This window comes from Chionomys nivalis, chromosome 24 (assembly GCF_950005125.1).
Source record: "Chionomys nivalis chromosome 24, mChiNiv1.1, whole genome shotgun sequence".
Taxonomy (NCBI): Eukaryota; Metazoa; Chordata; class Mammalia; order Rodentia; family Cricetidae; genus Chionomys; species Chionomys nivalis.
Window position 1 is genome coordinate 46,289,844 of NC_080109.1, and position 144,179 is coordinate 46,434,022.

Sequence of the window (144,179 nt, forward strand, 5' to 3'; positions counted from 1 at the left end):
TATGTACCTAATCTTAATACAACTTGTTGTACCATTTTTGGTTGATATCTCTGCAAAACCTGCTCTTTTCTGAAGGGACATGGAGGAAGAGTGGATCTGGGAGGGTAGAGGAGGTGGGAGGAAAGGACTGGGAGAGTGGATGGAGGAGAAATTGTGGTAGGGATATATTGTATGAAAGAATTTTTTTTAAAGGAAAGAAAAAAGAAGAAAGCTCTTATGTGTCTTTGACTTGGATACCAGTGGGAAGTACACATCTTGTAAACAGGCATTCAGCAAAAAAAAGGAAGTATTTTCAATTCTGCTTTTTACTCTTATTAAAGTCAGATGAACCTGCCTATGTCTGCTCTGTCTAGAAGTCCCTGTATGAATAGAATGTGTATTTAATTTAAATTCTTCTGGTATGTGGATGGTTATATGTTTCTTCATCCTGCCTATAATTTGGGGGAAGTTTATTCCACCTCTTTGAGTGGCCAGTCATAACATAAAGCCCTTTCTCACATAGCTGATTAATGAAGTCCCACAGGGCTATTGTTTGGCTTCCTATATTTGAGCCTGCTACTTCTTCTTTTCAGATTTTCTAGTACATTTGTTATTACTGCTGCAAAATGAATTACCTAAAACTCAGAGCATTAAAAATAATATTTATTATTTCATTTTGTGATGATCAAAAATGTGGTCACCAATTATCTGGGTGCTTTTCGCTCAAAGTTTCCAAGGGCGCATTGAAACTGTGGGCAGGAATTCTGTATCATCTGAGGAATTGAATGGAGAAGTTAGCTTCCAAGCTCTTTTTAATGGTTCTTAGCAGACTTTCATCCCAGATACAGAAATGTTCCTTCCACCACCACACTGACTTATGACACATTAACTGGTCTTTCCCAGAGTGATTAAGGCAAAAGAGAATGAAAGAGAGCCCGTGAGATAGATGACATTATTTTTTTTTCTGCTCAGTATTGAAGATGACATCTCAATATGTCATACTGGTGGCATACATTAGAAGTGACATTTAGGTCAGCTAATACTCCACAGGAGAGTATTTCACAGAATGTGAATATCGGAGACAAGGCGTCATTGGGGCAAGCTAATAGACTTTCTTCTATACCCAGCTATGGGGATAGTTGTAATTTTCTTTAAGTTAGTAAAATAATCCTCAGTTTCATATAATAAACATCTATATATTCACCAATCTGGTATTCAAATTCCTGTCTATAAATGATAATTAGCATCTATTTTTCCATCTTGATCATGAAAGACAGATCGAAATGGTATCTAAATTCTACTTCAAGAATTTTTCCAAACATTAAACTATAAATAAAGAGATGACTACAATTATTTTTCCATATGTCCTCAGTCAGAACATAGTGGCAGAACTGAGGTAACTGGGGAGAAGGTGGAGGAATACATAAAACACCCACACATTAGCAAATCTTACAACTTCTAAAATGTGATTTCACTTTCAACAAGTCATAAAACATGTTCTCAGCACCTCATGGAAACCACTGTATTAGCTAAATTACTTCTTTACACAAAGAATTTTCTGCAAAAGTCCCAAATTCTCTGCAACTACTGGGATTCTAATCTATGTTTATTCTATCCATTGGATCCATAGGGGAACCCAAAACTGTGAGACTATTCCACCTTATCTGAAGGTCAGACAGTCTGAGATTATCTTTGCTCTTTCAAAAGTTGTTAACAACAGGTTCAGCCACAAAACAAGCTATCCTGACATAGGGTGTGGTTACTTGGTGTTTTGGACATTAAGATGGCACATGGAGGTAGATCTCTATCACCCTGACCCAAGGTCAGAGAATTCAATCATAGTTCTGCCCTTTCTTTTGGAATTGGAGGTTTGACTTAGGGAGTGACTGCCTTCAAGTATTGGAGCAAGTAACTGTTCTGGTTGTCTTTTGTATCCATGTTAAAGAAGTCTTTTGCCTTCTTCTCCCCTTTTGTATTAGGGCATAAAAGTGTATGGAAAAATAAACACAGGTGAACTCAGTATGCAGGAGGCACTGAATTGCCCCCCTGATATTATTCTTTGTCTCTATATTTCTTTCTTATCTCTGGTCTCCTACCCAACATTTCTTATCCCCACGCTCCTACCCTGAAACATACAGACCTGCATGACAAAAGTCACCCAAAATAAAAATGTTACAAGTTTAGCATGTTAAACATAATTTCCATTGCAGGTACAAAAAAAAAAAAAAAAAAAAAAAAAAAAAAACAACCTATAAAATGTACATAAAAGGAAATGGAAAATAATTTAACTATTTCACTATAAACAACCAGCCAAGCACAAAAGAAGTTAATTATCATAGCACATGAAACTAAACAAAACAAAAATGTGTAGCTCATTTAGAAACAAAATAGCAAATTTCTTTGTTATTATTAATTAAATATAAATGGGTTAAACTCCATGTTCAAAGGCATATATTTGCAAGATGGGGTTGCAAAGATAGCTTAGCAACCCTAGGTTTTGTGACTCAAATCTACCCTTTTAGCAGGCCATGCTCTGAGCTGTTCTAGTTTCACAGGTCTGAACCCATGCAAGTAGTATAGACACAGGCGGGCAAAACATCTAATCTGTAATATAAAAAGAGTAAATAGTTTTTAAAGGACATAGATTAGAATGGTTAAAATTAAATCACAAATTTTCTTCAAATACTCATTTCAGATCCAAAGATACAAATACAGTCATTCATTTGTAATGACAACATGTACAATAGTGCTTGAAATTACTGAGCGTGAGAGAGAACAGATCATGAAACACACAACGAAACCCACATTAAGAGTTTATTAAGAGAAAGACACGTACACAGGCCTGAGGAAGTTGGTGCAGGGAGAGAGCTTGGACCTGGCATGTCTAATTTTTAAAGGCTGCCTAGCACATGCGCACAGGGTCTTACATAGCTGTGTCATCCGTAGGTGGCATGATCATGCCGCGTGTAGGTCATGTGGGGCTTGAGGACCCTGGGTGGCTATGTAATTTGCCCGCACACTTGTTGGCACATGTGTGGCCCTGGAACCCAGAAGTGCCAGACCCAGTGCTGGGTGACGGAAACCATAATAGTATTCCCCTAGGTTTACATCACCAAATGATGTCCTAGCCAATTTCTTTGTATATAAATCAACCATTGATATTTACCCTGTAATGTTTCTATAAAATAAATATTTACATAAAATCATAAAACCACATATTTTTCAAAATGTATTTCCATCATCAATGACTCTTTGCCTACTGAAGATGAAAGGTTAGAAAGATAGTCTATAAAAATTGAAAGAAAGGATGGGTGATTATAATGTCATACAAACTGACTTTAGATAAAAATACATTGAAATAAAAATTGCAATACATATTAGCATCTAATGTTAAAAATACAAGATATAACAATTAAAAGCATTTCCATACCTAAGTACAAGAAGAAACACGTAGAGAAAAACAATGACAAGGTCAATGGAAGAAGACAGAGGGAACTAAAAACCAGAAGTCTCAGTATTAAGATCATAGTATAAAGTAAATATCTTGAGACCAATAGATTAACAAAAAAAATTTAGAATGAATCCATCATGTCTAGCACAGTATATCAGTTATCCCCTACATACAACTAACCATAATATCCAAACACTTAGAAAAACCACAAATAACTGGAATTAGCAAACTCCTCTCAATAATAACCTCTCTCAGTAATGAAGTGTTAATGGCCTTAACTCATCAATAAAATGCTGCAGACTAGAAGGCTAGATAAGAAAAGATCCAATTTTCTATTATGTCCTAGAAACATATCTCTCTAGCAAGTCCCACGGATTGAAATTTAAAAGAATGAAAATTAACTTATCAAGTAAATAGAAAGCCCAAACAATATGATACATTGCTTTCATGTTTGATGAAGTGGATTTGAAACAGTAAGAAGCATGAAAGAGGCAAGTATATACTGATAAAGAGAAAAATTCATCAAGAATTAACAATGTTAAGTATTTTTGCACCAAAATCTGGGCCTCACAATTTGATAAACACTAGTGAGCATAGAGGGTGACAGAAGTCTCAGACAATGAAAGTCGATGACTTTAACCTCCATTCTCAGTTTTAGATAGGTCATCCAAACTAAAATCAGTAACAAAACTCACCAGGTAGTGACAGAATATGCATCTAAGAAGGAAAGAATACATATTAAAGTCATTTTATTAGTATGAGTGTTGTATGCATGTTTCTGTACCATGTATGCACCTGGTGCCCATGAAAGTCAGAAGAAGGCATCAGGTCCCCCAAAACTAGATTTACAGAACTGCCATATGGGTGCTGGAAATTGAACCCAGGACCTATAGGAGAACAGCTAATGCTCTTAGTCACTGAATCACTTCTCCAATGGCAGAAAATCTATTATTCTTTGCAGCCTATGGGACCTTCTCTAAAAGAGATCATATTCCATGTCACAACACAAATATTAACAAACACAAGATAATGAAAATAATTGCTTGTATCTCATCAGAATATCAAGGATTAATACTAGAAATCAATACAAAGAGAAACCAGAGAAGCTTTAGAAATAATTTTTAAAGATTCTTCAATGACCCATAAATCATTGAGTGATTCAGATAGGAAATTTAAAAATTGCACAAGTCAGATAAACATAAAACTACAAGTGTGGTGGTCTAAATCATAAATTCTCTTGTAGCGCCATAACAGAACCCTTGGTCTGCAGCTGATGGCACTGTTTGAGGTTGCTTATGTAGGTGGAGCTTCGAGGAAGGAAGTGGGTCACTCGGGGCTGGCTTTGAGAGTCCATAGGCCCTTTCCATGTCCACCTCACTGTCTCTGCCTCCTGTGTCTGGATGAGAACTTGATCAGCGAGCTTCCTTTGATGACCACCTGCAGTTATTCCTCTCCTTCCGTTCTGAACCCTCTGTCTGGAAGCATAAGGCTAAATAAGCTCTTCCATCTATCAGCTGCAAATGTTCAGGGTATTTTATCACAGTAAAAGAAAAATAAATACAAATTACCAGAAATTATGAGTAATATTTGTGTCCATTATTCATGCATAAAATATATAACAGATAAATAAGATAATGTTAAAACTCAAGTCTGTAGCAACAACCAAAAATAATAAGCCAAACACAAAACAGTAGATGATGAAAAATAATATAGATGCTAACATTAATGAAATGGAGACTAAAATAACAGTAAATAGCCAAATAAACAATTGATCCATTGAAAAATATGACATAGAGAAACCCATAGACAATTCAACTAAGTGGGAATACCTAAATTCTAAAAATATTAATGTAAAATGAACATAATCACAGATTCTTATTAAAACCAGTGGATCATTATGGATATTTTGAGAATCTGTATATTAATATCTGGAAAATCTAGTTGGGTAAATTTCTGGGCAAATACTATCTACCAGCATTTAAGAGGGCAGAAAAATACAAGCAGGTCCATAACAACAAAGAGACGGAATTACAGATGAAGAGCTCCTGACAGACACAAGCTCGGGACAGACTTGTTGGTCTCTACTAAACCTTTAAAATTTGCCAACTCAGTACTGATCAAAGACTTTTGTAAAATTGAAGGGAAACAACAAAATAATTCTACAAAGTCACCCAGATGGCATCAGATAAGAACATAACATAAAAGTACACAGTGAATTATTTAATGAATACCAAAACAAAAACTCTCAATAAATTTTCTACAAACTGAATTCAAGGATAAATACTCTGTTTTCAAGATAACACACCATGAAAAAATTGCTTTTATTCCAAAGATATAAAGATGATTCATCATGTACAAACAAATAACTGTTATATAGTTCATAAATAAGCTTAAGACAAAAATACTCCTGATAGATGTAGAAGATGCTTTTCATAAAGCTCAACATCCCTTTGAAATGAAGGCTTCAAAGAAACGAAGAATAAAATCAATGTACCTCAGTGTAATGTGGGTCTAGAAAGCAAAACTCAAGCCACCACGACATTATTGCTAAATGAGGAAAAAATAAAAACATTTCCTCAAATGTCAGTAACTGACAAATCACTCCCAATATTTGGTCTTATTCAATGCAATCCTAAAAGTTTAAACTGGAGTAATAAGACAAGTGAAAGACAAAAGGGATATAAATAGGAAAGAAACAAATGACAGCAAATGCACTAAATCACACTGGCACCACCAGAAAACACTCATAAACACAGCATTGTAACAGGACACAAAATCTACACGTAAAAATAAGTAACATCTTTATATACCAATAGTGAACAACTAACAACAAAATTAGAAAATAAAAGTCCCATTTTCAAAAAGAAAATGAAAAAAAAAAGAAAAAGAAAAGAAAAAAGTAGGAATAAACCTAAGAAAGGAAGCTAAGGGGAAAGGGGATGAAGAAAAATTAAAAAATTTAAAACAAGACACAAGAAAATGAGCTTGAACATGCAGAATTAATATTGCGAAAATGACTATATTGCTGGGAGTTGCGCAGAGTCAAACCAAACAATCATAAATCTATGTTGAAGCTCTAGGCTCCTGATTAATCAAATCCATTTTAAGTAGGAAATACAGTATGGAGACATTAGAATACCTGATCTGAAATTATCACTATGTTTAGCTACTAGGAAAATTATTTTGTGATTCCACATCACCACAATCAGATTGCTATCACCAAGAAGTCAACAAACAGTAAACAACAGTGAGCATGTGGGGAAAGAAGAAGCTTTGTTCACTGTTGATGGGAAAGTCACTGGTCTACCACTGTGGAAGTCAGCATGGCTGTTCCTAAAATATCTAAAAATAGGCCTTCTGTATGGTGCAGCTATACACTCATGGATTTCACTAAGTGTTCAGGACCAGTAGGCTGTCCCAGAAGTTAACCCATTTCTGTAACTCTTTACAGAACTGTCAGGTTGCATGAGTTTGCTGCTCAAGCCTGTGTGATTTCCTCTGGTTTCAAAGGCCATGAGGACCCTTTCCACTCGAGTATGAACCGAGGGATCTCACCATACCTTCTTTCATTAGTGCAATTCAGTTTGAAGAATGGCTTAAGGGTCTTCATGAGATATGTGTATACTGACATTCATAAGAGCATCGTGCACAAAAGTTTAAATGCACAAGTGTCCATCAAAGGATAAATAGATAAGCAAAATGTGATGATGCACCTTAAATAGGAAATTATTCTGCTTTGAAACGAAGGGAATTCTGACACAATTATAACACAGAAAAACTCTGAGCCCGTTATACTAAGTATGACAAAATAATTAGCAAAAGTAACTAATCTGTGAAACAGAGTAAATTTTGTAGAAACAGAAGACAGAATGTTGATTATTCCTGGGTGTGGGAAAGGAAAAGAGACTTGTTTAGGAGGTGTCAACTTTCAGAATTATTTGATGTATGAAGTAGACGAGATAAAGAAGCATGATTTGAATCTCTGAGACTGTGCTCCTGGGGCTGGAGAGAGAGTTAGTTAAGCGCTCTAGTTCTGATTCCAGAGGATCCAGGCTCAATTCTCAGAGCTCACAGGGCAGTCATTGGTAATACCAGCTCTAGGGGATCTGATGCTGTCTTTTGATTCCCTCAGGCACCATACACACACATAGTACATAGAGTTACATACAGGGACAACACCTATATGTAAACAAGAAAAATGACTGCTGTCCCATGCCAGGCCAAAAATTTTGGACCACAACATTTCCACTTAGGTCAACATTAGGGTTGGCAACCACATATGAATGCCCATGCAGGACTGTCTTTCCTGAAATTAGTTTCCAAAGCCTTGCATTTGCTCATCCTGCTGCACTGTTTAGCTGATACTACTGCAGTGATTAAGCAAATGGGAACTTTGTAACAAAATGTTTCACCTACGAAAGGAATCTTCACCAAACATTCTATTTAGAGAAAAAATCAAGACCTTTGAAGTTGAAAGAACCTTTTCTAGTGCAATCTAAGATGTGATGAAAAGAAGCTCTCATCGGCATCACAAGGTTAAATTCAGGTGTATAGTAAACTTCAGAATCACATTAACTATAGTTTGATAGAGACACTCCATCTCTATCAAAGTTGATCACTTCATTTTTCATGTTTTAACTTTGTGTGTGTGTGGAGAGGGCACGTGTTTAAGAGTGGATGCTCTTTTAAGACAGCATGAGATGATGCTAGAGGAAAACCTAGGTGATGGTCCTTGTTTGAGACAGGGGTTCCTGTCTCCAGGGAAGTTCCCTCTCATCTCCCCTAAGTCACACTGAGATTACTGTTGTATGTTACAGTGTCCAATTTGATGTGAATCTGGGCTTCTGAACTCTGGTCCTCTCACTTCTGCGGTCCCCACTTTGCCCATTGAAACCTGATACCGCTTTACATCTTTAATACTGATTTAAAAGTTGGTTTCAGAGCTATAAAACAAGCAACTATCTCTTTACAGTAAGCTTATAATATGCTCTCATCCCTATGAATCAAGTTTCAGTACACAGACTCTGGTGTCTAACCAGAAAGTGCCTTGGGGATTCAGGCATTTAATAAGTATACAAAATCAGATGGTGAATTTTTTCTTTGCTTAATAAGAGTGGGAATTTCTTCTCTGACCAAAGTTTTTCAGGCCAGGCAAATATTCTGATAAAACTTTTTCTCCTTAGCTGTACTTTGTGTTGCTTCTATGTTGAAAGTAAACGCAGATACTCAGTATACAGTCAGATTTCCCAGGTTCCTTCCTAGAGCTCCTCCATCTGGAAGTGTGAAGAGGTTCCTACTCTTAACATTTTATCTCCTCGGTTCACAGGAATAAAAGTTTAATAAGTTTGAAGGATTTGAAAAAAAAAAAAGGAAAAAGCATGGGGCTCTTTAAACAGAAATTGCCTCTATGGCTTTTCCCTGCAGGAGACCATGAGAGAGAATCATTTTAGATAGAAGGTCTTTGTCCTTCCTTACACTTCTTTCATGGTGAAGGGCTGTTTCCTTCTCATAGAGAACACTTCTAGTGCTTGCTTCTTCAAGTAATTAGGTTGATTTCCACTCTGTCCAATTTCATTCCGCCATCCAGCCTTATCGTTCTTTGTTTGAAAACAAAGCCTTTTCTGATTTTGTGTTTGGCGACTGACTCTTGCTCTCATTAAAACTTCAGAAAAATCTCCTCGTTCAGGAAGTTCCACCCTGCTTAGAGAGGCCCAGTTAAAATTCCTTCCATTCCTTCATATTAATTAAAACCACCTTTCCTCTAAGCGGTTCCACTGCAAAAAAAGAACGGGAAAAAAGAAAGAAAGAAAAGAAGGAAAGAGAGTAGATAAAGCCAAATGCAGTGAGGAAGAAAGCTGGAGCTGGTTTGTTTGGGAGTCCCCACTGTTCTTCACAGTGGGCTGACAATCTACTACTCAGTAACTAGCTTAGCTTTGATTTCCACATTCACTTCGTAAATTTGTATGCAGAATCCTTTCTTCCAAAATTGACAGAATCACAGAGAGGAACATCACAGGGCTATTAAAACCAACCAGAAGGCTCCATCTGCCGTGCCTTTCAGGAATCCAGTCCACTAATTTTGCTGTGGTTGATGACTCAACCCCTCAAGGAAGGATAGCCTCAGTTTGCAGAATTGCCAGATCTCATTCATTGGAGCAAAGAGTCTTCACATGGGGCTCGTTTACAGGCACTTGTTTATCTGTTTACATATTTAAATAACCTCCCTCGGAGGACGAAGCTTGTCATGAATTTCTAAATAGCAAGCAAAGACTTCGCTTGGCTGTGTGCACCCTCCCACCTGTGTTTCTCACAGGCTACTTGTAGTCCTTCCTTTCCTCTTTCAGTTCTTCCCTCCGTCCCTAATTTAAATCAGTTTCCTAAGTGACCAGTGGATGACCTCGAACTTCAGATCCTTTCTGCCTTTATCTCCCCCCCAGTGAAAGCCGGCTGTGTGTGTGTGTGTGTGTGTGTGTGTGTTTGAGAGAGAGAGAGAGAGAGAGAGAGAGAGAGAGAGAGAGAGAGAGAGAGAGAAAGAGAGAGAGTGTGAGGGGGATCTCGGCTTCTGCCATGCCATGCTTGAACCCACGCTCCTCGTCTAGACCATCCGCACACGGTCCAGCCCCCCTTCCTCTACTTAAAGAACACAGCAATATTTGAGAAACCGAGGCACAGATTTGAACCCGTATATCTGGGTTAGAAAACCATGCTCCTTTTAATCATGTGAAGGTTTCATGGGCCCTAAACAATAATCTGAGGATGAAATCAGAGAAAGCGCCTATCTGTGGGCTTGTGGGGGGGGGCGGTGGCCACGGGGCCAAGTGTCCAGTTCCGCGGCGTCCCTGAAAGCCCTCCTCCCGCGTGGGGGCCGCTCGCCGTCCACCCTCCCGCGGCCCTCGGTCCGCCTTGGCAGCGCGGCTCCCGTGACTCAGCCGCCGGCCCAGCGCTGGCCCCCGTTCCCCGCCGCGCGGAAGAGAGGCACCGCTCGGCCCGAGACGCCGGCCAGGGTGGGGGTCGCCGCCCGCTCGCCCGCCCTCCCTCGCGCCCTCGCTTTCCGGCTGCCGGAAACCGGCCCCGCCGGCCGTGGCCCCGCGGAGCCGCGGCGCCGCTCAGGTAATGCGAGTCCCCGTCCTCGTTCCGCGGGAGCCCGCGGGGCTGCGTGGCGAGGCCGGGTGCGCGCCGCTCGCCGCCGGCCTCCACGGTCCCAAGCCCCGGGAGTCGCGTGCGGGGCCGGGCCGTCCCCTCGGGCGCCCCGCGGGGGAGCCGACCCACGACGCCCTCGCGCTGGGACGCCGGCAGCGGTCGCCTCGGCAGGAGCCCCGTCCCCGCCCGCCCCCGTGCTCCCCGGGGTCGCTTGCTCCACTTCACTGAGCGGTCGGGTCTCAAGCATCCCCAACACTGGGCTCGGTTCACTCCAGGAGCACTCAGCCCTCAACTAAGTTACTACGTAGACTTTAGTCCCGCAAACTGGGACGAAACTTAGGGAACATTGCTTCCCCGGAGCCAGGCACTCGCAGTGTTTACTCCATTCAGTCACCGGCGACATTCTGAGCTAACCAGTGGCCTGCCGCAAAAGATGCAAAAGTCAGTCCCTGCCCTCCAGGAGCTCTTGGTCCAGGATCCCAGACCCGGGTGCTATGGTAGTGGGGGACAGGAGATTACAGGAAAGGTTGGATTTTAAGTTAGTAGTTAAGAAAGGGTTTCTTCACCTCCTTCTGGCCCCAGAAATTTTTCATGAAAACGGGATTTCTAAGGGATTTTTCTCTTTTACAATCAGCAGTTATCTCTCTGATCTCAGAATTTCTCTGAAATACAATTGCTTCGTGATAGGGATGACCCAATGCATTCTGGTACCACATAAAGAGTATTCCAGATTTTTTTTATTAGAATTCCAGCAAGAGTGAGTTATATAATTTATCAGTTACATCAGTTACATAAAGCATTGCTAGGTCACATGGAGAGCTTGATTCTTGCTTATACATGTACTTAACACATAGCCATTGCCTACTACCTGCCAAATACTGTCCTTGGCGTTAGAATAAAGCAGAAGCCCGTGGTTTCTTGGTTATACTTTGTGGTGGTATGCATTTGCAATAAGAAAAATATAAGGTTGTACCATTGTACACACTATGAAAAATAGAATAAGATTTGTGTGTTTAGCAACTTAAAATTGTCTTATACAAGAAGTCTTCACGAGAAAGCAATGTATTTCAACAGCTGAGGGAGCAAGCCGTAGTCTGTCTGCGTCCAGTGCTTCCTAGGCACAGAATAGCAAGTCCACAGAAGTTTGTTTCTTGCTATGCTCAAGGAGAAGGAAAGAAGTTTGCGTAGTGGCGTTAGGGAGGAAGTAATGTGTATGGTTTCAGCTGTTTTCATAGGGACAGCTTAGTGTGTTGTATACTGAACTAGCCTAATATTTCTTAAAGTAATATGGAAGACCTTTGTGGAAAATTTGACAAAATAAATGAACTGGTGGTCCAATACACGTGTCTAAGGCATCCCTGTGGTTACTGTGTGGGGGCAGACTGAAGAAAAGTGGAGATTTAAAGCAGGGACACTGATTAGCTCTAGAAACAGCTTCCACTGAGCTGGGCAGACTGCAAGAGGTATGTATGCCTCGTGGATTAAGAATCTGGATTTGGACATTAATGTATTTTGCATGTCTACATTCTGTCCTGGGAGCAGCTAGTTGGGATTCCTAAGATACAGAATTTTAAAGGTGGATGAAACACTGCTACATTGTTAAGCTAGTAGGAAAGATCAAGTACCACTGAGACATTGATTCTACAGTGCAGTACAGTGCTTTCAAGTAAAGGAGAGAAAATGTGTATGTTATGCAATTCTGGGGAGTTGTCTTTTGCTGGGGTCATGGAATGGGTATCTATAGTATTAAAAGTGTATGGACACAGATGTAGGTGGGCAAGCTGATGGACTCTAAATTGCTTTTCTTGATGACTGTGAAGGACGGTTATAGTTCATGAGAAATTTGTAACCCCCCCCATTTGTCAGAACATTTGTTGAAAGAATATTTTCAGATTCTGAGAATTACTGGAAGGACAGAACTTCACATTTTACTGTGGCAAGAAAAGGACAGATTCTAATGTCTTTCATGTTTTTTTTGTTTTGTTTTTGTTTTTTATACCTTTTCAGTTAGTTTTGATGATTTCATCACACGTATGACATATTAGGATTATGCTCCTATATTTAGTCCTATTGCCATCATCCTTTCCTTTCCTTTCCTTTCCTTTCCTTTCCTTTCCTTTCCTTTCCTTTCCTTTCCTTTCCTTTCCTCTCCTCTCCTCTCCTCTCCTCTCCTCTCCTCTCCTCTCCTCTCCTCTCCTCTCCTCTCCTCTCCTCTCCTCCCCTCCCCTCCCCTCCCCTCCCCTCCCCTCCCCTCCCCTCCCCTCCCCTCCCCTCCCCTCCCCTTCCCTCCTTTCCATTCCTTTCCTTTTGTTTTGAACCCACCAAGAGGTACAGGCTCCCTGATAAGACATGGGTAGGAAGTTATTTCCTGGAGCTCGGACAACTTAGCAACGGCTACACCATTGAAGAAAGTGAAATGACCACCTTCCTATAGCACCTACACCTCCTTGCTATAGCAGCCAGTAGTGCCAGTAGCTCCTCCTGAGGGAGTTAGGAGCACATGATGGAGTGTCAAAGCACCAGTCATGTGCATGCCTTACACTGCCTGACTACAGCAGCCATGTCCTATCGGGAAGTCAACATTTCATGACACTCTTTCCTCTCCTCCAGCTTTCACAAGGTTTTGTCCCCTCTTACTTTGTGTTCTACAGCCTTGCTGTGTGTGACACAATCTGTTATCATTTATAATGCTGGTGATTGGAGGCCAGTCCCGGGAGGGGCCATGCAGGTTACTTGGTTGGTAGGAGACAACAGGGCCATGCAGAGATTGCTTGAGAATAAGGGCCTAAGAGTAAGGGGCTATGGAAGCGGGGGAGAAGGGCAGAGAATGAATGGGGGCACAGAGAAAGGAAACCGAGAGGGGAGAGAGGAGAAAGAAGAGGGGAGAGGAAGAGGAAGAGAGCCAGTAGTTCTTCAGAAGAGCGACAGATGGGGAGAGAGTGGGCTGGAGGGGAGTTGGGAGATGCAATTGCCTGGTGCTTGCAGGCCGGAAGGGAGCAGGCAGGGCTTCTCTCATAAAGGGACAGAGTACTCAGGCGAGAGGCCAAGCCATCACATTACAACACAGATATTTTCGTCACTAATTCTCAGGATTTTAATCCATTAGGAGTCTCTGCATTAACTACTACCCCAGAAAACAAAACACACGAAAAATTCACTACCCCCAAAGATGCTGCCTAATTTGGGGAAAGCTTTTTTCTGAGGCTAAGAACATAAATATTAGAAGGCAGTTTCTTCACACTCTAGTTCCAAAACGACAGTAGTAGATTAGCTCTTTGGGTTTAGTGTCCTCCCAGTTAGGGTTTCCTAGGCGTGCATTGTTTTTCCATGGAGTGGGACTCCAATCAGAAAATGATTCGTTGTCTTGTAACATTCCCTATGAGCTTCAGTTAGTTTGAAGGAAGCTTCAAGCTCAGTTGGACGACGATTTCCCTGTGTCCCCCATCCAAAGTCTGCGGTGTCTTCAGCTACAGCCTCGTACCTGTTGTTCTGACAGGCAGCAGGAACAGTGGTGATTGCATTCACTGGGGGGCTCCTGGGGAGCAGCTTGGCAAACAACTCATAGAGAATTATATTTGTTTAAAATCCTATGATTTCTGGGGACAGTATTATCCACCATTCAGGGTATACCTGTTAAAACCCATTTTTAAAATTATGTATTTTAGTTAGCCGATAAATGGTAGCCCCTTACATGGCTTTCTCATGCAGCCTTGGTTTTGGTTAATTTTTCCTTCACTGCCAGCTTCCTCCATGACCTCCATCATCTCTGCTTAAACCTTTTTAGCTCTAGTGTTTCCTTCCTACCCAGATGTCCATATCACATGTGCTCTTCTTCTCCCTCCCCTGAAGATCTCAGCAGTCTCGTGACTTCTTTCTTGCTTGCTGACCTGTGGAAATATTCTAGTCAAGCATAGGAATAAACAATTCAGAACTAGGATAGATATATGAGAGAGACTACAACGTCTGTCTTTCTGAGTTAGGTTGCTCATTCAATATATTTTTTCAGTTCCATCTATTTTCCCCTTTATTGATGAATAGAGTTATGTTTTCTATACGTACCACATTTTCAATATTTGTTACTTAATGGACATCTAGGTTGATTTCATTCCCTAGCTACTGGGAATAGACCCGTATGTCACATGAATATTAATCTATAAGAGGACATAGAGTCCTGCCATATGGGCCAGGAACTGTATATCTGGGCCATATGGTAGTTTTATATTTTGTTTGTTGAGAAACCTGTAGACTGATGCACATAGTGCTGTAGTAGTTTGCATTGTTTAAGGATTCCCCTTTCCCCATAGCCTTGCTAGCATTTTCTCACCCCCCCCCATCATAACCACTTTGCTGGGAGTGAGATGAAAAGTGGTTTTGTGATTCTCTAATAGCTAATGATGTCTTTAAAAGTGTTTGTTGATTGTTATATTTCTTCTTGTGAAAATTCTGATTAGTTTCATAGTTCCCACTCTCCTTTTTATTGAGTTATCAGAAATAGGTCCATGGGGATCGGTCCATGCCAGGTCTGCACTCTATTGCTTAAGTACAACCCCAACTCTGATACCCTTGGCTTTCTTTTCTTGCATTAAGTTGGATGAAATGAAGAGAATTGTTGAATCTTGTAGTATATTTAATTATGAAGAGGTGGCATTCAATTCAGAGAAATATGTTAGCAGAGATTAGTTTCAAACTGATTTTTGTTGTTGTTGTTGTTTGTTTTTGTTTTTCAAGACAGGGTTTCTCTGTAGCTTTGTAGTCTGTCCTGGAACTAGCTCTTGTAGACCAGATTGACCTCAAATTCAAAGAGAACTGCCTACCTCTGCCTCTGGAGAGCTGGGATTAAAGGCATGCGCCACCACCACCCAGCTTCAAATTGGGTTTTAAACAACAAAAATTGACTGCTTGGCATGAATAGGCTGTACAGCCGGAATATTGGGGACTTTCCTCTTGGATAGGGTATCAAGATCGAGAGAGTGGCTGCAGTTGGAAAACTACCAGTTTAAGATTTTTATCCTGTATTTATATGGACTATTCATTGAATTCTCAAGATTAAACAGGGTGTGGCATAAAGTCTTAGCAGGGGATGTAATATAGCCACTATGTGAATGACATTTTCTCTGCCTTCATATTACTCTTGCTAGTAGAAAAAGAAAGGCATATGAAAACATGCCAGTGTAATTAAAAATGCCTGAGGACAAGCTCTGAGTAGTTTGAAGGTCTTAAAAATTATCCTGGTAATTATCAGTTTGTGTCAGGAACCCCAGAGTACTGCTTAGCCTTCAGAATCCATTGTGTGCTTTAGGGAGGGTCAGGAAGAGATTTCATTTTCTGGTGGACCAGTGTGGTAGTGTATTGTAGACCTTCTCTCCTGTAGAGATGAGGGTAGAAGTTTGAGCTGCTTCTGTTCCTGGCTGTGGCGAGCTAGAAGCTTGCTCTTCTATCAACCTTAATTGAGCATTCTATATCAAGGGGCGCAACTGTGTCCCCTAGACCAAATCTAGCCTGTCATTTGTTTCTTTAAATGAAACTTTATCAGGACCCAACCATATTCTTTTCTTTTTCTGTGCTTTCATGTTATTCAGATAGCGCCAATGTGAGTATGCTAGCTGAGCATAAATTGGTGATGATAACTATATTAACCACAGACGTCTAAGGAGTACTGAGAGTGTGGTAATGGGCTTCCCAGTTCAGTCCAAGTACTCAGTCCTAATGGCATATACATTGAAGCAACCGATAGATTGAGCTGGCTTATACATATACTGCATATATCACATGTATAAATTATACATGTATGATATGATATACATGTATATGATATATATGTATTTAACAACGAAGAAATTAGGGACTATTAATTTGAGAGAGAGAGATAAAGGGGGATGTTTGGGAAGGGTTGGTGGGAGGCAAGGCAATGTGGAAAAAGATGTAATTATATTATGTTTTAATTTTAAAAAAGAAAAGAACTTCCTGAAAATTTTAAAGAAAGTAATGGAATCAGGTAGTCTTTTTGAATGTCTGTATCCTCATTTTTAATGCCTTAATATCATTGAGAACTTAGAAAAATATATATCATGAAGAGAACTTTAGCTAATCAGGAAGAACTGTAATTCACACAGGTTTGTGTTCAAATAAAGTTGTATGTCATGATTTAAGATACTGATTAACTCTGAATGAACATTATAGTTCAATAGTCAATGAAATCCAAATATGCCTTGAAACCGCTAGAGTTTCCCTTTTTCCTACAGTTCTAGAGGTTTTGAAAGCAGTATCTACATAAGAAATGAGACTGCAAAGGGCCTTATTTCTACTGACAATGTTGGTCAGTTCTCAGGAGTTTGTCTACTGAGTATATGGTATGACTAATGCAAAAGATTAGGAGCTAGGACCCCACAGCCCGAGGATAGGCTCAGTTCTGAACACAGTGAACACTCTATCCAAGTTCTTTGGCATTTAGATTTTAAAGATTTTTTTCTTCTGAAAGGCAAGGAGATAACTAAAGTTAATATTTAAAACTTCCCACGGAGCAAAAATGTACAATTGTGTATTTTTTATACTATGTATTCAAGGAAATAGATGAAAGAACTATATGGACTATATGGGAGAATTAAGTTTGTTAAGGTAGAGGTTGAAGGGCCACTTCCCTGTTGTGCACATAAAAACATATAAGAACTCACAGAAATATTCACTGGATCTTCCTATGGCATCATTGTGATAACTTTCTTTTTATATGTGATTTATTAGACATTACTTATATTTAATTGTAGTTAGTTAAATACCTGCTATGATTTTTTTGTCTTTGTATGAGGAATAGATAATTGTTCTCCTCTGAGTTTGTATGGGCAGTATCTTGATGAATTCCTTGACCTCTGTGATCTGGCCGCTTGTCTCAGGTTTTCCTTAGCAAAATTTGTTTCATTGCTCAACTTGTGTGCGAGTGTAAAGCAAACGGTATACCTGAAATCAGTGTATCTCTTTCCCACTGTGGCATGGGCTACTGATGTCAGACAAAATTTTAATTTAATTGTTCTGACATTTTGATCTGAACAGTGCGGACACAAAAGGTGACTCATCTTGTGTAGAAGTCTCCTATCTTCAGCTCAGCATCAGTTCTCCTTGGCAACTGTCTTACAAATGATGTACCACTTTTACAAAGTTCGGTTTTACTCAGAATGTGATTATTTTTCTCAGTTTTAATTACAAGGTATGATTTGATAACAATATAGATGTTTTACATTTTAGATTTTCAGACTGAAAAAAAATCATAGAGATGCTGTAAATCTTTTTGAAAATAGATAGTAAAATTCCATATTTGGTAAGGGTGGGACTCCATATCCACCCCTTCCCTCTCAGGGTTGAGATCCTATCTGGCTTGAACTTATGTAGGTCCTGTGAATGCTAGCGCAGTCTCTGTTAGTTCATATAGGTATGTCCTGTTGTGTCTGGAAGTGCCTGTTCCCTTGGAGTCACCTATCACCTCTGGCTCTTACAGTCTTTCTGCCCCTTTTCCACAGAGATTGATCCCTGACTTTGAGGGGAGAGGCTCAATGAAGGCATCCCATTTCAGACAGAATGCTTGCTCCCATTTTAGACAGTGCTCCCATTTCAGACAGGGTGCCCCCATTTTAGACCGAGTGGTCCAGCACATCTCACTCTGCATATTACCCACTTGAGATCTCTGTGATAATTCCCATCTATTGCAAATTACAGATAATGACATTGTTGAGATTCAAGTAACTCATCATTATCAATTCTTCTCTTGAATGCTAAAAGTTACTCTTGACTTCGTTACTGACTGGTAGATGCATGTAAAAACCAGCTATTCTATTTTTTTTTCAATGTCAAATACAAAATTTAATTGTATGGGGCTTTTTTTTTGTATCATTATCAAGGATTCAATTTCAAACCAAACAGAAAACTACATAATGGAAGCTTGATGTGTTTGTATTATAATGTGGATATTTTTACATGCTTCTGATTAGAACTCATCTAAGCATTTTCATGACAAAAGCCCCTCACACTGTGTTTGGAACAAAAGAGCTACAAAATGTGTAAATTAGTGTTTGATTAAAAATGGCCTTGCCATTATACTTTTTGACATTTTTCTGTCTCACTAACCTTCTTTTGTATTACATACGTAGGTTTTTGGAAGCAGGCTTCTTCATTTAAACTCCAGAACTCGTCTGCATCGCTTGTCCTTGCTAGCTAAGCAAAGGTACCAGAAACCCTATAAAACAATGTGCATGGCTGCAGTGTTAAGGGTGGCAGGGGATTAAGGCAGACCAACCGTTGGCCACCTACTGACCTGTGAACATTTGTAGAATCTTTTTGGACACCTTCCTTTTGCATTGAATCTCTTCCTTGTTCAACTATTTTATATATGATTGCCTTTTAGAATTTTAAATTATTACAAAGTGGTGTTAGTAAAATACATTATTTTCAGTATTATTAGCAATAGTGTATGATTTTAAAAAGTATTTGTAAAACTATACTATCTGACATACTGCCTATGGAGTTAGTCAGATGTGGGTTCAAATTCCAGTTTCCCATTTCAATGTTGTATTTGCTGCTTGGTGACTTGGTTCGCCTATATTTTGTTGTCTACAGTGAGAGTTATTTCTCCAAATTTCAGGACTGTTTTGCAGTGAAACTAGATTTTAATGTATACAAAGTATCAATGCTAATACATAGCACATCTGTCTTCTTTGCCTGCCCCTCTCTGCCTTCCTTCACTTTTCACTGTCATGGAGAAGGACTTGGTAAGATCATATGTAGTTAGTGTATAACTTGTTTTTGTTCTCTGTTATTTTCCACATCCCAAGGAAGATAAAGGTCTTATTCTAAAGGCTTTGTTTGAGTCTGTGCAGGTAATGCATTGTAGAGGAAAGAGTTCAGAGACTTTACATGTTGTTTGATACTTAACCGTATAGCACCATCACACTTCTGTTTAATAGTTTATGGGGCTCTCACTGCCTCATGAGTGAATTCATATTTTGTCTCCCACCGAGTGACCCAGTGAGACTGATTTTAATAGGGCCTGCATTAGAGACCCCTGCTCAATCTCTTTCTAAAATCCTAACTTTAACTTTTTAGAAAATAACTTTAATTTTGATTGAAAATAGATTTTTTTCAGATGATACATTCTGATCATTGTATTCCCTTCCCCTACCCTTTTCAGAGCTGCCTAAATCCACATTCATTCTTTTTTTCTCATTAGAAAAAACAAGCAACAAAAAATAGGATAAAACAAACAGGAAAAAATAACCAAATACTGTACTTTTGACCCCATTCCACAACTGCAAACCCAAATAAAATGTTTTGCTTTTACATATTATATAAAACCGCTTTGCCTTTTTTTCTTTAAATGACAGATATCTACATATCAATTTAAAATGTATTTTGTTTTTGTTTAAGTACCTCCTATCTCTGGAGATGGTCTCACTCCTTCTGATTCCCTCTGCTATGGTTCATTTTTCCCTACATCAGGTGCCTTTAGATTGGGAGGTCTATGCTTTGATTGCTGACAATTTTATAAGTGAGGAATTGATAGTGAAATCCATTCTCAACTGCTATCTACATCAATCCATTAGAGGAACTCACAAGGTCCTAACCCTAGTTGAGAACCAATTGCGTTGATAAGAATCTTGGGAGGGTCAGTCAGTATTTTTCAGGGGTGTGGTCTCTCCTAGGCATTGTTGTCCAATAGATGGTCCTACACCCATGCACACACTGGCGTAAGGGTACTCAATCCTTACAAGAAAACAAGGGAAAGAAGAGAATATGAAACTGGGAGGATTACATAGGGAGGGCTCAGGGAGAAGTGGAGTGAGGGAATGGAGGCGAGATGGTCAAGTCACCTTGTATGATTATATGAATTTCTCAAAGAGTCGATAACAAACAAAAAATTTAAAAATGCTTTTTAAAAAGTCTTGTGATCTCTTTTATTAAAATATGCAAACATTATTATTATCATTATCATTTCCTATTAATATCATAGAAGTGGTGAACTGCTCAATATTGCTTCCTAAGTTAGGTAATATTTTTTATTCTTCTGTTATGTTTCTTGGAGACAAAAAGATGATCAAAATAGCAAACTCACTGTCTTAGTTAGGGTTACTGTTGATGTAAAGAGACTCCATGACCAATGCAACTCTTATAAAGCAAACATCTAATTGTGGCGGCTCACTTACATTTCAGAGGTTCTGTCTATCATGGTGGTGGACATGGTGGCACACAGGCAGACATGGTGCTGGAGAAATAGCCGAGTGTCCTACATCTGAACTCAGAGGCAACAGGAAATCAACTGACACACTGGTGACATCTTGAGTATATGAGACCTTAAAGCCACCGCCATAGTCACAGACTTCTTCCAACAAGGCCACAACTACTCCAACAAAGCCACATCTGTTAATAGTGCCACTCCATATGAAATTATTGGGGTCAATTGCATTCACACTACCACACACACTGTCTGTCAAGATAGAAGAGCCAGGGAGAATGGACAAACTAGAGACCTGGTGGGTTGGTGAAAATGAGTGGTCCAGAGGAGCAGGTCCTGCCTTCTTTAGGCTGTTTCCTGGATTCACAGTACTTTCCTGTCCTGTCATCGTAACAGATCTTTCCCTATAATATTATTGACTAAAGCGTAGTAAACCCCCCCTTCCTGCACAATTTCCTTCCTTTCAACCTTCCCTCCCTCCTATCCTCCTTCCCTCCCACCCTCCTCCTTCCTATTCAACCTCCTCAACTTGGTTTGTTTTGAGATTTATGGGTCTTATTCTGACCAAGCATCTTCACTGCAAACTTAGAGAGAGAGAGAGAGAGAGAGAGAGAGAGAGAGAGAGAGAGAGGAGAGAGAGAGAGAGAGAAAGAGAGAGAAAGAGAAGAGAGAGAGAGAGAGAGAGAGAGAGAGAGAGAGAGAGAGAGAGAGAACACCCAGGGAAGAGTGTTCCTAGAGCCACAGGGCTGGGTGATGCAAGGAAAGTCACACAGGATGAGCTATAGTGAGAACAGTGATGTAAGATGGAGGAAAATGAGCTTGAAGACCTGTGATTTGCTTTCCCAGTTATCTTCAAGGTTCGCATAGGACTCGTCCCATCATTTTATAGATTATTCATTTCATGGAAAATTTCACCTAAAAAAAAGAAGTATGGATGCTGCTGAGTTTTGGGTCTTCAGTGAAGGTCTTTTGTAAACTTCAATGAGAACATCTTTACTTGGGTGCAGTCTTTGACATAGTATCAGACTGAAGTTTTGCAAAGTGGAATTAGAGCTTCCAGTGGCAGCAGTCTTGCTATTTCTCATGTTCTCTACCTGCACACTGTAATGTGTGTCTCTGTAATTATGAAATGATATGAAAAAACTACAGGTTTTGAAAAATCGCCTTAACATTAACACTGGCAACAGTAATAAGATTAAAAGTGAAACCAGCTTTATAGTTTCTCTGACTTTATGGGAGCATAAACATGTTTTGTTGACACATGCACAGACACACACACATACACAGAGACTCACACACACACGCACACACACACACACACACACACACGCTCAGACACATAAGGCAAATGAAAGTAAAAGTAGTCTGCTCTCTCTCTCTCAGTAAAACTCAAAAATAATTTCCAAGAAAGAAGAGACATGGCACCAGGAGTCAAGCATGAAGATGAGAACACAGGCTGGAAATAAGTTAGCACTGGGCCTTGGTTTTCAGTATCCTCTAAATGTGCTTCACTCTCTGGTCAGTAGGGCAAAGAAATCGAGCATCAGTTTAAGTTAATGGTACTGTTTATACACCAGAGTGTGGGGAAGACCGGGAACTCAGTCAGCATTTACAGATAAACAGAGTTTTTTGGATACCAACCCCTCAGACTCCTTCAAGGTCAGCTAAGGCATTACAGCCACCAAAGGAAAGATAACTAAGAGTATCTGAGGGGAAAAATGAACTAACTCTCATGCCATTCTTCCTCCACATGTTTCTTTATTGTTCTCTCTCCTTACAGATGTTTCCAAATTATGTACCCTTACAACCAGTAATTTCCCAGCCCTAGCAGAGAGCAGGACTGGAATTCCTTAGTTCCATAAAAGTAGATAAGGATTTACACACATGCATAAAGTCATTGCTGTCAGCTCAAAGGTAGAGATGGCTTAGTGAGAATCCCATGAACTTCTTATGGGTGAAGGAGGTTAATTAAGAAATAGATTAAATCATCAGGGAAACTAGAAGGGGAGATTAGTGTGCTGTGCTACATTTTTAAGTGGTTAGATAAAGAACTAACAAGTTTACATTCAATAAAATCACAAGTGAGGCAAAGATTGTCTTTTTATGCAGCACCACTGCTTTTCCCTGGCATGCATACAGAGTATCAGCTAACCAGGCAGCCTATATAAACAAACATGGGAAGATATGGTCTTGATCTATTAGCACATTCGCCAAATGTTGTGAGCTCTAATGTCCCTGAGATCTGTTTTACACCTATGCTATCAACGGTTAAAACAAAGATGAGACCCAAGCCTCTAGATTATCAGGTCTGGGGCTTGTTGCGTATCAACTGCTCTGACTGTTGACAGTGTGGGTCTGTCCACCGATGGAAGGATATCTTTCTCTGGGCTGTGGGCAAATGGTTAATTATTTCTCCTGTCACCTCTGAGAGTAGAACACAAAGAGTAAATCCCCTAAACTAAAATCATCAGGAAATTGAGGTGAAGATGAATATGAGGAGTTAGGGATCATTTAATGCAAGGTTCATTTTGGGTCAGCACTTTCCTTATCTATCTATAAGTGGGTAAAACCAGGATATGTTTATTTTCTCTATCTGAATAGCTGTGAACCAATAGCTTTATACATGTAGTAATTCTATGTCTTTGGAAGTCTGGGACTATCTTAAATGGAATACTCTTTTCTGAATCCTAAGCACTGACCAAATTCCTGTAAATAAATATAATTGCAGGAAGGCAGATCTCTCTCCTACGTGTTTACATAGGAGAAAGGGCTGGTAATAGGAAACAGTTTTCACACATAGCAAGAGGATATAACTAGCAGTTTTCACACATAGCAAGAGAATATAACTAGTACTTTTCACACAAAGCTAGGGGATATAATCAGCATACCCCAAATGCATAGGGTAAAATTGTGCCCCGTAAATGATTAAGTAGTGATGAACTGTGGGAGATAAATCCCAAATTTATAATAGAAGGGGATAAGCTACAGTGAAAAATCTACAGCCAGAAACAGCCACTTCATTCTCAAGGCAATAATTCTAACATGCCTCACATCTTGCCTAATCCTCCAAACAAAGCCCTTGGGTCTGATGGGTTGATCTTATGAAATGAGACTGTTTAATTACTGAATTTCCATGGTTCATAGCAATAACTACCTGAAGATATTTTGATAGAATGATCTAAAATATATATTACATATTTACATATAAATATTACATATTTAAGGTCTGGGTAATTTCATGATAAAAATTCACTTATTTAAAAAAGAGTTTTATTTAAAATTGATTTCAGAGATTTTTTGAAAAGGAAATATTTTTTTCATATTACAACAGTGCAGGGCTAGGTAAAACAGTATAGGAGAGGAAGGGTTAGGAGGGGAGAAAAAAATGTATAGTTCAATAAAAACAATAAAAAAGAATAAAAAGACATTGCAGTTGTTGAACATTCAGAAATCCTTAAGTCTATTAAAAAAAGAGAAAACAACAAAACATTTTAATTTTTAATTGATTTATATTCATTGGTGTGTGTGTTTTTGAATGTATACTTGTATGGGCACCCATAGGAGCAAGTAAAGGGCTGTGTTTATGGGGGACTGTGAGTCACCCCATCTGGATGCTGGGAATCTAACTCTGGTTTTCTGCAAGACCAACAGGTGCTCTTAAATGTGCAACCATTTCAGCCCAACACCACACTTGTAGTTTATGATGCAGCAATAACCTTTACATTCTGAACATTGTGTTAAACTTCTCATCTTTTTGCATTTTCTTCTTACACTTTCAAAATTATACCAATATTAGCAATTAAATGATTTTTAACCATAGTATATATGTACTATCATAAACATTTTAAATTTTAATGCCTGGTGATGACATGACATCATTCAGCATGGTCATAGTCATCTATTGTCCTGTTGTCTGCCATTTAAGCTGTTTCAACACATTTTACATCCTTAAATTGGGGCAAATTTATTTTCCTCAGCAGTTCTTTAAATGAGGCTATTGAAATATTTTTAAAGGGGAAATTACTCTTACTTTTCTTTTCCCCTTCCTTCCTTCCTTCCTTCCTTCCTTCCTTCCTTCCTTCCTTCCTTCCTTCCATTTCCCTCATTACATAGTGGCTAATTCTTGCAGTGTTTCTCTCCCTGTTTTTTATATTCTGTAACTCTTGTCCTTTGCAGCGTTATGTCAGCTTGAACTTACTTAGAATTGGTGTATCACAGATCTGCACAGGCACGAAGGACATGGCTCCTTTCAACCTACCATAATTCAGCAGGACACCTTGTTCATCTTTAGAGTCAGAGATACACTTTGGAACAATCCTTGCAAGTATTTAAATAGAAAGTGTGGAATGAAGTTGTGCTTATTCACTCTGCGGTTTTTTTTTCTAGAATCACACATTTTTTATCATAGTTATATGCAAAACTAGTATTTCATACCATTAATAGTGAGGCTCTATGAATTTAGCATTGTTTTTTATGAATAATTTATGCTTTATTGATATAACAGTACAGCAATTTCTTCATATTATATTCTAAACATCCTATTGGATACCAATCCATATCTGAGCTTAATAATAATTCTTTTGAATAAAATTCATCACTTTGTATAGAAGAATGAATACCACTATAGACTCAACTATGGAGAGAAGAAAGAAGACCTTCAGCATCTTTGTGAGGTGTGTGGATTTTCTCCCTGCTTCAGAAGTTTTTATTTGTATTGAGAAAATGCTATGGCTTTGTGTTGGACTTGATTACTAATATATATGTATGTATATATATATATATATATTCACACACATATGTGTACATATATATCTTTGGGACCCATTTCTTCTCTCAAAATTATTTTTATTTGACATTGTTGTTTATTAAAAGTATATATTTGAAAAACATCTCACTGAAGTGGTGAAATGATTTCTGGAAATATAAAATGTGTGTTTATTAAGTAAAGTCTATATTTATCCCTGTGATTTTAGAATAATAGTTGAAATTCTAGATAATAGTTCTTTTATCTACCCTAAATAACTTGGAAGAAAACAGTACTGCCCAAGTGATCCCTTAAGTCCCTGTGTATTTGTTTACATGCCTGTGTGTGGGTGAGATAATTGCTTCTTGAGTATCTAACATTATGATAATGCATAAATACCTGTCATCTCATTTGAAGAATAATTTGTGGTGGCAATAATTCATTTTTGATTTCTTATGGTTAAATGACTTAATATTTTTCATGTAAAACATGATTTTTTAAAAAAGTTTTCAGTTTAACAATATTTCTAGCTTTTTATTACATAGTCATTTAATGCTCTTGATTTGTAGAGAACACATGGGAAAATATAGAAAAATAATAAATTTTGTTCTTGAATTTTTCTTAACTATTTCTCAATTTTTCTTGAATGTCATTACTTACTATTATAAGAACTTTTGTTTTTTTTTTTCTGTAGAAAAATCATTTAGGACTCATCATGAGCAACTTATTGTATACTTGAGCAAAATGATACAGCCACCATTTTCCAATAAGAAATCAAGTCAAAATCCATAACAGTTTTTGAGTTAGTAACAGATACACTCACATAAGAAGAAACATTTTCTTCCCTGTTTCAAGTTAAATAGTTGGTCAACTTGCAAAACAGTGAAGAGAGAATAAAGAAAGACTATTGATCCAAGAAGAGAAGGACAAGAAGCATGTACATCGTTTGAAAAGCTCTCTGAGGATGCTAAATGGATGAGAGGCATCTGCAGTGTTATCTGTGTGGCATCTGCAGTGTTACATGTGTGGCATCTTCAGTGTTACATGTGTGGCACCTGCAGTGTTACATGTGTGGCATCTGCAGTGTTACCTGTGTGGCATCTGCAGTGTTACATGTGTGGCCCATTCTGAAAAATAAAAGTAGACCTAGATTCAAGATTTCTAAAAAACTGTTTAGAGAATTAAATCTATCGGCAGAGGGGTGTCAGAGTACATGCATCCTGAGCTAGGGGTAATTGCTCTCAGTGCTGTCTTGAACAAAAGTGTAGAAAGGAGAGAGGAACCTTGGGAATAAGTACTAGCATACAGGATGCTAGCAAAGTTAAGTTAATTCATGTTGTGGGTTTAAGACGGAAAAGGATCTTACAAGTTTGTGTTTTGTTTGTTTTAAAATTGATTTATTGATTATAAAACAGAGGCGCTAATAGACTTGCTTTCATTGAGTGGAAAATCAGTAAGCATCTGCGTTATCGTTGGTGCCATGTGCTCTTGAGCTGGTTGTGAGCTGATGTGCATCTCTTGGCTTTACCCATGGGGACATGCAGAGTTTCAAAGGAAACATAGTTATACTGCATAGACTCTAATAGATATGTGCAGTAAGTGCATTTCTTTGGAAGAATGCTAAATAAAGCAACTTTTTGTGTGAAGATAAGAAAAAAGGTCAGTTGCTGAGCCAGAGCAGAGGAATGGGGAAGACAGAATCTGCATCTGAGTACCTGGTCCTTTAGGAAAAAACAAACAGGACTATGTCTAGCTTACTTTCTCCGCTCAGTATGCTTTTGACTTGCTGTGCAGAAAGCCTTGCCTTCTGGAAACAGTACCAGTATTGAACCAATGAGGGAGAAGAATGGAAGAATAATGACAAATGCCATCTATATGACAAGATCATTTATAGTCCTCCTTAATGGAAAGACTGGGAGTCAAATTGAATGTTCTTTCTCAAGTAATAGCTATTAAAGGGCTGGGGAAACAGATCAGTGGTTAAGAGCACTTGCTGCTCTTCTAGACTCTCTGGGCTCAGTTCTCAGTACCCACACAGTGGTCACAACCTTTGCAACTATACTTCAGGGAATTTGACATTTTCTTCTGGCCTCTATGGGCATTGCATGTGCACGGTGCACATATAGGTACAGACAGTCACATCATTCATACATGGGAATAAAAAAAGTTCTAAAAAAGAAATAGTGATTAAATTAGAATGGAAAAAAAGGCACTTGGTTGAGGAAACTGTGTCATAATTTTTTTGTGAGAACACTACATACATATTAAGTGACATACTTATAAAAACAGAATACATTCTAGGAACTATCTCATGTTTTTTTGAGGTGCTATATTTGTTTGCATTTTTCATTATTGTCAGTTTCCCAGGGTGTAGAATCTTCAGTTTGTCCATATTAAGTCCTTTTAAAGTGTTTTAGATTATAAGAGTGACACATTTTTTTTAAAGAATGGGCTGCTGACATGGTCCAGTTGATAAAGACTCCTGCCTTACCTGATAACCTGAGCCCTGTCCTGGAACTCATGTGGTTAAAAGAGAGAGTGGATTGTCCTCTCATCTCCATGTTCATGGCATTGCACACAGAAGCTAAATTAGAAACAAATGATGCATGTAAAACTGTTTTTCTAACTTTATTATTTTTTGAGAAGTAAAATATTTTACAGTTCAAAAGTTATCCCTGAGTTAAACTCAGAAGTGATTGCCTTGTTGTTTGCTATTGCATTTTTTTAGTTATTGTTCAGTTTCATTGTAGTTTATTTTCTTCTATAACCCACCCTCCCCCTAATACCCCCCCCCCTCTCTACAGCAGGGGTCAAACACTTTTACCTGCAAGACAAGCCTTCTATCACCGAACTGTCTCCCAGACCCCTGTTTTTTTTTTTTATTTTTTTACATGTTTATAATTTTTGCATAGAGTAACTCTCTGGAGAAGATGGGGGTGTGTCTTGTAGTAAAACACTTTACACTAACTTGAAGAAGATACTCCTCTTTCGCATGGAATTAGTAGAGTGGTCCTTTGATAATATGAAAGCTTCAGACTTCTATTAAGTTGAATAACATTTTTCAGTATCAAGGATTAAGCCTAGGGCCTTGTGCATGTGATAGGCCAGCACTTTAGTACTAACCAAACCCCTAGTTTGTGATATAACTCACTGAACATTTGCCTATTTGAATTGTTATGCTGTTCTCTTATGAATAATGATCTTTGGATAAAGAACAAGTGTCTGACCATCAGTGATGTTTTCTTCTAGTATTTCTGCGAATCAATGTATCAGTTCTCTAATACACTCTATTAGCTTAGGCTTACTTTTCTTTCTTGCAGTCTTATGCTTTATGCCTAAATGTACACATGCTTGTGGTGATATTTTGTTTGGCTGTAACAAATGAAACTTGCCTGAAGATCAGAGTTCAAAGAGAGCCACACTAGTTAGCCATAGAGGCCAGGCAGTGGTGGCACAAATCTTTAATCCTAGCATTCAGGAGACAGAGGCAGATGGATCTCTGTGAGTTTAAGGCCACCTTGGGATACATGAGATTAAATATCACTAACAGAGAAAAAGAGGTTACACAAATGTGATCCCTGAACTTGGGATCATACACCTTTAATCCCAGCACCCAGAAGGTGGAGACAGAGCGATATGACTGGGCAGAGAGGAATATAAGACGGGAGGAGACGGGAGCTCCAGAGACAGCTTTCTGTCAGAGGATTTGTGGAGACAGGGCTTCCCCCATTTGGTCTGAGCATTGATAGAGGTAAGAATTCTCTAGGGACTGGCTGTTCTGCTTCTCCGATCTTTCGGCTTCTGCCCCTGATAGCTGATTCTGAGTTTGTATTATTAAGAACAATTATAATTTATGCATACTATCCCTTCAAATGTTACCTTTTTACATCCATTTTCTAGTCTTTATGTGTAGGTATAGCTATATAGTTCAGTGTGTATGTATTTATGTGTGGTTTATAGATAGAAAGCTACAGTATATATTTAAGATATTTAACATATACGTTGATTTTAGTAAGATAGGAGCTCATTTCTTCTGCCACTACAGTGTGGCACCATCCAGCATGTTCAATAAGTTAGCTTCACAGTTATCGATCTCATAGTCTAGTGTTGTGCCAGGGTCTCAAGTTCCTATGCTCTGTATAAGGACAAATGTGGGTCACTCCTTTACTTGCATTATAATTTGAAAAAGAGGAAGGTGTATAAAGACAAGCAATGTCATTCAAAACAAACACGCAAGATGTGTACATTTTATTGGTTATAGTCTTCTCACATGATGAGAATGACTGTAGAAGACACTGGGGAATTCAGATTCTTTGAAATTAGAAGGCCACCTATTTAGTAAAAATGCTATTATGAAACAAATGAAAATGGATTTTAGGTAACCATGCAATTTGTACCATGCTGTTTGGTAGTTTTAGCTGATATGCTCTATGTGGCAGTTAAGGAGAGCATCAAGGAAGCAGGTAGCCCCCATTCCTGTTATCCTGGTGTGTACCTGCTGTGGTCTAACAGCATGGCGTGGCAACAGTAATAATAGACTCCCAGAGGAAAACCTGATTCTTAGGAGGCAGTGGTTGTGTTTAAAGACCATATAACTCTCCCCATATGGAAACCTTTCCCTCCATTTTTTTCAAAGTCTGTGAAGATATTGTGCTGGGATTTTGATGAGGATTGCATTGAATCTGTAGATTGCTTTTGGTAAGATGGCCAATTTTATTATGTTGATCCTATCTATCCAAGAGCATGGGAGATCTTTCCATTTTCTGATGTCTTCTTTAATTTCTGTGTTTAAAGACTTAAAGTTCTTGTCACACAGATCTTTTACTTGTTTGGTTAAAGTTACTGCAAAATATTTTATATTTGTGTCTATTGTAAAGGGTGATGTTTCTCTGATTTCTTTCTTGGCCCTTTTATCAACTGTGTCAAGGAAGGACTCCTTTTTTGAGTTAATCTTGTATCCCGCCACATTACTGAAGATGTTTATCAGATGTAGGAATTCCCACGTAGAGTTTTTGGGGTCACTTATGCATAATATCATATCATCTGCAAAAGTGATAGTTTGACTTTTTTCTTTCTAATTTGTATCCCCTTGATCTCCTTTTGTTGTTTTATTGCTCTAGCTAGAACTTCGAGTACAATATTGAATAGATATGGGGAGAGTGGACAACTTTTTCTTGTTCCTGATTTTTAGTGGCATCTCTTTGGGTTTCTCTCCATTTAATTTGATGTTGGCTGTTCGCTGACTGTATATTGCTTTTATTATGTTTAGATATGTTCTTTGTATCCTTGATCTCTCCGAGACCTTTATTATGAAGGGGTGTTGGATTTTGTCAAAGACTTTTTAAAGCATCTAATGAGGTGATCATATGTTTTTTTTTCTTTCAGTTTGTGTATGTAATGTGTTACCAGATTTCCGTATGTTGAACCATCCCTGCATCTCTAGATGAAGCCTAGTTGGTCATGGTGGATGATTTTTCTGATGTATTTTTTCTTGGATTTGGTTTGCCATTATTTGATTTAGTATTTTTATTCAATGTTCATAAGGGATATTAGTCTGTAGTTCTTTATCTTTGTTGCATATTTGTGTGGTTTGGACATTAGGGTAACTGTATCCTTGTAAAAGGAGTTTTGCAATGTTTCTTCTATTTCTATTGTGTGAAATACTTTGAGGAGTGTTGGTATTAGCTCTTCTTTGAAGTTCTGGTAGAATTCTTCACTGAAGCTGATTGGTCCTGGGCACTTTTTGATTGGGAGACTTTTAATGACTGCTTCTATTTCCTTAAGGATTATAGGTCTATTTGAATTGTTTATTTGGACTTAAATTACTTATGGTATGTAGTACCTATCCATAAAATTATCCATTTCTTTTAAATCTTCCAATTTTGTGGGATACATGTTTTTCAAGTAAGACCTCATGATTCTTTGGGTTTCCTCAATGTCTGTTGTTAGGTTCCTCTTTTTGTTTCTGGTTTTATTAATTTTGATATTCTCTCTGTGTCTTTTGATTAGTTGGATAAAAGTTTGTCTAGCTTGTTGATTTTCTCGAAGAACGAACACTTTGTTTCATTGAGGTTTTTTTTTTTGTTTCTTTGTTTTAGTCCCTTTGTTTCTATTTTATTTATTTCAGCCCTCAATTTGATTATTCCTAGTGTCTGCCCCTCCTGGGTGAGCTTGCATCTTTATGTTCTAGAGTTTTTAGGTGTTCTGTGAACTCACAGTGTGATATTTCTCCAGTTTCTTCATATAGGCATTTAGTGCTATGAACTTTCCTCTTAGGACTGCTTTCATAGCGTCCTGTAAATTCAGGTCTGTTGTTAATTCATTTTCATTGAATTCTAGGAATCCTTTAATTTCTTTATTTCTTCCTTGACCCAGGGATGATTCAGTTGGGCAGTATTTAGTTTTCATGAGTTTTAAGTTTTCTGGAATTTGCATTGCTGTTGAATCCTAACTTTAATCCACGATGATCCAATAAGATACAGAGAGTTACTCTATTTTTTTCTTTTGTATCTGTTAAAGTTTGCTTTGTTACGAAGTATGTGTTCAATTTAGAGAAGATTCCATGAGGTGCTGAAAAGAAGGTATAATCTTTTGTGTATGGGTGTGTTCTATATATGGGTGTTAAGTCCATTTGAGTCTTAACATCTGTTAGTTCTCTTCTTTCTCTGTTAAGTGGCTCTCTGGCAGACCTGTCCATTAGTGAGAGTGGGGTGTTGAAGTTCCACAGTATTAGTGTGTAGAATTTGATGTGTGATTCAAGCTTTAGCAATGTTTCTTTTACAAATATAGGTGCTTTTGTATTTGGGACTTAGATGGTCAGCATTGAGACTTAATCCTCATGGATTTTTCCTGCTACAAATATGAAATGGCCTTCGTCATTTCTTTTGATAATCTTTAGTTTGAAGTCTATTTTGTTAGATATTAGGGTAGCTATACCAGCTTGTTTCTTAGGTCCATTTGCTTAGAAAATCTTTTTTTCCAACCCTTTACTCTGTTGCCACTAAAATATTCACCTGTGCAGTACTTTTTAGAAGTTTTGTGCATAAAAATACTATTTTTCATTTATTCATCATTGAAAATATTAAAAGGAAAGAAAAGACAAAATGTTGATATATCCTCAACTTTGTGACACTTCTTTATGGTACATCTTCTGATATTATTTAGAAGAGTGTTTTTTTAGACTCCAGAATGCTTCTCATTGGTGACCTACAAAGACAGCCTAACAGCTAAGTGTATTTCTCCTTTGCTTCCCTTCCCTCCAGTCTGTTATTTCCTGTTAACAAAATGGAATCCTGTTTTGCATGGTATTGATAAGGATCCCTCCTTTACCTCTGTTGTGAATACTTTCTTTTACAGTCATTTGTTTCCAGAGGTACCTGAAATGGAGAATGTCCTGTGTAGTGTCTGCAGGTCTCTTCTCTTCTTCCATCTTAGTTTGTTCTAAGATTAACATTTTATTGCACATTTTTGTTCTTTCTGATTTGGACCTTTATAAATAACTCAGTGAATTTTTTTATATCCTTAGGGTTTTTTTTTTGTGTGTGTGTGTGTGTGTGCACTCTTTCTTACACAGCAAATTGGTGGATGGAAGAACAAACATCTCTTTAAATCTTTCCATAGGAAGTCCCCAGGTTCCCTTTAGCAGTTCTTCTATCTATAGCTACTCTACCAGTGCTATGACTTATATACAGTTGTCTGTTGTTTGTATTTTTAATGGATATTTTTGTAACATAACGATAAGGCTTTACATTTCCCTCTCTTTCATTTCAATATATAAATATATTCTCTCCTTTAAGACTCTTGGATCATTCTGAATTATGCCTCTGTCCTCTTAAAGATAAATTCTTTCATCAGCTTCATATAATTTATATTGTTACTTATAAAAACATGTCCTATTTTCACAGTTTATTAGAACAGAATCATGTGAATAAGAGACCTCAGCTCTTTTCCATTCAATCTTGTAAGTTATTTCTCTGTGTTTTATGATTGGAGATTGTTGTTAAGTTTTTAAAGCCTCTTTTTAAAATTTAAATATCTTTCTTATACAATATATTCTGATCACACTTTCTTTTGGGAGCCTCCACCCAGCCCCACTCATTCCATTTCAGATCCCTGCCCCTGAGAAAGCCTGCCATTGTTGGCTCCACCCAAGGAGGGGGCATTTAAAACCTCCTCCTGATGGCTTCCCCTAGCGTTTTTTTCTTCTTCCCATGGGAATACCTGGGAATGCTTTGCTCAGATTAAACCTGGACTTATTAATTAGGCCTGTCCAATTCATTGCATTGGTGGAAAGACCCAATATCGGGGTACGGAAACTTTTCCCTTTCCTCTTTCTCTAGCATCTCCCAGATCCCTCCCCCATATCCTTACCCACCTAACCCCATGTCCTTTCTTTCTCTCACTTTAAACAGATATGAATGTAAAACGACAACAAAAAAAAGAAACATACACACAAATTACTCCCACAAAATAGAAACGAAAAATATAGCCAGTTTGATGGAAGTTGCTTAATCTGTAAATAATGTCTAAATGAATGTAACTTTTTGTGAAAATTTCTGTGGCTATTAATTCATAAATTTTTATTAATAAACTTAAGATTTGTTTAAAATCACTGAAAGTAGTTAGAAAGTTTCAAAGTTTGAGATTTGCGGGCACAAGTATCAGTGACGTTTTAAGTCTTACAAGGAACAAGACTATTTGAAGGATTAGTGTGTAATGGCATGGAATAAGAATTAAAATGCATTTTTTCCTGATAGTTTTTGACCTCATTAAAGTTTTAACCCACCTCATTTAACCCTAAAAGGATCTACTTGAAAGCTAGTACAACTCTTACATAGTAATTGGTGTGGGCAGATTTATAACATCTGTTCTTTGGTAGTGTTGTGTTCCTTACAGAGTTCTGGTGCTGCCACATCCTTTCTTTCTCAGCAAGATTCTCCATATTCAGGATTCTCCATATTCTACCTTGAAACACTCTTTTTTTCCTATTGGGTACTCAGTATTATCATGTGTGAGTCTGTGTTTAGGCACTAAGCTTAGCATATGGTGTGTGAAACTAAGTTCACCTGACTGCTTTGTTCTCAAGGGACTTCTCATGCACCATGGGTGGGGAGATGCATATGCTTTTCCAGTGTTCGACCTCAAACTAGGTGTAACAGCAGAAAATATTATGATCAATGGTTATTTATTAAGGATCCAGCAGCCCCAAACATTGACACAGGCTTGCTTACCCCACTGTCAATCTGTTATAGACATCAACTTAGGAAAAGACTTCTCTTTGTAAAAATACATTACATGATACTTCATATTATGAAAAATTGTAAAAAATACTTCATAGTGTTCAGAAGCTTCATAGATTATACAAAAATATTTAAATTCTTACCTAATAACAATATAAAAGAAATTTTAAGTCTAATAGTATTTTGATAATGAACAGTACATTTAAAAACTAACTCAAGCTACTAATAAGCTAGAAAAAAAACAAAAAAAAATGCAGTTACTTACTCCTATCAGGTGTAGATGTCTTCCTTAGGTCTGCACCAGAATGGTCCCTTCAATATTCAGACATGGGTGAAGCAGGAGGCAGAAGCCTGTCCCCTTAATGCTGAATATTTGCTACTGATAAATAAAGGATGGGGTGAGAGCACACAGATCAGTTATGTACCCACAGAGAACCCCATTATTTACTATTTACTAGTACGGGGCTCTAATACTTCTGACCCAATAACTACATAGATGACTCTGGTTAAACTAAATGTCACAAAACAAAACTAAGCCGTGCATCTGAGAGAGGAGCTGGTAGGGAGGAGAGGGGTACATAGGGATAGAAGTGAGGTAAAAGACAGTTTTGAGGAAAACATGTTCAGAATGCTTTGCATATGCGTATTGATTTATCAAAGAACACATACATTTAAAAACTTGAAAATATTTTGAAAGAAAAGAAATTTCAAGAACAAAAGCAAAAGAACCGGCCTCTAAGAAAAAGATGACTGACAATTAGATAAGCATATTTGTTTTCACTGAAGTGAAGGACTATTAGCTATTGTGGAAAGCAGTGTATTTGAACCCGTTAGTGCAGCATATGGGAATACAGCAGAGACTACTGGTGCTAAAGCAATAAACTATAATAAAGTGGGTGACTCTATAAGTATAATGTAGTTGAGAAATGTATTTATAAGGATTAACAACAAAATAACAATAAAAACAAAAATTAACAAAAAATGAATTCTTTGTGAAAAGAGTGTTTCTAATTAACAATATAACATGTTTTAGAGTATGTCAAAATAATATAGCCTGTGAATTTCTACTATAAATCAAACATTCAGTCATTCTGCAGACATCATTTGAAGACTGAATGTGTGGTAACCCTCACTTCCTGATGAAATGGTAAATATGAATAACAAAAGCTGTTTCCCAAGGAATTCACAGTGCAGGAATGGCACACTCTTCCATCCCTATGTTTCTCCTTGTCTTTCTTTGATGAAGGAAAATCAACCCTAAAAGACTCTAGGCACTTGTTTTATGGTAATCTTTTCTATGTTATAGTAAGAGCATGTTTGACACATTGTCTTGTGATGTTTTTGAACTTCGTTTTATCTCTGTTTTTCACAACAACGTTTTAATTTTTCCAAAGTTAATTCAAATGTTCCATTAATCTTAAACTTTAAATTTATTCCTGTGTGTGTGATTGATCAAAAATGATCTCAACTCATAAAACATGTTGTGCATTACACAAATTTTTTCCATCACATTTAGAAGTGACAATGTGGTCACTATTTCAAAAATATAAAACAGACAGAAATAAGTAATAATAAATGTCCAAGGTTATCTGTTATCATATGTTTTTCTTACACCTATGCATTGGCCAGTGTTGTTTTGTGAATCATATTCATATCAACTTTGATTCAGAATACCTAAATATTTCAAATGAAAACCACTGTGGAGTAAACTTTTGTCTTAAAGGGAAATGTAGACTTTGGGGATCAGGTATCTTTTGAGCACCTGTGTTAAGGGCTTAAAGCAATAACTAACATCTATGTAAAAAACCAAAATGAGTAAAAATCATGTGTATTTGTTAGCTTGGTTTCAAGATGAAAACATTACTGAATTTGTAATCTTTTTATGTCACTGTCATTTAACAAGTCTGGGTCAAATATTTCTTGAGGCTAGACACTCATTCTTATGATTCTTACTTCTGTGTTCTATGTCTATACATTTCTCAATTATGTTATTAACGTATTGAACAGAATAAAACCATTTGAAATAAACTACAGGATGGATAGGGATTTAAAATTAAACAGAAGCCCATTAACGTGTGTTGCGGACATCTCTGAGTCACAAGCATCATGTTGGGGGTACGTAAGGGACATTGACTTTCATTGAGCTGTTTCCTAAATTGGTTAATTGGTTCTCTGCAGAACTTCCTAGTTTAATTTGTTTTTGAAATAATAGCAATTGCAAAAGTAAGAAACATGCTTCCAAGTAGATATTTGCACATTGTAGCTTAGCTGTCCATACCTTATTATCAGAAGCAAATATAAGCAAGTTACCTGGGGCAGAAATCAGCCAAACAGATTTCAGAGCCTTGGAGTTTGATCTCTCACCCACCTCCCATGATGTAAATAAGGCTTTACACAAGAATTACTCTTTCGCTGTTATCCTTCAATATTTCTGTGGGAACTCTCAAAGAACTACTGGCATTTGAGTGTGTGAAATGGAAAGACAGATTTCATGGGGAAAACGTACTGGTTGTAAGCGCAGCATAAGGAGGTTGGGAATTGGTGGGATCCACATTTATCTGTGAAGAAAAATATTTGTATGCTTAAATTACTTTGTGCTTGAAGTCTAATTTGACTTGGTATCTCATATTTAATCTATTTATATTTAAAATAAAAATATATTTGTCGGCTCTCTCTCAGAAACTTTAGGAGAAGTATTTGTCTTTTTTTATATGTTGTATCCTGGATGCCTTTTAGTGTAGAGATATGTGTCATTGTGAGATTTGTGGTAATTGGTATTTAGCCTCTAGATAAAGAGACATCCCCTTGTGACAGCTTTTAACAATGTTTCTGAAAATCTAAGCACTAGACAAACAATGTAATCTTATGTATTTGACAAGTACAGGATTACCAAGGGATGACTGAGGTTGCAATTTAAACACTCCATGGTATATTAGAAAGAATAATGTTTATGATACTATTTATTCAAACTGTGGTACAAATAAGTCAGGAAAAATTAGATGAAACTTGGAAAAGATCATTTTTCTTTCATATAAAATATTGTGGTCATTGATAGTATCAGTACAATAAAGCAACACACTGCTAGGTATCAGTTGAAAATTATTTGGGTAGAATTAATTGAAAATCACCATGTGCGAATATTGTATTTAGTTTTATAATTTATCTTATCATGCCTGGATATATTTTTAAAAATATTATATAAAACACAACCTAAACTGCTTTCTAAAAAGCAAATTCTCAATATCTTTTATTATAGTGACTTTCCTTTGTTGAAGTAATTTTTAGCTTTTATAGAATTATTTGACATAGATTAATAAGTTCTATCCTTCTGCCTTGCTGTAACATCTCTGTTACCTAGAATCATGTATTAAAGCTTCATGCCATGGACTTTATTAGTCACACTAGAGTTTATTAAACATGATTTTATTTGTGTCACTCTGCGAGTTTCTTTGAAATGCATGTGGAATGACTGATTTTACTTAGACATTTAAAATTTGAAGTTTACCTTGAATATTCCATTCTTATTCACACCTTTTCTCAGCTTTCTAGACTCCAGTGTCTAAAACTTTAGCAAACTCAAAGCTGGTGAGATATTTGATGATAGATCTAAAAATATGAAATATTAATCAGATGATGTTTGATATAGTATTATGGGGATTTCAAAAATAAATCTTTTCACACTGATTTTTTAAAACACATTATAAAAATCCATTAAGAACAAACTGATCTTAAACGTATCGTGTCTGTTTACTTTTGCAGTTTTGTAGGCTGCTATTTCTTTTCCTACTGCATGAAGGAAGGTGGTGTCCAAGGTGAAGGACAACAGCAACCAAAATGAATAGTCGACACTGAAAATACATTTCCGGGTGTGAGCATAGCAAAGACTTTGCAGAAGTGTCTTCCTAGGACCTGGTGGTAGGAATGCTGTAGAACTGCCCTTGATATGAATTTTTTAAGCTATTGTGGGCTTAGCTATGAATTAGGAATTGATAGACATACATCTAACTACAGGAGAGCCAGGGAATTACAAGTAAGGAAGATGCCAGTTATTCAAGGAATGAAATTGTCTAGGAAAAGGCTTAGTGCATGTCAGGACTTAGATGACCAAAATAAATGTGTTAGCAGGAGGTTAGGTCTGAGATGGACAGTAGAAGAATATTATTAAAAACCAGCATAAGGATATCAGAGAGTGATCTATATTCTCTGATCCAGGAGTCTAAATTTAAATAATTAATTACAGCTAGTTTGGGAAAGTCTAAAAGAATAAATTTGCTTCTGTCACACAGAGTCAAATAACTACAATCAAGCACAGTTTTTAATTTGTCTAATTGAAGCCTACAATTCTCACGGCCTTGCAACAGCACCCTTTCCTTTTCTCCTCTCCTGCTCTCTGGTCTTACAATCCTCCTATATTTCTGCCCTCTCCAGAGTATTGTATACAGTGTTTCCCTTTCAGGTTTGCATATTTTCCTTAGTGATTTCCATTTAAGTTTCCTCCATGTCTTTTCTTTGTACAGTTTGATAGCTCATTTACTTTTAATACTAACTGATGCTCCATTGTCTGGATTTTTCCATCTGCTTGCTGAAGGACATCTCAGTTTCTTGTCCATGGACCACTGTGAATCTGACGGCTGCATGTATTCCTGCTTATGCTGAGATGTAAACATTCAGTTTCTTTTCATAAATACCAAGGAATATGATACTTAGATGCTGTGGTATGAGTAGTTCTCACTATGTAAAAAATCTTTAAACTGTTGCCTAAAGGGCCTAGAACATTTTGCATTCTCATTAACAAAGAATAAAAGTTCTTACTTCTCCACATTTGTCCAGTGCTTGTTGTTATAACATTTGCATTTTGGTCATTATACTGAATGTGTTATGCTATTCTGTTGTTTCAGTTTATAGTTCTCACTTGCCATGTGACATGTGAGATCTTTTTACATGACCATTTTGGAATGTGTTGCTTAGTAAGGTTCCTGTGTGGTATCTTTGGAAGTTAAGGAAGGATCTTAAGGCCTGAACCTAGAGGTCTTAATTACTACAGAGGCTATGGAGGAGTGCTGCTTACTTGCTTGCTCCATGTTTGCTTAGCTACTTTTTGGCACTCGTAATGGGACTGGCATTCCCATTCTGATTCATAATCAAAAATGTTCCCACAGACTTGCTTGTAGGCCAATATGAGGGAGGCAATTTCTTACCTGATTTTCTCTCTTCCCAGATGGCTCTCACTTGATTCCAGTTGACAAAAAGAAACAAGCAAAACACCGAATCTGCACATCCATAACTCCTCTTTGTATACCTACACCATGAACTATCAAGTTCATGTCTTCTTTCTTCACACACACCGCACACACAAGGTGACCTTCTGAGTTCAGCAGGTATTACTTGTATGTAGGTGGGACTGACCACTAGAACATGGGTAGTACATGTACTGTCTAGTTTCTAAAGAGAATTGACTGTCCCTCCCTTTGCAGAAGTTACCCACCTGTGGAATCTCAGGGGTGGAATCTTATAACACAATCTCCTACATTCTGGAATATTTGCTAGTTTGGTCTTCTGTATGTCATGTGTGTGCAGCCATAGTTGTTGATAGTTCTGACAGTTCTGAAATGTCCCGCTCCTGTTATGCCTGGAAGACGTTTTTTGTTTTTTGTTTTTTGTTTTTTTTTCAGCACCCCACAGGTACATGGACCTTACAATCTTTCTTCTACATTTTCTGTGATGTCCCCTGAGCCTTGGGTGTGTTGTAGATGTTCCGTTTGGGGTGGGAGATTTCACAGTCTTTTGTGTGACAAGTTGTGATTCTCTGTAATAAACTCCTTTTACTGGAAAAAAAGAAGTCTTCTTTGATGAGGTCTGAGAGCTGTACTAAGCTGTAGGTGTGTAAAACTGCTTTAGATACTTTGATTCTTCATATACATTTTGTATCAGTTTGCTAGTATCTCCAAAATAAAATTATGAATTTTTATTGAAATTAGCTTGGAACCTATAAAGTTGAAAAAATCTTATATATCAACATTATCAAATCTTCCTCTTCATAAATGTTAAATGCCCTTTTTATCATTTATTTGTCTTCTTGCTTTCTTTCATTAGACTTATGTAGTTTTATTTAGGTATATATATTAAGTTATTTTATTTTTTATATTAAAAATTTTAAGCTAAAATCTCTGTTTTTAATAAGATGTAATTTATTTTTAATGTTTTATTTTTACATTTAACTTGTTAAATGATGGCATCTATGAAGCTAATTTACTTGAGTGTAAACCTGATATTTTCCAACATTGCTATAATTATTTGCTATACATAATAAATAATTTTGATTTTTTTGAACATAAAAAGTTTTAGAATCATCATGGAAACAAACATCTTGGCATGTGAGAAAGTTTCTAAGTTTCTAGATTGAGTCATCAGAGGTAGGGGCCCACAGTCAGGAGGCAGGAAGCTAGTGCCAAGTCCATTTTTGTATTTTTATTTAGTTCAGACTGCATTCCTTGCATGGAATCATCCCATGTATTCTTATCTACTTTATATGAGTGCCCACCACGTCTTCTCCTAAAGCAGAGCCCTCTCCAGCTCTCCTTTTGTATTGATTTTAATTTCGTCAGCTAATACTTTGGAAATATATGCAATGCACAGTATGTTCTTTTCAAATTTGTACAAATTGTAGAGGGCCTAAATAAGTTAGTTAGCACATATTGTCTTACATGATAATGATTTGTGAACGATATACTTCAAATCTTTCTTAGCAATATTTAGGAACACTGTATGTTTTTGTAAATGTCTTTTAGCAAATGTATAATGTATCTTTTAAATTAATTCCTCTTAGCAAACTGAAACTTTGTGTCCTTTGACTAACAACTTCCCAAATTAGTAGTCTCAGTCAACAGCCTCTGTAGTTCACAACCACAGGACTCAAACCTGTTAAATCATGCATCTTTAAGGTTATTTGCCATTTGCCATTGTGCAGCTTTTTTCACTTAACATCTGCCTGAGAGTTTCCTCTGTGTTGTAATTAACATAATTCATAACTTTTTAGTCTATAGAGTGTTGCATTATATACATTTACCTTATTTTCTTTTCCATCCATCCACTGATGAATACTGAGTCCCAATCATTGTGGTTGTGAGTCATGTTCAGATAAGCACTGAAGCAGCGTCTTGTTTTACTGCTTGTCCCTTTGCTTTGAGTATAAATCATGTAGTATAGATGGCAGATCACAAGGTAGTTCTCGTTTTAGTTATTTGAGGAATCTCTCTTTTGTTTTTCAGGAAGGCTATACTAATTTGTATTTCCACTAGCTATGTGGCTTTCCTCCATGTTGTATCCACACTTATTGTTCTACGACATTTCCTAATAGCGTTTCTGATGGGTATGAGGCAACATCACACTGTAGTTATTTTCCTCTGAATTTACTTATTTTTATTTATATTGTTTTTTGTTTTAATGAAGTTATCGTGGTTGAATATTTATAGTAATTACCTCCATGGTTTTATCTGAAAATGTTGCTTATATGAGATTTTATGAGATTTTAAAATTGAATCAATAATTTACTCTATGACAATTCTATACAACTTATATATGGGACTTGGACTATTTACACACTTCCAGAGCCCTTTCTCCTTCTCCCAATTCCATGGAACCCTTCTTTCCAAAACACCTTCCTTCCTCGTTCATATCTCTTATTTGTGTGTGAGACCCAGCAAGTTTAATTAGTGTTGTTTGTTTGCATAAGCATGGGTTGGAGGTGTCATATGGAGCATGAGTAAGTACATGATAGTAATAATGTGAAGTTATGTCTGATAACAGCAAGGATTGTTAATTTTCCCTCTGGTCATTCGTAACTGGAAAAATGACTTTTAAGATTCTATACCATCTTTTCTAAGCCAAATGATTTATAAGTGATTTGTTGCAATGAAGATTCTAACTAATAGATGTGTTTATTAAATAATTAGTCTGCTGACTACTACTTAATGATCAAATTTCAGAAAAGCAGGTGGATGTAGTTGGATTTACCTTTGAACCTCCAGTTTACAAACATTGGTATGGAGAATTATTACTAATTATGTAAGCTCAGCCTTAGCTTAGGCTTGTCCTACTAGCTCTTACAACTTAAATTACCCCATTTATTTTAGTCTGCATTCTGTCACCTGGCTTGTTACCTCATCTCTCCGTACTGCCCATGCTACTTCCTCTGTGTCTGGCTGGTGACTCTGGGTACCTCCCTGGCATGTCTTTCCACCCCCAGCCTAAATTCCTGTTCCTACTTACTTTCCCAGCTTGGAAGTCCCGTGTATACCTTCTCACTGTTGGCTCTTCAGCTTTTTATTAGACCAATCAGAAGGCACACAAGGAACAGACATATTTTTATAAACAAATATTCTGCAATAGGTGGGTTCCCATTGAATTTAGTGAAGGAGACATGAGGTTCCAAATGAGGAACTAGATCCACTCCCAATGCTTGAAGTAACTAAAGACCTGTGACTTACCCCTGCATCTTGAATTAACTGAAAGAGGGGCAGTTACTATGCTGTGAGAATTATTATAGTATTCCAGGAACAAGCAGAATTTGAACTAAGTTAGGCAGATGGGCGTGGAGATATTCCTTATCTGGATAAAGACTGAAAGCTTGGGTTATTTTCTATCAGAAGTAAGTGGCATAATTTGGTCCCAGGAAGCTCAAAGTATCAGCACTGAAATTATATTAATGGCTGTATTCTGGCAGGCCTAAAATGCAGGGGAAATCGAGTATTTTTGATTTGATAAAAACAGAAAAAGGTCCTTAAACATTGTTGCCATGACCAGAGTTGCATTGCAGGATAATTTTGTACTAGTTAATCACCAGGCTCTGTGTAATAGTAACTAATATGTAAGAAGATTAGTTTGAAAGTCATTAAAATTGTCAAAATTAAGTGTAGCGGTGAACTAAAATAGATATGTTTCAAAAGGGAATAGAAAAATGTATTTTCAGTAAAACTGATCTGTTAAAGGTGAAGGAATCACAGGCAGCTAAGAAGTTTCTGACATTGCTGGTTAACTTGAGAACAGTCCCAAGGACAGTGGCGATCAGGAACCTGGCTGCCTTTAGCCTCTTGGCATCTAAGTTGCAGGCAATTTGCACATTTCCTTTAAAGCGTTCGATGAGATCTGACACAATTTCACTCCAAATTCCCTCTGTAGAGAAATTAACTGACTTGAAGTCAGGAGGCCTTATTTTAAATCTTCATTAATCTACTTTATGCCTGTGAAACTTGGATAGGCATCTTACCTTTTAAATCTCAGCCTCATCACCTGTAAGGAACATATTGGCGTTAATCTCTTATTAAACTCATGAGAACATGTTAGATAATGTATGTAAATCAACTGAGACTATGGCTAATATAGAGTCCCTGAATTCAAATCTTAACACGTTGCATAGTTGTAGACATTGTTGCCTATAACATGCTGCCTACGCCTGTATACACTTCCCTATTTAAACCCTCTTTCAAAGAACATGCAATATAAAAATTTTCTAACTAAGCACAAAGTGAAGACTCTTCCAAATGTTTTATCTTGGATGTATTAGGTAAATTGTTAGTCTATTTTTTTTTATTAACTTTAAATGTTTATACAAGTGTATATATAAATTGAGCATATCCTGCCCACCTCACTATGCTCACTTCTGGCACCTTCCACTATTTCCTTTCTTCTTCCACATAGGTTCATGTTTACTTTTATGTCATATGTTCAGACATATATATATATATATATATATATATATATATATATATATATATATGTAAATTCTAGAAGTCACAAAAGATAGAAAATTAATAGCATTGGTCTTACCAAGGCTGCTTAATTTACTTAATATGATTATCTCCAGTTAAATCCATTATCCTGAAAAGTGACATAACTTTCTTTCCACAACTGAAACAAGTCTGTTGCATATACTACATTTTCTTTACAGCTTAAAATACCCCTCCCCAATTTTGTCATATTTACTTGGTTTGTATGACTTAGTTTCTGCCTTCATTTCTTGATTCATGTTTTCCAGAGCATCAGAACCATCTACTGAACCAGTCAACTGACTGTTATCTCATCCTGCATTTTTTTTTTTTTTTTTTTTTGGTTTTTCAAGACAGAGTTTTTCTGTGGTTTTGGAGCCTGTCCTGGAACTAGCTCTTGTAGACCAGGCTGGTCTCGAACTCACAGAGATCCGCCCGCCTCTGCCTCCCAAGTGCTGGGATTAAAGGCGTGCACCACCACCACCTGGCTATCTCATCCTGCTTATTTGTTGATATCCACACTTAAATATACGTCCCTCTCCCACAGCAGCTGCCTCTTAGATATTCTCAGACCTCATAGTTGCCTGAAGTCTTTCCATAGCCACCTCTTGGAACTCTTTGCCTTTTCCATGGCAAACACATCATATTACTGCCTACTTTTGAGATTGTGATGTTCACCTCCTAACAACCCTTTGTGATTTGGGGATTGGTGTGAATGCAGTCTGTGTTTTACTACTCCCTTGGATCTGAGATCTGTATGTTGACCAGCTATTTTTTAGAGATTTTGTTTTTAAGAATATGGGTGTTTTTCCTGAATGTATATCTGTGCACCATGTGTATGCAGTGCTTACAGAGGCCAGAAGAGAGCATCAGAAGATAGGACTGGAGTTATAGATTGTCATGAGGTGTCATGCAAATGCAGGGATTTGAGCTAAGGTCCTCTGTAAGAGAGCCGGTCAGTGCTTCAAGCCATTGAGACATATCTCTAACATTCCAGTTATTTTTAAAACCATTGGTGGTTGCTTGTTATAATGATAAACATTCTTTAAATTATTTCATGTCATAGCTTCACCCAGGTTCTTTATTATTAAATTCATATTTGTGGTAAGCTGCTTTTAACAAGGCAATGAAGAAAAAAGAGGTTTTTTTAAAAAACAGATGAGGCTCAAATGGTTAGATATACAGATGCTAGGGAGGAAGTTGCACCCTTAGCATACCTAAAAGTTAGCTAAATAGGATCATATAATAAAATACAAGAACAAAAACTTAAAGCAAAATATAGAAGGCAGTTTATGGGTAAATCTCAGGTCACCCTGGGCTACACAAGATTGAATCTGACTAAAAGAGAAACAGGTTACAAAAAGGTGATCCCAGCAGTTGGATCACAAGCCTTAATCTCAGCACTAGGGAGGTGGAGTCAGAATTGACATAACTGGGCAGAAGGCAGAAGGACATAGGAGTGGAATGACTGGGCAGAGAGAGGAATATAAGGCCGGAGGAGACAGGAGCTCTGGAGTAGTCTGAGGATTCAGTCTGAGATGCAGTCTCTTCACAAAGACAGCATTCAGTCTGAGGATTCATAGAGACAGGATTGCCCATTTGGTCTGATCACTGGTAGAGGTAAGAACTCTCTAGTATTTGGCTGCTCTGCTTCTCTGACCTTTCAGCATTAACCCCTATATCTGACTCCAGGATTTTATTAAGAACAGTTAGAATTCGTGCTACAATGTCCCCTGTTGAATCCTTTTGGAAGAATATGTGAGCCGGGCGGTGGTGGTGCACGCCTTTAATCCCACCACTCGGGAGGCAGAGGTAGGTGAATCTCTGTGAGTTCGAGACCAGCCTGGTCTACAAGAGCTAGTTCCAGGACAGGATCCAAAACCACAGAGAAACCCTGTCTCGAAAAACCAAAAAAAAAAAAAAAAAAAAAAAAAAAAGAATATGTGGCTTTGCCAGGGAGTACCCACCATAGGTGTGTTTTAGGTTGTGCTAAAATCAGCATTAGTCTGTTCTCAAAGAGAGGGTAAAGTTCATCTAAGGAGTCTGCACTTTCGCAGTTTTCAGTTATGTTAACATTTCCAGACTCAGTTGAATTTTGTTACCTCTTGAGTCTTTTCTAGATATCCTCCTACACAGCCCATTGCTAATGGAAAACTAAGACCATGTACATGGGAGCTCTTATTCCGTGTACGACAGGGGAAGTCAGTTCAACCACCTTACTTATGCATTGTTCTTCTCTTAAAAATCACAGATATTTGAGGTAATTAGATAAGAGAGGTCTTGGACAGTCCACCTGTGGTCAGTTGATCCCTTTCCTCCAGCTCTGACGTGAGGCAGCACATAATGATATGAATGAGGAGTTCAGATAAACTGCTCACTGTTTGTTGAACTTGGGTGCAGAAGACAAGAGGAGGAAGAAAGTATACTTCAGCCCCTTCAAGAGCAGACAGGCAGAAAATAAGGATGGTACCATTCGTACTCTCCTCTGAAAGCATCCACATTCTCTGAATAGTGCAATTGGGGGAAGCAGCACTAGTGCCCTTGAAGTAACTTGAAGATCCAAAGTGGGGACTTATGCTTCTGGCCTGCAAAATCTCATGTTCATCTAACAACACAATAGGCAACCTGTTTCCCTCCAAGGTTCTCCAAAGTCTGAACAGTTTCCGCATTGCACAGAGCTTCAAGTTTAAAGTCTGTGGGACTTCAGATAAGCTCACCTGTGAGCTCCAGAGTCGATCACTGGTGCAAACTATACACGAGCCTAATTAAACCAAGACAACAGAGGCTTCTGATTACCCAGTGATCTGTACAAGAAGAAATGAATCTCTAGGAGGTTCAGTGCTTTCTTGGACATTTCATTCCTACTAAAGTCTGTGAAAGCAGCTTGAGTCTGGCTGAATGGGGTAGTTCTGCAGGTTCCTTCACTTCCTTCTAAGCATCTCCTATAGCTCTGATGAAAATCGCTTGGATTGTTTCCTTAAAAATATCATCCTTTATAATTGTGATGTTCCTGGATGTGCTTTTATGCAAACATGTTTCTTTTTTGGCCAAACAGCAAACTTTTGACATCTTTCTTCTCTGCTCTTTTTTATTCCAAGTTTTCACCATAAATGTAGCTAAAAGAAGCTATTCATGCCCATGCTGCAGACTGAATGCTATACATCTCTAACATTCCCTTTGCTAATAAAATAGTATAACAGTTCTCAACAGAACTTTCCACCAGGCAGTGGTGGTGCACGCCTTTAATACCAGCACTCAGGAAGCAGAGGCAGGCAAATCTCTGTGAGTTCGAGACCAGCCTGGTCTACAAGAGCTAGTTCCAGGGCACCTAGAGATCTTACACAGAGAAACTCTGTTTCAAAACTCAAAGCAAAAAACAAAAATCAACAACAAAAATACTACTTAACTTCCCACAGTATCAGGGCATGGACATAGTGTTTTTAATTCTTTTTGTGCGTGATATTTCCAGGTTGACTTTTGGTCCAATTCTTATTAGAATCTGCTTTCATCTAAAATCTCGGTATAGCCGGGCGGTGGTGGCGCACGCCTTTAATCCCAGCACTCGGGAGGCAGAAGCAGGCGGATCTCTGTGAGTTCGAGACCAGCCTGGTCTACAAGAGCTAGTTCCAGGACAGGCTCCAAAACCACAGAGAAACCCTGTCTCGAAAACCGAAAAAAGAAAAAGAAAAAGAAAATCTCGGTATAACCTGCACTTTCTACAGTGTTGCCAGGATTACGGGCACTGAAACTATTGCCAGAGCTCTTCACTATGCTCTATGTACAATATTGAATGCTTTTCCTGGTTTACTGTTTTAAGGTTTTCCAGATATCTTCATTAGACCAACCACAGTGACTTTTCCATATTATCAACCATAGTCACTCTCTCAAACCCACTACTGAATGGCAGTCTCATGTGATGTTCTTCCATTTCATAACACAACCTCAAGAGAACAAACTTACAATAGTAAATGTTTGCTGTGGAACTTGCAGTCCATGATCCAGTGACACTATGGCCTTGGGAACTGTGATGTGGTCCAAATTATGTTAGTAAATGCAGGACAAAGCAGAACTTCTCATCCTATGGTGAGTTAGCAAACAAGAGTGAGGGAGATGGGAGAAGGAGAAGAGTAGAAATAGAAAGAAGGGAGGCAGGAAGAATGTGTGAAGGGCACATTCACAGTTGCCTTGGTCTTTAACCTTCTAGAACCAAGAGAAAATTCATTTCTGCTAAGACATCCATCGTGATTATGTTTTGTTGTACTAATTGCTAACTAATGTATTCAGTCTTAATTTGTTACTGAGGTACATACGAAATGGTCCGTTCTCAAAAGCCTAGAAAGAGGGAAATGTTTAACAATGTCATGAACAAGCCAATCATTTGGGCTCTACAAAGCATCCCAGTCCTTCTATGGTTTTTATTCACTCGGTTTTCCCCTCAACATTGTTTAAACTTAGGTGTTAAGAAGTACATCAGATAAGGGTTCAAAATAAATATAGTCTATGCCTGTGAAAAGATCCTATTATAATGATAGGATAAACAAATGAAAATATTTTAAAACTCCCCTGATGAACTATGGCCAAAATAGCAGCAAAGGGAAATGCTCCCCAAACGCTCAAAAGCAGGATTTCTAAGAGGCTTGTGAGAGGTTTGGGGAGTAGTTGGAATTGACAGCAAGAGATTTGTATTTTGAGGTAAAGTTTGGGGGACATATGAATGTGGCAGGAGATCACTGATAGATTTTAAATAGAATTAAATAAAATATTGAGTTTTAGAAGAATACTTTTGCTATGTAGATGATGAAGTATCACTTGATATTTTAGATGAGGCAATGCTTTAGGAAAGTTTTGGGTTGGAGGACCAGATTAAAATCCTGTGAGTCACAGCTGACATTATACACAATGAAGCAGGTTTTACAGTGGAAACCCCTCATTTAGATGTAGACATTAGTAGTTTAACATAGTTTTAGAATTTTCCTATGATGAAGTTCGCTGGTACAAATTCATATTCAGTCCAATGGCAGCTTGCCCAAGTCAGCAATATGTTACTATACCCCAAAGACCACCATTAAACCACCCAAAGTGAACCTAATGGTGTTATTAATTTGATGAGAGATTCTTATTCATTAGGCAAAATATCTTACTGGAGAGATACTAATTTTATAATAGTAGCATCAGGAAAGGCCCTAAATTAATTTGTCGAACCTGCAAAGAACTTGACATCTGTGTGTAAATTAAAAGATGTTTGGAATAAATGGAAGAAAATCTATGTAGTTAGACCCATGTAATAAAAACTGGTTTAGAAGAACTCTCTTTCTAGAGTCACAAGAAGAGGACAGCTTCCAGACAAGCACCCTTCCTTTTTGGGAATAGTCTGTTACATCTGCCATTGTTCCCTACAATTGGAGAACACAGACTGTTAGTAGTTGTTTCTTGTAGCGACATAACCTCACCATGCCACACCTAACATCCCTTTATATATACACACAACACCCTTTTTATATCCTGCAATTTCTCGTGGAGTGTAGTGGCAGATTCCTATTTTAGTTTTCATATATAAGAATCAAGCTGCTTATATCAGATATTGTTTTAATTACAATGGCTGCAAAATCATCTTTCGTATCTTTGGCACTTTGACAAAGACATGTAAAAGAAGTCACAGAGATCTTATGGGAATGCCAAAGCTTTTCGAGAATAAACAATGACAGATCGCAGCTGTATGGCTTTTCTACTGAACTTGGTTCCAGTACTTAAGGAAATTGCCTGCTGTGACAGGAAAGAGGCAGAACTCAGGCTTGAGGGGCCCTACTTTCTTAGTGGTACCAGTGAGCAATGTCTAAATTGCAGCGAGTGGTTTCTCTGTACATTAAATGAATGACTGAACTATATCGGTGGTTCTTGATGTTTACCCAAAGGATTCAAAGTCACCATATCATAGATACTGAACATAAATGTTTATAGAAATACTGTTGATAATCACAGTTATGAACCCAAGCTAGAAGGATGGATAGAGGAAAAGTGGAGGGTGTGCAGGCAAGCATGTTTAAAGTGGTACTTTTCAACCACAGAGAAGAATTCATTTATGTTGTTTTCAGGATAGTAGATGCAATTATAGATAATCATATTAATAGGATTAAGCCTGTCTCAGAAAGATAAATATACATTTCTCTCATTTGATCTTCCTAGATCTTATATAGATACATAACATCCTGTATGTTGTGTGCTGTGAAGTTGAAGAAAATCTGTCTAGAATAAAAACTCTAATAGGAAGGGAAGAGCAGGAGGAAGAATGGGAAATGACAGATTCAGTATCCAAAATATACTTTTGTATAAAGAGAAAATACATTTACCAAATCTTGTGACAGGGTAGCTTGATACTGACAAATGTTTGTATTAAAATTTTCTCCTATAAAATGTGTGCACATGATTTCAGGAAGTTCATCCAGCTTCTGAGTTGTTGTTGGAAACTGGAACTTAGCACACTGAGCTGCATGGCCCTGGAGAGCCTTGCCAGCTCTGAAACATTCCGATTGTCTGTTTATGATCCCAACTCTAAGAGATTCTTTCTTTGGTTTGGCAGCTGTTCTGCCTGGGACACCCCTGGTTCTTCTGGGGTGGCTAATGAATAGTCCGCAGGCCAGCTGTGTTGATTTGTTCCATGACCTCATTAGGCAGCCCTAGTATTTCCCAACTCAGTCTATGCATATTTTCTCCTTACCACCCTAAAGCTTTTTTGTTTGATGTACTGTGAAAAGTTGGACACATCTCAAAGTCATGAGTATGCCAAAAAGAAAATGTAACTTCCATTAGTACTTTGGCTCTGCCTGTGTTGATGTTAGATATGGATAAGATTTTTTGGATGCTTTCTTAAGTATTTTTTAGATTTTATTTTATTTTCATTATACTTTATGTTTGAGTTTTGAGATTATAATTACCTCACTCCCTTCCCTTTCCTTCCCCAAACCTTCCAATATACCCGTCTCTGCTCTCCTTCAAATTCATGGCCATTTTTATCACTAATTCTTATTGTATGCATATATGTTTATGTATACACACACATATTCCTAAGTATATCTTTGTATGTATGTGTTCCAAGCTGATTGTTTGGCACTCAAAACCCCTTTTGGGGGAAGTTTACCTCTCCCGCTCCCAGCTGAAACTGGAAACACAGCTAACCACTCATTGATAGTAAAATCATGATTATTAAGGAATATATCTCCTCTAATTTATTAAATCAGCAGAATCCCTTACAAAAAGCTATGAACATATGCCTTCAGCTCTCATCAAGGTAATTCCTCTCCACTACAGAAAATTTCAGATATTTTCTCATGACTCTATGAAAATCAGTTATTTCTAACTAAATGTTAAAGACATATATTCAAGCCAAGAGGTAGTGATGGCACACGACTTTCATCCCAGCACTCAGGAGGCAGATGCAGTTGGATCTCAGTGAGTTCAAAGCCAGCCTGGTCTGTAAAGTGAGTTTCAGAACAGCCAAGATTATCTTTCTCAAAAACAAACAAACAAAAAATATATATTCCTTGATATCAACTTGTGGTACGTAAATTTATTTATCTCTCATATTTCATGTAAATATGCAAGAATTAATAAAGGGAGAGGTTATTTGACTATCTATGTTAAGTTTCTTTCAACTTTAAAGTTTGAAATTATTAATCTTTTAAGTATTCTGAGTTAAGGTGATATTAAGATGATTTTTTTTCAACTGGGCAGAGGTGGTGCACATCTTTAATCCTAGCATGTGGGAGGCAGAGGCACGTGGATCTCTATGAGCTTGAAGCCAGCCTGGTCTATAAGAGCTAGTTCCAGGACAGGTCATTCATTCATTTATTCATTTTAACTTGTTTCTATGCAGGTTCTACATAGCTATGTAGCCAAGGCTGGCCAAAAACTTGCAGAATTCTATCTCAAGTCTCCCCAAGATAGCAAAGTTTATTGCCATTCTGAACCTTAATGTAATCATTCCCAGTTGTATTATTCTGAACAATAATGAAATAACTGAGTAAATGCATCATACAAACCCAAATTATGTTAGAATGTTTCATGACCATAACTGTTCTGCTTCTTAACCTCCACAGTTCCTGTAAGACTCCTTGGAGACCTAAATTAAAATATTTTCAGCAGTAAACTCTAGACTGAGTGTGTTCACTACTACAATAATTAATTTATCCTAAGTGATGAAAATAATGAAGTATTTAGTATTCAGATATAGTCTCTGTTCAAGGCTCATTGTTTGCTTGTTTTATTTTTGCTCTTATATAAAAAGCAACTCATCCATTTAAGCCATTTATTTAAAAAAACAACTGTAACATTAGATGTTAAGAGTATTTCAGTATTTACCAACTATCTTGCCAAAAAGATTTCAATATCTTAAAATATAGATAATGGGTGTACTGGCTGGTTTTGTGTATCAACTTGACACAAGCTAGACTCATCAGAGGAAAGGGCTTCAGCTGAGGAAATGCCTCCATGAGATCAAGTTGTTAGGCATTTTCATTTAGGGATCAATGTGGGAGGACCCAGCCCACAGTAGGTGGTGCCATCCCTGGACTGCTCTTCCTGGGTTCTATAAGAAAACAGACTAAGCAAGCCAGGGCAGGCAAGGCAGTAAGAGGCTTACTCTATAGCCTTTGCATCAGCTCCTGCCTCCGGGATCATGCCCTGTTTGAGTTCCTGTCTTGACTTCCTTTGGTAATGAACATCAGTGTTAAAAGTGTAAGCCTAATAAACCCTTTCTCCCATCTTGTTTTGGTCCATGTTGGTTTGTCACAGCAATAGAAACTTTAACTGAGCAAGGGGACCAGAGAGACGGCTCTGTCTCCGCTGTTTGTTATATTCTGGTTTGTTTATATTTTATTCTTTAGATGCCTGCTAATTTTCAAGAAAGAGAAGTGGGAATTTGTCAGGGAGGAGTGGTCTGAAGGATCTGGGGAGAGTTAGAGCAGGAAAAATCATACTCAGAATATATTGTATAAAAAATTCGTTTTCTATAGAGGAAAAATAGTAAAATAAGTAGAAAAAGCAGTGAGACATTTTATTTATTTATTTATTTATTTATTTATTTATTTATTTATTTATTTGCATTGGGAATGTTTTACTGTTTCATAATTCCAGAGTTACCCCAAATAAAGTCTTAGGATTTTTAATCCTCTGCAGTGATCCACCTTCTGGTCCTGTGGTGTGGCTGGGAGACTGCAGTTCTCAGATACATGGTCCGAGGTGCATGTGCCCGGAACACTCATTTGCACTGCTATAAAAAAGGCAGTAAGACAGAGGGACTGATCTCCTTTTACTGATTACAACTTTAAACAATTTACATTCAATTTCTTTTGAAGGACACTATGTTACTGGAGTTTTCAGGGCATAAGAGTATGTAAGACAGAATCACAACATATAAAAATTTAAAGTGTAGTATAAAATTTCTCACTGAATAGACTAAAAATTGTCAGAATATTACCTCTTGTGGAAGACCTTGATTTAGTTGTATGTGCATGTGTGTGTGTGTGTGTGTGTGTGTGTGTGTGTGTGTGTATATATATATATATATATATATATATATATATATATATATATATATATATAGTATTGGCTCATAAAAAGTGCTCTGCTACACTTTGACGTGTGGCTGACTTCCTAAGTCTCAGTGCCTGTTTCCTCCCTTAGGCTCACAGTAAGGCATACCTCCACCTCTCGAGGTAAACTCTGAGGATTCTGTGCTAGTTGTTTTGAACTAAGAAATGATGCTGGATTTCATGTTGTATTGTGGTGAGCATGGAACAGTTTTCTGCTAGGCTGATCTATCCTAAACTGAACCCAACCTGGAACAGTGAAAGACCCTCAGGGCCAGTCCTCATCATTATTTATGACCTACTAAATTCTAGGCTATTATTGGAACTTGGGGGTGGGGGGCTTTAATCAAACTTTAGTCTTCACTATGTTCATGACTATTGTAAAGGTACCCTTTGGACTCTTGCAAACTTTACAGGTGATAAGAATTCTATCTCATTGTAGCCTTGGCTGGCCCAGAACTCACCTTGTAATCCATGCTAGCCTTATACTTTTAGTGATTTGCCTGCGTCTCTTCCCAAGTGCTGAGCCATGCATGGTAGCAAGACATTTTAAAGTGGCCAAAATATTTAATCATTTTGTCAGTTCAATCTTTTTCATAACACAAGTTATAAATGCTAAAATAAGTGTTTATTTGAAATAAAACCACGTACTGTCTTGTAGAAGACTTGAGTTTGAGTCCCGGCACCAACATCATGCATCACAACAGCCTTGGACTCCAGCTCTAGGGTATCAGATGCCTCTGACCTCCTGATACCCTGACATACATCATACACATATACGATAATACACATTTAAAAATGTAAATAGCATGCAAATGAGTAGGTCTTCACAGCCTGCTTTCCTAATTATCAAGGAATTTCATTATCTAATAGTCAATTTTCTAGTCACAATCAGGCTTAAACGTTCTGAAACCTGTGGTGAGACTCAGGCTTTGCAGACAGGGATGCTTTGTTGCCATGGAGTCATCTTACAGTTGTGATGTCACTGTAACTACCCTTCAACTACAGCTTGCTTCCTCCAGAGAGTTCTCTCTCTTTTTTGTTACATCTGATTCTCTGTCATATGTTCTGCTCCTTGGACACTTGGCTCCATCTTACTGCTTCCTCTTCCTGTTTATTATATCCTATATATTTTGAAAATTGTCATCATAGATATATTTTCCCTAGTATGACGTCCAAAACTTGATGCGATGCTTAGCCTTACTTACCTTGTTTTCTTTGTTTTTATTTTTTTTCTATGTTTATGCTTTTAACTCACATGCACTTTAACACTTAAGGAATGTGTTTGATAAATGAAGAGTAGGTTCATTTCCTACTGGTTGCTTATGATGATAAATAAGAAGTCTTTGGCTAAAATATGTGTTGAAGGTTTTTTTATTGTTCTTTTTTTGTTTCTATTATGTTAAATATTTAAGAGGCTTTCACTCTGCAGCCCAGGATGGGTTAGAACTCACTTTGTAGATCTGATTAGCCTAGACTTTGAGGTATTTCTACTGCTTCCTTATCTGTAGTACTAGGATTATAGATAGGAACCACACATCCGGCTGGGGTTTGAATTTATAAGAATTTTCACTGTGTTATAGCAGTGATGTGGAGGTTGGAAGACCACCTTGGGGTTGCTCCTCACCTTCCATCTTATTTGAGGATAGGATCTTTGATTTTAGACATTGTGTGTCTCGGAAACTCCGCTCATGGTCCATCAGGAGTTACCTGTCTTTGTCTCCCATCTCAGAGTGGAGGGCCAGAATTGCAGACAGGTGGCTTGGAGCTGACTCTACTTGGGACCGGGGGATCTGCACTGAGGTCCTGGTGCTTTTGCAGAGGGTGCTTTCCCCACTGAGCCATCCTCAGAACCTCAACTAGCTTGCTTTTTTTTTTTTTTGCCAGGAATCAAAATAGGAACTTTAATCTTAAAACCACAAGGAACTGAGTTGGACCAATAATAATACTGAATTCCAGAGTAAATCATGGAATACAGTAAGCTTCAGTCACTTTTTGGCTCAGTCATTTAAACAGCCTTGAGATAAATAGCTACAAGCTACTATAACTTTCATAACTGAAACTATTTCAGATAATTTTGTAATTATTACATTGCTGACGACAATGTAAATGTACATCAGATGACGCTCTGCGGACTGGGACACCTCAGCCGAGAAAGAGCATCTCAGAGCTTTTAGTTTTTTGATTCATCCAGAGTACCTTTGTTATACTGGTTCTTATACAGATATCTGCCGCTAACCCAGATTCACACAGCCTAACTCTACTAGCTTGCTTTTTTGAGTTTGCACATGGATTTCCAGTTGTGCCGGTATCTGTGTCTGAAAAGCCACTATCCATCAAATCGTCTCTTTCCTCTGTAAAAGCTTTGCAGCTGTGTAGGTGTGGGTCTCTTTGGAATCCCCCCTTATTCTATTGATTTATTTAGCTACCCCTGGCCTGATGCTGTACTTTATCGATTACTATAGTCTTATAATAGGTCATTATAGCAGGTACAATTGTCCCTCTAACTTTGCTGAAATGTTTCAAAGCTGTTTTGTTGATTCCTCTGCATTTTTACTTGAGCTAGTTTGCTTTCCCTCTGTGTGTGCCCCTCTCTGTCTCTCTCTTTTATTTATTTGAAGGAAGGACTTTGCTCACATCTAAATGAGTCATATTTTAAACTCCTATAAAAATTCCACTGGTAATGTGTTTTCAGTTCTCCTGTGTCCCCAACAGTTTAAAGCCCAACCTCACTTTTTGAATCAGTTGACCTCTGCACAGGATATGCCTCTCGCCACTCTGTTGACTCATGTCCCCATTAGTGTTGCTTTTTTCTAGTTTCTTCTCTTGGCAATTTTGCAAGTTTCTTCTTCTCTTATGCTGTGATGGTGGCAGTGTAATGCTGCAGTCATAAAATTAATTGAAAATATGCTCTCTTTCATTTTTATGGAAGATTTTATTTTAAAGGTTTACTTTATATTGCTGTATCCAACCTGGAATTTTTGACATGTTAGGCAAGTGATCTATGTCTATGTTATGACTTTTTAAAAGATCATTCATTATTGCATTTGTGCGTGTGTTTGTGTGTGTTTGTGTGTGTGTGTGTGTGTGTATGTGTGTCTGAGTATGGGTGTGCATGGCATGGTTCACTTGCTTTACGTCAGAGTCCCACTTTGTAGAGTTGGTGTTCTCTTTCCATCAAATGGTTCTTTGGATTCAGATCATCAGGCTTGATACCAAGAGCCTAAACACACTGACCCACCTTGTCAGCCTGATTTTGATATTTGACATTGTTTCTTACATGAGTATTTGGAAAAACATTACCAGCAAAGTCAACATGGTCTGAATTTCTTTGGTTAGTATTTGTAGGAATGATGTCACAAATTCAAACGAAGTATAGGTAGCTGTTTCTTTTAATGGCTGTTAGCAGCTGAAGCCTTTGCTATTTCGTCCGTGCTGTAAAATTTGTTGTCACACATGTTTTATGCATGCTGTCATACCTGTTTCCACAGTGTTCTCTTACAGCCGTGCCTTTGAAGCACTCCCCTCTTGCTCTCAGTTTTGGTCATGTGTTCCCTCTCCCTCTTTCTGTCTCACTCTCCTCTAGTCATTCTGGTTATATTTCTCTCTTTTATTTTAGTTTCCAGATAACGAACCATTATCTAGTTACTCTAATCTTTTTCATAACTCATTTTTTTTTAAAAAAACTATCATTGGATCTTCTATCATCTTTTGATTCTGACTTATCAATCTTCTATTATAGCTCTCATTTCTTTCATTTAATTGAGTTATTTGCTGTTCTGTTTTCTTTTTAAATGAGTTGGTAATATTTTTTAATCAGATGTTGGTTATTTAGTTAATTTTTTGGAATGCTGAGTGTAATATGTTACTTTTGGTAAAGTTTCCTACTTTGCAGTTGAAGGAGACAAAGAGAGGAGCATGATGGGACATATTCTTCCTCTGGGGCCAAACTGAGAGATCAGAATTTTGACATGAGTTTCTGTGTCTTTCTGTCACTCTCTCACATTAGCCTGGCAGCAGGCATCTGGCTTGCAAAGTACATCTTTTTTGATACTAAAGCAACTGTATTTATGGTATACACTTAATAATTTTCTCTATATAATGAAAGTAATTGTCTGAGATTAGAGAATGCTTCACTTAAACTGAAAAGGGTATTTGAAAAAGAATGCAGTTGAGAATGAATTTGTTCTAGAAATGGGAAACATTTACTTCATTGGTTTCTAACACTAGTGCTGTGGGATAATGCTCTTGAACACTGAAAATATTTGTCACTCATATTGGCTTAATAAAACACTGATTGACCAGTAGCCAGGCAGGAAGTATAAACTGACTACGGGAATTCTGGGAAGAGAAAAGGAAGATATACAGTCGTCATCCAGAAGCAGAGGAAGCAAATGAGAATGCCTTACTGAGAAAAGATATCAAGCGACATGGCTAAACATAGATAAGAATTAGGGTTAATTTAAGTTGTAAGAGGTGGTTAATAATAAGCCTGAACAATAGGCTAAGCAGTTTATAATTAATTTAAACCTCTGTTTGTTTATATGGAGCTGAATGGCTGTGGGGCTGTGCAAGACAGAAATCAATCATAATATTGACTCTCCATGAAGCAGGAAGATGCTTACAAAACATAAATGTAGTGAGGTCATCACTGTTGTCATGATAGACTATTTGTGAATCTTTAACTAATAAGTTGTTTCAGAGATTAATTCTGTATTATAATCTCACAGGGTGAAGAGATTCCTGTTGTAGAAGTTCCTTACCACTGTCTCTCTAATCTCTGCCTTGTAGAGTTTCATCCGAGTGAGAAAATAAAAGAAACTATAACCTGCCAGATGTCAGTGGCAAAATGAAATGAAAAAATTACAAGTTAATAATAGTGATGCCTCAAAAAAATTTCCTGGACAATTTAACATTGCTTCACCCAAGGTCGCTTCTCAGAGATGATTATTCTCAGTAATTTGTAGATGAGGTGGTTCCACCGTGGTCATGGTTAGTGACGACTGAGAAAGCGCCACAGGAGGCTTGAGATCCAAGGTTATCAGTCTCCCTTATGTGAAACAAAATCCACAGTACCACTTGTCTTTTCCTGAAACCTAGCACAGCAATAATGTGCAAAGAAATAAAACTTAAAGTCTACACTATCTTTTATTTGCAGTATAAAGTCATCCTTTTGTGAAGTATTGGTGGAAGGACGGGGAAGGGCATTGTTTAGCTCTTATGCGGCATTTCATTTAGGAAATTTTTAGTGAATGTTCTTAGTATTTTAGTCTGATGTTTTAAGAAACCACTGTAGATTTTATTCTATGTAAATATATATCAATTATAGCTGGAATTTTAGCTTCCAGAAAATGCCTGAATATACTTTCTTTTACCCAATATAAAATATATTATAAACAGTCTTTTATAAACCATTTTTATTACATATAAAAATTTATATATTATAGACAAGTACAAAAGAAGAAAATAAACTTTTCAGAGCTATATCATATGCTGTTGTTTACTGTATCATTTTCAAACTGATGTACATATGTATCAACATGTATGTGTGATCACAGGAGAGAACAAAAAGACAATGTATTAATTTACATTTTCTGTTTTAAAATTTTTAATTAAAAGATAATTGCATAATTCCCCAACTCTTTTCTTCAACCTTTCTACTATAATTACCTGCTCTCTAAAACTTATGACATCTTTTTAAAAATAGTTCTTCTTACACACACAGAGATTATAAAAATGAAAATATAACCTGCTCAATTTGTTCAGTGCTAATTGTATAGATATATTTTTAGGGATAAGCTGCACTCATGAAATGGCAAAAATATGGCTGCCTAAACAAGTCTTGAACAATTCTAATACCAATTTCCATCCCGAAGTGGATATGGGACATGCCGTGGGCCTTATTCCCAAATGATGAGCTATGAGAAATTAACTACAAAGAGACGGGAAATTAGATTTTACCCAGGGATGAGCTCCTGCAGTGGTTATACAAGGCCAATATATTTAAAATTTCTTACTATTAGTGTTTATAGAGGGCATGCATGGCATGCATGTAGAGATCACCATATAGTTTTATATAGAGTTACTTGTATTTTTTTTTTACTTTTTGCTTTTATTTGTTTTAAAAAACACAAACTATCCTTTTATATTTTACATACCAATCCCAGTTCCCACTCCCTTCTCTCCTCCCATCCCTTCCATCTTCCCTCCTGCTCCATGCCCCATTCCTCAGAGAGGTTAAGGCACATTGCTTTGGGGAAGGTTTAAGGCCCTCTCTACTATATCTACAATGAGCAAGGTATCCCTCCAAAGAGAATGGGTTCCAAAAAGCCAGTAAAGCAGTAGGGAAAAATCCTGGTGCCAATGCCAGTGTCCCCTCAGTCTGCCCCAGCCATGCAACTGTCAACTACATTCAGAGGGAATAGTTTAGTCATATGCTGGTTCCTTCCCTGTCTGACTGTAATTTGTGAGCTCCCATTAGCTCAAGTAAGCTGTTTCAGTGTATGTCCCCATCATGGTCTTGACCTCTGTGCTCATATTCTCATTCCTTCCACTCTTCAACTGGACTTTGGGAGCTCATCCGAGTACTCTACTGTGTATCTCTACTTCTGCTTGCATCACTTGCTGGACGGAGCTTCTATTGTGACATTTAAGATACTCATCAATCTGATTGCAGGGCAAGGCCATTCAAGCACCCTCTCCACAATTTAGGTTATTAGCCGGGGTCATCCTTGTGGATTCCTGGAAATGTCTCTAGTGCCAGGTTTCTTGCTAGACCCATAATGGCTCCCTCAATCAAAATATCTCTTTCTTTACTCTTTACCCTTGTCCTCCCATCTCAAGTATTCTGTTCCCTCAAGCTCTCCTCCCCCTTCTCTTCTCCCCACCTCCTCTTTTGCCCTCCCTTTTCCCCTCACCTCCATGTCCCAATTTTTTTTAAAGGAGATCTTGTCTATTTCTCATTTCCAGGAGGTCTATATATGTTTCCCTTGGGGTTCACCTTGTTACTTAGGTTCTCTAAGGTCATGAATTAGAGGCTCATTATCCTTTGCTTTACATATAGTATCCACTTATGAGTGAGTACATACCATGTTCATCTTTCTGGGTCTGCCTTACCTTACTCAGTATGTTTTCTTTTCTAGTTTCATCCATTTACATTCAAATTTCAAGGCACTTTTTTTTTTACCACTGAGTAATAGTCCTTTGTGTATATATACCACATCTTTATCCTTTAGCAAAACTATTCTGAGATACTATCTTACACAAGTCAGAATGGCTAAGATCAAAAGATAGCTTATGCTGGAGAGTTTATGAAGTAGGGAACACTCCCAATTGCTGGTGCAAAAGAGCACTTGTACAGAAACTATGGAAATCATTATGACGGTTTCTCAGAAAATTGGAAATCAATCTACCTCAGGACCCAGCAATATCACTCTTGGGCATATACCCGAAGGATGCTCAATCATCCTACAAGAACATTTGTTCAACTATGTTTATAGCAGCATTGTTTGTAATAACCAGAACCCAGAAACAACCTAGGATTTTTACTCTTAAGCTCTTTACTCTTTGGTCTTTTGGGCGACCTGCCACCTAACTCTGTAAATCACATGGAGGCTTATTCTTAATTACATATGCTAGCTTAGCTTCACTTGTTTCTAGCCAGCTTTTCTTATCTTAAATTATCCCATCTCTCTTTTGCATTTGGTCTTTGGTCTTTTATCGTTCTCTATTTCTGTATACCTTTCTTTACTTCTTACTCCATGGCTTGCTGAGTAGCTAGTTAGCTGGCCCCTGATGTCCTCAGCTCTTGTTCTATCCTGTCCCATCTTCCTCCTCCCAGATTTCTCCTTCTATTTATTCTCTCTGCCTGCCAGCCCTGCCTATCTTTTCTTCTGTCTCACTATTGGCCATTCAGTTCTTTATTAGACCATCAGTTATTTTAGAAAGGCAAAGTAAGCAGTAATTGTTTAACACAGTTAAACAAACGCAACATAAAAGAATGCCACACACCATTGCATCCTTAAAAAAATGTTTCGACCGGGCGGTGGTGGCGCACGCCTTTAATCCCAGCACTTGGGAGGCAGAGGCAGGCAGATCTCTGTGAGTTCGAGGCCAGCATGGTCTACAAGAGCTAGTTCCAGGACAGGCTCCAAAGCTACAGAGAAAACCTGTCTCGAAAAAACAAAAAATAAAATAAAATAAAATAAAATAAAAATAAAAGAAATGTTTCGCAGCAGAAACAAATGTAACACATCTTAAAATAATATTCCACATTTGCTTCGTTATTTTTCCATTTATGTGTGCTCTTGTGATCAAATTTCTATTGCCAGTCTTGTAAGGCAAATGCTTTTACCTCACTGGTAGCCTCTGCACTGACCCAGATTGCAACACTTTAAAAAATGGTTTATACTGGAGATCTGAGTATGGTTGGTTATGCCTGTAATTCCAGAACTTGACATTTTGAGGTCAGCTTTGACCATATTACAAGTTCAGGGCCAGGTTGAACTATATACTAAGACCATGTCTCGAAAATAAGTAAAATAACGTCATCAACAACAACAAAAATGTAAGCAATAGTATTTGTACAGTGTGTACAAGGTTAACTAAGGTTGACTTCCCATCACAAACATAAAGAGTTCCAGTAAGAATGTAGTCTTGTGAGAAGAGTAGCCATGCACATTTCGGTCTCAGTTCCCTTGACATCTTCAGTTTCAGTGGCTTCATCACATGTCTGCAGTATCTGAAATTGATGGGCAGTGTGGATATTTTCAGTCACCAGTTAATCAATTCTGAAATATACATTCCTTTCGATATTGATCAGTTTACAGAGTAAAATTTAAAAGTGAAAACAATCACAATTTAGATATTTAATACGTATTACAAAATACTCTGCAGAATCATCTAAGCATACACTTCCCCACCAGCCAAATTGGAAACCCTGATGTCGTTGTGTTCTTATGAAACAGACGTTCTCGTTAGGTGAGTGTGTGGTGTCTTGTGGGTTAGTGATGCTGATATCATGTCCACAAGTTTAATGGACTATGTTTTGTAAATGTCCTACATATACATTTCTGGTTAAGTCAACTTTTTTTTGGGGGGGGTCTTTTGACACAGTCGTACTTGACTAATTTTGTTTACATTTCCCTTCAATGTCTACTGATCTTTTCTTTATTTCTGTCTTCTGGTTATGAAGTTTGCTGTAGCACATTCACGAGACAAACTTGTATAACTAAATATTTTAAGTTTGCTTCTGCTAATATTTTATATTAAATATTTCATTCAACAAAGAATGTATTACTATGTGTGAATTAAGGCAAAAATTAACGTATGTCCTATAACAATATAGCTTAATGTTTGTATTGATTTGCCATATTTCTTTTATAGTAGTTCATATTCAAGTTATATTCTGAAGGTGCTTAAATTATTCAGAATATGTTCTTCATTCCACATTCAGAAACTGAAAAAATAGCAAGCAAGATTTTTTAGCATTGTTATATCTCCATAGAAATACTTGTAATTGTGTCTAATTTTTACAGCTTTTAATATTTTTTTAAAATTCCAGCAGCTTTCTGGAAATTCTTTTTATATAGAAATTCCAATCATTACATATTTCTATCATCCTCCTATGCTTTGGCAGTCACCTTTCTTCTTTCATCACTAGCTTCTGGCAAATGTTGATTTGCTTTTTATTCTGCAGTGTTTGAAGAGTTCATATGGTTGAGATAATATAGCAGGTGGTCTCCTTGGCCTGGCTGTTTCTTAGCCTAGTGTGTCTAAGATTCGCCTGTTCCTTCTCACTGCAGACCAGTCGGAAGTTATGTATATTTACCATTCACATTTCCATTTCCATGCCTACTATTAGGAATATTAATTCAGATGATGTTTTTCTATTATAAGTATAGTTTCTAAGAGGATATATATCTACATATGTTCACATAAATTATAGAAGCAGTGTGTCTACTTTTCTAAGAAGAACTGTTTATTGTGTGGAATCACTACATTAGTTTGGGAATAACCAAAATTATGCCAATATTGAGTCCTTCAGTTTACGAAGGTAATAGTTTTTATTTGCTAACATTATCTTAAGTCTGATTCTGCCATTTGGTCAAGGGCAGGTAGTTCCTATGTTGGAAATATTTCAAGGAGGGAGCTATGACTTAGATAGCTAATTTCTTGCCTTCTAGGCATGAAGATCTGAGTTTGATCCCCAAATTCATGTGTAAAACCAGGCCTAGATGTACATGCTTAAAATCCAACATTGGGAGTAGTTGGCCTTTTTACTGTCTGGGGGAACCCATCCAACTCCCAAATACGTACATGGACACATATTCTTAGTTATGAATGCTCAGCCTTAGTTTGATTTGTTTCCAGCCAGTTTTTCTAATTTAAATTAATCCATTTCTCTTCTATATTTTGTTTGTGGGCTTTTAACCTTTGTTTATTCAATATGTCTTTATTATCTTTTTACTCCGTGACTGTCTGTGTGGCTAGGTGAGTGACCCTGGTGTCTTCCTCTCATCGTTTTTTGCTCCTGGCTCTTCTCTCCAACCTAGATTTCTCCTCATATTTATTCTCTTTCCTTGGCAGTCCCATTTGTTCCTCTGTATTGCCTTGCTATTTACCATTCAACTCTTTATTAAACCAATCAGGTGTTTTAGATAGATAAAGTAATACAGCTTTACAGAATTAAACAGATGCAGCATAAAAGAATACAACACATCTTTGCATCATTAAACAAATATTCCACAGCATACATAATTGTAACACATATTAAACTAATATTCCACAGCAACTGGAGGATAGAGAGAGGAGGATCCTGAGATTCTAGGGTGTTATTATTCCCTGTATTAAAAAAAAAATCAAATTTGGGTGGATGCATAGATAGATATCTCAGTAGTTAAGAGCAATTACTGTTCTTTCAGAAAACTTGAGTTTGGTACTCAGCACCGACATGGTAGGTAATTCACAACTACCTTTAATTCTAGTTCCATGGTGTCGGATGTCTTCTCAAGTCTGTGGGTATTACACTAATGTGCGCCTACCTACATGTCCACATAAAACACACATAAACTCATAAATAAAAACATATCTTTAAATTTTTAAGGTTAGTGCCTTATTCATTGTTCTATAGTAGTGAAGAGACACCATGACCAAGATAACTGTTATAAAAGAGAACATTTATTTGAGGGCTCCATTCCAAAATGGAGGAAAGGGAAGATAGTGAGGGAATACTAGACCAAAGCAAGACCTAAAACCATCTGGGCAAACTCCAGACTCTGCATCTCCATGCCTAATGCCAAAATATTCCTCATATTTCCAATTCCTTTCAAGTTTTTTTCCTGTAACAAGCTTCTTTCTCTTGAGCTGGTTCCACTCCCTCTTAACAGATCTCCTTGGCAGGTGTCCCACAACTCTGGCATCTCCAACATATTGGAGTCTTCAAGGCAACCCAGGCTTTACCATTACAGCCTCATGCAGTGGCCTTTCTCGGCCTCCATCCAGGGACACCTGAATACATTCTTGGCCTCAGTAGCTTTCTTTAATCTCAAAGGAAGATTCCATAACCCACTTCTATCTTTGAATCTAAAGCCAGGACCATGTGACTGAATGTGCCTAGTTCTGCTGCTTGCTGGGGCTGGAACATGGCTTTCTCTTGAATTACAACTTCACTAGCTTTTTGTTTTCAACTATTTTCCTCATTGCCTAGGCATGACTGTCCCAAAACTGGGTCTGTAGACGAGGCTGGCATCAAACTCAGAGATCCACCTGCCTCTGCCTCTGGAGTACTAGTATTAAAGCATGCACCAACACAGCCAGCTCTAAGCTTTTCTTTAATTCCTTTTCACAAATTCAAACTTTAGCTGGGCGGTGTTTTGCCCTGAGGTCACCACTCTCTTTATTCCATTTTTAAATTTATCTCCTTGAACACAGGACATAGTTTCATTTCACTTCCTGGTGTTGTTTTCCTTTTCAAAATGTACAGTTTGTATTTTTACCTGCTTGGCTTGCTCCTTTTCATTATAACTCTTCATTAGAGTTATTGCTAATAACTACACGAGAGAGTTTATACTAGACTGTTTTGAGATATCCTCTGCCAATGTAATTATTCCAAAACTCTTCTCTTTAGCCTCAGGCAGACTTTTTGGACAAACACAAAAAAATAGTCACATTGTTTACCAAAATAGCACATGAATCATCATTTGGCAACATACTAAAATACTTCTCCTGTGAAACTTCTTGTGCTAAGGCCCCACAATTCAAGTATTCTGTGCTCCTAATAATAAGTCCTATAAGCTGTTCTATATACCACCTGGGCACATAACTTCTGCTTATACTGGATAGTTTCAGATTTTATATGAGTAATTCTTTTCCTCATTTCCATGGAATATTGCTCCATGGATTACCTCTTCAAAAGCAGAGATCAATTCTGATAGAACCTTTGTCTACATCTCATATATAAGCATATTTGTTTAGTCTTTCCTATAACAAAGGTATATGGTAGATTAGTTCAGATTTGAAAACAGAACCTAGACTAGTGAAGCAGGATGGCATCATGGGGTGACTATATGTGCATGCTTTAAAATAGAATACGAGGCCTATCTTGTGGGATTCTATCACCAAACAGAATCAGTGCATTGACATTAACCACCCTGAGATTTAGAATGCTCCTCTATGTCATTTGTGGAGCAATGTCTGCTTCATTATTTAAGACATTCATCCTTGAACAGCCATAGCATTACCAACTTCTGTTTATTTATAGGGTTATAATTATGTTTATTACTTTAGCCATAAACACTTTTATATTGTGTGATATTTTTACCTTCAGCTTGTTGTTTCACATGTCAGTATATTCCATTTTACTTAGATTGTGAAGTCCTACAATGTGCCTATTATTGCAGTAATATTCTATTCTGTGTGAAATACAAAATATCACCAACATAGAAAGTAAGGCACGTGACTTATAATACCAGATGAAACAAATTATACATCTCGTGGATGATTATGTATTTTGTCATACTGAAAAACCATCGAAAGTTATTGCACATGGACTTATTTGGGTTATGTTGTTTGAGATGAAAATAAATCATGGCATGAAATGTGTTCAAGCAGTAAGATGTGAGGAATGTAGGGCCAACAGTAGCTCGAGGTGACAGCCCTGGCTGCCAAGCCTGATGACCTAGAGGACCTCCAGAACCTGTATGAGGGATGTAAGGAAACAACTCCAACAAGTTCTCTCTGACCTCCACACACAAGTACATGTCGAAAAACAATAAAATTATTTCATAAAAAAGTAACATTATATAGTTATATACTTCACATTGATGTCCTTAAAAAGAAACCAACTCACTGCTATCGGAAATCTTTGCTCTTGTACTTGTACATGTTGAGTGATTCTCAGTATTTCCTCTCATCTTTCAGCTCACATTTTCTTAGAATTTTCTTTCAGTTCTAAGATGTTATTGTTTTCATGACATCCTGGAAATTACATTTGATTTCTTTAGTTTTCTTGTGAGACTGGAGTCCACATTTGCGACCAGCAGTGAAACTAATATTTCTAGTTCCCAAGTGACAGTGGGGTTACTTCTCACTCCTGTGACCTCGTGAAGAAGAGCTGCGAGTTATCATTGTTGCCAGAAATGACAGCTGTGCACAGGCCACCACAAAAATGCTCGGCTCTCTTTATTTCTGCATTCCTGTATATGTAAATATTCAGTCAAGTGTGTGTATGTAGAGGCCACAGGACAACTTTTCCTGTCATGTATTAGTCATTATCCACTTCAGTGTTCAGACTGAATCTTTTATTTTTGTTGTTGTTGTTGAGACAGGGTTTCTCTGTGTAACTCTGGCTGTTCTGGAACTCACTTTGTAACCCTGGCTGGCCTCGAACTCAGATATCCACCTGCCTCTGCTCTCAAGTGCTGAGACTAAAGGCGTGCGCCACCACCACTTAGCTGCCTCCCCAACACTGGGGTCACAACTATATGCAACTACACTAAGGTTTTTGTCTTGGGGGAGTGGGGGATTCTCAGACTAGAACTCAGTTCCTCAGGCGTGTGATGCAAGCACTCTGTGTACTGAGATTTCTTTCCAGACTCTTATTCCTCTTTTAAAAATATACTTGAATGAACACTGAGGACAGAATATTCTAGGAATGTGATTTCTGAAAAGTGACTTCTTCAAAAAGATTTCAGAACTTCCTGCAGTTCGTCTGCCTGTTTGGGGGAGATATTTTTATTATCAAAATCAACCACAAAAGGAGAAACCCCAAAGGAAGTTGATTTATTTGCTTTGGTAAACTTGATTCTGTTTTGTAACCTTTGAAACATGGCTTTTATGAGTGATGCTATTAAAATCTGTGCTCCCTTTTGACTGCGTTGTTAATCATTATTGCTCTCTATGGCCTCTGGCTTACCTGTCTACACAGCAAGGCAGCATTCTTTAATATTTACAATTGCAATGCCAGTGATTGTGAAGGCATATTGTATACTTTTCTGAATAAAATGTGATTCACAAGAAGTAAGGGCCTGTCTCCACAAATACATTTCAGGACAGGACACTAACTCCCTCTCAAACGTCTAGAATTTTTAACTCAGTTTTTATTTTATACTTTTGAAATAAACTATTTCACTCTAACGGTTGCACTTTAATGCTCCAAAGGATAGATAGATGTATCATATAATGGTAGTTTCTGCATAAATAGATCAAGCACTAGCTTTTCATTTATAATGCAGTTCGAAGGTCTCTAGACGTTCATTAAGGCTGACTTCCTGAAAGTCTCACTTCCCCCTCCAGCAGTGGCTATACATGAGGGAGTGCTGTATGAGGAGGGTTGCAATCAGATATAAATACTTTTCAAAAGAGTACATATCTACTTCTATTGTATTTTAAGGTCTTATGGTTTTCATAGTGGAAAATATACTGCAGAAGAGCTCGGAATATTGGATGAAGTTATGGACAACATACTGTATTTTGAGGAAGCTTTCTCAGTCACCTCAAGCTAGCCATTCTTAGAGTGTGTTATGATTAGGGGTGAAGTGGGAAGCTAGCCAAGCACACAGTTTATATCAGAGTTCCAGAATCACAATGCGCCTGACCAAACTCAGAATCTGAGAATTTATCATTACTGAGAATTCTGGCTTAAGTAGTACAGAAAGGAAGTTATGGAGTTCACGAAACTTTGTGTGTAGGAGAGGAAAGAACCTCGTTAGCCACATTCTTCCACTGACAGAAAATCCAGTCATATTGAATTTTATTAAGATTTAACATAAAAGACCCACTATTATCCATGGGTGTTTATAGACTGATTAACAAAAGAGACTAACAGCTGCACACAGTTCTCTCAAATTGACAGGGAGGTGCAGTTGAATCCTTTGTCCACTGTCCACTCTTTGTGGGGAGCACACAGTCTGGGGATCACTGCCCCCCTTCTCACTAGCACTGTATTCCTTTCTTATTGTACTTCCTGAACCTTTACCTTGCCCTGTTCACCCTGTCCTAGGCAAAATGTAGAGTCCCATTGGCATTCATCAGAAATCCATGGCATTAAATCTTCCATGGCAGAAATAAATTTATAAATTAACTAAAGATTCGGTGACCTGTGGAGAAAAGGATCTTGTTATCTCTACTTCCCATTTCCTCATATTTGATCACCTCTTTTGGCTTCTGGAAAATACTCATCCTGGTACATATTATATTTAACTGCCATTCCCTTCAGATTCCATTGCCCACCAAACTGTGGCAAAATGGGACATTCTTTTACATATCATCAAATAATACAGGAATCGGGGAGTGTTGGGAAAGAGTGTGAGAGAACATAAAGTAGTTTAGTGTTTGAGATTATCAGACATGAAATACAAGTGAACGAGTGATGAGTATGGGTGGCATCTATCTTTTTGCCTCTATACTAGATCTTTGAAGAGATTCTTTGAAGAAATAAGGCATCCTTTCAAAGTAGCCTAGGTATCTTCTGGTCCAAGAAGTCTTTTGCTTGAAATAAAGAACAGACTCTGAGAGCCAGGATTGCTGTCTGGACACTTAAGAATAAGATGCACTCTACTGAAGAAATACAGCAGTGGACAACATCAACTAAAAGCAGCATTCTTTGTAAATCAGGTGATTGCTTTTAGATTTTAGAATATTATTCTTCACTTTAAACACTATATAAATGTTTGGTCAAGTAACTTTTACTAAACTTGTTCTCTGAGTCTTTCTCAGATGTGTGTTTAATACATTTTAATACCCTTACTCACACTCGGAGATCTTGTCAAGCCCATCTACTCCCTACAAATCCCTTTCCTACATTCATGTCTTTTTGTTTTCTTTTGTGGTCCACCGAGTTTAACCAGAGTTGCCTCTGTGACCATGTGTAGTAGGAGCTGCGGGCTGTGTTCCTGCCGCCCCAGCTCCTGGTCGCCTGGCTAGCTTTATGCCCCAAAATAACGACACACAAACTGTATTCTTTTTAAACACTGCTTGGCCCATTATATCTAGCTTCTTCTCAGCTAACTCTCGCACCTGGACTAGCCCATTTCTAATAATCTGCATAGCACCATTAGGTGTGCTTACTGGGAAGATTCTAGCCTACGTTCATCCTGGGTTGGAGCTTCATCTCATCTGCCCTGGCGATGAGCTGCATGGCGTCTGTTCTGGAGAGGAGAGCTATCGAGTCTGCCCGGGAGAGGGGAGCATGGCGTCTGAGCTCACTTCCTCTTCCTCCCAGCATTCTGTTCTGTTTACTCCACCCACCTATGGTCTAACCTATGAGGGCCAAGCAGTTTCTTTATTATTTAACCAATGACCTTCCTCCATCATTTCCCCTTTTTCTGTTTAAACAAAAAAAAGGAAGGCTTTAACTTTAACATAGCAGAATTACATATAACAAAACAGTTATCAAGTAAAAATTACAATATTTACATCTATTTTATCTTTATCATAACTAAGGAAAACAGCTATAACTATCTATTCTTCACCTCCATCAAGGACTCCAGAAGGATATAATATTACCTAAGTAAATGAGAAGTAAGCAACTTATAAAACTCTAGAAATCACAGAGACATCTCACTGCCTGGACAGTCACCCAAAGTTCCTCTGTACCGTTGGGGCATCCATCTTCAGTCTACAGGTCCATAGTTTCCAGCAGACATTTCCGTGAACAAACAATCAAATAAGAGAAGGGGACTCTTTAGACTGATTTTATTTAGAGTTGATCTATTGACAAAGACTAATGAAATATTACTCTACCAATAATTTCTTTTACCATAGGAGCTTAAAATGTCAAAATCATAATGGCAATTATTGGAGTTTAAATCATTTCACCTTTATCCACAAGCCAATATTTGGGTTACTAGAGAACTTGTGCTTTGTTGTTTTGTCACACTTCTGGCTGTGGTGGCCCTTTAATGAGGAGAGGTGATCAGTCTGTGTGGTTGATAATCAATGGTGCTCATTTAGAATACTTTCTTTTAGTTCAGATATAAGAAAATAAAGTGAGTAACTGCTGCTAATAAGTATATGGCTTGGTTTTTCATACAGATAACATTTTATACTGACTTATATTGAAAAAGAAGGACAAGCTCCTTCTTGGGTGAAAGTGTTCGAGTAGCCCCAGTGCAGAGCTCATTAAAGCAGCTGTCAGGATCCCTCTATTTTACCATCACCCCCACCTCATGCAGGAAGAAGCAACTGTCCTTTTGAGTGAGTGTTCTGCCAAAGAGTCATTTACAAATAAATGAAAAATGTCACAATCGATTTTACTTCTCCAAGAATACTATGTGTCTGTGTTGCCACAAATTCTCTTTGTTACTCTGTTTTAGATATCTGGCTGGACATCAGAAATTGCTTTTGATGGCTTAGGACCTCCTCCTTGAGACCCAAGGTAAGCCCTCTATTGGTTACCTTTTGTAAATATTTGTAAAGCCATTTGAACAGCTTGAGAAAATGGAAGCAATACACGGCCCCTCTTCTGTAAATGCTGCCTTTGTCAACAAGCATTCAGATGACAAATGCTTACTCCATATTTACTCATTTGGGAGAATCATCTCATATAGTTGATGATGCTATACACTTATATAATGATATTCTACATTCTTTGCTAGCTCAAGTTGTTATGGTTAATCTAGTAAATGCAGCTAGAAAAGTAACTTGTGGAGAAGGTATGCAACTATGCTTCTGTGTTTCGAAAGTGCTGACTTTATCCGTTTGAATATTTTCCATTTCTATAACTTGAATGACACATCACTGGTAGACAATTATTGCTGCAATTATAAGCCATTCTACCCGTACAAGTATTATCAAACCATACCAACATTATCAAGAGTTTGCTCTGAGCCATATTCTGTGGTAAGCAATCATGTGAATTAACTTATGTAAATGTATTACATTGGTACTTAGATTTTGAGTCAATATGGATTTGGAATAAAGATATCTAATTAGTAATTGCTAGCAGTTCTTATGGATATTAAAATTAAAGGAAAATAAATCTTGATATAATTATACTTAAAGAGATGTTAATCAGTATAATTAGTTATAGACTGTGCGGTCGTTTGAGATCATTTAGTTTACTACTGTTGGTGCAAAAGATCACGGAATGGAACAATTAGCAATATTTTTGTTTCTCTTAGATAAATAAAACTTTCAGCAATTTATTTACTCATTTACCCAATGATCATGGCACCCTGTTAAGTGCTAGGTACCTTACCTTGACGGTCTGATGGTGAAGAAAGCAAAGCTGTTTCTCAATGCTTTATAGTCCCCAGCAGACCAGCCAAAAAAGCACTGAAGTGGAAGAAACTATCACGAGTCAAACAGTTTGTTAGTGTGGGCACAGCATGAGAAGTCAGGGGACAAATCGGCTGTTGTCGGGACAGTTGCCTATGCAGTGACAGAGAAGAGAAGCTGAAAGATGTTACAGCTTGACTTTAGAGGAGGTCATGAAGCCTAAAACAATCATGACAAGGAAATCTAGTATTTAAACATATAGAGAGCAGGACACACCCTAACAAGTCACATTTAGGAACTCATATACAATGGAACAAACAAGAATGAGAAATCCAAGATATCAAGGCAGGCTAGTGAAGTCATCACAGCTCATTGAACATAATAGGAAGGAAAAGCACACCATTCTTACTTCACTTCTAAGTAAATAAAATGCAGTTTTTAGAATGCAGTGTCTTGGTGTGCAGGAACATGGTTTAATGCACATTGCTTTCCCAACATCTAATGCAGTATTTTTCCCATAGTGGGTATCAATATGACTAGCATCTAACACTTAAATTGCAGGTAAAAAATCTAGAAAATATGTTAACCCAAGGAAGGCTTGCTCAATGTTTTACCATCTATAACAAATATTCTGATTTCTTGGTCAGTTGTCATAGATTCACATTCCTTTCCATATCTGTCCTTTAGTCTTTAGTTTGCAATGAAGGTTCCCACTGAGGAAATCAGTATGAAATGCAATGTGCAAAATTTCTATTTTATTATATGCCAGGTGAATGTCTTTAAAGAAATTGGAAATGATTTGGAATAAGTGAAGAAAATAATTTTGCAAAATGGAAATATGAACATATCTAGTTTTATTTGTTCAACTCAATATATATATATATTTATAAAATATTATGAAGGATTTCATCCACTTGAGAAATATGAAATGATAACTCATTAATTGGATACTGTAAGATAATGAATACCCTAAGCAGAGTTTGTTTTATGTCATGAAGTAAGAATTTTCTCAAATGTGTCCCTAATCCTCAGTCTCTCTCTGCCCTTTTCTTCAGTGTTCTTTGAGCCTTAGGTGCAGGAATATCTTAAGTCCATTGAATGTTCATTAAGTACATTGAAATTGGGCTGCACAGCTCTGTGTCTTCACTGCTTGTGTTTTCATTAAAGGTCTCTATCTATGGCAAAGAGAAATCGTCATGTGGTGATAGGGGTGAAGAATCCACTTCTCTATAAGAACAAGGATAATCATGCAGAGTGCAGCCAAGAATGGTGCTGATGTAGTAAAACGGTTCCCCAGGACTTTACCAGCACCAGGTAGTTGGTGAGGCTTTCATGGGCATGTCCATAGGGTTATCAACATAACTGTCTGAACTGAAGCTGAACAGGGAGAGCAGCAATAGACATGCTAATAATATTGGCAGAAGAAATCCCACAGAGCCTCACCCCTACACAGAGAACTACAGGCGACAAAGAAAGACCGAGAGTAGGAGAAATTGTCTTCCCCAAGTATGAGCACACCAACTGGTTATTCAGTATCAAAAGGATGGCTGTGAAAACATGCATAAAAGTGACATTATACAGACTGATCATGGTGTCTTTATGTATTTCTTAATATATGCATACATCATATATACATATATATGTATGTAACTACAATTAAAAATAAATATCATGAATATAGCAAAGCAAGGAGGGATAGATAGGAAGACATAGAGGGATTAAAGAGAAGAGGGAATGTTATAATTATAATCTCAAAAATTAGAAAATATATTTTAATAACATATAACTAATTCACAAATAATATTATTTTAAGAGTGTATATTATTAGGCACTCTAACTAGACAATTTTGGTTTATTTAGACTAAAAGCAGATCTTTTTATCATTTTATATTTTTCATTGCAGAGCTTTTTATAAGTATGTTTTATTGGTTTATTTATTTAATATAAACTATTTTGTGGTTTAGTGCCATGTTATATTTGGCAGCGTTAGAGCATTTTTAAGTATTTGTATGTTTATGTGTTTTTATGAATGTTGATGTTTGAGTTTAGTGTCTGGTATTTTTGTGTGATCTGTATTTGTGGGGTGTAAGAATTTGTGTTCATGTATGGGTGTGTAGTATATATTTGCGTTTATATATATATGTGTGTGTGTGTGTGTGTGTATACGTGTGTGGGTGTCTATTTAAACAAATTTTATCAGTACAAGTTGATATTGTTTTTGTGTACAGAGGGATAAGTGCGTGTTCCCATTTTGTATGTATGTGTATATGTATGTGTGTGCTTCATGTTATGTATGATGTGTGTACGACTTTGTATTATGTTTATCAGTATTACTATATGGAGGTATGAGGGTGTGTGTGTGTGTGTGTGCACACGCGTGCACACATGCATGTGTGTCTATACCTAATCTGGAAGCCCTGTGAATATTCATCTGGAATTCACACAATAGAATATCAGCTTTTATTATTTCATTTTTTTAGAGAAAATGAGTCACAAGTTAATAGTTTCTCTAAGACCAGCAGTGTTTTTGTTTTATTTCATTTAGAACATTTTTCCCAGATAAATGTAACTTCTAAACACTATTCGGAATTGATGCCTGCTGAAAACCGGGAAATTCATTTTTTTTTTTCAATAGAGTAGAAAACTCGCACTGTAGGGAAGTCCCCATCCACAGCAATAGTTCACCAACACAAAATGAACTTCTCGTATTGGTACTTATTTTTTATTTTATTTTGTTTGTTTTTTTATCTTAATTGATTTTTCCCTTCTTTTACTGTTTGTTTTATTTGATATTAGTTTTTAATGTTTTATTTATTTATTTATTTATTTTTTGGTTTTTCGAGACATAGTTTCTCTGTGGTTTTGGAGCCTGTCCTGGAACTAGCTCTTGTAGACCAGGCTGGTCTCGAACTCCCAGAGATCCGCCTGCCTCTGCCTCCCGAGTGCTGGGATTAAAGGCGTGCGCCACCACCGCCCGGCAGTTTTTAATGTTTTAAAGCTGCTTTTTTTTTTTTTTTTTTTTTTTTTTGAGAGAAAGAGAGAGAGAGAAAACCATGAAGTTGGGTGGGAAGTGGCATGAGGAGGATCTTGGGGGAGTTAGAGTAGGACAATAATATGATCAATTATATCGGATAAGAATTTAAAAATAAAAAAGAAATAGTGCAAGAGTCGCTCAGCACTTAGAAAAATAGCATCTAAACTTGTATTATCTTAGACACACGGAACAGTCAAGCGATTCGGAAGTTTCGAGGAGGAACATCAGGATGTGCAGAGCCCATTTGCTGTCTGCAGGGTGCTTCTACTTTTTTTGCCATCCAGAAAGCAACAGCCTGTGAGAAATGATACTTGATTTATTTAGTTTGTTATCTTTCACACATAAAAGCTGAAATGACCCACTCTTTATTAAAAGGCCAATGAAAATTTGAAATATGGAAGAAGCCAGAGTGACGAAGTTGGGAGGAGCTGAGGAGCTGACTGCCACCTTCATAGTACAAGACCCCCAGGAGTGACCTAAAGAACGTGCATTAGAAGTCACTCTTCGCCAAGGTCCATGTGCGGTCCACACTGTCTGTGCTATCCAAATTCCCTAGCGGCCATTCATTTCCAGTCCTCAGCTACAGCTAGTTGAGGTGAAATCACTTACAGATTAGACCCTGAGACCACGAAAGCATTCGAACCATCTTCAAAATCCTATAAAATGAGCATTTTACAAGAGAACAAGAGAAGTGTGTGTTTGTGAGAAGTGAAGTCAAATTTCCTATCCTTTATTATAAACAAGAGTCCAAAAACACCATCCATTAATCCACAGAGTCTTAGCAGTGATGAATTAACCTTAACAGCAAGTAGAAATGTCAATAAATGAGACAGGTTATTATTTAATTTACCATAAAAGAGAAAATTCAACTAAATTAGTAAGAAACACTTTAATTTTTTAATTTATTGTGGTTAGGGAATTCAGCTCAAAATTCACACAATGAAGTTTACTGTAATGGAGGGGAAGGAAGGGAGGTGGGGAGGAAGGATGGAAACAAAGGAACAAGGGATGGGAGAAAGAAAAGCAGGAGAGCAGGAGGTCATGGGCAGGCCTCTCAGCTGGGCTGGCAGTCCAGGCTGGCTTCTCCAGGCAGGTGGTGGCCACAGTGTGAGGTGCCGCTCTGTACGGGTGGGGTCATTTCTGCAGCATGGTCTGTCTGTTTTCCCTTCTGCCTCCACACCCTGGCAGACAGCACCTGTTCTATAGCGTTTTCTTGGCAGGAAGCCTTAACGTACGTTTTAACAAACTTCCAGTGCCAATTTTTCTCCTTAAGTTACCAAAGGTAATTGTTTAAATATGTGCAGAGCAAGTGAGACAAAACAAACAGCTCTGTGCCGGCCTCGGCGGTGACGCTCGCTACAGCAGGGAGACCTGTGAGTCACACAGCATCAGAAGCTGGCTTGTTGACAAGGAAAACTTGAAATTGTTTGTAATTGTCTCCAGAAGGCTATAAATCTTCACTACATTCATGCCAACGTGTCCAGTTTTGTTACCACATCCCTTTATACAGCTATTGAAATTTGCAGGAGTGGACACAAAAGCGTTTCTTTTGGTTTAGAAGAAAGGCTTTTCCTGTCAGGTGGTGCCACTCTGACCACCTGTTGACTGGAGACTGGTGTTTTCATGAAAGTTTTAAACTGAGAGTTATTTATAATTTGTCTAAAATAAGCAAGGTACCTACAGCCCATCCACACATCCTGCTTTATATGGAGACAGAAAGGGAGAAATAAAAGAAAACTGGAACACCATTTTTATTTGGTCACCTGCATGGTCTGCTGAAGGCAGATTGCACACCCAGCTGAACCAATGTATTCTCCAGACTCTCAGCTCTCACCAAGTATTTTACTTGGTAAAATTTGTAAATTACTAAAGCATTTACACTCAGTACTGAAAACTTCAGACAAGCCTTCCTGAGGCCCCTTTCAATCAGTATCTGGTCCATAACACTTCAGATTCCATTTAATTTTAATGGAGAGGGAAGCAATATAAATTATGAGTATCTGGGTATGATGGTCACTTCTTTAATCCCAGCACTTAGGGGGCTGAGGTAGGCTGGTCTCTGTAAATTAAATGCCAGCCTGAGCTACATACTGAATTTTAGGCAAGCTAGGGCTACGTAATGTGATCCTTAATTTCTCTCTCTCTCTCTCTCTCTCTCTCTCTCTCTCTCTCTCTCTCCTCCTTCTTCTTCTTCTCTCCTTCCTCTCCCTCTCTCTCTTATTCACTCCCCCCACACACAGTTTCATATATGTGTCTTTCTGTATATGTATGTAATATATATTTATTATATATGAAGAAAGCAGAATGACAAAGTCTGTGTCTTGATTAGCACATATCTGAATGATCTTTTTAAATCCTATAATTTCTTCTAAAGTACAGAATTAGAATGTAAGATAACATAGCTGGCTGTGTGGCTAAGCATAGCTTCCTGTCAGAATGATGAAGAATGATCGTTAAGTAGCATGAAGGTTACAAATCATGGGATCTGACAGCTTTGTAAGTTCAATGTGTTTACTTCATAAATTTAAAGTGGGTTAATCAATCAATCATTCATTCCCATGTTTGGATGAATGTCATGTGCACTAAAATGCACTGTATTCCTTGACTACTTTTGCAACAGTTAATAGAACAGCATTAACTGGGTCTGGCTCTGGTGATGGAGCTCAGTGTTGGAGCACTTTCATTTCTTATTTTTTTAATTTTTTTATTTAAAAGGGTTTTCCCCCCTCATTTTACATACTAACTACAGTTCCCACTTTCTCCCCTCCTCCCCACCACCTTCTTCCCCCACCTCATCCCTTATTCATATCTCAGAAAGGGTAAGACTACTCATGGGGAGTCAACAAAGTCTGGCATATCAAGTTGAAGCAGGACTAAGCCCCTCCACCCTGTATGGAGGCTTAGCAAGGTATCCCTCCATAGGGAATGAGCTTCATAGAGCCAATTCATGAACTAGAGATAAATCTTGGTCCCAGTGCCAGTGGACCTGCAGACTACTCAAGTCACCAACATTCAGAGGGCCTAGTTTGGTCCCATACAGGTTCCCCAGCTGTCAGTCCAGAGTCAATGATGGGGGTCAGCTGTTTCTATGGGTTTTCTCATCATGATCTTGACTCCTTTGTAGAGCACTTTCTTATTATACACAAGACCTTGAGTTCAGTCACTAGTGACATGAACTCACACGCATGTGCAAACACACAGACACACACACACATCAACATAGCTCCAATTATAGTTTTCAAAATATTTTCTCCTGCACACTAAGAAAACAAAATAATGAAATTAATACTAACTTAGGGTATTATATTTAAATAGATGTTGAAGGGGCAGGAAAGCGGCCTTCTGAGTCTTGGATAAGGGTTAATTATGACTCTGCTATCATATTTTTGTGTACAGTGCTGTCCTCAAGCAAAACAACCAATACCTGCACCAGAACAGTTATGGCAGCTTTCAAGACTCACAACATCCAGTCTAGTTGACTGTCAAAGTTCTCTCCTACAAGGATAGTGGTGGAGAGTGTCATTGAGCCCTCCCCTGAGACACCAGCAGCTCCCAGTCAGTTGTCTGTGATTCTGCCCTAGTTTAATGTGACCTTGTGGTCTCAGGAGAAGAGAATACAGATTGTGGGAGGTGAACTGAAGGTAAAGAGTCCAGCTATGCAGCAATGTGGAAGTCATGCCGCTGTGCTGGGATCACCCGTGCTCCTGCACATAACCTTCACCATTCTCTGTGAGTGATCTCAGTTAGGCTGGGCTTCCACAAGTTGGACTTGGTTCAAGTTGTACTTTGTCATTAGAGCCCTGTAAGGAGGGAACAGACATTTATGTCTGTCCAGGGAAAGCAAACCTAAAATAGTATCATATAATTTGCAGAGGATGTTCTGAGCTAGACTCTGTTGAGTGAACATAAATTGGGCAAAATGAAGAGAAAAACAGCTTTGTGAGATCAGCAAACAAACCCAGTTCAGAGGCAGCCCTGTAGCAGGTTTTGGCAGAGAGAATGGCAGTGCAGGAAGGAGACAGAAGCAATGCAAGGAGGGTCTGATAGTCAGGGCCTTCCAAGCAGGAATGAGCTCTAGACACAGGCAAGGAACAGAAGGGAGTACCGTTATGATGGCATGCTTGCTGAAGTCAGCTTGAGCTGGCAGAGAGGAAGACGCCTAGGAGTGAGTGTGGACATTACTCAGGAGATGAAGTAAACCGACTGAGGACAGTGACAGCCCTGAATGAAGAAATACAGGCTAAGCAATTAAGCTTTATTTTACTGATACTTATTTCTTATTTACAAATATAGAACAACAATTAACTCATCCCAGAGACGGTAATTAGCAATCAGGTTAAATTACTTTGATTACCTCTTTTACATTTAATTAAGAACCTTTTCAGAAGGCTGCTTTCGAAGATGCCGTGTGGACTCTACTCTGTGCAATTTCTCTTTTTCTCCGCTCCTTTTCACTGCTTTCTTCTGGACTTTTCCTTTCTTTTCTCTTTCCCATTTTGCCTCATAAAATAGCAAAAATTTAGAGTAGATTTTCTAAGTTAATCATTTTTATTGGCTATTAACAGTTTTAAAATCATATAGGCTTAAAAGCAAAAGGATGAATTGTCCCCCCCCCCCATGTTTATGGAAACCAATGACTTTCAACTGTTCCCAAGGATTTAGTATATTCTTTTGGTAGCGATGAGCAGACGCAATAACTCCAGACATTTTATCTATAGATAGCATACATTTGTTGAAAACTTGTTACTGTAAGCAGTTCCGAATATTTCATTTTAATTGCAAAATATTAAAAATTTCTTATCAAGTGAGCAGGCTTTACCTTTATAATAACCATAGATGTTGGTAGAAGAAGACAGGACTGTTTTTTATTTCTTACTTTTATGAAGTCCTAGAATGAACACTGGTTCATTTTCAGTGTTATCGACTGATGTTCGTTACCACTAGCTCAGCTTCAGATCAACTCTACTTAGTATAATAATCTAGGCGAATATTAAACTTCTTGGTTTGGGCTTAGCACTAGTCCTGTGTGTTCTTATTGAACTGCACCAATTTTAACCCTTGTTTCTAGGTCAGGTAGCTGTCTCTGTGGAACGTTCCTTTCTTACTCATTAAAGTTCTGGGTGATTTGCTGGCAGTTGCTGTCTAGGAAATGTGCTTGGGAAAGGCGTTTTGATTCCCCACAAGCGTAAGACGTCTGTATTCCACCCTCATGCTTGATTGACGGTTTTGGTTGGACACAGCTGCGGCTTTTTTTAAGCATTCCAAAGGCTCTGCTATTCTTGTAGTGTTTCTGTTAAAGCCAGAAGTCTTTCTAATGGCAGGCATTTCTTTCGAACTGATCGTATTAGGTTTGGTCATTTTATGTTGTTACTAGTATAGTTATTATTTGGCTTTTTCTGTTTTCTTTATTTCTGAAAGACTTATTGGGAAAATTCTTGTCATCCTGAATAAATTCTGTTTATTGCTCTTCTTTTCATTTTTTGTTATTTTCTATTTGCTTTAGCATTTAGTGAGTTCCCTGATTTTATCTTTTAGTATAATATTCCTAGTTTGTAGGCTTTGTGTTTGGTGGCTTTCTATTTTACTTCTGACTTTCTTATTTTTATAGCACACCATATTTATTTTTCTGAAATTTTCTTCTGCTCTTTTATTAGATGGAAACATTTCTCCCATATCTAAATCTAATCCTTAAACATATCCTTTAGGAATGAACACTTAAAAACTTGGTTTGGATTTATTTTCTGGCAGGCTTTCTGACAGAACCCAGATTGACTGTCTTTTATGTGTGTAGCCTGTTGTCCTTTGTCGAGTGAAGGATACTGGTTAGTATAAATGTGAGATCAGAAGACACTACCCCCTCAGCTGTGGACTTAGTCTTTTGTTCACTATCTACCTGGAGTTACCCTTACCAAGTTTTATAGAGGAGGCTCATCATGTCTCAGAAAAGAACCTCCACTCTTGTGGAGAAATGGGGTGTGTGAATCTGAGAAAGGGACTTTATTCTAGTACATTCATTTGTTCCTCTGTTGTCAATACCTATACCTACAGTCCTGGTGATGGTGGTGGTGGTGGTGGTGGTGGTGGGAGCAGTGGTGGTATTGGTAGTGGTGATGGTGGTGGAGGTGGTGAAGGTGGTGGTGGTGACGTTAGTGTTGGTAGCGATGGTGGAAGCAGTGGTGGTGACATTGGTGGTGGTGGCAATGGTGGAGGCAGTGTTAGTGGTGGTGACATTGGTGGTGGTGGTGGTGGTGATGGTGGTGGTGGTGGTGCTTGCTGATGTTGGTGTTGTTAGTGGTGTTGTGGTAGTGCTGATAAGTAATGGTGGTGTTGTGGTGATGCTGGCATTGATGAAGGTAATTCAGAATTTTAATTTATAGCCCAGACTATCTTCAGGCTCTCTATGTAACTCATGGAGACTTTGAACTCACTCTCTTTCTCCTGCATCCCTTGAAGCTAGAATCACATGCTGTATGACCATTCTCAGTCTTCTGTGTTATGTAACATCTGGTAATTAAAGCTGAACTGTTCAAGAGTTCTGAAGTAAAACATTGGTCTGTGTCTTATTGCTGTTATCCTCTGAATACCTAAGATCTAACCATGCTCTGCTCTTTCATTGTTGCTGTTTCCTCTCCTGTAAAATATTTTTAACTCATGATTTTTATTACTTCTGTCCTCTGACATTCTATAGTCTCTGACCTCACCCTTTCCTTCTGGTAATTGGGTTTTCAGTGTCATGTGGAATGAATTTACTTTTTCTTAGTGCATAAAACTATGTTCTTGGGCAGAACTGGTCTCTATGTACTCTAAGTTTGGAGTTCATTCCTATTATCTTCTTGTGTGGGTATTGAACCTACAGCCTTGAGCATGCTAAACATGTGCTCCGACACTGAGCTGTGTTCCGTCCCAGTGTACAGTCTAGTTTGATAATTTCATTTGGAATGAGTATTTTGACCTGTGGAGGTTTGTTGCAATGTCAGTGGCATTAAGGTAAACTTCAGATAAGACCATAGTAGCTCTTTAAATTTTAAGTTAATGAACAACATGCTTGTAATTACATTTTAACAGGATTTCTGAAGACTTTTAATTCTGGCATTTAAACTAAATTGTTTATGCAAAGCTAAAATGATTTTGTCTTATTTTGTAGCTGTAATCATGTTGAAGTTTAAAACTAGAGATGGAAAGAAAATCCCTTCATAAATTACCAACCAAATATGAGTGTGCACACTCTTTGGGGAAATTCTAGCAGTTCTGTCTGGAGACTTGAAAAAGGTGATGCTCCATGGCCTGGATATCTAATTTTAGAGGCTCGTCTGAAGCAGGATGTTTGAGATGAAGATAAACCGCAAATCTCTAGCATGTTAAGCTTCTTTATTAAATATTCAGACATAAACTAGAAAAGTTCTTTGTGGTGATATTTCGTTTGTACTTTATTAAATAAAACTTGCCTGAAGTTCAGAGAGCAATACAGTTTCACTGATCAGCCTTACAGACCAGGCAGTGGTGACACACACCTTTAATCTCAGTGGCCACACTAGTTTGACATAGAAACCAGATGGTGATCACCTTTAATCCCAGTACTAGAGAGGAATAGAAGACAGGAGGAGACAGTTCTCAGTCTCACTCACATTGTGAGATTCCTGGAAGCAGGACTGCCACTTTGCACTGAGGTAGAGATAAGAGCCAGTGGCTAGTTGTTTTGCTTTTCTGACCTCCAGGTTGAACCCCAATTTCTGTGTCTGGGTTTTTATTAATTGTGCTATAGTTCTTACAATGAAAGAATTCATAAATATAGTATGAGGAAGCCATAGGGTAGAGATTTAAGTCTTAAGATTGCTGTTTTTGAAGTGTGTTTAAAGACTATGTATGTGCCTGGGACATGGCTTAGTGACTGAGAGCACTTGCTCATACCTAGCATCCAGATTCGGTTCCCCCCACCCACATGATAGTTCACTGTCCATTACATCAGTTATGGAGGGTCTGAACCCTTCCTCTGATTTCTACAAGTGCCAGGCATGTATGCAGTGCACATATATGCCACTAAACTCTCATACATATAACATTTATTGACACTACAAATATAAAAATGATACCCTATTTGGAACTATTTATTAGATTTTCGATAAAACTACATTTAATAATTCTTTGTGAAACTTTTTATATGTGAACAATGGTAGAGGTACATAACTTGATTTTATTAATAGTGGAAAAAGGTAAATAAATCTAAATTCATGTAATTAGTATTGGTTTAGGCTTTTGGAAACTTTTCTAGGTAAACGGTCATTTTTATAATTTAATCACTAATTATAGAGAACTAAACACCTGAATTACCATTTCACCAATTATGAAATGAAAATTAATGCATGCATGGTATTGAAAAGAAATGAAGTAGGTGGATCTATATATTCATATACACATCCATGAACTGCAGCTACATAAATTCTTTCAGAATAAAAGTTACGTGAGCTGCATTGAAAGTTTTATGGATATAACTTTAATGATAGAATATTTTGAAATGACTATTTAAAAACATGCATACATCTAAATTCAAAACATAGATAATTTGATCAAATTAAATATTTAAATTTTGTAAGGGGGCAATAGACACTCTGTTCATGAATATTTAATACTATGCAACTCTTTTTCTGTAATCACTGGACAAACATTTTAAATATCCAGGAACCAAAGCCTTACTCAATCTATTAAAAATGGAATTGTAAAATGCATTGCCTGGTATTTTCATAACAATGAAACTTTAGAAAATTGCTATCATTAAACAGAATTGTTAAAATATTGCTGAAGAGTAGAGGTGAAGTTGCCTTCTGCAGCTTCCTTTATATGACATGGTAATAAAAAGCACAGGATTTTCTAAACTTAGAATCCTTAATAGATTAAAATATCTGCTTCATCTATTTGACTCTATGATTATTAGAAAGGTTTGTTTATAATTTTGGATGGGGCATTATACTGAATGTTTTGTATTTTTCTTAGATACCTTTTATTCTCACAACTTAAATGAGAAGTATCATGATGATCTGAGAGATTTTCTGTCTTTTTCAAAAGTGCTATTCTTTTATGAACAACCTTAAAAGTATTCAATCATTAATTTTTTGAAATATAGTTTTCATAAGTTATTCTGATCAGAATTTCTTCTCCCCGATTTCCTCAGATCCTTCCCTCCTCACCACCATTCCAACTCCATGCCTTCTCGCATGGAGAACACGCAAGCAAATACAAAACAATCAAGAATAAGACAAAATTAACAGAAAGAAAAACAAAAAAGGCATGAAAAACACATAAACATACGCATACAAACATATAAACATACACACACAAACACAAACATATACTCATGCACACATACAAAACACAGATTGGGAAACCATAATAGATTAGTAAAAGATCCATGAAGCAAAAAAAAAAAAAAAAAAAAAAAAATTCTAAACAAAGCAAACAGAAAAAAGAAAAAGCATGAGAAACACATAAACATAAAGAAATACACACATTAAAAACCTCATCCAAACTCAAAATCGCAAACCATAGTAAATAAAAAGTAAAGTAAAAAATGAAATGTCCAAATGAAGTATTAGGAGCCAAAATATCTCCAGGAATACCACTGAGTTTGTTTTGTTTTGGCCATCTACTGGTGGACATGGGACCTGCTCTTACGCACAGTTTGTCCATCCAATAAGACTCCATTGGAGGAAACTGACTTTTGCTTTTATGAATGGTTGTCAGTTATAGATACCTTTCAGAGACGTAAGCCACTGCCTGCTTCCCCTCTCGGTGCTGAGACACCATCTAACTGGAACATGTGCAGGCCCTGTGCCAGCTGCCACAATCTCTGGGAGGTCACCTCTTTATCAGCTCTGTTTTGTCTGAAAGGCACTGTTTCCTTGGTATCTTTCCCCACTGCCTTTTACAATCTTTCTTCCTCCTCTTCTACATGCTTTCCTGAGCCCTGAGGGAAGCTGATTGATGAAGACATACTGTTTAGGACTGATTCCAGTGGTCTCTCACTCTCTGCATGCTGCCCAACTCTGGGGGACCCATCTACTGCAAGAAGAAGCTTCTCTGATGATGGCTGAGCAAAGCACTGATCTATGGGTAGAGCAGAATGCGGTTACGAGTCATTTTATTGCTGTTTCCTAACAGAGCAGCAGTATTTTGCTTCCTCTAGGATCAGAGCAGCACTATTTTATTTTGCTTTCCCCCAGATTCATGCCTTTTCTAGTTTCAGGTTACAGCCATCTGAGTAGTTTCGGGCATGAGTTCCACGCTCTGGTATCATGCAGACTGGTCGCCATTGTAGATTGGTTTGTAGCTGGATGGGAGTTACCGTTCTCCTTTAGTGACATGCAGAGGATCTTCCAGTACAGTGAACACTCGTCAGGCATGGTGAAGGCTCTACTTAGGCGCAGTTTGACATCTCTGCTTTCATTTCGCCTGGCATCATATCCAATTTAGACCTTTATTCTGATTTGTTGATCTCAAAGCTCAGAATCAATCAGGATGTTTAGTTTGACAATATCAAAGGAAGATTTTCAAGTAGTTGCCAATAGTCCTATCTTGTTGCAATGTGATTTCAAAGGACCAGGACAAAGACATAGATGTTGGTTAGAAAACTTCTTTAAATTAATTGTGGTTTAAGCAAATTGGAAAATTGAAAATACTGCAAATATTTGTCTTTAAATCACTGGTCTTTGTTACCCAGGATCAAGAAAGTGACTCTGAATCTTCAATGACAATGGGACACAGAAATGTTCAGATGTGTTGATCTTGCATGTAACACAGTGCTCTGCTTCAAGGAAGAAGCTTAACTGTGTTGTTCACTTTTCTGGGGCACTTTACTAATTTACTTTGTTTTCCTTAAAATAAGCATAAAATCCAATGCAAACTGCATGGAATTTTAAATGGTCCCAAATGTGTGTACTGAGAGGAATGGCATACATTCTCTGTGTTTATCGGATTACTTCTACAGCTGCAGCCTTCAACATGCCATGTGGAATGTGTTTCAAACAAAAATGCCTTCTTCATTTTTGAAAATAATAATCTGAAGAGTTTCAGACTTCCTTTCATTAAAAATTGAGATTAGTGCATATGGTTTTCCACTATTTTATGACGCTGGTTTGTGCTGCTTTGTGATATAGAACACACTTATCTAAACCATCTTCAAGGTCCATGTGTTTTTTCAGACCTAGCAATGATTAGATGATTACAGATTTTTTTTATAGTCTTCATGTGGATTTTTCAATGAATATTTTTTAATAAATTAGAGACACTGTTATTTAAGAATAACATATTTTTAATAAAATGATGTGTGGCAATGGGCGAGAGAGTATACTGGTTATGCTGTCAGCGTCAACTGTTGACCTCAGACAGCATATTCCGTAACACATTTGTGCAAGCCAGTCTAACTGACGCTCAGATGCCTTGGTCATTAATTCTACTCAGCGTGTGCTAACATAGCAGGTGTTTATCAGGAATTGGCGTTCTAAGTACTTTCTATCCTACCAGGACAATTTGCCTCTCATAGATTTCATGTACTTTGGAAATCTTTTGCATATTGGGGTTAATGTGTAATCCATAGCTATTTTTACGTCTAGTGAAACAGGAGATACACAACCAGTTCGTTTTCTGGTGTCTGATTTTAGGAGTTTTATTAGAGACTTCCAGTGGGAAATGCCTGGGCTCTATTTATTAATTCATATGTGACTCAAAAAATAGAATTTGGTATTTATAGTTCATAATTTATATTTTGCTTTGCGCTTTTTTGTGCAGTTTAAAAAAATTATGTATTTGAACTTTAGTGTTAGCCTGTGTTAGATGAGGGAAATAATATCCACCCTTTATAGTTGTTTATAGTTTTATAAAATATACATAAAGCACTTTAGTGCCTTTTGTATAGTATCCAGTGTATTAGTAAAGATCATTATGATTCTTGATAATCTATAACAATTAATGATATACAAGTTAGAATAGTCTTTATTGCCTTCTAATTGATGAATACTTTCCATTATTTTATTTATTTCTTCATTTTGAACTACAGTTCTAAAATAACATATTTAAGTTCCCCCAAGGCATTGAGATATGTTAATTATTCCTCTTTAGAGACTCTAAATAAACAGGGATATTCCCTGTCATGACTGGTAAATTGTGATCTTAGAATCTGCATTCATTATATATTGGCATTTCAGTCTCTCATAGATATTTAGTAATTTCACATATGTGCTGAAAAATATGTTTATATGGACTATATTTTTTGTTAAATTCATATCAGAATTATTAGTCATTAGTTTTTTGTTGTTTTTTTGTTTTATTTTTTTCGGGATAGTTTCTCTGTGTAACAGTCCTAACTGTGCTGGAACTAGCTCTTGTAGACTAAGTTGACCTCAAGCTCACAGAGTTATGCCTACCTCTGCCGCCTAAGTGCTGGAATTAAAGGCATACACCAGCACTGCCCGGCCAAATATGTAATTCAGGCTGACCTCAAACTCAGATCCTCCTGCCTCTGCCTCTTCAGCATATCCTACCAGCCTTTGCCACCAGTACAGGCTAGTTTCATTTTTACTAAATAGTAGTATTATAAGGAGTTTTTGTTTGTGCGACTCTTTTCATGTGCTTCAGCTTGGGTGGGGTGCTGGCTGGGTAAGCATGTGCACCTGCCAGTGTATGCTACAAATGATGATTTTGGAATCCAGCGAGGATTTAACTGCCTTTCATATTTCCAAGGCAATGTTGTGGTTTTTACTGAGGCTTTACATGATTGAACTAAATTCTTCTTTGCTCAGCAATTACTGAACACATTTTTATATTTATCAGTAAATATTTGAGATGCAAAGACCAAGATGATAAATTCCTTGCCATGATAGATATTTAACTTGGCTGAATAGGGGTAAAAGTTCACTTAAATGATCACTATAGAGGTGCAAAAAGCTGTTTTAAAGTTCGTTAGAAGCCCAAGTGCCAAGGGACTTCCAACCAGGACCAACACAGCAATCAACTTTGCGTCAATAAAACTTCTGGAAACTCTTATTTTAAAAGAATTTTTTAATTGATTTTATTGAGATGTACATTTTTCTCTACTGTCCTTCCATCCGTTCCCCTTCCTTTCAACCCTGTCCCATGGTCCCGATGCACCCAGTTTACTCAGGAGATCTTGACTTTTTATATTTCCCTTCCATATTGGTTTCATGTCTGTCTCTCTTACTGTCCTCATTGTTGTCTAAATACTCTGGGATTGTGGTTTGTAGGCTGGTTTTCTTTGCTTTATGTCTAAAAGACAGTTATGAGTGAGTACATATGATAATTGTCTTTCTGGGTCTGGGTTATCTCACTCAATCTGATGTTTTCTAACTTCATCCATTTGCCCGTAAATGTCATTAATTTTTTTCTGCTGAGTAGTACTCCATTATGTAAATGTACCACGTTTTCCTTATCCATTCTTTGGTCGAGAGGCATTTAGGTTGGTTCTAGGTTCTAGCTATAACAAACAATGCTGCTATGAACATAGTTGAGCACATATCCCTGTGGCACGACTGTGCATCCTTTGGATATAAACCCAAAAGTGGTATTACTGGGTCTTGAGGAAGGATGTTTCCTAATTTTCTGAGAAACCGCCGCACTGACATCCAAAAGGGCTGTACCAGCTTGCATTCCCACCAGCAATGCAGAAGTATTCCCTTTACCCAACATCCTCTCCAGCATAAGTTGTCATCAGTTTTTGATCTTGACCATTCTTACAAGTGTAACATGTAATATCAGAGTTGTTTTGATTTGCATTTCTCTGATGGCTAAGGATATTGAGCATCTTCTTAAGTGTCTTTCAGCCATTTTAGATTCTTCTGTTGAGAGTTCTCTGTTTAGGTCTGTACCCCATTTTTTATTGGATTCTTTGTTCTTTTGATGACCAATTTCTTGAGTTCTTTGTATATTTTGAAGATCAGTCCTCTGTTTGATGTGGGATTGGTGAAGATATTTTCCCATTCTGTAAACTGCCATTTTGTCTTGTTGACCATGTCATTTGCTTTATAGAAGCTTTTCAGTTTCCGGAGGTCCCATTTATTTATTGTTTCTCTTAGTGTCTGTGGTCCTGGGTTCTATTTAGAAAGTGGTCTCCTGTGCCAAGGCGTTCAAGTGTACTTCCCACTGTCTTTTCTATGAGGTTCAGTGTGGCTGGCTTTATGTTGAGGTATTTGGTCCATTTGGACTTGAATTTTGTGCATGGATATAGATATAGATATATTTTTATTGTTCTACATGTTGATATCCAGTTATGCTAGCACCATTTGTTTAATATACTTTCTTTTTTCCACTTGATATTTTTTGCTTCTTTGTCAAAAATCAGCTGATTTTATGTGTGTGGGTTAATATTTGGGTCTTCAGTCGATTCCATTGTTCCTGTTTTTATGCCAATACTAGTCTGTTTTCATTACTGTAGCTCTGTAGTAGAGTCTGAAGTCAGGGATTGTGATCCCTCCAGAAGTTCCTTTATTGTACAGGATTGTTTGGGGTATCCTGGGTTTTTGCTTTTCCATATGAAGATGAGTATGTTCTTTTGAGGTCTGTGAAGAATTTTGCTGATATTTTGATGGACATTGCATTGAATTTGTAGATTGCTTTTGTGAAGATTGCCATTTTTACTATGTTAATTCCATCTACCAAAAGGCATGGGAGATCTCTCCACTTTCAGGTGTTTTTTTCAATTTCTTTCTTCAAAGATTTAAAGTTCTTGTCATACAAGTCTTCTATTTGTTTGGTTAGAGTTACTCTGAGATATCTTATGTTATTTGTGGTTTTTGTGAAAAGTGATGTTTCTCTGATTTCTTCCCCAGCCCATTTATCATCTGTGTATAGGAGGGCTACTGATTTTTTTGAGTTAATTTTGTATCCTGCTACATTATTGAAAGTGTTTATGAGTTGTAGAAGTCCGTTGGTAGAATTTTTGGGGTTGCTTATGTAAACTATCATATCATCAACAAATAGTAAGAGTTTGACTTTTTTGATTTGTATCCCCTTGATCTCTTCTTGGTGTCTTATTGCTCAAGCTAGGACCTCAAGAACTATATTGAATAGATATGGAGGACTGGACAACCTTGTCTTGTTCCTAATTTCAGTGTGATCATTTTGAGTTTCTCTCATTTAGTTTGATGCTATCTGTTGGCTTGTTGTATATTACCTTCATTTTGTTTAGGTATGTTCCTTGTATCTGTACTCCAAGTCCTTTATCATAAAATGAGTTTTATTTTGTCAAAAACTTTTTTATCATTTAATAAGAAGATCATGTAGTTTTTATTTTTCAGTTTGTTTATATGGTAGATTATGTTGACAGATTTTCATATGTTGAGCTATCCCTGCATCTCTGGGATGAAGCCAACTTGATCATGGTGGATGATGGTTGTTATGTGTTCTTGGATTTGGTTTGCCGATATTTCATTGAGTATTTTTGCATCAATATTCATGAGTGAGATTGGTCTGTAATTCTCTTTCTTAGTAATGTCTCTTTGTGGTATGGGTATCAGGGTAATTGTAGCCTCGTAAAAAGAATTTGACAATGTTCCTTCTGCTTCTATTGTGTTGAACAATTTGAGGAGTATTGGTATTATTCTTCTTTGAAAATCTTGTAGAATCCTGAGCTGAATCCATCTGGTCCTGGGCTTTTTTTTTTGGTTGGGAGACTTTTGATGACTCTCTCATTTGTTTAACAGTTATAGGTCCATTTAATTTGCTTATCTAGTCTTGATTTAATTTGGTAAGCCATATTTATTCAGAAAATTGTTCATTTCCTTTATGTTTTCCAATTTTGTGGACTACAGGTTTCTGAAATATGACCCAATGATTTTCTGGATTTCTTCCATGTCTGTTGTTATATTCCCCTTTTAATTTCTGATTTTATTAATTTTGTTATTCTTTTGAATAAAGGTTTATATTTTTGTTGATTTTTCTCAAAGAACCAACTTTTTATTTCATTGATTCTTTGTATTATTTTCTGTTTCTATTTTCTTGATTTCAGCTCTCAATTTGATTATTCCTTGCCATCTAGTTCTTCTGGGTGAATCTGCTTCTTTTTGTTTTGGAGTTTTCAGGTGTTCTGTTAACTCACCAGTCTGGGATTTTTCCAGCTTCTTTATGTAGTCATTTAGTGCTATGAACTTTCCTCTTAAGACTGCTTTGATTGTGTTCCATAAATTTGGGTATATTGTGTGATCATTTTCATTGAATTTTAGGAAGTCTTTAACTTATCCTTTTATTTCTTCCTTGATCTATTGAAGCTTCATGTGAGCATTATTCAATTTCCATGTGTTTGTGGTCTTTCTGGAATTAGTATTGCTGTTAAATTCTAATTTTAAGTCATGATGATCTGATAAGATACATGGGGTTATTCCATTTTTTGTATTTGTTGAGACTTGTTATATTACCTAGTATGTTGTCAGCTTTTGAGAATGTTCCATGAGGTGCTGAGAAGAAGGTATATCCTTTTATGTTTGGATGGAATGTTCTATAGATGTCTATTAAGTCCATTTGAGTAATAACATCTGTTAGTTCCCTTATTTCTCTGTTAATATTTTATCTGACAGATCTGTCCAGTGTTGAGAGTGGGGTGTTGAATTCCCCCACTATTAGTGTGTGAGATTTAGTGTATGATTTAAGCTTCAGAAGTGTTTCTTTTACATATGAGGGTGACTTTGTATTTGGGGCATAGGTGTTCAGTATTGAAAACTCCTGGAAAATCTTAAGGTATGTGAGGAAAAACTGAAAGTGCGTAGAGTATCTTAGAATCTGAATTGTAAAACATTGTCTTTTTGTTCTTCGAGTGCTTTGGGACTGTAACAAGTACATTTTATAGTACTTTAAAATCTATGATGGGAAAATAATTAGGAAACATAATATGAGTTATTCTTAATGGAAATGCTTATATATCCATTAAGTTTACAAAGCAGAAAACTTAACTCTGGGTCTAAATTCATTCTACTTATATTTAGGTGGGGATTTAATTTGATGAGTAATAATAATAATGATAATGATGATGGTGATTATGTCAACAATAGCATTTGATGTATTATCTTCATCTTTGCCCCATACTGCTATAAGAAGATCATTTATAAGATGATTTCTTCTCTTGCACTCATCTGTTCCTGAAATACTTGAGTGCATGTATTTTCTACTTCTTGTCATTAATTCAGAAAACGAGTGGTCTCTGATTTTACATACAATGTTTTCATCAGGGAATTTCCCCCCTCAGTACATTGAAAATGTATATTCTCACAATGTTAGGCAACTATCTGACCTTAAATGTAATAAAAATTCTTTGATAAATTTAAACACTTAATTTTGCTAATAACTTACTCAATTCCACATTTTTCATAAAAATGATTAATAATGGCACAGTTGATAAAGTTGTGAAACTAAGTAATTTGGCAACCAGTCTCTAGTTTTTAATGCTCATACTACCTCTCTTCCCTCCCTGCCCCTCCCCTCACCTTCTCTCCTCTTGCTATCCCTCCCCTTTCTCTTTTCCTTCCTCTTAAAATGTTCCTGAGGATTGAACCCAGTGTTATTTAACATGCTCTGAGCTGCCCACATTTTATTTAACAAATATTTTTAATTAAAAAATATTTTTCTAAGAAAAAGGGAATATATATCAATACCTATTTTATTATGCATTTTGACTCTTTAGCCTTTTATATAAATAAAGTGTTTTCATGTGGTTAATGCTTTTATTACTTGACTTTTAAAGTTAACAATAAATTATGAATACCTTTAAATGGTATCTCTATTTACCATGTGAATTAGTGGCTGCATTTTAGTAGCATATGGTGGAAAAAAATTGGAAAATTTATATAATTGCTTATTGTTGAGGATTTCTCACATCTTTCTTTCACTCTTGTAAAATATGAAAAAGTGCTCTCAAAAAAAGCAATGAGTATGCTATTTATGTATTATGTATGATAATTGCATGAGAATGAGATTAAAAAATAAATGTTTTAAAGGTTCCGTCTCTTAATACCTCTGATGGAGAATACCTTGTATGTATGAAGGGATAGTTTTCAGAGCATAGCAATGCAGGGCTCATAACTGAGACCACTATTATAAAAGGCATATATCACTAACAGAGAGGAATATCAAATCTATGTATGTTTTATATGGCATAGAAACCTTCAGAAATGAAGACACCAAGACCAAGGATTCCAGGTTCATGGGCAGTCATGCAGGAATATGATCGGAGACCAGAAGGTTAGCTTTTGATGATAGAAAGTTGGGGTTCCTCAACAGAGCCTTCTCTTCAGGACCTTCTTTGCTTTCCTTTGTAACATTCATTCCCTACAGATAGGAAGCCATTGCCACAGGGTCTCGGGAGCTGCTTTCAGAATAGGTAGGACAAACCATTCTGTTTTGAATCAGCTGGCCATAGAGAAATGTAGGTCAGAGAGGGAATTTGCTGACTATAATTTACAGTACTACTTTTATTTTGTAACCCATTCGTGGTTATTTTCTTTGAGTCTCATGCTTATAGAGGCATTGTCCTCCTTAGCTTTTGTAAGCTTGACTCAAGCAGGAATCATTTGGAAGCAGAGAAACTCAATTCAGAAAATGCCTCCATCAGGTTGACTTGTGGACAAGCATGTGGGAGCATTTTTTTGATTAATTATTGGTATGGGAGGGTCCAGCCTAGTGTAGTTGTTGCCACCCCAGGACAGTTGGTCCTGAGTTGTTTATAAACAGACTGAGAAAGCTTATGAAGAGAAAAACCAGTAAGCATCTTCCTCCATAGCCTCTTCCTCTTGCCTCCAGGTTCCTGCCTTGATGTCCTTCAATGGTGGGCTGTTAGAATGAAGCAAAGATTTTCTCCAAGTTGTTTTGGGTCATGGTATTCTAATGTAGAATTAGAAACTCTAAAACACGCATCATCACCCCAAAATGTGCAAATGTGCTTTCTTCTAGTGTTGTAGTCATTTGATTTCACACATAGATAAACCCTGATATAGAATACAATGACACAGATTCAGAAGAAACTGTACTTCATATTTTAAATTTCAATTTTGGTCATGCTTTGTATGATAATCTCATGAGATGCTGGCTGGGCAGCAACAATGAATGACAGCTCCAAATTAGTCACATGATCACTAAATCCATATTTAGAAGGTATGTTCAACCCTGGGATCCTAGACCAAGCCCAAAGGGAGTTATGAATGTGGCCCAACATAAAATCATAAACTTAACTAAAATATTGTGAGATTTCTTTGTATGATTTATTTTTAGAACTTGATTGAGTGGTTCTTGAGTATGAACTTTGTAGATAACCTCACTTCACAGTGTCAGAAGGTTAGACACACCTAGAAGTTGCTATGTTGTTGACCGGTGATCATTCAGAGATTAATTGTACTAAATACATTTTATCTTTACTATTTAAAATTTTCATGAGTTCATCAGGCTGTGACCCAGCTGTATACATACACAGATTTATAGTTATAAAACCCTTTGATCCAAATAGAAGTTAACCTGATTTTACTTAATTTAAGCAACTTGGAGAAAAGCTTTGTTTCACTTTCTATCCCTCAGGTCCCAGCCCACCATCGAAGGACGTCAAGGCAGGAACCTGGAGGCAGGAGGAAGAGGCTGTGGAAGAAGATGCTTACTGGTTTTCTCTTCATAAGCTTTCTCAGTCTGTTTTTAAACAACTTGGGGCCAAATGACCTTATAAATTAAATAAATTTAATATTACTTCCTTTAATTAATAATATTATTTTACTTAATAATAGCTTTTATTTCTGAAATCACTGATGCTATAATGTTCTCAGGTAACTATAAAAGTAGTTCTATAGATCCAAACTAAGCCTTTTGTAAATCTCATCTTTTGTAACATCAAGTATGATATAGAACTGTACCCATTACTTTCAATGACACAGAAACAAATTTAGAAGTTTTAATGCTTAGGATCAATGGCTTCAACACATTTCTCTAAATAATTAAAATTGTGATGTGATTGATTACTCTAAAAATTGGGGCTGAATAGATCCCTCTTAGGTGAGATTGTCTTGGTGACTGATGGAAAAGAATTTAGAGGCAAAACAAAACAACAAAGTTCTTGCCGATGTGACTCAAGCCAAATCCATGCAGATCCCGACACAGTTCATATAACTTTAATTTCATGCTTTCATTCCATTGGGTAAAACTTTTTACATATAATTATGGTCTTTATACAAACACGATGACAGGTAATGTTAGCTTACATAGAATCATGAATAGGTTCAGTTTATGAAACAGAGAAAGGGAAAACAGCAACAGAGGTTAAGATCCAGGTAGACAGAATATTTCACCACCAAAAACAATGAGTATTTTATCTACTATCATTTCTTATCTTTATATGCTACTATGAGATTCCAAAATGGGCTATCAAAGACTGGGTGATTTATAAAGACAGTGATTTTCACAGTGCTGATGATCCATGACCAACACACCCACACATTTGGGTTGGGATGAAGGCTTTTCCTGTATTGTAGACAGCTGTTTTCTGTGCCCTTTACAGTGGAAAGAGCAAGGAGGGAGCTTTGGTCTCTGCATAGACTGCTAACTCTATAAAGGGGGCTTCAACTTTATATCCAAGTTACCCCTCAAGAGCTCACCTCCCAATACTTTCACACTGGGCATGAGTATTTCAACCTACATGTTTTGAAGGGAACATAAACATTTGATCCATTGCAATAAATTGTAATATGTTGCACACTGAATCTACATCGACCACTGACATTGATTCTTTCAATTTAAGTTTCAATCAAACTTTTCCAAATATGAGTTTTTCCCTTAAAAATTCTAAAATAACAAGACACATTCAATAATTTCAGCAATAACCTCTAAACATCTTTTGCTTGTGTTGACCTTTAGTATAGATTTATTTCCTAGTCTATGTGGATTTATGTTCTTTTTATTTTTAAAGCGAGTCCCTTTTCTGGATCCCAATAGTGCTTTGTTATGAATGAGTAGTAGAGGTTTCTATTTCTGTCATTTCTCTTTTGATTCTACACACTTTATAATTTTTACATAGAAATATAAAATTGTATTATATATTAAAAACCCCGAGAAAGAAACTAAGTCATGTACTGTCACCCTTGCTAATGGTGGGTAGGACAGGTGAGAGGCTGGTGTCCCACAGCCCCTACGTCACACATAATCACAGTAGGACAGGTGAGAGGCCAGTGTCCCACAGTCCCTATGTCACACATAATCACAGTAAGACAGGTGAGAGGCCGGTGTCCCACAGTCCCTATGTCACACATAATCACAGTAAGACAGGTGAGAGACCGGTGTCCCACAGTCCCTATGTGACCTGTACGTACATAAAAACATAGAAAGGTGAGTCTGTGTGATGCATGGCACGTGAAAAGTAAGTCTTCGTGGAGTATAGCTCTACACTAGAGAAGTATTGATGCTGCTGCTGCTCTTTTTCATGCTAGGTCTTCACTGAGTGCAACATGCGACTAGCTCAGTAAATATTGAATGTACAAATTCACTTTCACTTTTTATTTTGTCTTTTTTGAGATGAGAGTTTAATATGTAGTCCAGTCTGGAGTACCAGGGATCAACACAATTTACAGCTTGCTGAGACTTTTTTAATATTTAAATTTGGAGCAACTCATTCATTATTTCACTCAATGATCCCCTTTGAAAGCTTGTCTCATTGTGATGATATTGTGCTTTGTGATGATGATGGGTTTGCAAAAGCATTTAGTATTTCCACTTCACCTGTTCTGGCCTTGGCTGGTGGAGCTTTCTTTAGCTGTTCTCTCTAAACTTCGGTTTCTACCTTATTTCTGCCAATTTTTATCCTCTAACCTGGAAAATGATTTTTACTTAGTCCGCTGGTCTGTTCGCAGATGCCATTTTGTTCTAGAACACAGAAATTTCTTTGTCCTTGCTCAGTCATTATTGAGAGAAAAACTCCCAAATAGCACCATTTCAAAGACAACCTTCTGATGGACCACATTAAGTGATTTTCCACTCTCAGTAAGATCAGTTGCCCATCTGCCAGACAATAAGCCCAGTTGTTCTTATAAACCAAAGAGGACTATGGTGCTTTTGTATTAGCTCTTGCAGTCCGTTGTATATCCTCTTCTGATATTTTCTTCATGTTTGATTAGAATATATTTTATTCTACAAATGTATTTTATTCTTATTCTAATTTTTTTAAATTTATTTTTAATATTTTTCAAAATATTTCCTAATGCCATGTGATTAATAACTGCATTATTGATACATATAAGTCCCTACTAAACTATTTCAAAAGATATATGCACTATATATTAAAAATTTCAAACTGAAAATGTAAGCTTTAATGCTATAATTTAAAGTGTATCTTTGTAGTTTTAGAGTTTGGATGTTATGTTAGGATACATTATGAATTTCTTTACTTCTTGTTGTCATAGGAGAGAGATATTGCCAGCTATCAGACAGCTTATAGTTTTAAGAATAAACTCATTCACACAAATTTAGTGTTTTAAGATTATAATAAAAAATGTTAGTTTATAATTTGAAATATCAGTTGACCTAAATCCAAGCCATTTTATGATACTATTTTCATTTCTTAGAGAGATTTTAAACTTCTAATTATAATAAGAGAGGCTGAAATTTGATAGTATATTAGATAAAAGAAATGTCTTCTTTTAGTCATAACATAGTAGTGATTTAAAGTATGTAACTTAAGACAGCATGATTTTAATTTGCATAAAATATAATCCAAGCTCCTTAATTTTTAAGTCAGTTTGAACAAATCCTATACTAGCATCACTTTTGCAGGAACACAATATTGCACACACCATGGGACTTCATTCCTCACTCCCTTGGTTCCTATATCTCTTCCCTTTTTGTCTCTCTCTTTCTCCCTCACTCCAGTCATCTTACCCCAGCCAGAATGCCTATCAGCAAGAGGAGAGACTGCAACGTAAGCTGGAAAGGATATACAGAGAGACCTTTATTCATTCCTGCTAGAAGAGCGCACTAGGACAGTCACCAGAGACATCAATATCGATTTTATAAACATATAAAATAGAATTCTACATAATCCACTTGTAACCACTCTTGGACATATACTACAATGGCCCTCTATTCTGCCACAAATAGTTTGCATCTGCATGATTGTTACTGTTTGGATTACAGTAATAAGCAAAGGAGGAAGAAGCTATGAGACTGTTGGGAAGAAAGAATACGAGGGAAGTCAGAGAAGAACAAACAGAAAAATCAACAAAACCAATTTTGTTTGAAATATGCTATTCTGAAACATAATGCTGGGTATCCTAGTGCAAAATTAAATAATAAAGAATAATATTCTTTCTCTTTGAATAAAAGTTTCTAATGTTGAACTGGTCTCCTATAGTAGGTTCTTCAGTTCTATCCATTAAATTTTCTTTGGCATACATTATTGCTACTCTCCTAAATATACATAAGTATGTTGAATACAGTTTGAGGGAATATTATATTCAAAAAAATTCAGTAATGATGTTCAAGATACATTTTTTGAAATTTCATAGTAGATTGCAGCTGAAATGTATGTAAAGAATATATGTAGTTTTCTGGTGACAACCAAATGGCTTTATGTACTATAACCTCATAAAAATTAAAGATTAATTATGTCACTCAATGAAGATCATTCTTCCTGCTCTCTCTGTCTTAGAAACTGTTATTAGCTGGTTTTCTTAATATTTATTACTTCCTACTTATTTTAATTTCCAGTAAAATTTATTTATTTACTAATCCATGTTATCCTAATTTATGTTTTTAAATGTTTCATTGACTTCTTTTTAATAATATGCAGTTAGATACCTTCCTTACTTGATATTTTTAGGTTTCTTTTAATTACACTGCTTTATAAAATATGCTCATTATTTAAGAATTATGTTAAGCACATATTTAGGAAATGTATGTTACAGTCCTTGTAGAAGGACAGTGTATCCAAATAGAAATCAACTGGACACCTATTTGTGGGGACTCTGCATTTTTCTTCTCAGGATTGGCTGCTATTTCTTAGTCCTGAAATTAGTGTCTGACCTGCTGGACTGCGGAGGAGGATCTTGGCTTTTCAACAGCTGCTTTCTGTAACTACCGCTCTTCTCCAGCGGTCTTCCCTTTTACCAGGCGTTATCGCAGCATTTACTAATGAGACTTTTAAAAGAAGTCTTTCAAGTCTCGTCTTCTCTATTCACGTTTCCCCCTACTTCTCCAATTAAAATGATCATAAACCTGCTCACTGTGTCTTTCATGTCTTTCACTTTTATCTCCCTTGTTTACTGATTATTTTAATGTTTTCTTTTGCCTTATTTAAAATATTATGGAACTAAAAAAATTATTTTTAAAAATGGATCTTCCTTAGCTTATAGTTCTGGGATATTGAAAACCCAAGGCTACACAGGCATGTGCTGTGGAGCCCTTGCACTGGCATAGCATGATGAAAAGCATGCTAAGGATGACTTCTGATGCTGCCAGAGCTGTCAGGAGACTCCACATTCAGGCCCTCATTCCGTCCTCTGCCCATGTCTTAATAGCACTGATGGCTGAATGCGGACTGATTTTTCTGACGACTGGTTTTGGCGGTTGCTTGTCTGAATCATAGCACTCTCTGATCCAACCATTAGTTTTTCATACCTGTCCTCCTTTTTGCTCCTTTGCTATTTAGTACTGTTTAATATACCACTCAACATTTCTTTAATTTTCTATTTTTTTCTAAAAGTTCTTTTTTTTTCTTTTTCAAATATTTGATAATTTAGTAGTCTGTTACAATATTGGTAATTTTATGTGATGGCTGTCATCGTTTTACTAAAATACAACAGAAGGCATCTTGCATACTGAGGGTGCATTTCTGTACTCCTAAGTCACAGTTATATTTATACAAACTTGGTACCTCTGTTGTGATGACTTGCCCTAATTCCCAGTGTTCCAACATTTTGAAAGATTGAGCAGATGATATTATATACCATGATTACTTAAGATTATTACAGGATGTGAGAGAGACATAGCAGAAATGTACACATAGGATGGGATATGCTGTAAATGCTGAGGGAGGGGGGGTTGGTTGGGGGAGGGGAGGGAAATGGGAGGCGGTGGCGGGGAGGAGGCAGAAATCTATAATAAATAAATAAATAAATATTTTAATAACTTTTCTAAAGCTTCAGAAATTAGAATTTTGCTGTTTTGTCTTCCTAAAGTTTTGATTATTATTTTAAGTTTGTCTTCCTAAAGTTTTGATTATTATTTTAAGTTTAATATTTCTGTTATGTGGATTTAAAGTAATATTGTGATATAGTTTATAACTTTAAATGTATAGTGCTTAATTTTAAACAATTAGTTAACAGCAACTAATCAGTAGTTCTATACTTGCTGCTTAGAGTACTAGCATTTTTCTATTTTTATCAATTATTGAATTTCTGATTGGAAAAATAGTTTGACAACTAAGTCAGAATGGGGTCTGCCTTAGTCAAATGACTCTGTACCAATATTATTATTGTCACTTTAATTTGTTCCTTTGGGTTGGAACTCTGCTTATTCTCAGCACCCTCTCTGGTCCTCAGTTTGCCTTATGCTCCAGAGTCTGAGTTTAAATTTTATTCTTTGAAAATAAGAAGCTAAACCTATATGATCATATGTCAATTTCTTGATTTGTTTGAATACATATTTAATTTATGAGATAGGGGAAAATATGCTACATTAATAAAAATGCATTAAGTGAAAAAACATTCTTACCTTGTATTTAGTATTCAATATTCTCCCCCAAAATAGAATTGTGACAGCTGTTCTTGCTATTGCTTTATTAATAGATAACTAGTGCCTTACTATGTTATATAATTTATGAGTATTTTTTTTAAAAATAATAGAAAATCTGTACCATAAGATAGAACCTAAAATATAAATGAATATTCCAAGTACCTGGGGATGCAATTTAGGATTAGAGAATTTACTTAGCATGTATGATGCCTTGGATTTGGTGCTTGGCACTGGAACTATGATCACTGTCTATTTCATATTATTCTTGTGTGTGGTAACATATCATTAATAACTGCTATGAAAGTATAGATTTATGATATTGTAATTATGTTATAGACAGTGTCTATCTACCTGTGGAGATGATTTGAGTATTTATCTCACAAAAATGAACAGTTTATGTATTTCTGAATTCATTTGTACCTAGTGTCCATCGACACTTTCAAATTTATTTTTTTCTTTTATTTGGTACTATATCTTCTACTTATTGGTATGACCTTTAGACAATTAATTAACAATGTATCCTCAAAAATTCCCACCCCTAGTCCTATGAATTACTCATCATTTTTGGAAATTCTGTTAGTAGAAAAACAACTCAATTTACAATTAGAGCTCAAGTTTTCTGAGTCATTGCCAAACAATCTTTTTTTCACACCAAATTATTTTACCACAACATATAATCCTTGTCATGATGGAAGAAAACAGGCTCATGCATTTGTAGAACATTCACTTATAATAAATGCCTTGCTAACAGCTTAACGGCATGGAAATCAATAGGTAAGGAGCTATAACAAGACAATGTATGACTCATAGCAAGTGACCCACAGTAAAAGTCATGCTTTAACTATTCAGAAAAAGGGGGCACATCTGGTAACACTCTGTGTAAATACATATTCATATGTAGATAAGTATGTTTGCACACATAAGAGGTTTCCCTGCACCTGCAGAGTGTGATATCCAAACTTATAACATAGGCTCATGTGGGCAAGGATAGTTATTTCTATTTTCTGAATATGTATAAAATAAAAAGTTCTCTTCTGCATTCATTATCACCATTCCTATAAAAAAGAATATTTTCTGAGTTATATTTGTGTTAGTTTTGAGACAGGGTTTCTCTTAAATTACACTGAATTCAATCTATAGTGAAATTTTCCAAGTGTGTCACCTAATGCCTACACAAAAATTAATTACTTAATAAATGCTGCACCTTGTCAATTGTAAATAGTATTGGACTGAATTTCTTGTACCTAATGATGAATTGCCCTCACCCAAATATGTCATCATTGCTGTATCATTTTATAGCATCTCCAACTGCTATGAATTCTACTAGAATGGAAAGGTTGCAAGGTTACAAGATTAGCTAACAAAATCAGTCCAAACAAGGGCTTATTGATCCAAGCATAGCTCCTTAAATATATGAAATTTTGTAAGGCACATGCAGAACCAAAAGTATTTACCACTCTGAAAGGACTCACTGGCAAGAACACGTATTTCTAGGACTTAGCAGACTGGGCCAGGAGGATCTACGTTTGAAAGTAGCCTTCACTACAGAGAAAAACCTTGCCTACCACATGAGTGTGTAACAGTTCAGTTAAAGTCACCTACCTAAAGAACAGCATGCATCTAAGAAAGCATCTATCCATTCTATGTGTTCAGTTGACCAAATCTGACATATCAAATCAAGCATGTTTTTCAATCCCTATTTGCTATGCCATTTTCCTTGTCCAGCCCAGATATCTTTCTGTCTTCTCATGTACCTACTTCTTCATATGTGTTATAAATAGGATGGGTGTGTGTGTCTGGATGCATCATGGAAACTTCTGAAATGTTCTGATAAAAGGTAACTTCCTCTATTCTACAAAGAATATTTTTGTAAGCTTATACAGTAAACATCTCTTCGTCAAAGACATTTCTTTCAATATCAGAAAGTAGACTGAAATGCTGTCATCATTTCCCCAACTAAAGCAGGAGAGCAAGCAAAAGCTACGCACCATGAGCAGCAGGTAATATTCTGTACCAGTCATTGCATTCTGTTCCCCAGCCATCCTGGCTGCACAGCGTGTTCCCCAACCATCCTTGCTGCACAGCGTGTTCCCCAACCGTCCTGGCTGCACAACGTGTTCCCCAACAATCCTGGCTGCACAGGGTGTTCCCCAGCCGTCCTGGCTGCACAGGGTGTTCCCCAGCCATCCTGGCTGCACAGTGTGTTCCCCAACCATCCTGGCTGCACAGGGTGTTCCACAACCATCCTGATGGTACAGTGTGTTCCCAGCCATCCTGGCTGCACAGGGTGTTCCATAACCATTCTGGCTGCTCAGAGTGTTCCCCAACCATCTTGGCTGCACAGGGTGTTCCATAACCATCCTGGCTGCACAGGGTGTTCCCCAACCATCCTGACTGTATAGTGTATTCCCCAGCCAACCTGGCTGCACAGGGTGTTCCACAACCATCCTGACTGAACAAGGTGTTCCCCAACCATCCTGGCTGCACAGTGTGAGAATACCTTCAAAAAATAGGTTAGCAAAAATGTAAAAAGAATTGTTCAAAAGTGGTAGAATCATTGAATATATACACACAGAAGATATCTATCCACAAAATGTGCTATCTACTGAAATAGTTCAGAAGTATTTAAGAATAAAAGAGTAATAACCACATAGCAGTAGTATTAGTGAATGACATAGCAACTGACTCTAAACTATAACTTTGAAACTTTTGTTTAAAGAAACCATTCATATTTAGGCTGTAGGACTCAATCTATAGTGGTGCCTAATTTTGTGATACAAATATTAACAATTATTAAGATATTGTAAGTACAAGGAATTTCTCTGTAAAATTTATGTATTACACAATTGTTGCCAGAGATTGCCCGTTCATTCCCTGACCACCCTGACTCAAAATAACCACACAGAAATCTGTATTAATTGCAATACTGTTTGACCAATAGCTTAAGCATATGTCTGGCTAACTCTTATATCTTAAGAGTTCTATTCATCTGTGCATCACCACAAAACTGTAGCCTACCAATTTCAGTGGGCTCCAGCAGGGGTGACTGTCTCCAGTGGGGTTAAATGGCTTCTCTTTGACTCCACCTATTCTCTCTATCCTCTGTCTGCTTGGTACTCCCACCTTGCCCTATTCTGATAAGCCATTAGCCAAAACAACTTTATTCATTAACCAATAAAAGCAACACATAAACAATATTTATATCTACTTTATCTTCTATCATAACTAAAGAAAAACATAATTATAACTATATTCTTCAGCTCCATCAAGACCACTAAGATATAATATTACCTAAGTTAATAGGAAGTACACTGCAAGCAACTTCCAAAACTCTAGAATTGACAGAGACATCTTGCTGCCTGGAGAGTCACCCAAAGTTATTCTGTAACATTTTGGGCACCCATCTTCAGCCCACAGGCCCATAGTATCTGGTAGACTTTTCCATAAAGCAGGAGATTTCAAAAATAGTTCCACCTATATTGGCAGTTTGTCAGTCACTTTCTTCTTTGTCATGCAGAATATCTGTTAAACTTTTTCATGAAGCAGGAACCCTGAAGGTCTCTCTCAACTTCCTTAGTCAACTTCAGCATTATTTTTCTGTTGGCCCTGTATGACCAATTCATACAGCACAACATCAAGCAGTCCAGGAAAGCGCAGTTTCTTGCCCAAATGGCTAACCAACTCCATAAAGAGCCTCTTTGATGCACCATCATCCTCTTAGATTGGTAATGCCAGGAGCAAATGTGTTTCATTGTCTTGAAAAGTCCTAAGTTCTTAAAACATTTAAATGCCATATTCTGTTAGTCTTTGAAAGGTTTGAAGAATACCTATTTAATTTAAATATATCTCTATATATCTAGAAATATAACTAACATGACTACAAGCATGACTATTATAGATGATTATCTATTAACTTATATTTCTTAATTATACATTACATTTTTAAATGAGCTGCACAAACATAATACCTTAATCAAGAGCAGAAATATACATGCAATAAAACTGACTGAAAATTTGTTCTGCTCCAAAACCACAGAGAAACCCTGTCTCAAAAAACCAATAAATAAATAAATAAATAAATAAATAAATAAATAGTATCTATAGACCAAGATCCATACCAATGCAAATCTCTATAGCATATTCCCATTTAAATGTAAACAAACATTTATAAACCATATTTGGGAATTTGGTTTCTGTTGTTTATTAGGCAAAGCATTTCTAGGGTTCACAGAGACCTCACAGGGGGTCTTGTTCAAGCCACATTAGTCTGGAAGGAATGTACAGGTTCTCATACTCTGCGGAAACAAAAGAAGAACCCAAATTTTGAAGTCAAAATACCTTCAAAATATAAATGTTGGTTTAGCTTAGCAGGCCTTACAAGGAAATGTAACTTTGTAGTTAGCTCATTCCCAGTCAAAAAATTCAGAGAAAACACAATAATATGTATAATCCAGATTCTCTGTATTTTCCATCCTTATATGACTTATTCCTTTTAATTTATGACTGTCTGTATTCTGTCACTTTAAAGACTTTACCTCTTAATTTTAAGACATTTGTTTCTTTTTATAATTGTCTATATTCTTTTTCTTTTCTCTCCCAAGCCTAAATACATTTATCTAACACTATGACACATTTAGAAGTCTTTTTTTTTCTGAATCTGCCTTTATTGTGTACTTGTAATTATTTTGTGACAGAAGCACCTTTTTATGCTAAGCAGGCTTGGATAGAACTAACTCTGCCATACTGCCTGTTGACTTCACCCAGTCCAACATGTCAGAGTCATGTTCACTGCTTCTGAGAGCCATTCTCTCTGGCCCAGATCCAGAGTCAGGTCGTAGCAGGTATGTATTACCAATTAAGCAAGTTGTAGCACTCTATGCACAAACCCCATTTAAATGCTCTGTAGCTGTAGCACTCTGCACACAAACATGCTCTGTAGCTGGACCTCTCAAAAGAATCAGAGTTGTTCATGTAACTAGCATGAATCAGGAAGCCTTCTTAAAGGAGGCTTGCAGTTTTTGCTGCTATGGCTGTGTTCGGAAGCCTTTACTTAAAAGAACTGAGCCTCTGCTTGTTTCTAGCAGACAGAGCCCTCCTGAGAAAATACTGCTACAGAAGTATTTTTTTTTACTTTATGCCTAACTCTGTTCTTTTGTGACTAGAATTTTTTTTAAGATTATTCAGGTTTTATGTGGGTATAGTAGACCACATTGGTGTACCAATTTGTTGGCAGAGGCTGCTTGTTCATTTCCTGGCTGCCCAATCTCCTGAAATAATCACACAGAAATCTGTATTAATTGCAACACTCTTTAACCAATAGCTTAAGTGTATTTATGGCTAACTCTTATATCTTAAAATGACCCATTTCTATTAATCTGTGCATCACCACAAGGTTGTGGCCTATTGGCAAGGTTTCACTGGGCTCTGGTGGGGGCATCTGTCTCTGGTGGAGCTTGATGGCTTCTCTTTGACTCTGCCTACTCTCTCTATTCTCTATCTGCTTGGAACTCTTACTGTTCCCTATTCTAAGCCACTGGCTGAAATAGCTTTCTTCATTAACCAATAAAAGCAGCACATAGACAGAAGGACTTTCCATATCACATAATTTAAATCTTTGGGACAACTCTATTGCTCTCAAAATTTAGGTAATAGTATAATTATAATTTATGTAGGAGATATTATAATTAGGGCAAAGTAAATGCTTCTATGTAGATCTGTTAATTCATGCCTATTTTTCTTTAGTCATGCCTACCAACCCAGCATCATGTCATGTAAATGATTTTATTTGTAACTTTGCAGCTTTGTCTTTGTTGTTTCCTAACTAAGCAAAGTAAATAATTATTTAAGTAATAGTATAATTATAAATTTCCGCATAAGAAAAAGGGGAACATAAATGCTAAATAACTTGATCAAGTTATAATTTAACACCTAACTCCTAACATTTAGAATGCTCCTACTAAGTGTTAGGAGTAAAATTATGCTTTAATATGATCATTTCACAGTCTGTTTTAACAAAAAGCACAGCACACCTTATTGTTCTATCTCTGAAATCTAGATTTCACCTACAAACTCTTGAGACAATGTATTTAATTATTTGAATTCTTGTTATTTTTGTCTTATACAAAAAATAGTTTTGGGGCTGGAGAGATGGCTCAGTGGTTAAGAGCATTGCCTGCTCTTCCAAAGGTCCTGAGTTCAATTCCCAGCAACCACATGGTGGCTCACAACCATCTGTAATGAGGTCTGGTGCCCTCTTCTGGCCTGCAGGCATGCACACAGACAGAACATTGTACACATAATAAATAAATAAATACTAAAAAAAATTCAAAAAATAGTTTGGACAGTCATGGTCTACTAAGTACCTAGCAATTGTTACTCTGTGGAAAAAAGCATTGACTTAGACAATTTTCAGATTGTCATGGTGTAAATATTCCTACCATGGTCAACCTCGACATACAAATGTGGCACCCAACAGAGAGTAGGGAAGAGTTGTGTAGAACCTGTTCTTCTTTTGTTGTTGTCTTTTTTTTTGTTTGTTTGTTTGTTTGTTTTGTTTTTCGAGACAGGGTTTCTCTGTAGCTTTGGAGCCTGGCCTGGAACTAGCTCTTGTAGACCAGGCTGGCCTCGAACTCCCAGAGTTCCACCTGCCTCTGCCTCCCGAGTGCTGGGATTAAAGGCGTGCGCCACCACCGCCCGGCTAGAACCTGTTCTTGTACCCAGCACAAGCTGAACAATACACCAACAGGTAGAACATTTATGACTCATTACTTCTTGAGTAGGTTGCTTGTGATACATAATTCCTATTTATCTTCAAATTAAAGGTAACTCAGTTGTCATGAACTGGATTGCATTGGGTTCCTTTTAAAGAGCATATAATAATCAAAGTCATATAATTTCATATTTTGATGAATGATTTTTAATCAAAATTGTGTTACTGCTATTCTATTTTGAGTTGATTGATAATATTTATAAAAAAGGTTTTTAATCTGTGTATTTCCCATCTAAGGAATATTTTGCTTACTTGTAAGTTTTGGTAGTTATGAATAAAACTGCAATAAAATGTTGATGTAAGGTTTTTACAGATGTGCTTACATTTCTTTTGGATCATGTATAAGAAAACATGATTGGCAAATATAAGGACATATATACACTTACCATTGAAGAAACTGAAATCTAGTTATCTGGAGTCATTATGAAATTTTGTTGTATTTTTAAAAAGTACTTGACCAACATTCACTCAAAGTACTTATAATTATTCTAACTCCAATTTTGGATTTAATGGATGAATGAGAATAATGCAGGATTTTTGTGGATAATTTATTAATTTAGAGTGAATTAAGAGGATGGTAAAATTATATCCCTGGCAAAATTATAATACTGAACATAGTGATTCTTGAACTTTATTATTGGTCATTCACCTACTTCTGTGCAGTTAGAACTGAAAGTCAATTATCTACCATCTGGTTCTTGACTATTAGACTTAAAGACTAAATCTTTATTGGGAGAGGATTAGCCTAATAACCCCTGAGTCATCAATAATTATAACTAGGAATATGTTAGTTTTTGGTGTAATTTTTAAGCATTCATGAATATTGAGAAGAAATGTGTAAAACAGTGTTCAGAAGTTACAGTAAATGGTTTAGTTGTTATTCTTTTAAAAAGCTCTGTATTGTTGGATTTCATAGATTACTGTCACTAAAATCACCCATTCTCATTAAGTTAAAAATTATTAGGAATGGAGTCAGGTAAGGAAAAATACACATGTTCATTCATTTATTCACTTATTCATTCACTCGGTGATTATTTCCTGACTATCACATACTGCACAGGGTCTGGACTTTAAAGTGTTCAATGATGACTGAAGTCTAAGAGGTTAATGAAAGAGGTAATAAATGAAAATTAGAGATGTAGATATACAGTAAAAATATAACAATATAGTGTAATATTTAACTATAATATGGGTTATAATAAGCTAATAAGGAAAATTTAAACTAGTTATCTAGTCCAGAGAGACTCTTGATTTGTATGACAAATACTGAAGAAAGACTTTGGGGTCAGATCAATGACCAGGGATAAATTTTGTTCTTACATGTATGGAGTTGTGCTCTTGTAAGTTATAGATTGTTTTGAATTCCATAAGTATGAAAATGTAATTCATGAAAGAAATGAACTATCAAATACTTCCAGTTATGTATCAACTATGCACAGAACACACCATTTAGTGGTTTTGTATTTGTGTATATGTACTGGTGAAAGCACAACAGTTAAGCTGAAAATTCTTTCCTTAATTTGTATTGTATTATTTACTGTTAGATATACTTTTATATTTATGTGAAGTACAAACAAATATAGATATTCTTGGTCTTGGTTGATAATTCATTGCCTTTTCTGTTATTTTCTTAAGAGAACTTGTTCATTTTAATATATCTAAGCAATGCTTAAATGAAATTCTGCTTCATATTCTGAGAAAAGTAAGAAGAGAATGTTCTCGTTTCATTGGTTTGGTATTTGCGTTACTGTGACAGTCAATTGCATTTCTCAACTCAGTGTGGAAAAGTGAAATATAGAACTGTGTAATCAGGATACAGAATTTTTTTTCCAATAGGAGATACACCCATCAACTTTAAAAATAAAAATTCGAAAACATATAAAAATTTCCAGTGAGCTTCAGGCTAACAGCTTAAATTCTTCTTGAAGCCTCTTGCAAAAAAAAAAAAAAAAAAAAAAAAAAAAAAAAAAAAAAAAAAAAAAAAAAAAAAATCCCATGACCAGGCAGTTCATTTTCTAGGCAAAACAATAAAATTTGACGCTCAGATTCTTAACTCTATATAGTATAGCACATTTGATTACAAAATCTGAATAAAGGGATAACTTAAAGGGATAATTTATATGAAAATCTCTTCTTTGTTACTGTGTTTTGAAGGAAATACCTGATGGTCATCAAGATGGCTCTTGGGTAAAAAAGTATGACCTGCCTTGGAGCTCCAGAACCCCAACTGTGGAATACAAGAACTGACTCCCAGGAAATATCCTATGCCATTCACATGTTTTGTGACATCCAAGCTCTTGTACACACACTCTATCTCTCACATATCACAGGCAGTATTAATAAATTAGTATTAAAAAATTAAAGACCCCAAATGTCTAGTCATACAAACTTAGAGGTATGTTTATTTAAGACACAATGTAAATAAGGTATAAAGTGTTCCTGATACTCTACAGAAATCAGTGCTGGTTAATCTATTAGTTGATGCCACTGTAAATGAAAACGAGCACTGCATTGTGTTGTTCTCTTTTTAGTTGTCTGCCTTTTAATACAGCTGTCCTAGTCAGCAACAACAACTCCTTTTCTGTTCTTTCAGGCACCGACTCATTCAAAACTATTAAGAGAACTGATCTAAACTCTATCCCGCTAAAGAATTCAAGATTCAAAGGTTGAGGTAGAATCTAGCTTCCCGGAGAGGCTGAACAGCAAGCAGCTCACCTAGCTCACCTCCTCATGTCTCGCAAGAACTCCTCCTTCTTTTTTCTCACCCCTTTTAATAAACCCTTCTTTATCTGGCTCCTCCCTACTACTTCCTGTCAGTTTGTTGCTGACTCAGCATCCAGACAGGTGAATTATATTTAACCAAACACACTTTTGTGCCAAAAAAAAAAAAAAAATTGCAGAGCATAAACAAAAGTATTATTCTACAACAGCAGAGTTTAAAAGGAAGCAAACTGGTCAGAAATTAGAGATGATGTTTACAGTTCTAGGGCTTCCCATCTAGGGGCTTAGAGTGGGAGATGGTAAGAATTCCGAAAGGTGCTCTATGAAGATTCTCCTTCTCTGACATCTAGACTACAGGAGAGTTGGTGGCATCAGTAGCAGAAGTATGGAAGGGGTTTTGCAGAAATTCTACATACTAATCAAGGCAATAGTGTTCACTTTGCTAAATTAACTTTTACAAAGTCAATTAACCATCTAAGAGGATGATAATTCAGCATTTTTTCAATTTATTCTTCATGATATATTATCCCCAATCACAACTTATCAGACTTTTGAAAAATTAGAAAGCTATCAGAGATATTTAGTATTAAAAATAATAGAATTTCACTCTGAGATCACCCAAACCTATAGGTTAGCTGATAGAATTCTAATGATACTTAGACTATAAGATTACAGTGGCAATCATAGAAGACAAACTTTCATCTGATTTTTGAAATTTTAGAAAGTATAAAACATAAAAATATCAATAGAGGTTTTTATAGCAAGTTAGAATAAAGAAAATAATGCTTAATAAAATTTATAGTTGGTAAGAATTTTGCAGCCTGAATAACACAGAGAAGAAAAAGGTTAAAATAATAACATATTCTCAGTAGTCAGTAAAATAACTGTGCAGGAGACAGAAGAGAAAAATCATCAGGCAGAAACGTGTGGGGAGAAATAGAGCTCTTGAATCTCAAATTTTATGAAAATAATTTATGTTTATATGTAAAATTTAAGGAAGGTAAACATAAAGAATATTAGTGAAATCACAGAATAATTGTGATGATATAATTCAAAGAGAAAATAATGAATATGATTGGAAAGAAACAACTTTAGAGGCAGCAGTGACCTCAACAGAGGAGGCCAGAGTACAGTGGGGCTCATTAACGTGCTGAAAAGAAGGATTTTAACTTTAGATCTTAGTCTAGTAAGAACAGTCTTCAATTTCAAGATAAAAGAAAGGCATTTTCAATTTAAAAGCTATTGGAATTCTGAAGAGCACGTCTGCACCCCAGAAAATTTAAAGACAAATTTTCAAGGTGAAAGAATTTATAATGAGTGCAACCTTTGATGTATATGGAGGATGTGATAGTAAGCTACATAGTAAAGTATCGTCTTGGGATTTCAGCATGTATGCAAAGACATCAAAAGCCCTTTTGTTGTTTTTGGTACCAACACTATATGTATAAAAAGAACTGGATTTGATCAGAATTAAAACAAAGACCACATTTAAGCAGTGAGCACACTGATGGTTCTTGATTGAGTCTGCTTGTGGCTTTAGCGACTTTAGTGATGTGGGAAGCCAAGGAAGAAAGAACAGAATTTGGAGACCAGTTTAGAAAACAAAACAAGACCTTGTATACTATAAGAATAATAAATAGTCTTTTAGATCAATCTCAGTAGTAAAATGCATTCTTGGAAAAAAGAATAAACCACAACCAGGACCAAAATATTTACAAAATATTTATTTGGTGAAGGCTTAATCATATAAGAAAAAGAAAACAAAAAGACAAAATATTAGAATATACACTTCCTAATAAAATGAATTGTCAAGAAAATAAGAATTAAAAGCATGCAAGGAACATTATACACCAATTAGAAGACAGAAATCTATAATAACACCACATTTGTGTAGTGGCATTTTATTTGTATTTTAATAAATACAGCTTTCCTGAAGATAAGTAAAGTAAAACAGTCACACTGGCCAGCCTTGCAGACCAGGCAGCAATGACACACAGTTTTACTTCCAGTAGCCACAATGAGAATGAACAATTTACACTTTACATACAAAATAAGCACAGAAAATGAAAGTACTCCTAATAAAAGTAACATCTTATAGATCGATATCAGAAAAAAATGAGGCTAAAAAAATTAGACATTCAAGATAATTTATGCATTTATACAAACTTTCCAAATATGATCTCTACAGATGCATGTTTGGCAATGGTAATGTGCTACAGAACTCAAAGGCAAAAGGTGACTTGCTGGGTTAGAGATGTGTTTCTGTCCTGGTGGACATGTTTCTCACTCAGCGCTTGTTCCTGTCACTACCTGTTTGTTCATTCAATTATAATGCTTATAATTCTTTGAAGAGAGGAAAGTGACAATAAATATGTCACCTAGTAATGCCCAGGACTGTGAAACTTTAATTGCCAGGAAAATGTAGTAATGACATGCACATGTATTTTTTCATTCAGTGATGTGTTAGGTAGTAGTCAGATCGGAGTCTCAGATAACTGTAGTACTTATTTTTAAGTAGATAGAATACTTATTTTGAGGCTACAAAGTCCCTATACCTTGTTTCTTTCAAATAATATGCCTATTGAGAGTAAAATAAAGTTAGTTTTTCCTGAAGATGGTTATCTAATATTTCCAGATGTATTGAAGCTAGTTCACATAAAAACATACTCATACCCAGTGAAAAATGAGTTCTTTCTTCATGCACTTGGCTGGAAGGATGGTAGCAGTGAGGTCTGTTGTTGCCTCTGAATGATAGCAATGCACAGGAAGGCTGGGAGCATCGAGCACAGTCTGAATTTGGTCTAGTCCCATGGGGGTACACTGTGGCTGTGCATGGAGACGCCTCTGCAGAAGTCAGCGGAGGAAGTAGTCCTCTGAGGAAGTCCATCTGCCTCACAGCTGTGATCTGAATTCATTTTCAGGGTTACTATTGCCCTAGTTTGAGCCTAGATCCATGGATAAATAAAAATAGAAAAATTAAGTATAGTGCACTATTTTATTTTCTTAATTCAGGATTTACAATTTCTGGTATAATGTTCTAACTATAACACATTAATGGATTGTTTTGTTTTGATGTAAAAGAGCATTATTATGGAGCCCAGATTGTCTTTAAATCTCCACAGTGTCAGTGATCGCATATACGTGCTACTATCCAGATGAATGACATTTTTAGGTACATGTTAAACCTTAATATGAGGATATGTGCGAACCCTCATCCAAGTTCAGTGTGGAGCTGGTGCTACTTTTCTATTCTAGCTTAACTTACAAAATTAACATGAATTAACTAGGAATAAAGTCAGTTATAATGTGGTACTTCATCTTGGGGGTTATTCTAAGAAACATAAAGATTTCTTCTTCAAGGGAAAAATTCAATACTTAATGCTTGATTTTAAATGTCAAATGTAAATATTGTATGATTTCTTTATTTTTACTGAGATAATTTATGGAGTTACTGTTCAAGTTATTCAGGAAATAAAATTCCCAGCTTTCATGGTTAGTGGACACTTGGTAGTTGACATGGTGTAGCATTGTGATTTTAATATCCATATGCTCAATGATAATGGCATTGAGATATATTTACTTTTGAAATTTGTGAAGTTATAACATGATTACAATATTTCCTTTCCCTTTCCTCCTTCCAATTCACCTCTTTTTGGTCTTTCGAAATTGTGTCCTCATTTTCATAGTTATTGCATGCCTCTATGCATGTAAATATACATGAACACTTGCATATTCAGTCTTCTCATTCTGTATAATGTTAGATATTCCTGGTACTGGAAGCCTAGCCAACTATGTAATATGAGTGAAATCAAGGATAGCAGAGGAGAAACTACAAACAGTACTTTCCTATACCCGCATAATCCCTAATGACAACCTAAACCTTTGTCCTTATACTCACAGATAGTGTTGAAATATTTGGAATGTTCTGTCACCGTCTATGTGTGAGAAAAAGTCTAAGTGATTTTGCTCATTTTAATTGTATTATTTGATATTTAATATTGATATTTGGAATTTTTTTCTAAATTCAGAATATAAGTTCTTTGCCAGATAAACACTTTGAAATTATTTTATTCCAGTGTCTGGCTTATATTTCATTTTCTGAATAATAGTTTGCATAAAAGCAGAAAACTTTTATTTTGTAGTTCAAACTATCAATTGTTTTGTTAAGTATTCTTATTTTATATTACATTTAGCTTGGGATGTACATTAAATTAATTTTTATATGAATTGTAAGTTTTAATTAAAGGCCCATGAATTTATATAGGCTATAAATTTTATAAGTACATACCAGACATATATTTAAGTTGACTGTATCCCCTTTGTCATTTATAAATCTATTGGCCAAGTTCTCAGGATAGTCTCTTCCATCCATTTTTTTTCAGTCTTGAAGGAATACTGAGGTCTCTGTGTAGCTTTATAGGAAGCCTTTAAAAGGTAGTCCTCGATCACTGCTCATTTCTGAAGTTATTTTGACGATCTTAGTTTTTTATATTTCAGATGATTTTTAAAAGACCTGGAAGGAGGTGGGAGATCCTTGGACTTCCCACAAGACAGGGAACCCTGACTGCTCTTCGGGCTGCTGAGGGGGGGGGAGTTGATTGGAGGAGGGGGAGGGAAATGGGAAGCGGTGGCGGGGAGGAGGCAGAAATCTATATTAAATAAATAAATAAATAAATTAATTAATTAATTAAAAAAGAAAAAGAAAAAACTATTGTATTTCTACAAGGTCTGACATTGGACTACTTTCTAAAATTCATTTGCTTTTTTTGTTAGCTTCATACACTTACATATTGCATTGTGATCATGTTAACCCTGTATTACCCTCTTTCATTACCTTTCTTCTGCTCTAATAGCCTTCTTCCTGCCAACTAGTCTGCCTTCTTCGTCTTTCCTGTCTCTGTTTCTCTGTGCAGGCAGCCACTGCTTCTGTGTGTTAGTGATAGCTGGAAGATGGCAGATCTCTTCACATATCCTCATCATTGGTGCTTACATCCCCCTAATTTCTCATCTGTGCTGCTCCTTGGAGTAGGCATTGTAGATGTTTACCGAAGGACTCTGTTGTCATTTGTTCTCTCTCGACCAGCTAGGAGTCTGTGGAATAGCTGCCAACTTCTGCAAAGAGAAATTTCTCTGATCAAGCTAAAGAGCAGCACCAGTTTTCGGATACAAATAGAACCACATGGTCATTTTATAAATCACCAATAATGAATTGTCCCCAAGGTCTGTTATCACATAAGTCCCTCTTAAGCAGTTAAGGTAATTTATACACAGGTTCCGTCCCCTTCGGAGGGAGCTTTAGATCCAATCAGAAAGTAGTTACTTACTCCTGAAGCAGCTGTGCCATTATTGCACAATTGAGAAGATCCTGCTAAGCCTCTGACCTGTTATTTCATTGGTGTATTGAATCTATATATCAACTTGAGAAAAATTACATCGTTACAATATGAGTTTCTAACCAATAAACTCTTGGTCTTCCCTTATTTCGGCCATTCTTGATTATTTTTTAAAGTTTTCAGCATATTAATATTTTATGTTTCTTCTGCTTTTGAGCCTAATTATTTTGTATTTGAAGGTATTCTAAGTGTTATTTTTATTTACATTTTGCACATTTGCTGCTAATTTAGATTTTTTTATTGTTTTTATTGAGTTATATATTTTTCTCCACTCCCCTCCTTTTTTGTCCCCTATCCTCTACTCTCTCCCATGATACCCACACTCCCAATTTACTCAGGAGATCTTGTCTTTTCTACTTCCCATGAAAATTAGATCCATGTAGGTTTCTTTTAGGGTCCTCTTTGTTGTCTAGGTTCTCTAGGATTGTGAATTGTAGGCTGGTTTTCATTTGCTTTATGTGTAAAAGCCACCATTATTGAATATTCTTTCTTTATTCCATTTTATATTTTTTGCTTCTTTGTCAAAAATCAGGTGTTTCTAGGTGTGTAGATTAATATCCAGGTCTTCTATTTGGTTTCATTGGTCCTCCTGTCTGTTTTCTTGCCAATACCAGGCTGTTAGATACAGACTTTTGTACTAGTGATATGTCAGGAAACCTCACTAATGTGCTGATCAGGTCTCACATAGTTTCCATTGTACTAAACGTTCCATCCATTTTTATTTTTGCAGTAGAATTGGACAGAAAGTTTATTCACATCCACATAGCTTTTCATTTTCTCTCTATGGCCAGAATTCTTAAAAAATTCTTTTACTGGGTTTATTACCTAATATTTAATGACTTTAAGCTTCCCAAATATTCCTATATTCTTTTATTTATTTATTTATTTATTTATTTATTTATTTATTTATTTATTAAAGATTTCTGCCTCCGCCCCATCACCGCCTCCCATTTCCCTCCCCCTCCTGCAATCAAGTCCCCCTCCCTCATCAACCAAAAGATCAATGAAGGTTCCCTGCCCTGTGCAAAGACCAAAGACCACCCACCTCCATCCAGGTCTAGTAAGGTGAGCATCCAAACTGCCTAGGCTCCCACAAAGCCAGTACGTGCAGTAGGATCAAAAACCCATTGCCATTGTTCTTGAGTTCTCAGTAGTCCTCATTGTCCGATATGTTCAGCGAGTCCGGTTTTATCCCATGCTTTTTCAGACCCCGGCCAGCTGGCCTTGGTGAGTTCCCAATAGAATATCCCCATTGTCTCAGTGTGTGGGTGCACCCCTTGCGGTCCTGAGTTCCTTGCTCGTGCTCTCTATCATTCTGCTCCTGATTTGGACCTTGAGATTTCAGTCCGGTGTTCCAATGTGGGTCTCTGTCTCTGTCTCCTTTTATCGCCTGATGAAGGTTAATATTCAGGAGAAAAATATATTTTTCTTTGGGTTCACCTTCTTATTTAGCTTCTCTAGGACCAAGAATTAAAGGCTCAATGTCCTTTATTTATGGCTAGAAACCAAATATGAGTGAGTACATCCCATATTCCTCTTTTGGGGTCTGGCTTACCTCACTCAGGATAGTGTTTTCTATTTCCGTTCATTTGCATGCAAAATTCAAGAAGTCATTGTTTTTTACTTCTGAGTAGTACTCTAATATGTATATATTCCATACTTTCTTCATCCATTCTTCCATTGAAGGGCATCTAGGATTTTTCCAGGTTGTGGCTATTACAAACAATGCTGCTATGAATATAGTTGAGCATATACTTTTGTTGTATGATAGGGCATCTCATGGGTATATTCCCAAGAGTGTTATTGCTGGTTCCAGGGGTAGGTTGATCCCAAATTTCCTGAGAAACCACCATATTGTTTTCCAAAGTGGTTGCACAAGTCTGCAGTCCCACCAGCAATGGATGAGTGTACCCCTTACTCCACACCCTCTCCAGCAAAGGCTATCATTGGTGTTTTTGATTTTAGCCATTCTGACAGGTGTAAGATGGTATCTTAAAGTTGTCTTGATTTGCATTTCCCTGATTGCTAAGGAAGTTGAGCATGACCTTAAGTGTCTTTTGGCCATTTGAACTTCTTCTTTTGAGAATTTTCTGTTCAGCTCAGTGCCCCATTTTATAATTGGGTTGATGAGCCTTTTACGGTCTAGTTTCTTGAGTTCTTTATATATTTTGGAGATCAGACCTTTGTCAGTTGCAGGGTTGGTGAAGATCTTCTCCCAGTCAGTGGGTTGCCTTTTTGTCTTAGTGACAGTGTTCTTTGCTTTACAGAAGCTTCTCAGTTTCAGGAGGTCCCATTTATTCAATGATGCCCTTAGTGTCTGTACTGCTGGGGTTATATGTAGGAAGGGTCTTCTGTGCCCATGTGTTGTAGAGTACTTCCCACTTTATCTTCGATCAGGTTCAGTATGTTCGGACTAATATTGAGGTCTTTAATCCATTTGGACTTGATTTTTGTGCATGGTGACAGATATGGATCTATTTTCATTCTTCTACAGATTGATATCCAGTTTTGCCAGCACAATTTGTTCAAAATGCTCTCTTTTTTCCATTGTATACTTTTAGCTCCTTTATCGAAAATCAGGTGTTCATAGGTTTGTGGGTTAAAGTCAGGGTCTTCTATTTGATTCCATTGGTCGACTTCTCTGTTTTTATGCCAGTACCAAGCTGTTTTCAATACTGTAGCTCTGTAATAGAGTTTGAAGTCAGGGATGGTAATACCTCCAGACAGTCCTTTATTGTGTAAGATTGTTTTGGCTATCCTGGGTTTTTTGTTTTTCCTTATAAAGTTGGTTATTGTCTTCTCCAGATCTGTGAAGAATTTTGATGGGATATTGATGGGGATTGCATTGAATCTATAGATTGCTTTTGGTAGAATTGCCATTTTAACTATGTTGATCCTCCCAATCCAAAAGCAAGGGAGATCCTTCAATTTTCTGGTATCCTCTTCAATTTCTTTCTTCAAAGACTTAAAGTTCTTGTCAAATAGTTCTTTCACTTCCTTGGACAGAGTTACCCCAAGATATTTTATGCTATTTGTGGCTATCGTGAAAGGTGATGCTTCTCTGATTTCCCTCTCTGCTTCCTTATCCTTAGTGTATAGGAAGGCAACTGAATTTTTGGAGTTGATTTTGTATCCTGCCACATTACCAAATGTGTTTATCAGCTGTAGGAGTTCTTTGGTAGAGTTTTTGGGGTCGCTTATGTATACTATCATATCATCTGCAAATAACGAAAGCTTAACTTCTTCCTTTCCAATACGGATCCCCTTTATCCCCTTATGTTGTCTTACTGCTATTGCTAGAACTTCAAGCACAATATTGAAGAGGTATAGAGAAAGTAGACATCCTTATCGTGTTCCTGATTTTAGTGGGATGGCTTTGAGTTTTTCTCCATTTAATTTAATGTTAGCTGTTGGCTTGCTGTAAATAGCTTTTATTATATTTAGGTATGACCCTTGTATCCCTAATCTCTCCAAGACCTTTATCATAAAAGGGTGTTGAATTTTGTCGAATGCTTTTTCAGCATCTAATGAAATGATCATATGGTTTTTTCTTTCAGTTTATTTATATGGTGGATTACATTGATAGATTTTCGTATGTTGAACCAGCCCTGCATCTCTGGGATGAAGCCTACTTGATCATAATGGATAATTTTTCTAATGTGTTCTTGGATTCGGTTTGTCAGTATTTTATTGAGAATTTTTGTGTCGATGTTCATGAGTGAGATAGGCCTGTAATTCTCTTTGTTGGTTGGGTCTTTGTGTGGTTTTGGTATCAGGGTAACTGTAGCTTCATAAAAGGAATTTGGCAATGACTCTTCTGTTTCTATATTGTGAAATACATTAAGGACTATAGGTATTAGCTCTTCTTGGAAGTTCTGGTAGAATTCTGCATTGAAACCATCTGGTCCTGGGCTTTTTTTGGAAGGGGGATTTTTGATAACAGTTTCTAATTCTTCATGACTAACAGGTCTATTTAGATGGTTCACCTGGTCTTGGTTTAGCTTTGGTATATGGTACTTAGCTAAAAAAATGTCCATTTCTTTTGCATTTTCCAGTTTTGTGGCATACAGGCTTTTGTAGTAAGATCTAATGATTCTCTGAATTTCCTCTGTGGCGGTGGTTATGTCCCCCTTTTCATTTCTTTTTATTTTTGTGTTCTCTCTCTGTCATTTAATTAGTTTGGATAGGGGTTTTTAGATCTTGTTGATTTTCTCCAAGAACCAACTTTTTGTTTCATTTATTCTTTAGACTCTTTTCTGTGTTTCTATTTTGTTGATTTCCGCCCTCAGTTTGATTATTTCCAGTCTTATACTCCTCCTGAGAACATCTGCTTCTTTTTTTTCTAGAGCTCTCAGGTGTGCTGTTAAGTCCCCAATGTATGCTTTCTCCGTTTTCTTTAAGTGGGCACTTAGTGCTATGAACTTTCCTCTTAGCACTGCTTTCATCATGTCCCATAGGTTTGAGTATGTTGTCTCTTTATTTTCATTAAATTCAGGAAGACTTTAATTTCTTTCTTAATTTCTTCCTTGACCCAGGTGTGGTTCAGTAGTTGACTGTTCAGTTTCCATGAGTTTGTAGGCTTTCTGGGGGTAGCATTGTTGTTGTCTTCTAACTTTAATCCGCGGTGATCTGATAAGACACAGGTGGACACTGATTTTTTTTGTATCTGTGGAGGTTTCCTTTGTTTCCGAGTATGTGATCAATTTTCGAGAAGGTTCCATGAGCTGCAGAGAAGAAGGTGTATTCTTTCCTATTTGGGTGGAGTGTTCTATAGATGTCTGTTAAGTCCATTTGCTTCATTACCTCCAACAATTCTCCTAATTCTTTACTAGGTTTCTGTCTGATTGACCTGTCCCTTGGTGAGAGAGGTGTGTTGAAGTCTCCTACTACTAGTGTGTGTGGTTTGATGTCTGCCTTGTGTTTTAGTAATATTTCTTTTACATAAGTGGGTGTTTTTATATTAGGGGTGTAGATATTCAGGATTGAGACTTCATCTTGATGAATTGTTCCTGTTATCAGTATAAAATGACCATCTCTATCTCTTCTGAGTGTTTTTAGTTTGAAGTCAGTTTTGTTAGAAATTAGTATGGCCACACCTGCTTTTTTCTTAGGACCATTTGCTTGAAAAACCTTTTCCCAACCCTTTACTCTGAGTAGAAGCCTGTCTTTGTGGTTGAGATGTGTTTCTTGCAAACAGTAGAATGTTGTATATTGTTTTCGTATCCAATCTCTTAGCCTGTGCCTTTTTATAGGTGAATTGAGACCATTAATATTAAGTGATATTAATGACCAGTGGTTGTTTACTCCGGTTATTCATATTGTTTTTGGTAGTAGAGTTTGTGTGTCTCCCTTCTTTGAGTTGTGCTGTTGAAGGGTCGCTAGATGCCTGAATTATTGTAGGCAGTGTTGGCAATGTTGGATTCCTTGGGCTGTGATTTTCCTTCTATTACTTTCTGTAAGGCTGGATTTGTGGCTACGTATTGTTTAAATTTGTTCTTATCCTGGAATGTCTTGTTTTCTCCATTGATAGTGAACGATAGCTTGGCTGGGTATAGTAGTCTGGGTTTGTATCCATGGTCTCTTAGTTTCTGCAGTACCTCTATCCATGACTTTCTGTCTTTCATGGTTTCCATAGAGAAGTCAGGTGTAAGTCTGATTGGTTTACCTTTATTAGTTACTTGCCCTTTTTCCTTTGTAGCTCTTAATATTCTTTCTTTAATCTGTATATTTTGTGTTTTGATTATTATATGGCGAGAGGATGTTTTTGTGTGTGTGTGTGTGTGTGTGTGATCCAGTCTGTTTGGTGTTCTGTATGCTTCTTGAATATTCAAAGGAATATCTTTCTTTATGTTGGGAAAGTTTTCTTCCATAATTTTTGTTAAAAATATTTTCTGGGCCTTTGAGCTGTGACTCTTCTCCTTCTTCTATCCCTATTATTCTTAGGTTTGGTGTTTTTATTGTGTCCCATATATCCTGAATTTTTGCGATGAGAATTTGTTGGTTTTGCTGTTTTCTTTGATCAGTGTGTTTATTTTCTCTATGGTGTCTTCAGAATCTGAGATTCTTTCTTCTATCTCTTGTATTCTATTGATTATGCTTGTTTCTGTAGTCTCTGCTCGTTGACCTATATTTGCCATATCCAGCTGGTCCTCAGTTTGTGTTTTCTTCCTTGCTTCCATTTCAGTTTTCAATTCTTGAACTTTTTCCATTACCTGTTTGATCGTTTTTTCTTGGTTTCCCAGGGTATCATTTACGTATTTACTCATTTCTTCAAACTTTTTGTTATATTTCTCATCCATTTCTATGAGGGCGTTTTTTACATGTTGTTTAAGGGACTCTATTGCTTTCATAAAGTCAATTTTTTCCCTCTTCTTCTGTGTTAGGGTGTTCAAGTCCTTCTGTTTTAAGATCATTGGGTTCTGGTGCTTTCATGTTGTTTTTCAGATTGTTGGGTGAATTCTTGCCTTGGCATGTGCCCATCTCCTCCTATCAATGCTATCTAATGGGTCTTTTAAAACACAATCAGGTTTCCTTGCTGGCCAGTGGCCCTGCTTACAAAATGCCCTTGATCCGTTTCCTACTCCCACCGTGGGCCAAGATCCCTCTCACCACTCAGAAGTGTCTTCAGGACCAGGCTCCCCGTTTGATAGGGATCTCGCCAACAAAAGGTCTACCACTCTGTAGGCCAGACACCAAAACAGAGAAACTCCTGCTGCCCTTTGCCCCGAGCTCCCAACCCATCACCCAAACAGGCTAAACTGGGTGATCCTGCGGTCCTGCAGAAGGGAGGGGGAGTGAAGGAGGCCCCTGGGGCAAGCTGGGATGGGTCAGGGAAAGAGAGGTACCAGACCTCACAGCAGAGGGTACCAGCCCTCACAGACTAACCGTGGGTCAAAGGGGTCGGGGAATGCCCCTGCTCTGTTTCCTGTGTCCTGCCGTGGGCCAAGAACACTCTCTCCACTCAGGAGGGTCTTCAGGGACAGGACCAGGCTCCCCATTCGCCCGTGGACCTCGCCACTAAAAGGCCTACCACTCTGCAGGCCAGGCACCAAAATACCTACTTGATTTAATTGTAGTGGGGCCATCTTCTCTCAGTGTGGGTTTCACTGTTTCATGCTTGGGGTATCCTGCATCCACTGCATCTGCGCGCCAATGTCTCTGCCCTGTCTGCACGCCAGCATCTCAGCCCGCCGCTTGGGCCTGCCCGCCGGCATCTCCACCTGCCACTTGGGCCTCTCCTATATTCATTTGTTAAGAGATTTCATGAAAATTGGAGAATATTTGTCCATCACTTGTTTTCAACCCTCAGATATTTGTCACTCATTTTTTCAGGTTGAGGAATCTAAAAATAAGTATATTAACCACACAGGGTCAGCCCCCAGGTCGCTGATGGTGTTCATTGTTTCTGAAAATCCTTCTTTCTCTTTGTATTACATTTTTTTTCTTTAAAAAAAAATGTTGTGGGTTTTACTTGACAAATCTTTTTTTTTTTTTTGGAAAGTTCAATAATTCATCCATTGTTGTCTTTAACTCTTAGATTGCAGATTTCACCTTAGAAGTTTGTCTTAATTTATCTTTTTTGTTATTTGTGTGTATTGGGTATGTATATGTTTGCTTGTGTTTTTGTGTATGTATGTGTGTGTGTGAGAGAGAGACAGACGGGGAGAGAGAGAGAGAGAGAGAGAGAGAGAGAGAGAGAGAGAGAGAGAGAGAGAGAGAGAGAATAGTCCCCTTGGCCATAAAGCCGTCACCTCAGTCCATGCTTTTGTCATGGGTTCTGGAATTAAAAACTGTGCTATGGTTGCATGGTGTTCTGGAATTAAAAACTGTGCTATGGTTGCATGGTGACTATGCTTACTGTCTCACTAACAACAAATCTTCTTAACCTTTCTAGTACAACAAACTAGTATGTTTTTACTCAATTTTCATAAAATATGTGAATTTCTTTACTTTTAAACATTATATTTTCATAAAAAATGAAATTATAATTTTACCTGCTAGATTGAGGCTTTGGGTATACTGTTATCTTGATTATGTTTATATGGGGATAATTATGTTTATAGTATATATTTGCTTCTAATATCTCATTTTCTCATAAATTTAAAACACAGGTCATTTAGTATTGCATTGTAATGTTATATAAGTAAATTAAGATATATTTTTTCTGGTCATAAAATTAATCCAATAATTAAAAATTTAGCAGAATTTCCCCTAATGTTTTTTTCTTTAAAAAGTTGTTCTTTCCTATTGATGCATGATTTATTGTTTTTCAGAAGTTCGTTTCAAAATATTATATTTATATAATAAAATACATTGTTATATTATTCATAATATTCAAGAAGAACATTATAAAGTTCTTTGGCAAAGTTTAAAAGAACTAATTTTTTATAATGCAGATATTTAAATGAAACATTATGAAGTAAGTAATAAATTATGTTTGATACCAAGAGAGCTTTTGAGATATTTCCATTTTATCCTAGGTAAGAGCCTAATATGAACCAGTAAAATAAAGTAGAACATTTCCTATTTCTATGTTTTACTCTTATGTTTGTTTACTATATTTAATCTTATTTTTGGGGATAATAGGGACAGATTCATCATCTTGGGAAGGAATTTGAAATCAAGGTGAATGTTTTTCACATTTCCCAGATTTCTATGTGGAAACCTAAACTACCCAAAGTGAGATAGCCTTAGGAAGAGGAAACATTGGAAGGTGACAGATCTTAAGGGTTCTGTGCTCACAAATGGGTTTTAACATATTGTTAAAGAGATCCCCAGGAACCTGCTGGTGTTGTTTCTGTGTGACAGTTCAGCGAGAAGGCCCCATTTTATGAGATGGGATGCAAGCAGGTCACAGGTATGACTTGTGATGCTGTAATCTTAGATTTTCTAAACTCTAGAACTGTACGAATGAAGTCTCTGTTGTTATTAACAACTCTGTTTGTGGTATTTTGTTATGGTTCCCAAATGGCTTACTACCAGTGCTCACTGTAGTCTCACAATAGCGTATTACCAACAACCTGGCTTTGGCATCGTGGTCAGTTCATGTATCACTGGGGGAATGCATATGATTGATGAAATGATTAATTCAGCAGAAGAGAATGGGCACAGCTTTGAAATATGGTATACATAAAAACTGTAATTCTCCAGAACTTAAAATAATAAGAGTTTATTCAGTTTTGTTATTTTCAAAAATATTATTTAATTCATTAACTTAACATGATGACTTTTGTGATGATAAATGATTCTTCTATGTAAATCTACATGTTTTATGGGAATCGTAGTTATCATAAAATGGTTATCACATCTTGTGCATTTCATGTAAGTTGGAGAAAGACATTAGTAGATAGATAAGTTAGTTAGTGTCATCTTGTAGGGTTGTAGTTTAAAATGTCATACTGTGAGAAGCTGAATATATAGCTCATTTTGTAGACAACCTGCCTAGTATGCATGAAGCCCTAGGATGAATCTCTAACCTCCTAAATCTCCAATTTCAGCCCTTAGAATGTGGAGGCAGGAGGATTATAAGTTCAAAATCATTCTTGTCTACATAGCTAGTCTGAGACCAGCCTGATAGATGCAAGACATTATCTCCAAAAATAAAACAAAATAATAATACCAGATATTGGACCTATGCATGTAGTCCCAGGTGCTTAAGCAGTTGAGACAGAAAGATCATTTATGATCAGAAGTTCATGACCAGTTTAAGAACCCCACAAAATTCTGTTGTATTTAAATAAGATAATGGAACATCTTTTTTTTTCCCCATCCTTTTTTTCTTCCATGGATTGTTTTTCCAGGGAAGATGTTAAAACAGGTTTACCTTGATTCAGCCATTTTTCTGCTTCAGACCTCCAGGGCATGAGGAGACTTGTGTGTGCTTCCACACTTGACTTGGATCAGATTTTGTGTGCTCCAGAACCACTGGGGAAAAATACACTAAATATTTCATATTATAAAGTTATACTGAGTTTGTCAGAATAGCTAATTTTTCTACTTTGATATACTGAAATTTATATTATATTCCTTGACAATTAAAGTTTTATTGTTTTAGCCCCCATAATTTGGAAATTATTATAGTTCTATTAGAATTCCAAAAGCCTAATTACATTTTAAAACATTTGTCAGGCATAGGCATTTTTGCTCTGGTTCTTTGTAAAACTTCATGTAGATACATCACCGGCGTTCAAGATTTTAAAAATCTTGCAACTTGCCACTTCTCCTTGTGTGGTCAGATATGAGAAAGAGAAGGAGAAGATAGAGAGATGATTCTGAGTTTCCCTATTGGGAGAGTGTGCTAAGTAATTATTATAATACTAAGGTGAGAGTAGCCTAAAGTAAAACAACACAAAGAAAGTGAAAACAAGAAAGCTTTCTCTGTAGAGATAAAGTGTTTAGGCAACTTAAGAATTATGGGAGCTTACATAAACTTTTCATAGTCAAATAACTTTTATTTGAATTGTATGTGGAGAAGCAGCATTTTGTTCGTGATCAAGGCTTACAGAGGGAAGAAGAAGCATAGCAACAATTCCTTTCATAAATAGTCTCCACTGTGGGAACCAAATGGTTCTGCTTATAAGTCATTGCCACAGTGTGCCTTTAGAATTCAGTCAGGAGCTGACACACTGAAATTCCTTCAAAATTCTTACCTTTTGCTATGATTTCTTTGGTCTAACCATAGATATAATGATCTTCAACACTCAATAATATTTAGCAACAGGAAAGCATAACTTTATCTTATAATCCAAATTTGATTTTATAATTTTAGAAGCATTTTGCTTTCAATATTGATAATGTATCAATATCATTATTTCAAGTCTTATAGTAGTTAAGGCTTCATTTACTTTAAATTGAAATTACTACTGTATAAATGAGGTATATAATGCTTAGACCTATAAGTTTTACTAACTAGTTGTTGATGACTAGTTACAATTTTATAAGTACTCAGTTACTGGGAAACATCTTTTGCCATTCTCTACAAAAACAAAGGATACATTCTATAATTTGTTCTAAATTAGGAATAATGGAAGAAAGAGAATGATAGTAATTTACTGAATATTAAATTACTGAAACTGAAGTTTGAATTTACCAAAAGGATTAGACAATGGATGAAGATTATAGAAATAAGAACAAAGGAGCCAGATTTGGTTCAATTTAAGTGTGTTTGTTCCTTCCATCAATATCTTTCCTGTTTGAAGAGCCCCATTTACTTGAATTCACAGCTAAACTTTCTGCATTATAAATAGTTCAGTATTTTAAAATGCAGACATATTCCTATCATATTCAACTCAGCAGTCATTAATCTCTTATCTGTATATAGAAGGATAACAATATGTGGTCAGGATGACGTTAGGTTAAATGGGAAGGCTATTTACCTCCAATCTTCAAAGACTCCACCTCATCTTGATCAACAATATATTTCTGTAGTTTGCTTATAAACTTGAGTTTATAACTTATTGATATTGAGTAAAACTTGATATTGTATCACCTTTTAAATCGAGATGCTAATTCTGTAATTAATAAAATTAATTAGGAAAAATGATTTCTCAAAGATGAGATGGTATAATTTCAGTGCCTACTTAGTGCAATATCTGTCTTAGTAAATGCTCAGTAATTACATTCATTTTCAAGACTTTAGGAAGGTGCTAGGAAGATAATAGGCACTGATGTGAATGAAGGCTCTGAAGTAAAGCAGAGTAATTTGGGAAAACATGAGAAGAGTATGTCTAGGAAGATGACATGGCTGTTCCTGTGTCTCATATCATCCTCCTGGTTATGATTGATTGATTAAAAATTGTTAGGCAAATCGAACAAATAAGAAAGAAGATGGAGAAGAAAGATCAGCAGAGTGGCCTTGAAATTCACATTGCAAGTAAAACATTATGTGATTGTGAAGCAAGTGTAAAATGTATTGAATCTGACACTTGTCTACACCTCTCTGTATTGACTGAGTTAGGAATCATATACCCATATTGCTTATTTAACAGTTGTGCAGCAAGCAATAGAATTGTGAAAGAAAAAATTATTTTGTATCTTTACCAGGATATACCCTAAACAATATTCTAAATAATCCTTTTAATTTGGGGGATATAAACCAAACAAAATCTTTAGTGCATCCAGGAGAATACCAATTTCTGAAATGACTGCAAGTTCTTCAGTATTAGGAACATATTTTTTTTTAAGTGGTGGAAGTAAAGAACAGCATTAGGAGACAAGGGGGAGTTGGTCGGGAGTTAATGCATGGATCACTTTAAGAATATAGGATTAGAAGTTTTTCAAATCAGGATTTGACAAAATCTGAGTAGTTGATTGTTACATTGGCCATTATCCCCACAGTGGATAATGACTGGTCCAGGAACATGATGGAATTATATTTTGTAATTATTTGTGCTTCAGTAGAGATTAATGTTAGCCATCGACTTACATAACCTGATGATTGCCGTATCTGTCTTGAATGCTGATGCAGGATTCTTCAGTTTTGTTCCCTCTGGCATTGTAGTAGGCAATACTTTGTATGGTTGATGCCGCATTCAGCTCCCTGAATGATTGTTATCTATCTCACTGTGTTAAGCCATTCTTTTGGAAGCTGCTTGCTTCTGGAGCATAATTGTGTAGTGGCTGAGACAGACAGAATTATGATAATAAAGCAATAGAGCAGGTAAAATTTTGCTTTAACGAATAGTACTAAATAAGAAGGGAAAAGATAAATCTAGGCTAATGAGTTGTATAAGAGATTGTTTACTTAGTGTAGGACTTAAAGTCTTGTGACATCCAAGAGAACATGGATGTTTCGGTAGAAAAAGCAGGAAAGTGCACCCTATAGGATAAATGAAGGGAACAAGGGAAGCTAGTAATGCTGAGATCAGTCGCAGGTGACGTTCCAGGTGACTGACTGTGCAGTGTCTGACACTGTAAAGTGATAACACATTTGTGTCTATCTTAAAGCCACCTGATGCATTCCCAGGAAGTGTCAGAGGAAATGACAAGTCTGGATGCACTAATAGAAGATACAGGGCATGAAAATTAGGGCATCTCATAGGATAGGAAGGGCTGTTGCCATTTTGGGTTCTTTTAAAATAATAAATTTAATTTGTATGATTGATAATTTATTTTTAGCTTTCACTACTGTTCAAAACAAGTTTACTTTTTCAAACTTCCTAAATTAAGAGATGAAATAGGAAATATAAAGCCACTTCTTGCTGATAATGCAAGTATAGTTTAACCTGCAAGTGTGATTGGTTAATTTCCATTGCCAACTTACTGAGTTCTGTTGTCACCTGCAGACAGGTATCTGGAAGCTGCTCCAAGCCCCTGCCACCTTGCCTCCCCTATGATGATAGAAGGGCTCTTAAACCAGGAGCAGACCTTTACTTTGTGGAGTTACTTTTGCAACATGAAAAGAAACTAAGACAGCTTTGCCCATTGTGATTGAGCTATGAAGGCAAGGAAGACACATTTGTGTCTCTTTGATTGTCAACTATAAATGAAATATAGTACCTAAAACAAACCAAGCAGGGAGTATATGAGACAGCACAAACCCAAAAAAATAGCTGGTTGAGTGTGACTCCATATTTGCTGCTATCAGTTACAGTTCTTCATTCTCAGTGAAATATGACCCAGTTATACCTGTGCAGTTTTTGTAAAATTCATCTTTAGATTTACCCATTTTCTTTTATGTGTAGGAGTGTTTTGCTTGAATGTATGTATATGCATCACGTGCATCCTTAATTTTCATGGAGGTGAGAAGAGAGCATCAGATCCTCTGGAGCTGGAATTAGAGATGGTTGTGAGCTGCCAGGTGGGTGCTGGGCCTCGAACCTAGGTTCTCTAGAAGAGCAGCCAGTGTTCTTAACCTGTTCTAGCTTATGCAGTTTTAAACATGCTGTGCTGTCTATGAATAATTTTCCAATTATTTTTTGTTTGTTTTTTGAGATGGTATTTCACTGTGTAGTCCTGGCTATTCTGGAACTTGCTTTGTAGACAGGCTGGCCTTGAACTCAGGGATCCACCTGCTTCTACCTCCCAAGTGCTGGAATTAAAGGCATGAGCCACCATACTGGCTCACCACCAAAGTACAATGACTTCTTATAAAAGTAAGACATGTGAAGTTCTACAAGACTGAAAAGGACAACATATCTCAGAACTCAGAAACCACAGCACAGGTAGGTACATCAGTGTTGCTTATAGACTAAATATATCCTGACAATCAACATGATTATGTATTTTTCTAGTGTGGAACATATTCCAGGTCAGACTTTTACAGTAAATGTTTTATTATAACAAACTCTTTAGTCTGCTCCTCAGGGTTCAGTCTCGAGGCATTTGAGTGCAGCATTGCCTTTTGGTGCTAACGGTGTTCCACCTCTGGCATACACATAGGCTGAAGGCTGGTGGGGTTTTGCTTTTTCTTCTTTCGAAGCATTGTCTATAATCCACAAATTGGTTGGGAAAAGTGGACTTTCAGTTCTTTCTTATTTAAATATTTGGAACTTATTTCAAAAGTTGAAATGAACATAGTCCTTAAAGATAAAAGAACAATTTCCCATATGTTTTAGGTCCTTGTACACAATAGACACATCAGACGGACCACATTTTCTTCTGAGTTATGACTCCAAGTTATTGAACAAAAAAGAGCATTGTAATTGCCATGGGGAAGTGCAACTCAAATACATATGTAAGCAGACATAGTGTATGTTTTGAAGATGTTTTATATAATTTAACTTCCTACAAACTAACTTCAAAATAAATGTGAAAAAGCCTTTCTAACATAAAGCAGTTTTCATTTAGGCTATCGTTTTCATTGTCCTCAAATTTATTTTTTACATTTTTAATGAGCTACTATTTTCATTTTCAAATTTATATTCTTAAACACAAATAAGAAAATCACAGATTCACAGGATGAAATATATAATGGTTAACTCAGAGTGAGAGCACATTTCTACCCAGATTTATCCTTCTGACAAAGTCGTTCAAAATACTTGAAATTATTGTTTTCTGTAGGCACTCTAAGATATTATAGACACTAGAATTTCTTCCTTATTTCAAACAGCTGTATTATTTCTGCTAAAGAACGTCCCGCCTACCCCACTCTCGTACTTTGGGACTGAGCGATGTGCCCTGCTCTGCGGTCAATGGCTCCAGCTTCCTCTGTGGGTATGTGCTATGTGTCTTTCTGTGCTTGGCTTGTTTTTGCCTAAGATAATTTTCTTTAGATTCATGGATATTCCTATGAAAGAAGTTTATTCTCAATTACTTAATATTATATTATTTCATACTGTGATATCTCTATATAAATATTTATATTACTCTATCATATATACATATTTAGAAAGAGATGTATTGTGTAGGTTTGTATTTTTAAACACACATAAAAAATAATTGTCATATAGTCAAATTCTATTTTATGCTCCTGTAACCTTATTTCTTTTTTGGGAAGTTTCTATTAGCATAACATAGGAGTACTCATTTTGTTTGTGGATTTTGTTCCTCCACACTGCTGAATTTATTAGGAAAATTTTATTGGGAAAATTTTCTTCTAAATTTATTTTCATTTTCATCTCTGGGGATTTCACAAGTAGTGCTTTGGATTGTTATGTGTTTTAAGTGCAGATATGTGTTTTGCACGACATGTTATTGTGCTGTTTACTTCATCTTCAATAAGAGTCTTAGTTTCTTTTCCTGTTGTTATAAGCTGCTGAAGCAAGTTGGGGGAGAAAGGCTAGTTTGGCTCACACTTTCAGCTTGTCTGTTGTCGTAGGGAAGTAAAGGCAGCAGGGAGTTGAAGCTGTCATCCATAGTCAGGAGCAGAGAATGCCTGTGCACATGCTTCTGTCAGTGTGTATGCCCCTCTTTTCTGCAGTCTTGGATCCAAGTCCAGTGAATGGCTATGCTGCCTGTGGCTCTTGCCCCTCAATCTAGGTGACTGAGGAAATCCCCTATGCAGCTGTTTGTATATTTTCCTTCAATGAGGCTCCTTTTTCTCATGTTTCTAGAATTTGTCAAGGTGGCAATTATATGCAATTGTTACTGGGAGATATTATATCTTTATTTTGTCACTTCAGTTTTTGTTATACGATGTTGGTTTGTTTGTCTTTTATGAAGTTTCATTAAAACTGAATGTCTTGTTTAAAAGCCAATGTGAGTTGTGTCAGATACAGTTTCAATTGATAAATGAACTTATGCTGATGCACTTCGAGAACTCCTCTTCTCTCAGTTCTTCAGTGTTATGCACATGTTTACCTCTGTGATCCTTCAAAAATCTCATTACTCATATTTATATTTCCTTTTGATTGGAATTGCAAAACTGAGTTTAGTCAGGTATATAACAATATGCATAGCACATCGCTGAAACTGGCATTTAAACAATTTCATTCTCTGGTATTATTCTGACCAGTGAAGTATTACAGCGTGTGACAAGCTATAATATGATGCTGTGAAACTCTCAATCCAAGCTGTGCAGCAATAGTCTCCAGGGTTGAGAGCTACTGGGTTAGGCTTTGTGTAGGAGCACCAGTTGCCTCATTATATCTATCATAGAACCCCCCCTCCCCCCATATCAATTCTAATATTTGAGGAAAAGACAGACCAGAGTATAAAAATGTTGTACTAACCTTAAGGAGAAAATATGTATCAATAACATGACTTCAAACAGCTGAGAGCAAAGAAGAATGGTGGTAAATTACAGCACTATTGTTCTCTTACCCTGAAAGGTGTCAAGGTCCAAAATCCATTGCTTGAATTTGTAGTCAAGTTGGTAACGTAAAGACATGTGGTTTGGGATGTCAGAATCTGCTCCCTCACTCTGGGTTTCTAGTTCTCAGTCATAAACCACATCCAAAAGATAGCGCTTTCATTTTTCGTCCCTTTATCCTTTGCTTCATTTTTATTCTAGAAAATTAAGTTGCTAATTTTTTAGAATAAAAGAAAATAAAAAGAAGATAAGCAAATAATAACAATTATCTAACAACTAGAAGTAATCACATTATTCTTGTTGGAAGAAGCTTCTAGACAGGTTGAGAATTTGTTCAGGACACAGACTCCAGAGACAAATGGTGTAGATTTAGGTACTGACTTTTCCCCTGTCGAGGAAAACACCCTTGTGAATGTCATTGACTCTGACTTCCTTCTACTTTGCAGAAGCCAGAATGGGGATCCTAATAATCTCTCCATGGAACTGATAGGAGGAGCAAATGAATGACAATATCCAGAAACAGAATAGTCATGTGCACATAAGTTCTTGGTCATTCTTAACTATAGCATTTTACATTTAAACAGGTTCATGAGTAACAAATGTTGGATAAACCTACATCAAACAATTTAAAATGTCATTGCAAACTTCAGTAATATTTATTCATCTATAGACTGCCCTACTATTTAGCACTGGTGGTGGACCAAAAACTATATTCTAATTTAACGTTTTAAATGACAATAAAGTAACTTACTGATCCTCATTGTACGTCATTTGATTTGACCACTTAGTGATAAATGATAAGAATTCTTATTTATCATTATAATGTTATAAATAAGATCCCATTGCTGAGCCTTATCGCTAATTATATGGACATTCTGTAGAACATTTCTAGAAATTTCTAGGTTGAAAGTTATGTAGCGTGTAAGGCTTTTGTCATTAATTGCCACTCAGGGAGAGCATGTCAGTTTTAGTCGCTTCAGCAATGAATGAGGTCAGAAGTTAGGTCTTTAGAGCACAAACAGCTGGCTGGAAGGAAATATTCTGAGAAAAATTTCATTTCAAACAGGCGAAAAGTGGGTGTTAGAAAGGAGCTCCTTCTTCAGCCAATAGCCTTTAAGATACCAGCCCACTTGGGCGTGGTCTCTGCTACATTTTAAAGCAGCAGTAGCCGTACGCTTTCTCTCTTGCTTTGGACTTCACATCTGGCTACTAGATACCTTTCCTGGTCATGCCTAGGGCTGTTATCTAGGACGGTGATCTGTAAGTTTTTCCTTTAAATATTTCACCCTTTTATTTTATTTATTTATTTATTTTAATTTATTTATTTCTTAAAGATTTCTGCCTCTTCCCCGCCACCACCTCTCATTTCCCTCCCCCTCCCCCAATCAAGTCTTCCTCCCTCATCAGCCCAAAGAGCAATCAGGGTTCCCTGCCTTGTGGGAGGCCCAAGGACCACCCACCTCCATCCAGGTCTAGTAAGGTGAGCATCCAAACTACCCAGGCTCCCACAAAGCCAGTACGTGCAGTGGAATCAAAAACCCATAGCCATTGTTCTTGAGTTCTAAGTAGTCCTCATTATCTGCTATGTTCAGCGAGTTCGGTTTTGTCCCATGCTTTTTCAGACCCCGGCCAGCTGTCCTTGGTGAGTTCCCGATAGAATATCCACATTGTCTCAGTGTGTGGGTGCACCCCTCGCGGTCCTGAGTTCCTTGCTCGTGCTCTCTCTCCTTCTGCTCCTCCTTTGGATAGTGAGACGTCAGTCCAGTGCTCCAATGTGGGTCTCTTTCTCTGTCTTCTTTCATCGCCTGATGAAGGTTAATATTCAGGAGGATGCTTATATGTTTTTCTTTGGGTTCACCTTCTTATTTAGCTTCTCTAGGATCATGAATTATATTAATCATAATTCCAAACTGGTGTGGGATTGTTTTGTGACTTATGCCTTCATTCCATTGTTGATCTAACAGTTATGTTTGTTTTCAAATTATCCTTCTGTATGTATTTCTTAGGAAGTAAGGTGAGAATGATTATCAAATAGGGAATAATGTTTCTGCTGTTTGGACAAATAGAGAAAGACAGTCCATGACAAATTAATCACAGCAGAGTGTAAAAAGTATCCCATTGCATGGCTCTACAGTAACACGTCGGAATTAGCTTTCAAAGCAATTGTACAGCACAGTGTATTGGACTCAGAGTCATGCCTGTTGATTTGAGAAGAGGAAGGCCTGTCATTTGAAGTTGATAGAACACTTGATAGATGGAACATGGAAATGAAACATACCCACATCCTTTTCACCTTGGTGCCTGATCCTAGGATATGCAAATGGACCAAGACAGAAGTACACAGTTCCTCTTGCCCATTAAAGGACTTTAGGAATCTTCAGCTGTTATAGGGAGGACTCCTCTGCTTGATTCTCTTCTCTGCCTTTCACAAGCTCCAGTCTTTAAATACTGAGCCCATTCCAGTTCCTGTACCACATGAAGTGTTAGCATACACAGCACAGATATCTCACAGTGTACATCTCTTTCATTTGCTGTGTTCTGTTTATTGCACCAGTTGACTTATGAATCACAGTGTTGAATTTTTTTCTAGAATTTTTTAAAGCTTTACTAGCCATCATATACTATGGTAAGACTTATGAATATGTCACCCAGACATATTTTTAAAGATTTAAACATTTTGCTGTTAATTTAATGGTACTTTAAGGAAACTAATAAGTTATACTTGTGTATGAGATTTCAGAACATATTTAATTTAATAATGAATGTTTCCCAAATCTTTGTTATATATGTTAGTCAATCGGATCATGCTACATTATGAAGAAAGATAGCTTGGAATTTTTCATTCTGTAGACTACTGGAAATTTACTTTTTGCAGCAACTGCTACTTTTTTGAATATGTAGAAGACAGTTGTGCTTGTGAGTCATATTGAAAGTCTCATAACTGAGAACATAACTAGAGAAGCCATAGGGCAAGGTGGGAACTTGCTCACAGAGATAGACTTTGATAGCCTGAGATTTTCCTCTTACATCTGTTTACATTTTAGGTGATATTTCAGGTATCACAAGTGAGTATATACACTTAATGCTGTAGATGGAATATTTGGAAGTATAACATGAAGAAATTATTTAAAGACAGCTAAGTTATATATTTTGGCTTTTCACTAAGAGAAATCTTCCAATGTTGCCATGTCTTATATAGAAGTCATTGTTTCCAGTGCCACAGCAGGTGTAGCCCTGAAAGCTAGGAGTGATCCATCTCTGTAGTGTCTGTTATGACTTGTCTTTGTTATACTTGTTATAACTTCATTAGCAAAAGATTATTGTATTTGCAAATTTTTGAATTCTGTGAATGTGTGTGTATGTGTGTGTGTGCATGTGTGTTGAAAGAGGCCACTAGTTAGTTCCTGCCGCTTAACCCTGAAATAATCACACAGAAACCATATTATTTAAATCACTGTTTGGCCCATTAGCTCTAGCTTCTTAATGCCTAGCCCTTACATTTTAATTTAACCCATTTATAGTAATCTGTGTATTGCCATGTAGCTGTGGCTTACCAGGTAAAGTTCCATCTGGCTCCAGGGGGACTACATGGCTTCTCTCTGACTCCACCCTTCTTTCTCCCAGCATTCAATTTAGTTTTCCCTGCCTACCTAAGTTCTGCCCTATCAACAGGCCAATGCTATTCACAGCATACAGAAGGAAATTCCACATCTTGTGCATGTGTGTGTGTGTGTGTGTGCATGCACCTGTGTGCCATGGCATGTGATTTGGAAGAGTTTTTCTGTCCTTCTGTAATGTGCATCTCAGCAATTGAACTTAAGTCATTGAAGTTGGCATGAATAACCTTTAGCCATCGAAACATCTCACTATCTCAAATTATTTTAATATGATTGTGTGAGACAGTTCTTGCCATGTGAATTCAGAAAATGACCCACAAGTCTTTTGTTTTCTCTGGCGTAGTGGGAGCTGCGGGCTGTGTTCCTGCTGGCCCAGCTCCTGGTCGCCTGGCTAGCTTATGCCCCGAAATAACAACACACAAACTGTATTCTTTTAAACACTGCTTGGCCCATTAGCTCTAGCCCTTCCTGGCTAATTCTCATAACCCGATCAACCCATCTCTATTAATCTGTGTAGCACCAGTCTTACCGGGAAAGATTCAGCATGTCTGACCTGGCGGCTTGCTTCATCGCGTCTGCCTGAGAGGAGCTGCCCTGCATCTGAGCTCACTTCCTCTTCCTCCCAGCATTCTGTTCTGTTTACTCCACCTACCTATGTTCTAACCTATGAGGGCCAAGCAGTTTCTTTATTTTTTAACCAATGACCTTCCTCCATCACTCTGGTTATCTGTTTCTTGGACTTTAAGCAAGCATGCATTGCTGAATGAGTGGGCTGAAGAGTTCCAGTTCTCTCATAGTCAGAGTCAATAAGTTCTTTGGTTGGGACAACCTGAAAACCATATATATTCCTTATCTCTTTGATGATGGTTCTGTAGAGGTGAGTATGCTTCATGTCAAATGCCTGGTACCAGAAGTATATTATGCTGAATATATTTTTCAGGTTTCGCAATATTTGCATTGCATAGTGAGATGTTTGGGTGATCTAAATCTAAACACAAAAGTTTCATATATAACTTTGATGTATACCATGAAGGAAATTATATGAAATCTTTTTCATAACTTTCTGTGTAGAAAACATTTATGTACATTACATCATTAGAAGCTTCTTTCTGGAAGCATCAAAGATTACTGCAGGAAAATCTACTGTTCATTGTGGAAAACATAAACATTATTCATATAGACATATATTCAACAAAAGATACACTATAAACAAAATGGGCATGTAGAAGTTCCAGTTATTGGTGCATCATGTACAATTCATGGAAGAATCCAGGTGGTTCTCTTTACAAAGTTGATTCTATAGCTTTTGGGATAATTGTAATTAATCTCTCTTTAAAAAATAGCACAAGCTCTTTGTCAAGGTTCATTGTCTTCTGATAATTTTTTAATTTCATCAGTATTAAAAGGCACAATAAATAATCTCTGCTAGGTCTATACCTGCCAGTTGAAAAAGTCTCAATTTTCCTTTTATAATTAATTCAGAGACTTTTTACACATAAGTTTTTAATTTTTTACTTGGTGTATGTTGTAGAAAGCTCCATTCTAAGATAATATCTTCCCTCTGCATTAAAATTCCTGTAGGGGAATTTCTGGAAGGCAATATGACTAGAATACAATTATGATTTCGATTCACTCTATCTACTTGTGCCTCCTATAATTTCTCTTCAGTGACCATCAATTCTTTCTTCACTTCAGCTGTTAATTCTCTGTGATTATTTAAGTCTTTGTCGCCATCTAAGGCTTTGTTTAAATGAACTGTTAGGTCAGGTGTTATCCCAACATCCGGTCATATACTGGAAAAATCTCCTAATAATCTTTGAAAATCATTAAGAGTCTGCAATCAGTCTCTTCTAATTTGTGCCGTTTTTGTTCTAATTTTCTGTAAATCTATTTTGTAACCTAGGTAATTGACAGAATTTATTCTTTGCCTTTTTTTCAGGAGCAATTTGTAATCCCCATTTCAGCAAAACATTTTTTACTTCTTCAAACATTATTTCTAAAGTATCTGCATTTGAGTCAGATAAAAAATGTCATCTGAGGTCTACAAGAGCTAGTTCCAGGACAGGAACCAAAAGCTATGGAGAAACCCTGTCTCGAAAAAAAAAATGTCATCTGAGTAATGTTAAATTATAACTTAGGAAATTGCTTGCATATATTTCCAATGGCTAATTTGCAAAATATTGGCACAGGGTGGGACTATTGAGCATTCCTGTGGGAGGACGGTTCACTGGCATCTCCTAGCAGGCTGAGAATTATTATAAGTAGGCACTATGAAAGCAAATTTTTATCAATTCTTTTCTTGTAAAGGTATGGTGATGAAACAATCCTTTAAATCTTGAAAAGGGATAGTGATGAAACTATAAGAGGCCATCCTTTTAATAACACAGAAAGCAGAGGAATTCCAGATTGTAGAGGGCCCATACGTTAGAAAATCGTGTTGACAGCTCTTAGATCTTTCACCATTCTCCATTTTCCAGATTTCTTTTTAACAACAAATACAGGAAAATTCCAATGGCTGGTTGATTCTTCAATATGGTGAGCTCCTATACCAGCTGTTCCAAAGCTTGCAGTTTGTCTTCCATTAAAGACCATTGTTTAGCCCATATGGGTTTTTCAGTTAACCATTTTAAAGGCAAAGCTGTTAGTACCTCTGAAGGTTTGCTGGTTGCTTTGTGTTCTTGTACAGCCTGAATAACTGATGACCTTTTTTATAATATTTTATAATATTCTTCTCAGAAACATGAGTTTGGAGGACTTCAGGAATGTTAAACTGGGTATTCCATTGCTGCAATAGGTCATGGCCCCTTAAATTCACTGCAATATTGGTACATGTGGCTTCATTCTTCCTTTCTGTCTTTCTGGCCCTATGCATTCTACCCATATCATGCTTTGTTTTACTTGAGATAGGGTTCCAGTTCCTAGGAACTGAATATCTGCCTCTTGAAAAGGCCAGTGTGGCCACACCTGTGTCTAGTAATCTCTTAGTTACAATGTCATTTATATGTACTTTTAGCTTTGGTCTTTGATCATTTATAAAAGTCTACTAAAATATACATTTCCTATTTCCTATCGGAGTTTTTGATCCATCCTACAGGTCTATTCCATCATCCAGAACTTCATGATTTTTTACAGTAGTCATTGGTTTGTTTAACTTTCCTGCTGAGACATGTCCTCCACAGTGACAAGGAATGACTGGGCCTTGTTTGATATCAGAGCTACAAGAGGCCCTCCAAAGGAGTTGGGTTGCCTTGTCTGTCTCTTGTAGACCTACATTCATTAGTCCAATGTTGGCCTTTGACATGCCTCCTATATGTACCAGAAGGCTGAGTCTTCTTATTCTCGCCATTTCTAGAGGAGACATTATTCCCAGGAATTCCTTGACTACAGTTCCTTCATAGATGTTCTATTCTTCCACAATTAAAATATTTGGCATATTGGAGTCTCATCATACTATTGGAAATCTCTTCTCCTACCCAAGCTTCAATACTATAGTCAAATGTTTCAACATTCATTGTATGTTTGTGTAGGAGGTCCTTGTGTCTATATGTTGCTTTCATTGGATAATGAATAAAGAAACTGGCTTGGCCTGATAGGGCAAAACTTAGGTAGGTAGAGAAGACAGAATTTAATTCTGGGAGGAAGGAAGCAGAGGGGAGAGACACCATGGAGCCAGCAGAATCAGACATGCTGAATCTTTCCTGATAAGGCACTGCCCTGTGGCAATACACAGATTAATAGAAACTAAGATGGAAGAGTTAGCCAATAAGAAGTTAGAGCTAATGGGCCAAGCAGTGTTTTAATTAATATAATTTCTGTATGGTTATTTCGAGGCTAAGCTAACCAGGTAGCGGGATGAACGAGCGGGTCCTCTCCCTCACAACAGTATGTGATCTAACCTTTAAAAGCCAAAGGATCTTCTTACATTCTAAGTTGGCATTTTCAGAAGGCAAGGATTAAATATTAGTACATATCTTGCTTCATGGTTTGTCACTCCTAATATTACAGCCTTAGTTAATCTTTGTAAAAAGTCAGTAAAGGTTTCTCTCTGACCCTGTTTAACCATAATATATGACTCAGTCCTATTTCCTGATTACTGAATCCTGTCCCAAGCATTTAAAGTTGCTGTGTTATATAGGGACAAGGTGTGCTCATCATAGCAAGCCTGTTCCTGAGGATCAAAGTAATGACCCTCACCAAAAATTTGATCTTTGGAAGTCTCAAATCCTTTGCTTTCCCCTTTTGCTCTAAAATTTCTGCCTCTTTTCTCAAATAACACTGACAAAGTAGCTGGGGTCCATTTTTAGTACCATTGGGATTAATTGAAGCTAAGCGTGTGGGGTGCCTTAGTGCTTGAAGCCCACATTTTCACCATTTCCCTGACAAATGGTGAATGTAGCCCATAAGAAGCTATTGCTTGTTTTATTTCTTTTTAGATTGCTCATATGTATTGGTTCCCATGCATATTCTTTGACTACTTTAGGATACTTTGTGCTAGATGGTCTTTATGAGGAAATTACCAGATATACAGTTGAAACTCTGTGTAAGTCATTCAGGGGTCTAGCATGTACTGATGAGGCTAAATCCTGTTCTTGTACCTTCTGTCCCTGCACATCAATTTCAATAAGTTCCTCAGTCTTTTCAAATCTTTTTACTACTGCCTTTTTAAAAAGTCTGAATCTCCTGTTCAGTGTTCTGTTCTAATGTCCTCACTGAGGATTCCAACTTGTTCAGTAAAGATATGTTTCATCCTTGGACATATCATAACTTTTCAACAGATTCTGACAGATTCAACAGGACAAATTCTTTCAGATAATTTTGTCAAGTCAATGCTATCCCTTTCCATAGTATTGGACCACTTTTAATGAGATAATATTGAAAACAAAGCTAATTTCTAGAATCAAATAAAGGGAAGGAAAATAGCAGAATTCTTGCACAATACCTTCCATAATATAAACAAAATAATTATTCAACTCCTGGATGTCATCAGTCATTTTTGTAGTTTTTCAGATCTTACCTTTCATAAAGCAATTACAACAAATTGGAGTAGGTGTATTAATCGTTATCAGCCAACAGGTGTTGCGGTTACAGCCATGTGGCCGAGAGATGCAAGCAGCAGTGAACAGCATGTGTTGCTTACTTAGGTACTGAAAAATATGCTTTGTTTAATAAATTGACAACAGTTATTAAGGTGATAAAATGATTTTGAGAGTTGGGGCCCAGAATAAAGAAAAATAATCCAAAGTTTTTTGTCAGTGTGAGTTGTGGACTGTGTGCAAAGTGGGGATAGCAGGCAGTAGTGTGTGGGCTTCCATGTGAGTTCTGAGCCAGGGAGCTTGCTCCATCTGAGGGCCGGCTAAGGTCACAGGCTGGAAACTCAGTGCCCAACGTGCCTTATGGCTGAGGTGCCAATCCAAAAAAGTGTGGACTGGTTCATATGTTTGGGCACCAGATGATGGCAGAAGATACAAAATAATCCCACACCAGTTCAGAATTATGTATAATAAAGGGTTATTTATTTCGGGGAGACTTCCAGACCACTGTCCTTGATCACAGTCCTCTGCATGAATGGGGAAAAGGAACAGAGTCTAACAGCCAGAAGTGAGAGCAGGAAGCAAAAGAGTGAGCACAGGCTTTACAGCTACATTTATAGTATAAGAGACCATGCCCAAGTGGCCTGGTATCATAAACGCTATTGGCTAAAGGATCAGGAGGAACTCCTACAGTAGGTGCCCTGTCTTGAATTAGTTCATTATTTTGTTCATGGTCCTTTATGTGTGTGAGCTAATTCTGCCTCCTCTGTGTCACAGTTGTCTGTGTTAGTCAAAAGTATAGCTCTAGCTATTGTGGAACACCTATTCTGAGCAGCACCATAGCAGCTCAAGTAATAATGCTGGGCGAGCAACATTTGAAAATCACATTGATGTTTCTCATATATATGTATGCATATATGTCATATATATGTGTGTGTGTACATTTATGCTTTTATACATATTATCATATATTTGATTATATATGTGTTATATATAATATAAATCGAAATGGAATTATATCAATTTCTGTCTTTCCTTTTCTTTCTCCAGGCTCTCCCAGAAACCATCCCTCTTCTCCTTCTGTGTTTCTTTGACTCTTTTTCTTTGATTATAGTTGAGTACCACTTGATGCTCAAACACACTTTGTAATAGATTCTCACAGAGTCATGCTGGTTCTGACATGTGAAATAGTCAATGCTGTTAGAGTTTATCAAAAAGTTCAAAGGATGTTTATTTTACTGTGATGATCCTTGAAAATTGAAATCTAAATGTATTTGGTATTTGAATTTTAGATTGCAAAAAAGCAATAAAGTGTGCTGAGGATTTTCCTTTGATGTTTCACCAGTTTTCTATAGTATAGCTTACATGGGGAAATCGTACTTACTCAGTTTACTTTCATTAGAAAATACATTCATGTAATTAATCACAATAAACCTTGTTTTCTTTAGTTTTAATAATGGAAAACATCCTGGGTGTGTGGTAGGAACATGGAGGCATTGAGTTTAAACTCCTTCTTCTTTGGCTTATTCTAAATGTAACTTCAATAGGTTGCAATCACCTCCCCCAAGTCGTCTTTCCATAAGTAGGACAACACACTTAAGTAGATGGCCAACACAAAATGAACTCAATGGTGTTTTTGTAGACTCTGTCTCATAAAGCTTTGTTTGGGACAAGTTTGTTTGAATGTTTTAATGGTCCTTAGCATCTATATTTTGGTTTCCAATCTTTGTGGGTTTTGTGTATATGTATGAATGCACGTTGCTTTTTATTTATTTCTTTTCTGGTTTGTTGTATTTGTTTTTTAAAGATAGGTAGCATAGAGTTGGGTGGAAAGATCTGGGAGAAGTTGAAAATCCTTTGGTTGGTGGCTTTGGTACACAGTCCGGAGGCCACTCGAGTGAGAAATGTGTTGGGAATGATGTGTTATTTAGGCAGGTTTTTCCCAGCATCTATACACTGCTTTTCTTCCTTGAGGATTACATGTCACCTATTAATACAGATACCACTTCCCAAGTGCACAATTCTCATTTCTGAATTGGACTGTGACTCCAAGCTCTGTTATGCTGATAATGCAGGCCAGTCAATCACAGCAAGGCCCAGCGAGGCAGTATGGGGCATCTAATATCTCATAGAGTTGCCTCTTACTTTGAGTTACAGAGGTCATAGAGATTTCTGCTTTTCCTTAGAAGTTCTCATTCATATGACCTTGGGAACAGCATATGTTAAGCAGACATCTGAATAGCGTTGAAGATGAGACAACAGTGGAAATCTTGGAGTTGAGTTTGAGCTTATATATGAATTAAAACCACATGCTACTTAGTTGCTATGAGACACTCCAGGTCCTCCTT

General features: G+C 36.9%; 1 long non-coding RNA gene across 1 annotated transcript; it reads left to right on the forward strand.

Moving 5' to 3' along the window:
* The first annotated feature begins 10,317 nt into the window (after positions 1–10,317).
* LOC130866048 (uncharacterized) lies at positions 10,318–96,710 on the forward strand. The gene is made up of 3 exons (XR_009056294.1): positions 10,318–10,540; positions 71,928–71,989; positions 95,423–96,710. It is a non-coding gene; the product is annotated as an uncharacterized LOC130866048 (long non-coding RNA).
* The last annotated feature ends 47,469 nt before the right edge of the window (positions 96,711–144,179 follow it).